Below are 114,461 nucleotides of genomic sequence, written 5' to 3' on the forward strand. Positions count from 1 at the left end.
TTCCACTTGATGCCGTTAAACAAACATAATATTATGTACTTTATAATTTACAAATATGGCTATATTTTTTTGCAGGATATAAAGATGTTTAGGTATGGTTTAATAAAAGAAATACAATTTTAATTCTTAAACTATAAATTGCTTATTTCAACTGTTTTATGTTAGACACTTAACTACTTTGCCTTACTTTGTTAATGTGCCTGGTTGTTTCACTGTTAATATTTCTACAAAGGATGAGCATTTTCGATGTTTACATTTATTTTGTCGAACATGTCAAATGCAACGTTCTTCTTTGAGACAAAATTACTTATTTTACTGTTAGAGCCAGGTTCCTAATATAAATTTTAAAAATGTTCACACAATAATATACAACCATGAACCATTGATCAAAAATGTTGGGAAAACAATAAAGAACTGTTATGCTAAACACAAACGTTGAAAAAACCTAAAAATTGCAAAAACTTTCTACTTCTATCTTTTTACATTAGAAACAATTGATATTTTTCCAGATTTTTAGGTGGTACTTATTTTTTCCGCGTTTTCGGTAACATAGCTGGTGGGTTTTATTAAATAAAACAAGAAAACAATTTAACACAATATGTGGAATTTACTAAAGAAACACCATTGTAAAATTGTGTGAAAAATATATAAAATGTATAAATAAAAACATTTTTGGTGGCTTTTTTAGAGATTCAGAATCCGAGGCTCTTTAGGTGCCAGGCAGACCTTGTGGTACGCTGAAGTCTGAACATAAATTAAAAGCGTTTCTACAAATCAAAAATGATTAAGAGAAGACGTTACACCTGTACTTTCAAGAAATTTGATACAAACATTTTTTTGTTCATTCTTTAGATAGAACTTAGAAAATGTTATTTAACATTTTTCAAAACACTAATAACTTTTTTTTCTAAGAAATATTATGAAAAGTAGGATATGTCATTGACCTCATTGTCACAAAAATGTTATTCTATTTCACTTTTATCGTGGGTGTCATTGCTGTCCAAAATTATTTGCATCAAGAAATCGTTTTCGTAAAAATAGAGACTCATTTCCTTGTAATTCAAGTAGAATATATTTAGTATAGTATAGATGGACAACGTTTGTTTTATGTACTTGGATATCGAAATAGTTTTAACATAGTGAAATGCAGAAATACGGGTAAAATATTTTTACCGGTTGTTACATTAACGATTTATTTTATAGAATATATTTGTATAGTTTTATCTGTGTCATAACACACAAAAATACAATTATTTTGTTCTCAGTAGTGTGTTATCTGAATTACTACCAATTATACAATATCAACCGAAACAAATTAAATACACAATTATATAAAATAAATTTCGTGTTCAAACACCAAAATGGTGATACCTACTTTAGTTTTAATTTTATAATATATTATGTTATTGACTATTGTAAAATTAATCATTTATTATTATTAGTATGGAGTATTAATTCTTTTTAACTACTGACAACAATTAAAAATTTAATGCGATATTTCGTAATGCGACACTGGGCATTTTATATCACATATTATTATATTGTATATTATAGACTATAGTATACACTAACTATACTCTATTATTTTATAGTTTCCAGTTTCCCAATGAATAAACAAAAAATAAAAGGGCGAAGCCTCTCACGTATCTGTCATACCAAAGGTGGGCCGCCCCCCTTGAAAGTTAAACGCATTGCATGCGGTCGGTTTTTTTCAGTCAAAACACAGTTTTAAAATCTGAAATTGTACATAATGTTCAAACGTGTTTTATACATAGTAGAAATGAGATGTCAAAAAAGTACGCTGACCGATCTCAAGTAAACTTCATGACGAATTCAAATCTGTTTTCAGATTACTTATCGGATCACTGGTTCAGCCTGTGCGATGAAACAAAAAATGTATATTATATATACTAAAATGGTTTTTACTCATAGACAAAATGGTTTAAATTAAAAATAATACCACGAGCTTTTACAAATGAACCGGTAAATTAATTGACACGATCGAAATTTATTAAAACCCCTTTTTTCTTAAATATTACCTATACAAAACTCCTTAAAAACCAACCGCATGCAATCCCCTTAATATGTTTTACTTAAGACTTAACGTATTAGTATCATAATATATTATTAGGCCCATACAAGAAAGTCGTATTAGTTATTCTGGACTACATTTCTACGAAAGCAAATCAACAACAAAATATTTTACCTGATACCCAAATTGAATGCACGGAAAAGTAAGTATTCTCAGGCCTTTATCGTGGTATTTTTCATCCTAACTAAGTCTCCCGTATATTATATTTATTAGGTTATATCCCGAAGTCACTAAAGATGACTAAGGGTGAAGGGCCCTCTAAATATAGATTTTAGTACTTTCTTCAAGTAATCTATAAAGTTGCATTATCATAATTTTAACTCTCCTCTCTATATAATTGAAAAAATAACTTTTAATGATATGTCCCACTAAAAAATCAGCCAAATAGATCGTTCGTGTTATAATTTATGATACGGGATACATACTGAAGGTGCCTTTGAAGTAAAACTATAACATGGGTAAACGATTTTTCAAAAATCTAAAGTTTGACTTTTTTTTAATATAAAAAAAAAATGGAGAAAATTACAACACTTTGACAGTAGAAATTACTCTAGGATGCCATGCGTTAATGAATCCACAGTCAATAGGTATCTAATAAACATTTTTTTTAGACTGTTGATTATTATTTACTATGAATGTGTAACAATAATAATTTATTAATAGAATAGACTGCCGATAACCCTAACCGCTAATCGTATTTAACCCAATACTAAAAATGTCTACATCTGTACATGTCGGAGCATTTATTTGAAACCAAGTTATAAATTATAATAGTTTCTGAAGATGCGTCCCTACTATGCACCCGTCTTACTGTGCTAGCATTTTTATCTTAAAAATAGTGCACACAATTAATATCCAAAAAATCATCCTAAATTTTCTTGTTATTTTTAGATATAAATAGCGTTATATTATTCGAAATAGAAACCGTTCCATGATGGCAGTGTTGAGTCTTTAAGACCTATGCTATACAATATGAAAAGTGAATAGGTAATAGTTAATAAGATAAATAATTGAATTAATCGATAATACAAAAAAAGTAGATTGTAATTAATAACCCTCTTTGTCTTAAAATTTTACTATTCTAATTTTCTCCACTTTGTTGCGTTTGTGCGAAGTAGTTGGACTTGAGGTCATATAATTTTAACTTAACTGCAAAATTACCACACCTTACAACTAGAAACCATCCTCTTTAAGGGTCAAATTAAACTTTTAAAAAGGTTGTATTACACAACAGAAACATAATCCACTTAAATCCTATTATCCATTTTAACAGTCACACAGATATACCAAAATATGTTAATTGATCTCTAATCATTGATCAATTAATTCATAAATTATCAATTTATAATATTGTGCAACATTTACACGGCGTACACCACATAGCAACACTAATTATAAATTTATAATTTTCAATATCAAAAAAAAAATTGATTACCGATAGATATATATATAATATATATCATTAATATAGTTTTATTATAATAAATACAAAGATAAAATAAAATTTGAACACTATTACATCGCCTTAATCAATGCCTACTCACTACAATATTACTTAAAAAACTTTAATGAAAAAATAATAATAATAATAACCATCAAATCTTAATAGTAGAATTGTGACGTTATGCAGTCTAAATACTTTAAGACAAATATAGTTCATAAGTAAGATATAATAAAATTCATAAACATATAAAAAAAAAACTGGATTATTTTTGATTAATTATTATATTATAATGCTCTTTTAAAAATACTTCTCCAAGCTCTTTTCCAATCCCTAAAAAATAAATAAATTGTATTAAACAAAATAATATATTTATATACTCATAAACAATGCACAATACATGAATTTTGGGTACTCTTTCTGATTTACATACCCATACAGTTTTATGTACCCATTACTTGTTTTTAATTAGCCATTAATACAAAATAACGAGTACTTAAAACCGTAAGCATACAAAAAATTATTTTACTTGGTTAAATAATGTACCAGGCACTTCTTGGTAAAAACCAAAAGCTCTAGTCTTCTAGTAACCTAGTCCACTGATGTTTATTCAAGTTTAAGCTCTGTCTCGAAGGTTAGGTTAAAATAAGTGTTTAAATACCTACCTTTAAACCAATTATGATTATGGTGCGTTTTTTTTTTTTTTTGCGAAGTAATTTGAGGGGTAAGAACTTGGTTTAAGACCATGTAACTATTTGCTAACTCAAATTTTCCGAACATTTAATACTTCACAAAGTTTTTTTCTTTGGAACTTTTCCAGAATAAATAGATTCTATTTCTTATGGATTTATTCCAGATGGTTCAAAATTTTAAACTTCTTTTTTTAAACGTTTATAAATAATTATTTGGAAAAATTAAAAATTGTTAAATGCCTACCAGACAAAACAGGATATAACAGTATTTATAATAATTATTGGGCATTTTTGAACAATTAAAATATTAAAAAAGAAGGATTCCAATTTGAATATTTAAATTCGAAACACTACATTATAAAAACAATGAATAATATGTTACATTACCAATGGGCTGACATTAGCAGCATGTCTCTCCACGGGTTGGCCACTTTTGTCGACAATGAACTTGGTGAAGTTCCACTTGATCGCACTAATAACAAATAAAATATTGTATTAAAAAATATTGATAAAAGTTTTATATTATCCTTGTAATGATAAAATTACAAGGATTGTCATATAAAGTGTATATTATTATAGAAATGTAGAAGTAAAAACTGTTGACAGTTAATTAATAATTTGCCATGTTACTCAATGGCATATCTTAAATACATATCTTTAATAAAATATAAAAACAAAAATCTATGAACTTTTAAAAATTCAAAATACTAAAGTGGTATCTTTGAATAATAATAACTTACTCAATTAAAGTGCCACCTTGTTTTTCTTTCAAATATTTCCATAAAGGATGTGCATCACTGCCATTGACGTTAACTTTTTCAAACAAGTCAAACTTGACACTTTTCTTTTCTGCAAAGCTACAGATTGCATCACTGTCACCAGGTTCCTGAAAATTTTAAAAGTTTTATTTAGTGTAAACAATAAGTAATAATTAATGTTATACAATAATATGACGATAGTATTAATTATACAAAATGTGACACAAAAAAAATATACACCTAAAACCACGGTATGAAAAATTATGTTTAGTTGCATTTCATAGTTTAAAATTTTAAATATTTATAGTTTACATAACCTAACTAAAAAGTATTGGCTTCTATAAATATAAATAAACACAGTAACATTAAAGAAAAAAAACTTAATGTACTTTCAAGCAACTGTACAGCTGAACAATGCTGGTCTTTAAAATTTATTTGGGAAGTTAGTTTAAAAAAACTACATGGATATTAACAAAACATCATAAATTAAGTCAAAGAAATCTATATCTACTTTATTTATTATAGGTTAAGCTTTTTTGGATCAAAATGACACTCTCTTAACCATAGTAAAGAGTTAGAAAATTATTCACAATATAAAGCAAATAAATAACGTCAATTTTTCAATAGGATACATACAATTAATAATGTTTTTCTTTTCAAACAGTTACTAAGTTTTAAAAAAAACGAAAATATTGAATCGTCTTATTTCCTAAAATGTATAAAGAGGAGCAGTGCAGGAGAGTAAAAGTAGATGAAAATAACAAAAACAATTATTCCTTAAGCTTATACAAATTGATATAAAAACGAGTTGACATTATTAAATGTATTAAACATGTATTTTGTTATATATATATACTATGGCACTATATTTTGTCTAATTCATTTTTTTTCTCTTCCTGTCCGGTCATAGTAGCTTGTCTTTCGTCCAATAAGAAATGGCCACTGTCAAGATTCTTTTTAGGTAAATCAATATAGCGTAGTCAATATATTTTGTAGTTTGTTATTTGACTTTAAAACGTAGCTTCCAAAAATACTCTTTTAAAGTACTATTTATAATTAAAATTTTAAAAACTAGTTTTTGTTAGTTTGCATTAACAAAGATTTTTATTGAAAACTTTTTTATTTAAAATAATGATTTCATTAAATTAATTATGTAAAATGAGATAAGTTTAACTCTGTAAATAAGATTGGAAAATAAGCAGTATAATATTTTGCCTATACATCATGTTATACTATACGTCTATACTCTATATGTCATGTTATTTTAATGTTTACCCATAAAAATTAAATGAAACAATGATGAATACGATAAAACAAATAACAAAATTAAATATTTTATAAATTTAAATGGTTATTAAAACAGTAGGAAGTATAGGAAGATATCGGCTCGTACTAAGTGTACTTACAGTGTTCTTGTATAATCATCTTACGCCATTTTTACCTATTGATATTAAGTGATTTCAGCATTTTTAATAATTATTATTTAATACTGTGTTAAATTTTTCAATTGGTCAATAGATACAGTATTTTTGCTCTAAAAAGCGTACTCAATAAATTAAAAACTGGTTTGAATTTTTTGTACTTCTGGTTTAAGGCATTTGTACTACTTAGAAGGGCAGCATTGCTATTAACAAATTTATATGTTATTTGTTACATTCTACAACAGAATTTTACATTTTATTTGATTTGTTTTTTTCTAGCACGACTAGTTTTTTTTTAATTGCCTAATATTTTTGTAAACAAATTGAAAATCAAAACCAATATTTTCTAATATTATTTTGTAAGTATATCAAACACTAAATATTAAATCTCTACTCATAAATACCTGCGTTGATGAATCCTATAATAAAGAAAAAAAAAATTGTAGGGGCAATTAATATCATACAAATTTAAATTAAAGTATTATTGCTTCTTTAGTGGCATATATTATTTTAAGAACTTATTTAATTTAAATGGTCTTATGGTCAGAAATTTAATAAATAATATTTTTTAAGTACTTGTGGTACGTACCATTTGATTTTTGGGACATATACACTGTATAATTAGGAAATCTTTTTTAAAAAAAAACAGAAAAAGTAATTAAAAAAGAAGAGTGAAATATTCTATTAAATAAAATAAGGGAGGAGGCTTGGAACCCCTCTCCCTTAGAGATATTATCCTATTCGCACCCACCACTGACCACACCCCAGCCACGTGATACCACTCCAGCCATTTTTAATCAATACTGTCTTATAGTATTCAATCTTAATACAGATAAATAAAATTTTGTTAAGTTTTAGTGAAATATAACTAACATTTTTAATTAAATTCTATTTTAGGTAGTGGTTTTAATTTTTAAACAATTTATTTTCTTAGTATAATTTGTTACAACACTTATAATAACAACAGTATTATAACAAATTTAATTTTGAAAGTCGTATAATAAATGTTTACCTACCACAAATCATTTAGACAACATTTTTAAACCTATTTAAATTATTCCATGAAATAATTAGTAGGTCTATTTATAAATTACATGAATTATTACCTGGCCCCCAAATTGGTTACATGGGAATGCAAGAATTCTCAGTCCTTTATCGCGATACTTCTCATCCAACTCATTAAGCTCTTTGTAATGCTTGGCAGTATAGCCGCATTTGGAAGCAACGTTCACAATGATCAATACAAAACCCCTAAAACAACATAATAATAATTAATTTAAAATAAAACTTTTCAAGAAAAATAAGTATATTTTATTGAGTGGCATGTCTCACTTGTATTTTTCCAACGACAGATCATTTCCTTTGATGTCTTTGACTGTAAAGTCATACACAGACGTAGCGTTTTTCCAATCATCAGCCATGTTGGAACTGTAGAATACCTTGTGCTGTAATAAAATAAAATAAAACTCAGTAACGAAATATACAACGAATAAAGTAATGTGCTCCTCTGTTTATTTTAAAGACTTAACACACACACACAGGTAACGCATTACTCACAATCGAAAACCAATTTGAACACAACACCACCGCAACAAGTGCTAATATTAGAGCTATTACACCACTTGTTGAAATGTCGGCCATAGAAACACGGAAATTTCTACAGTAAATAATATTTGAATTGTTTACCGTCTATTATCTCTACAACCTCGCGACCTTGAGTTTTATTCTATTATCAATTCAATAAAGAGTATGTATTACATTACCTGAGTCGTATAGACGATTCAAATTAACTTGGAAACTACGGCAGGAATTTTCAACGTAACCTTGCAACACAAATACTCACCAGAGACGCGACTGACGACAACCGTATAGTCAGGGATGGAAAACGTTTCCAGAGTGCCATTACAAATAATTGATTTTCTTTTGGGAGGCCGGCCGACCGCCTATTATTTTTGTTATCAGTTGGTAACCGTTGGTAATAAGCGATAACCAGAGCCCTGGTCGCTGTTGTTGCTTGTTGGTGTTGTTGCTCGGTCGGACGCGTTCCCTTACGCTCTGAGTATAGATCGCGTTTTGTTGGTGAACAATTATTTTTCACTGAAAAATGTTTTCCCCATTTTAAGTACACTGTGTGTATAACCGAAGTAGAATAAGTGCTTTATAAACGGGCACGATCACGATGTTACGAAATTTTTCTGTCTTAGTACATTTGAAAATATGCTGCGCAGTATTACCTATCAACGGTCATGCTTGTTTATTTTGTCATAAGTCTACTACTACGCATTATTATATAAATCGATGGTAAAATTATAAAAAAAACTGATTTTACACGGGTGGAGATGGTTTATAAATGTACTGTATTAAGCCCCACCCCCCCCCCCTGATATTAGGTGAAATCGCTTTTTATAATTAAGCTCTTTGACCACCTTGAAGCCCCAAAGTTCAATACAACTAAATCCTAATTGGGTATACGTAAAATCACAGAAGGATGAATTCCAGATTGAATGTAACAAACGATAGTCATTAGACAGAGTTGTTTAACGTAGGGATTTACTTAACTTCTGGTTATGAAAATGACATACAAACACCAGCACATCTTAAGAATTATTTTAAGTTTTAAGTAAGTACAAATGATAAAACCAAATAAAAAAAAACACTTCAGTGCGAGTTTATAGATTTTAAAATCATTAAATGATGCCAGTTAAAATTACTCTAAAGACAATACATATTTAGAAACTATTTGGGGTTTCAAAAATAAAATCAACTATGTAAGCATTTTTAAAAGTTGAATAAAAGATTTTTTAATTTCTTTCGTATTTTATAACCTTAAAGTATTTTTGATTTTAGATTAAAATTTTACAAAAACGTAGTAATAGTATACGAGAATGAACGAGGGCTTGGGGTCTGTGATCAATGTTACGTTTATAAGGCACTTTAAAATATTTAATTTCGTTCTTCTTTGTTTTTCCCGATTCGAACACTAGCATTTAATATTAAATTGCACTATTAATCTAATAAATTCATACATAATAACAATAATATAATTTTACCTTGGAGTGGTTTAAATTGATTTCTAAATTTGCGTCGTATTTTTAATGAATTAATTGTAATTAAAAAAAAAACACAAAATCTAAATAAAAAACAACAAATAATTAACTGGACGTGTATTGAATAATTATCTTAACACTTTCGAACCTTAAACAAAATTAATGTTTTTTTTCGAACAGCAACGTAGAAACGATAGTTTATATACGTTCTAAACTTAAAATAAACTTGGAGTATACATTTGTAGGTACTTGCCGTATAACATAAAAATATTATGAAGTTCAACAACGCGAATAGACACTATTGGCAGGCAACTCGCAATTCGTATGTATTTTTAAAACGTTTCTAAGGAAGCCGTACTGTCACTTACCTACAGTGTGAACTGTTTTTACCAAATCCATTGTAATGTTTCAAACCGTGATAATGTTATGACGATGTTTTGAGGCGGGTAATGTTGACAAAATATTAATTTCCATAAAAGGTTCAAATAACAAGGTGAAGTTACAAGATTTTAGCAAAAGGCAAAACCTAATGCGAGGATTTATGATTTTTTTTAGGTTTTTGTTATTGTATATTGATAGTAATATACTTTTTTTTTTTTTTTTTTCCACATGCACCCATAGAACACTGGGGGGGGACGCGCCCTGTGAGGAATTACTTCCCCCCAGTCTCCGATGCCATTTATTGGGTATACTAAACAATAAATACAATCATAAACTTAAAAACTAACACACCCACTTCGGGTGGTGGCCTAATAACAATATTCACATTAGGCCACAACGAAATGATAGTAATATACTGCCCCCTTCGAATTACGAAGGGAAAGGATGAACTTTGAAAATTGTTGTTTCGAAAAAATATCTATCGGGTACGATTTCTGATTTAAAGACTAGTCACTTGGTCACTTAGTCAGCAACATAAAGAAATCAGCCCAGACACAAACAAAAAATAACGATAATAATTAAAAATACTTACTTTAATTATTATGACTTTTATTGATGTTAAATATTTCATATTAATATTCTGGTGTTAAGTATCAAATTTAATATGTTTTCCATGTGTATTTTAATTAGAGCTTTTGTAATACATTTTAAAAAATGTCATAGAACTGCATATAATACTATATACTGTGTATATTTGATTATGTATTGGAGTACTTCATTTTTAAAAATTATAATCCTTTATTCAAAATTTTCGGAAATTTATTGGAAGTAAATGGTGTAGAGACCTCCTATAAATTGAAAAAAAAAACAAAAAAGAATTATTAGATAAACTAACTCAAAATTCAAAGTAGGTAGCTCCATTGGGTGCTCCCCTACTGCATGTTATTGAAGGTATAATATTAATTTTGTTTACTGTTTACCCATTTACTGTTGTGCATATATTTTGTATAGATGTAAATATTTAATATAGTAATACATTTTCTATAAAAAAAAAAAAAATTTATTGGAATAATACACATCACTAAGTAGTAGATTATAATTATATCTAATTACTCTTTAACTCGAATAAATAATCGAATAAATACGCTACAGATCTCAGTATATACCAATTAGTCAAGAAGTGGTAAAACCGTACATGGCTAGGTAATTTTAATTCACTTAGTTATAGCTATAATAAAATTTAAATTACTATCTTAAGTGTAAATATTCTGCAGAAAAATCACAAGGTAAACCAAAAAAAAATTTGTTTTTTATGTGGTATTATTTTAAACGATTCGATTTTAAGTTTATAATATTTTATCTCAATTGTAACTGCGTTTGTTTTTTACAATAAAAGTTCAGGGCTGGTCATAGTCGAACGTTTATTATTCAATAATTTAAGATGAAAATAAGAGGCAACAGTAAGAATTATTAATCGCTATTATAAATCACCGGTACTATTTTATTTTTTAATTTTAATACATTTTGTATAAAAACAATATGACTACATCGAGGCTAAAACACAAGTAGCTAAAAATAACAGTGATATAATAACAATCATAAAAAAGTGAAGGCAACAGCAATTGATATGGATGAAATGCATTTGAATGTAGTACATATACAAATCGAATGTCGGTCGTTATCATCGAGATAAAGAAAATATTCTTTATCTCGATGGTCGTTATAAATCATTACACATCTATGGCATGATTCCATTAAGAGGGCGTCGCACCGCCCATTTTTAAGGAGTAAAGTCTAGGCAATTTTTTTCAAAATCTTAATTTAAAGGTTAAACTGTGATGTGTAATTATTAGTTCAATAACTAGGCCTCTATTTTAGTAGTTAATTTATTTTTTGGACTATCACAGCATCCTTGAAAGCGATTTAAAAATGTTTTTTCATCTCAATTTGTTTAAGCAGACTGAAAATAACTCGCTTAATTTTGGTTTTAGAGTAAAAGCACCCATTATAAAATTAAAAGAAAACAACATTCCGGAGGGCAAGACGGTGCGTTTTTTTTATTATTTCAAGTATAATGCTCAATACATAGTTTAGAAATAACGACTATTTTAACATTTTTAAATGATTGTAACTTTTCAAAAAATGATTTTTTTTTTAAAAACGCACCGTTTTACCCTCCGCAATATTGTTTTCTTTAAATTTTATAATGGGTGCTTTTACTCTAAAACCAAAATTAAGCAAGTTATTTTCAGTGTGCTTAAACATGTTTTTACCACAGAAAATCACCGGTGCGACGCCCTCTTAAACGATTTCAATTTTGTTCTTGTCATTCCAGTCAATTACTGATACTGCAATCAGTTCCAGAGCTTCTTTTGCGATAAGGTGTACAATCAGTAGACAGTTTTTTTAACAATATCTTTCTAAAGTACAACTAAAATATACAATAGTATTACGGTAATTTCAAATTAAAAAATGTAATTCCCTAGTTAGAAGCTTTTATTTCTTTCAGTTACATTGCCCGTTTTAAACAACTTATACCTACTTTATTTGGACAGTTGGCGTTATCCTATTTGTATAAAAAATAAACATAAAATTCAAATTGCTGATGGACAGTATTCACTATTCCGTAGGTCTTATTATTGCAAACCGAATTCCTAATATCTACTTAATAACTTACACAAAGACAAATAAGGTAACGGTTGGTCTTTAGAGACCAGTAATACACATTTAATAATTTTTTTTTTTTTACATTTTAGACAGACTTAAACAAATCAATGTATCATGGGTATCATTAATAAAAGATTCAATATTGTAAATAAAATATCATTTATTCAATTAACTATTGTACGAATAAGTCATAATACATACAAGGGTTGTGTTCCCTTATTTATTTCGTTAACCTTAAGATCGTAGGCCCGCATAACATGTCCTTTGTAAATATGAAAATAATAAATAAATAGATCACTTATGTTTTGTAACATGTATCAATGGACATATAAGATTTTTTAAAGGCCATACCTCTAATTACCCCCTCGGTTGAATTTATTTCTAAAAAATTGAAATTTCGATTGTGCAAAAATTGTTTTTTCTACTGATTGTATTCTTAATTGGGTATAATATTTTATTTTAGTGACAACCATTAATTAAAGAACAATATCACGTAAACTTAGAGGTCTTACTAAAACTTACTTATAACTACACGAACTTCTACACGTGTTTGTAATTACACGAAATTCTACATGTCAATTCGAACTACACGTGTTACACGTGTAATCGGTAGCTCTAGTATATTCCAAATACTACTACGAATATATATATATATGACATAATGTATATAATATATTATGTTAGTGAGAAATGAGAATCCGCTGAATAACCTGCGGCGTTTTTCTGTGTGATACTCCTGTGTGCCTATTTTGCATACATTATGCGCCGTCATAAAAGGCTTAATACACCATGGACATGGATTAATTAACGTTACCTTTAACAAAGTCGAGAGTCAAGACTATAATGTTGAATATAATAACATAGTATTATTAAACGACAACAACGTGTTTAGAACGATTTCTAATCTTTATCTTACACACTGTGCTAACGATAAACACTAAACAAGCATAACACGTGTACCTCACATAATGCATTTTTCGATCAATTTTAATACGGCGCAGAATAGAACGTTTTGCCCGTGGCCGATTGTCAATGATCCAACTTTAACAAGGGGCGCGTGTACGGGACAATGAATTTAAAATATCAATACTTATAATATTATAGTGTGTGTGTTTAATTTAGTAGCAAAAATAACGTTTTCGCACCAAATAAAACCACCCCGATTGGGTTTATTGGCAGAAAAGGCAACAGCTGCCGCCGCTTTTTGTAAATCAACATTACAAGAGTGTACACAGGTAATAGACAGCCGATATGTTCTCCATGGAAACAATATTATTTTAATCGATACAGAATTTCGGTCTATAACACACGTGGTCGTGTAAACATGGCCAAGTTACAAATAGGACATTATATTTTTGATAAAAAACACTGGCGGGTGGAACAACATATTGTAAGTATGACATATCGTCAGCGTATTTAGCAATGGGCGTAACTCCAAAATACCAAATTTCACACTAAAAGGAAAAAACACTGAAATATAATCATTAATATACCAGCCAACGCACAGTTTTTTTTTCTTTCAAATAGTGTAATTTACCGAAAATTCATTTTTTTTTTTTTGGAGATACGTCCTTTGCTAAATAGGCTGACGATATATTATTAAAATAATATATGTATGTGTATACTTACCGACCAGTTGTGGCAAATAAAACTTCATTGTAGCGTTGACCATTACTTGGTATTATTTCTTTTAACATAAAATATGTTCACGGCCAACCTGATAAATACGATTGTTTTTGTTATTTTTAATGTTTTAAAAATTTCACTTTGACAAGTTTAGGTTAAATTGTCAAATGTATGTGTATAGAAACATATAGTTGTGAAATTGGGCCTTCCAATAGCGGCAGCGAGCCGTGAAAATGAATAATAGTTTCACGCGATGGTCATCAATTTATCACTGCGGTCGCTAAATATTAATTATTGTCATTGCCCATACACGACCGTAGAGTGTAATTTATAGCTCCCCAACACGAACAACGACAATACAAAATGATCATATAATAAACATTTTCAAAAACATGTACTGACGGTGTAACGACAATTGTTAGCAATAACATAATATACACTATCTATACTAAGGCCTATGCGTAATAATAATTTTGGCTTTATGTGAAGTTGAAAAAGTATTAGATAACACAGTGATGTGTCTCTCTATACGATATTTCCACAACTACTGAACCGAATCTTTTATAATAAACTTATTGTCGTCAACTTTGACCCTATTACAACTTCGCAAAAATCGTCAGATCGGGTCAAGTGTTGTAAGGAACTTTAACTAGACTATATAATACCATATACAGTTTTTAATAAAGACGCAACATAAACTAAACAAACTTGGTAAAACTATAAAGTTACAATGAAACTACAATATCATTCAATACTGATAAAACAAAATCTATATTGTTCTAAAAGAGAAAAAAATGTATCAATATAAAACCAATACCTTCTCGGCTATCGCTTCGAAGCTAAAAATATTTTCAAGAGGGATTTGATTTAAACATTTATAAACATCTTGTTAAATGTATTTACCAATTACCTACTAGGTACGTAACATTTTTTTTTTTTATTAGCTAGTATGTAAAAAAATATTTTAAATTCAAATCCTGTTAAGTTTTTCGTGAAACGTTTATTCTTTATTAAATATAAAAATAAAACGTTAACGTTGGTTGGGGATTGCTACATTTACATCAATCCAATTGGGCATATTTTCAATGTTATTCTCCGTTTAATTCCATTAATAAAAACAACATTTTAATCCTAATGCTTTTGGTATCTCCACTCTTCCGCTTCGCCGGCAAATCATTATAAATGTACCAGCTGCAATAGTTACCGACCGTCAACATCAATCGCGGACGGGGATTAGTGTAAACTCCAATTTCCATAATAAACGCGTTTAATGGACAGAACATTATATATATATATATATAAACGCGTCTTGCTTAATCGATAATTCGTGTCCAAATATTACGTGATGAGTTGGTAATATTTTATACTATAAAGGTATACTGTTAAATTTCCATTGTTGTTTGTTTTATGCATGCGCGTTTTTATATTTATTAGTACAAGTATCACGCTAGCCATTAAAAAAAAATGCTGGGCGTTGTCCTTTATGTACCCATATCCGAGTGTTTTAAACTTGTAAAAACGTTGAGAGGTAATAGCAATGGTTTTTTTTTTATTATTAATATAGTAATTTGTTACGCAATGTTATAAATTACTAGAGATTTAGATTTTGGTATGCGGTGTAGACTGTAGATTATCGATACTTGCCTACCATTTGTTTTTATTTGAAGTTCTACATTAAGTGTAGAACGTTTAGTGTAAAGTTCAATAAATAAAATTTTTAACAAAACGTTTTTTCTTTCATAATATTTTACTATTGGGTCATGCGTTCTAATATATTAAAATATTAATTACTTATTAGTATAGAAGTTAATTTAACACCTAGATAAGTCGTTATTGAAAAGGTGAGCGTGAGATAACTTTACTTAAAACTTTTACGTTCACGATACTAAAGGATACTTAAAGATCAAAGAAGAATTATATTAATAAGACTTAAAAAGTTATTAACTAATTCATATAAGTTGTATTTCTTATAACCATGACTAGTTATAAGTACTTCGTTAGATATTATCATTTTTAATGTGTAACTTTAATAATAAAAATTGCATTTATTAAAATGTATTAGATGTTCCCATTTTTTTGTTTTTATGACATATTATTTAAAATGGAATTTTCTTGGTGTTAAATTTTTGTTGTTTTGTTGCGTTCATTCTATGTATTAAAATTACTATTAAAAAAATTTAAATTTAGGTTATCAACAATCTATTAAACCGTTTACCTTATGATAACACATTGCATTTTAACAAATGAGAAATGGGAAGTATCAAAGACCACCCTAAGGTCACATCAACCTCAGGTGTCATCAAAGGTTGATAGGAATGTCTTTTTTATTTATTAATAGATACAAGAATACTTACATTTGCAGTTCAAAGCAAATACCGAATAAAACGTACAAAAAATAGTAATAAAATAGTTCAACCAGAAAGTGTATAAAAAGCCACATTTCCCAAACCAATATAGCATTTTATCTTTGGCCTTCTATATACCTTTTTACAAATCAAAACTAGTGAAGTGTAAAAGCCATGTCTACCTGTATTTTTGTAATACTTACAAACATGCCACATAACTCGAGACTCAATACCCTCTGGACTAAAATGTTACAACGCTTTTACGGTAAATCGATTTAGTTATTTATTTATTGAAACAGTGACGTAAACTAGACGTTTTTCGTTTGCGTCATATAGTTAAAACACCTTTAATGGTAATGTAATGAAATTTTTAATCGAACCTCATCCTTAGTACACAAAATAATTTAATACTGTGACACTCTTTAATATATGTATATTAACAGCATAAGGGAAATGAAGTACCCACAAGTCCTTGAAAGTATTTAAAAATTTTTACAAAGGAATCATTTAATATTAATATACCAATTAGTAAAAGCAAAACACAACTAAAAAAAAATAATACTTCTATATTACTTCTATATTATTTTATAACTATTTTAAGCAAACAAATTACAAAAAGGCCCTTCACTTTAAAAATGACACTTTAAAACAAAAGCGTGTTTCAGATGCTATTACATCATAAGCACTCATGACTCACTCGAAAGTTTTGAAAAGGGTGTCATTTTTGCTCAGGCTATTTCTAAATATTTTAAGAATACATTTTTATTTGTGCTTTATGGGAAATTTAATAATATATTAATAACTCCTACAAAAATTATTATATTTTAACAGAATGTATTATACAATCAGCTTTAATTTTTAATTTAATATGTGTCTACTGAGTAAAGACGAAAAATTATAATTAATTTAAAATTCTACTAGACCATAGCAAATAGAGGCATACGTGAAAGTGAACGATTTTGAAATGCGTTCGTTGCCCGTGGTTTGCAAGTAACAATATCGAAATAGTATATAGCGCACATCGTCTTTTGGCTCAAAATATCAGTATGGTAGTAATTTTTCGGCCGTGGTTTCCAAATACCAGAATAGTAGCGCCCAATAAAAACTACACCTACTCGGGTAGGTACATTTATAGGGGTAGGTACATTATATTGTTATCGAACATCATTATATATTTATTAATACCCACTAGTTTTAATTTATCACATTGTTGGATTTATCAGTTGTTCAAGCGACACTATAAATAAAAGTGTCTTAAGGCCTTGTGCGTTTATAATAAGTGTTATAATGTGGGACTAAGTAAATGTTATAATGTAATCTAAATTATATAAGCTGTTACTAAAAAATAAAAGCTGTGTGGGGTGTACTTTCCCTCGTTTAAAGATTATAGTTAAGCTAGGAATGTCGAACTACCATCAACATTTTTGATGAAAATCAAAACTCGAAAATCACCCCATTAAGGACCACTCTAATATATGTATATATATTACATAGTCTATTAATGATTGACATGTTTGGGTGTGTTGTAAAAAGCCAGAAACGTGAAATAGTATATAACAAGTAATTGGTAATATATAAATAAAATGTAGACAGAAGTGGAATTAGAGGTAGACCTAAGAAGAATGTTAAAAAAAATAAAGATGTACACAGTACATGTGGAGTAAGTATAAAAATGGTGACATGTAGAAATTTGTGGAGAAATTATTAGAGAGGTTATTTAACGGCCGACCCCATTTGTATACGTCTTATATAGAAAAAAAAAACAAAGACACATCATTGTATAAACAGTATTTTAGCTTACCGTTAAAGCATTGAATAAGCTTAAAACTTCTTGACACTGAGGAAATTATAGATGATACAAAATATATTTATAAATCGCTAGATATGTGCGTGAGTCGTGACGTTTTGGAACGTAGCAGATGTAAGCCACAAGTGACGAAGTATTGTAATAAGATTAATTTTATGCCATAATTTTGTTGTTATCATCATCATCATCATCATCGAGCAGTGAGCTGTGCAGGAAGTAACAATCGCAATGTATACTGGCAGGGGGGGGGGACACTATTGATCTGACGGAGTATTCAGCTCTCATTCGTCTTCTTCGCTGTCGTCATTGTCCGTTACATTATCTCAGAAACTACATACGCTTTGGTCTGGACGACATAAAACAGGTACTTTTGATTTTTGGGCGAGATAAAAAGAGAGTGGTACACCCGAAATCCTACTGGCCTCTCCGCCTCTGCCGCCCAGCCTAAAAACAACGGGGACATTTCTGGCAAAACTAAAATAATAAATTTCAAGCTAAATAATAAAAGCAACGAATGTTTTCTTCTCAACCCGACAACAATGGACCGAGCAGGGAGCAAATCTTACGACCAAATCGTTTGGCTTGACAACGTCTCCACGGTGAAAAACTTTGAAAAAGCCTCGATTCCAAAGTTTTGTGAAATGTGGCACGTCCAAAGCACTCTAAATATTATATCTACGTGGGATCAATATTTTGTGTGATGACCGAAAAAACACATGTTTTTTAAAATTACACTTTACGTCAAACAATAAATTATGTTTATGAATTTAGTAAAATTACAATATTTGAGTTTATTTTTATTTTATTTTGCGTTAAAAACTCATAACCTTTTAACAAATTTTGTCAGTTATAAATTATTCTACAAAATATACATTCACAAATTTAATATTTTTAAGTAATTATACATTTTTTTTTATTTCAGGAAATTATAAAAGACAGCATTTATTATGATTTATTATGATGCCAGTCTACGTGTGTTAAACACTTCAACTATTATAAAGAACAAACAAGTAAGAAAACGCATCTTTATCTTGCTTACTTTTGTATACCAACCAGCAATTACCAATTAATAAATATTCCAACCAAAATCATAAAAATTAATTTGATTTGTAATAATATGATATCAGATTAGTGTAGTTGTGACTACCAATTTTGAAAAATAACAATCGACCTGGCCATCTTTAGTAAAAATGTTTTCTAGTTTGATGATTGAAATTTAACAATTAACAATTAAAATTTCATAGTTTCTTAATTAAAGAATAAAACTATTAAAGAGGGACAATCCCCCTCCCACTGGGTACGCTACTACACGATCCACGGAAAAGATTTAAATCGAAATTCTGATATTTAAGATTTTACGGGACCTTGGGATATGTATTAACTGTTACCTTTGGTGCTACTACTAAAAATCGGTTGCTGCGAAAAGTCGATAAAGCTTAAGCAAACAATTCGTGCTTTTTGTATTATTTGAAAAGAATTTGTAAGTGAACCAAAATATGCTATAGATTTTGCACACTCATGGTTTCTTGATTTACCACGAACATAATGCCATTGTACTGTGAACGCAATTTTATAGTACATTCTACAGACTACAAGACATAATGACGACCCTAAAGTTATGAATATGATACTATTATTTATTACTAAATTCGTAATAAAAACTCGTATTCGGGTTCGAATATGACCACAGTGATAATAAAAGGATGTTAATACTTTATTTTCTGCGAAAAAAACATCTGTTGACAAGATAATTTTATATTTGAAAAATCACACGGTTAGAGCAAAATTAATGCATTTTATTCTGCTAATGTATTTTACAATATTATAGTCATAGCTCTTCTATTTTCTACGCATAGACTTAATGAGCCATAATCACCTGTAATAGATTTACAATAAAAACAAATTTAATTTATATGCCTATACTTACAAATAAACCGTGGAGTTTTAGTTTTAAATGGTTAGGGTGGCTCCAAGAAGTGCCCATGCACTCATTACACTATTACACAAATAAATACATTTTAATTTTTTAAATCTTGGGTTCCTTCTAAAAGTTAAATGACACACTAGTATTTTTGTCTGAAAAAGTAAAATGTGAATATTAAAATATTCCTCCCCTCCTTTTGCTTTCGTTAACCATCAGTCTTTCGCTTGTCAGTTCCAAACAATAATTTGTAAATTGTAATTTAGATAATTTCTTATAATAATAATATTTTATATCCTTACCATTTCACAACGGCAAGCTTTCATTTTTCGTATACCGTATCTGCCTCCGGTCGTTTGTATGCTTGTTCCGTTACTTTTGTATTCCTCTTTTAGACCAGTTAAGCGTTCCGATTTGAACTCCCTCCGAATTTAAGCTCAAAAAAAAATATATGTATATAATAATAAAACGTTCTTTAGATAAAAGTATGATAAATTGTGTCTACTAAAATTTGGTTTCATAAAAGTTTGCGTATTTCGTGGTCGATTTATATTTTTTTTAATCAGTTTATATAAAATGTATAAGGAATTAAGTAAAAAAAAACTTTTTTTAAATAAAATGTTTCCCATTCGAGTGTCAGTTTACCTATATTTTGTTTTCGCCCGACTACCATTTATAAAAAAATACTCTGTTTTTGGCGGGGCAAGTATATTACTCTGAGGTTTACATTCAACGCTAACGGCGGTTGATCTCAGTTGTGTTTTTAATATAGTGATGTAATTTACCGAGGATATATGTATTGCTATACAACACCAATAAAACAATCTTCTTATTATTAATAGGAAACTTGTGCATTTCAAAACATTTTACAAGCGAGCATGCAACAAAAGTCAACCAACTAGTGAATTTTGACTGCTGCGTTGCGGTTTAACCACTTGCATGGTAAATGTATTTAAGTTATATGGATAAATAGCGTGGCAAGGTTAATACGGTTGATTGTCTTATAGCTATCATTGCTTCATTAGCACGGCCCTCGCTCCGGTTTGAATATTGGTTTTTTGAGCCAAAGTGCTTAAACGCCGCCTATACGCCGATATCTGTTTAATCAAACCCCTTGGCCCTTAACCTCTTGTGTAAGTTATTCGGATTGCGTCATCACATTACCCCGAAATCCATATAATCGACGGGCATTCATTATTCATCACAATACAAACATTATTTACTCTAGTGCCTTTCTGGAACTGTTCCTTTTTTGAAAATCAGATTGCTCACTAGACTAACGTAGGTATTATAAAATCGTTCCTTTAGACGTAAACAAAGTCCTTATAGGTTGCAATAAATTTAAAAAGCCAAAACAACCGTCTACAAAATGAGTTTTTATTTTTGAATTGCTTTTACTATTGAGTACAGTATTAAAAAAAAAAGATTTAATTATATTGGAGCAAAAATCAATATTTGTATGGTTAAGTATTCTAATAAAAGGAATACTTATTACGTAATAACTAAGACGTGCATCTTGAACTTTTATTTGAAATAATCGATATCGATTAATTGTTACCACTTTCGATAAAGCCAATGTTCTTTTCTATGTTTTGCTTAGCTATATTTAAGTTATTAAACATTATTTGTGCAATATGATTATCCGATAAAATAATTATTTATCAATAAAAACTCCTTATTTTTGTACTAATCAATATGTATCTACATTATAATTTTAGCTTAAAACTAAGATTTTTGAGAAAAATTGTCTATACCGAATCCCTCAATAAAAAGGGGAAGGCGTTGTTTAAAGAGAAAGAAATTCAGTTGTATACATAAATTAGCATTAAAATGGCTATGGCAAAAATGACACATGTAACATTTTTCTGATTTTGAGAAAAATACAAGAAACTGTATTTACTACTTGAATTTTCTGCTTTATGGAATTTTCGAATCTTTTTTTAAATATATTTTAATGTTACATGTGTCGTTTCTGAATTTATCAATTTATTTTTTTTATTATACTTTAATTTATCTCATTATCATTTATTTTATTTATGAAATCAAAAGATGATGACATTTTGGTAACTATGCCGTGTTTACGCTTGTTCTATAAATTCATTAATTCGCTTGAAACTTGATGTTGAAATTTAAAAAGTAAATTATTAAAACGTTAATATCCTTTTTAGGAAATATTTAAAAAAAAAAAAGGTTACGACATTGCCCTCAAAATATTGTTATCTTTCATTTTTATCGCAGGTGTTTTGGCTCGAAAACTAACTAGCCCGGGTGCAATGTCTTTTGCGTAGTCAGGCTCCTACGTTAGACAATTTACAATGTGGGCGCTCTTTTTATTGTTACCACTTTCGCACCACGACCGCGGGGACTCGTTTGTTTTTTTTTTTTTACACTTTGTCTTGATGTGCGGCCAAGATATTGTTCATAATATTATATCGTATTGTTTTTATTCTTTTTTATTTGTACGGCGTATAACCGACGTGGACGTAGACCATGTGTTCGCCATCGCCGCCACCGTGTCTACCGCCGACTCATCGTCGGTAGAAACATTGTCAGAGCGTCCGACGACTCCCGTTTTTGCGTGGCTGCGGTTTGATGGAAGGGAAATGGGGAGGGACGAGAGTTGGCCGCCGAACGGGGTTGCGAGGTACCCAAACCACCGCGGGAGACTATGGGCTTAAGGGATGCGCGCGCTAGCGGCGGCGGCGGCGGCTGAGTTTTAGCGCGCGCCCGGCAACCGAAAGGGGCGCTCGGGTTCGAAGAATAAGCAACGCGCACACACACACACACACACTTACACGCAGACACGCGCACTCACCGACAGAGAAACGGTCTGTTGCGCTATTCTGCTTAACCCAGACGACCACGGCCGCCGCTGACGTTGAGTAGCCGTTCGATTCCCCGTCGCTGGTGCTCGTCCCGTCCGGCAACCTGTAGTCATACTTGCGGCGTCTGTTTGTTGGCGGTGATCGCGTTGACCTCCGAAATCACCGGCAAACACAAAGGGCTGTTACAATCACCGTATACACATCACTACACGGATCATGTGAGAACGCCGGCACCTGGCGCCCTTAACCGTGACTCCCGACCAAATATTCGTTTACACGCGTTAAGAAAATAAAGAGCTGTCAAGCCACAGTTTTGAAAACCATTTGTAACGGTGAATAAAATTAAAAAAATTGTAGTTTAAACATCTAACAATGCCGGCCATCGTATCCAACGAACTGCAAGACCTGCAATTGCGATCGGCTCACGTGACCGATGAGGTAATAGAGACAATTTAGCCAATTAAATTATGGGATTTTTGAAGTTTTGATTTATTTTGTTTTGTTTACTCTCCGCAGTCTTTGGAAAGCACCCGCCGGATGATAGAACTGTGCGAGGGGGTGAGTATTCTTACAAAGTAAATACAATGCATAATAATTATAAATGTCAAAATATATTGCTTTTTCTTAAGTACACGACGCTCTTGTTGAAGCAAAGGACTACTTAATATAAAAATAAATAACAACTGAAGAATATACCTAATGGGGTTGCATGCGGTCTGTTTTTAAAGAGTCTTGTACAGGCAATATTTAAGAAAAAAAGAGGTTTTAATAAATTTCGACCATGTCAATTAATTTACCGGTTAATTTGCATAAGCTCGAGGTATTATTTGTAATTTAAATAATTTTTTCTTTGAGCAGAAGCTATTTCGGTTTATTTTAGATCAAAAAGTCAGACAAAATAGAATGGTCCAATTTCCGTTCTGTAAAGAGACTCGAGTTCTTTGGCTATTTTACTATTTTATAATATAGAAAGCTGATTTTCATTTAAAAATTTCAGTTCTTTGTAACTAAATAAATTAGATTTGCAATTTTTTCAATATTAAAACTAAAAATTTTTTCGTAAAAAAAGCAAATAATCTAAAATCTGTTTTCTAAATAACTTAGTTTAGCTGTCAAAGAACTCGTACAACTTTACTGAATTAAAATCGGAACATCCTAAGTAGTAAAAATTGTGGCTGGCTTTTTGGTCTTAAACGTCAAAAAACAGACCGCATGCAATCCCGTTAAAATAGGTTATTGACCGGTCAATGTACTTGTTAGTTTCATAAAATTCCAAAATCTATAGAAAAAAAAACCCATCCAAATCAACATTAAAATCAATAAATGTATAAAAGTTGTATGAAAATGTATGGAATACAATCTATTTACGGCAATCGCTGACTCGTTAATAAAAATGAATAAATATAGGTATAGTACATCGTCTCATGCAAGAGGGAGTTAAGTTTCTCGAGACATATTTCAAAAGAAAAACACAAAACTTAAGATACGTTTTTACACGAAACACAAAAACGAGATCGATTTTTCTGGCCTGACTGCTTTTGGAAAGAAGTCCTTTCTTGCATTAAATGCAAATAAAGATGCTTAAAAATGGTTTTGTATATCTCTTTTTGCATGAGACGATTGACCGTTATTATATGATGTATATTAATATTTAACACTTAAAGGTTGTAAATATTTTAAGAAAAGGCATTATTAAAGTGACCCAAAAGTCCCAAGGAAGGGATTATTTCGGTTTTCCATATTATTTCCGTTTTTAGAATTTTCATCCTATTGTTCCACTTCACACAAAATGATGGCGCTATTCTAAGATAACTATCATATAATATGTAATTCGGTTATACACATTTTTAAAAGAAATTTCGTTACATCATAACTCATAGTAGCTAACAATAGACAACAATACTGCGTATTATACAACACCATTGCGAAAAAAACCCATTTGTAGAAGTGCAAAATATGGTACTCATGTTCCGTGCAATGGTTCTGAATATTCTAAAGTATAATCAATCTATCCAACTAAAATTATTAATCTTGTATTTTGATAGTTACAGATGCTAGGGTGTCCTCAAAGGGTGATAGAATATTGGAAGTGGCCCCATAGCTTTTAAAATCTCGATTACAATACTAAACAAATGTCAAATGTTAAAATAACAAAACTTCCATATTTTAGTACTTCCTTTTTTTACTCAAGCTTCTATTAGAGTATCATTGATAACTCCAAAACTCTTAATGCCCCAACAAATTACGTCACTTACCCAAAGAACATAAAATTGTTCTTCGGTAATTTAAAGTAAAAATGTAGCTTCAAAACAAAATTTAAGCAATTTTCAAGGATGTCCAAATCTTCCCATTGCATTTTTACCACAACCGTAAACAAAGTCCAATGTAACACAAATACAATAATTTTGTTGTCACATTTAACTCTCCCTTAAAAATTGATCTAGGGACGCCAGTGAATCAGTGTTAACAGTTTACATTTTAACTTTAAAACGATTTCGATAGAAGACATTTTGTATAAGAAAAAAAATTATAGGTAGGTATTATATCTAGTATAATGTCAGTAATAACGAGACATTTTTAAAGTGAGCTCTGTACATTAGTTTTCTTATGTGTTTAAAATATTTCTCACTTATTGTATTAAATGGCATAGTGACATAAATTCTTATTATCGAGTCACACGTAATTCCCATTGGCTGTCACTCAAACAATTCTTGTTATGAGAAATGCGGCTACTTTTTCAAGAACGTTTAGTTTTGCGTCACTTGCGTTTGAGGTTATGACATTTATTGAGAATAAAAACTTTTCCATCTCGTAACACTGTCAATCAACTTAAAGAGTCTTCGGTTCAACTTCTCTTTTCTCATTATTGAGGAAATGTAATTTTGTTGGTAAGAAAATTATTTTTTTCCCGGAAAAGCAAAAAACCATTTTAATAAAAGTAAAAAGTCATAATAAACGAACTATTTGCGTTTTTTTATGTAACGATTTCCATATGAAAATAATTTTAAAAAGTGTTTTTGTCAAATGGATTGTTTTCTTTATGTAGCCTAGGTGTACATTTGATTATTATTATTTATCGAGTGCCAAGAATTAGTCCAAGAGAACATATCGCCGCCCCGGTAGAACGATGACACAGCTGCAAAATTTGATAAAATGGACTAAATGCTTCAATGTGTTTAGATATAGCAAACGCATAAGGTAGAAAAACGATGTAACTATAGTTGTGTTCTGGCCAAGCCCCAATTTCACATAATTGATTGGGCATTCATGAATTATTGATATGAAAACAATTTAGTTTTTTGGTTCTCCTGTACAATTTCAATTATTGCAGTTGTGTCATTGTTCTGCCGGGGCGGCGATATTTTATTATTTTGACATGATTACAAATATATAGTTGTACACAAATATTAAAAAAAATAATTTTTTTTTTAATTTCTCCGTAATTAGATTGAGTTGAAAGCTAAGTCAGTTTGTGAAATGCATGAGAAAAAAGAATAAGAAAATTTGACTAATGTCACAAGTGTCACAATGAATAATATAATGAGCAGCCTAATATAATTTTGTAATTTTTAGGCATTTTCACAATTATGGGTGTCTAGAAAGAAACAGTAGCTTTCCGATTGAAAGGTATATACGTAATGAATGATATTTTTAGGAAAATGTATTGACGTTTATTTAAAACTCAATAGCATTTTTGTTTTATACATGAACTGGTAAACACAAAATCACCTTTATTTGAGAAATTATCGAAATACATTGATTTAACCGTTGTAGTCAAAATACAATATTTATAAATGTTAAATTCATTCTAAAATAAATTCATAAATGTCCATTAAATTGATTCCATTGAAAGTTGAAACCCATAAATACATTTTGTTTATTTTGTTTATCACTACTAGTTACTAACTACTATCATTACCGTACAGGCGATAAGCCAAATTTGTATTTACAATAATTTTAAAGCTATTAATACAAATTACATTATCTTACATTTCAAAGAACTTTATATATGTTGACTGAATTTTATAAACGAATTTCTATATAAAAGTTTTATATACGTGTTTAACTAGCTGTCAATTAAATTCTATTATTTTACCTACAAAAAAATATAAGCACAACATTAAGGCCTAGTACAGTCCCTGTTAAGTATTTACAGGGGGTACTATTAGGTGTTTCTTAAAACTATCAGTAATTTTCAAAGTTTTCGTTAAATATAAAGAAAAGACTTTTCTTTTAATTAGTAAGTTAAACTTACTTCCTCAGTTGTTTAATTAAAATTTAATAAACAGTAACCGTCGCTTAAAGAAACTTATAATAATTAATAGTTACCTACAGTTTTTTGTAACCCGTAAAGACTGTATTGTTTTACAACACTAAAAATCCTAAATATTTCTTTTAAAAATACTAATACATTCGTTTAGAATTATTTTAGATTTTATATTAGTTTTTAATTTTTTTTTAGTAGTATTAATCATAGTTCATTACAATAAGTTAAATGGTAACTTTTTAAAAAAAAGCCTAATGAAGACTACAAAAGTGTGTAAAAATAACAAAATTATTACAACGATATATTACATCAAAATTAAAATTAAATATTTTATAAAAAATAACACATCTATTACATACAAATTTTACAAATGTCGATTAAAAAAAAAATAGAGTAAAATTTTAGGCGATTTTACCAAAAAAGTTTAATGGACAAATAGTCCATATTAAAGTACTATAAAATACACAAATCGCGATCACGTTTCACGAAGACTATTTGTGCATGAATGAGAAAATGTCAAAGAAATACTGTTTGTCTATTAGTTTTGAACGTTAGATCGAGTTAATGTTTCGTAGAAAACGAATGAAAAAGCAGAGTAAATGTCTTTAGAAAATCGTTTGTTGTATGTAAGATTTAGATTGCACAAAGGCTTTTTTCTCTCACGTTCTGTAAATTCCCCTAACGATTTCCCGTCCAAATTACTCGAGAGAAAAGCTCGTAAACATTATTACATAACATCAGTCGCATTCGCAACTCCACTCAAAGGATATAACAACCCAGTCTAGTTTATAAGAAAAAAAGCAAGTTTTTTCTTGTAACTCTTTATAGTAGGTGACGCTCGGCGATATTTTTTAATGTCGTTTTCACTTCAATGCTAACCTTATGTAAGCACGTTTACAAAAACCAATATGATATTAACGCGTTATGATTTTCTTTTACAGACAAAAGAAGCGGCCATTAAAGCTCTAGTCGAATTGGACGACCAAGGCGGTAAGGACAAGAATAATTTCATATAACATATGCGCGATGGTTTGAAAGTTTGAACATAATATTATATTCAAAGTTGTACCACACCGTTCATTTATCATTAAAATTAACCGCAAGCCATCTAGACAGGATGCGCGTAAACGAAAAAAATTAAAAACTTTGCCGACGACGATCCAGCTGTGTGGAAATAACAAGAATACTAAAAAAAAACCTCTGTTCGTGATGTTTTTTTACACAATTAATGATATTGCGTTTGTTATATTTTCAGAAAAAATGGACAGGATTGAAGAGGGAATGGACCAGATAAACGCCGACATGAAGGAAGCCGAAAAAAACCTGACCGGCATGGAAAAGTGTTGTGGCATTTGCGTGCTCCCTTGCAACAAGTAGGTACTTTTGTCGTTTAATATGTTTGGCACGTGTATAATAATAAACCGAAGAAACGACCCTTAGCCTATGTCGAGTGGGTAGACTGTGATGAATATGCATTTTCTTCTTGTGACATAAATAAATACTTCGTCCGTCAGAGAAGCTTTACGTTTTTCAAAAAATACTGTAACAATGTACTGTACCAATAAGTAAATTAAGACAATAAGTCCAAGTGACGTTCGTTTACGTGTAAAAAGACATAAAAAAAATCAACATTAAAAATATTAACCAATAAAATGTGTATAATTACATTTCAAGGAGAATCGTGTAGGCAAAATAGGTACATAGATGTGTCCGACTTAAATATTGCATATCTCCATTATTTTAATACCATAAGTATGTTTCCGCAATAGATAAAAATATTATATAATCACGGATTAAAAGCGATACTATAGGGAAATAATAATTGTTCCCTTTTCAGCCAACAATGGAAAAATCGTTTCCGTTGCAGAACAAAATATAAAAACGTATTCAAATCAGAGACGTTAAATCATAGTCTTACGGCTTACCAATAAAGCATTTGAGCCGTCGAGAGCAAACATAGTGTAAGTCACCAAAGTTTACATTTGAGAAACGAAAAGTTTAAAAGAAAATTATGTGTACGTTTTTACGAGAACGTAAAAGTTCTTTTGCCATTAAGCCGAAAACAAGCAAAGCCGGACTCACACCACTTTAAACTGAAGGTAGAATAGATTATGTAAAAACGTGACACACCACTTTTGCTCTCGATGACTCACATAATGCATATTACATTACCTTTAATGCGGGACTGAAAAGATATTGGTTTTAAAATGATATATACTCCATTCCCTCTGTGCCTTTTTTTTCGTTATCCTTACAATACTCACCAATAAATATTAATTTTTGGCAAAAAATGGCGACAGTAATTCTAAATTCATTACTTATCGAAGCCCTTTAAATGTATGTACACACTAATCATTTTTAATAAAATACATATACATTATCAATATTGTGTAGTCAAATAAAGTACAATAACTTTAAGGACAGCTCAAGAAAATAGCATAAAATTGAATAATGGAAAAGAAGTTTTATATAATAGTGCCTCATCCATAATTTAACGCTCAAATAAAAAAAATCGATAATACCATTCTGCACTTCCATGAGTCATGAACATTTAATAACGTTTACATCAGACATTTAAAACATTAGAATTTATTACTACGACTTTATCGTGTAATATTAAATGAAATATATTTAAAATGTCCTGCGAACTATATTTTATTTTGAAAGGCTTATGTTTACTAATCCCTTATCAGTAATAAGTTATTAAAAACAATAAAAGGTACAATATATTCAAATATATATGGTCGAACAAAGTTAGACATTGTGGTTAGTAATATAATACATTGAAACGACAATTTGTTTCAGAATATACCGGATGATATATTTCCTTTTTTGAACAAAAATATGTTATATTTCAACCGGTGTAATCCAATATTTCACACTCCGTTTCCCCTTGCCGATAATAATATGAATCGCTGACGTAGGTAAACCCCTTTGGTTAACAAATTTCAATTCTTAAGTATTTTTTTTTCTTTCTCTCCAAAATCCATTCCACCGTCTGGTAAGATGGGTAAATTTAACTAGACAAACTATAATACATAGTCCCATTGTGCTTGTAGATCGACGTCTTTCAAAGAGGACGAGGATACGTGGAAAGGAAACGAAGATGGTAAAGTGATAAACAAACAGCCTCAGCGCGTGATCGAAGGACCTACCGCTTCGCCACAAAGTGGTTATGTTGTCAGGTAAATGCCCTTTGCTTGTTTATGCATGTCCCATTTAAACATATAATATATTAGTACGTTTATGCGAATAAAACCTTAAATAGCGTTTCATTTTTTGCATCCTATATGTTCCTATACCTGTTCGGTTTGTATAATGATGGGGTTGAATGAAGTATTATAAGGAAAACAATGCATTCTATTATCAACTAAAAGATACAGTAAAAAAAAAAAAAAAGTATTTAAAGTATTGGGTTGTTTAATGTTAATGTTTAGATTTTGCATCATAATAAAGAATGACACATGGCGCTATTGAATACTAAATACACCCTATATGTGCTATTATAAACACAGCGTATGCAGTAATAATTAAATGTATCTTGCACTGTACCAACTGGAACTATAATTTTTGTAGGATTACCAACGACGCCCGTGAAGTAGAAATGGACGAGAACTTAGGGCAAGTCAATACAATGATCGGAAATCTGAGAAACATGGCACTGGACATGGGATCCGAGCTCGAAAATCAAAATCAACAAATCGAAACCATCAGTACCAAAGTAATAATTATTATTTTGATATTACTAAAATACATATAAAATGTAAACAACCAAAAGTCCGCAAACGAAAAAAATAACTAAACGTGAAAAAATTCACGTTTATTTAATAACAATATTAAACAAATATATAAAATAATAAAATACTGGTATGTATAAATCGACAAACATTCTTACCGCTTCTGTAAGCTATGGTACAACTAAAAGTCTTAAATTCAAAGTTTATGTTCTCGCATAACGCCTCCGGTTTCATTAAAAGGCTTGGTTTCAAGCGGACAGTAATAAATTGCTGTTACTCTCAACCCTTATCATCACTAATAAAACCGGAAACCCTATACTGCGATATTTGTTGTCCCAATAAAAATAATAACTATAACTGTATAGAAGAGATGCCTACTTATCGCACTACATTCAAAATAATACATATACTAACTCTATTTCTATCTTACAATAGTCAATACGTACCAGTATAAAGTCGAGTATGAATGTTTTTTAAAATTATTTATTCAAATTTGTATATGTACACGTCTTTAAATGCAGCTAATAACTATATTTTATTTCTAATAATCACAATTAAGTTCTTTTAATTTATAATACATGTATTACAGTTATTATAACGATTGTTTGAATGTGATTTGAAACTACGTTAATATAATAAAACTACTAATAATATAATAATATAACTACTAATATAATATGTGCACTAATATTATATAATTAGTGCGCATATACCACGTTTTTAATACTATATTTGTCTACATTTTCAGACAAAATCAAACGAAGTGCGAATTTCAATGGCCAATCAGAGGACTAGAAATCTCCTCAAATAAACTAGTGGTAGAACAGAATAAAACGCAGTAGGCTTGTTGTTGTTACTTGCTATCCCTAAAATAAGAGTAGCTTGAATATTATAATATCTATGTATTCAAATCGTTAATTGAAAAATTGTGTCTTCCCTGTTATTTTGTGCAACGTGCAATTCAGTTATATAGTAGGCAAATAACATGCTTAAAATTTTCAAAATGTTAGATTTACATAATATTTAGTTGTTTTCGCAGAACAGATGCATATGTGGCTTTTTTTCTGACGATTCAAATAATCACTTTTTACGATACATTTCTAAACACAGTACGTCAAGAGCGACATATTGGAAATTTCGTTAAAAGTTTAATCGTTAAATTGCAAATGGTATCTTTATCGTATTATTCTATTTCCATTAAAGTTTTTTTTTTAAGTAACCCGTCCGTACACCACGAGCGCGTTTGTGCAAAAACAATACCGCGTTGACTGTCTAAGTGATGTTTTCTACTATCAGTACTAAACTATACCTATACTATTTTTGCACCAAACCCTCGGCTAGTCAATTATACAAATTTCGAAACGTCTAAAAAATGTTCTCCGGGTATTTTATGTGATTTTTATATATATATATATATTATATTTTTTTTTTTTAGCTCAATATCAATTATTCGAAAATGTTTTTCGTGCCGACGTGCGCTTGTAACTTTTTAACTTTTGCAGCTCAAATCCTATGATTTAAAGTACCTATAGTCAATTTAGTAACGCTAAGACCGTGGCCGCGTTATAATATTTCCGGCAAAAAGTTTTGGTACCCTCCTCACATTGTTCGAGGAATAATGTTTATTAGACAATGCCCAAAACCTCTGATGATGAATTCAATCACTATCAATTTTAAAATAGTACACATCACACGTTGTTGTGATTTTTATAAATTTAACGTTTATACTTTGTATTACTTGCTAAGGAAATAATTCGTGTTGGCCGTGCTTAGTTTACACAGACTAAGCACGGTTAACACGAATTATTGATTCAAGACAATTAATTAGGCCCAAATCGCAAAACCGCATTAGTTATATTACCAACTACGTATAAGTACATAAGTCGGAATAAATCAATTAGTTACCACTTACACAGGGTTAATGCAAGTAAAGAAATCACACAGTACCTATACACTGTATTATGTACATCTATTATATTCTTATTACTATACAGTACAGTAGAGTACCCCTTATTTTTCGAAGTTGAACAGTTTTTTTCTTCCTCTCAATTTTCTCCAAGTGACAGAAAAAAAAACTGGTATAACAACTACGCTGTATGATGAGTGCAAGTCGTGCCAGTGAATGTATATATATATATACTTAGATATAATTTATATATTATATATCTTCACTGGTTAGATTTTTTTGTCATTTTGAGACAATTGGGAGGTAGAAAACATAAAAATTCGAAAAATATAAAAATAAGGGACACTACCGTCATATTATATTCTGTTATTTTTTTAATAATATCACGTTTTTCAATGAAATTAATATATTCAAATAGGGTGCTCTTTTATTTATTTCTTAAGAATCGTGGTTTGTTTTTATTCATTCGACTCTATAACTGAAGCTATTCTACATGCTATAGGTACTCATTAATATCTATTTATAATATTTAATGTCACCGGTTCTGAATGGTTATTCAGATATCGCTACAATTTGGTAATTGAATATCCAACACTTGTGTGTAATTCCGTTTGTTTTAGAATTTCTCTATTGTAATAACCCGCGGCCATAGCGTATATCAGGCGTACTTAATTGTAATAAAAAAATAAAATCATATCCAGAAAAATATAGACAATACCAAACGTATATAATATATAAGTATAGGTAATTTATTAATAATAAATGATACCTAATTTATAATAATTAATTTATAAATATAAATGTCTATTCATTATCTCTGTTAAGTTTATAGATTTAACTAATTGCTTAACATATACTTAACCCTTTGACGATCATTGATGGCGTTTATGTACGATTTTAAAAGTGTTTCCAGGGGAAGCGTTGAAGTACGTTTTATAAGTTTATACGTGTTTTTTTTTTATAGGTTGTTATCTATTAAATCGACGTTATAAAACCCAGGACGACTTATGTGCTTCTGTTGGCTATAATTTGAACTAAAATATGATGTTTAAAGTAAGACATATGTTACATAAGGAAGTCGTCCTTGCTTTGAAATTTAAAATCTTTTTTTTCCATTCCTAATGGCTAATCCGCTCTCTGAATAGCATCTGTGTATTCTTAATTCGCTCCTCAAAGGGTTAAAAGTATTTCGAAAGCATTAAAACTGTTTAGTTAAAATATGAAATAATTTTTGGAACTCTCTTAGCCTGTAAACTGTGATGTTTTGTATCATAATGTTGGTGAAAATGTCTATTCACTTGCATTCGGGTACTTTAAACGAAAATATTAATTATGTAAACCGAACTCGGTGAAGGCTCGCTGTAATATTTTAACATAATATGTATAAGCTTTACCTAATTTGTATGTATTTTTCATATTAAGCTATTAATTAAAAAATCATCCTTGAAGTGAATAAAGTCAATTAGAAAAATCAATGTTTTATGTGTATTGTTTTAAAGCTTTTAAAAAAAATGTAATACCTACAAGTAGTTGTAGAAACTCTATTAATTATTATCCTAATGAAAGCAGATTACTTTAGGTTCCTCATACACAGTTATACTATAATCATTATACTCCGGAAACGACATAGCTAACAGCTAGTACATCCCACCACAAACCTTCATTCCTTACAAAAGCGCTTACCTCTTTACTATACTCCACAAATGTAGAATGCTTGACAACCTAGATGGGACATCTGTAAGTGTTAAAACAAGTTATTTGTTTATTAAATATTAAAGAATCTTTTCTCAATTTGTCAAAAATCTGTTAAGGGGCCCCTCTACACTAGCATTTATTAAGGCGCATTGTATAGGCAATTTTTCGCTAAAACAACATTAAACTAAAATGTACTTTAAAAATACGTCTTATTAGTTATTACCATAGAAAAGAAGTATCTAATTAATCTTTTTTCTAACTATTATAGCGCATATAGGATCTATTTTTGTACAAGAACATAATATGTTTCTACTTCAAACGTACTGTTCCTAAGAATTCTTCGATTTAAGTTTTGAAAAAAATTTGAACTCAACATTTTCAAGGAGATGAGTGTGGCACAATTTAAAATTATGTTTAGTTAATTAAATTTAAAATTGTGCCACAGTCGTTGTCTTGAAAATGTTATGAAGAATTTTCAAATGTTTTTTCAAAACTTAAATCGGAGTATTCTTAAGACAGTACGTTTGAAGTAGAATGAGTCGTTCTGCTCTCGAACAAAATATATTATATTATACTTCTTCATTATGATAGGTGATATTTTGCTCTTAAACTAACCTAAAAATCCAGCAAAATGGGATTAAATGCTTAATCAAGCAATTGAAGGGGTCCGTGCAAAAACGAGACAACTCCATTTTTTTAAACTTTTCAAGAAACAAAAAAAACTATTTTAAAAATATTGAGTTTAAGGTAAAACTAATGTTAATATCAATTAATATATATTAGACCATGATGAAAAAGATGACGTAGTACGTGATTTGATCAAGGTTTTTGATTTGAGATGTGAGCTAAAATTAACCAAAATTTGTTGGAGCTATCTTGTTTTTTGACCCGAACTTTGTATTTATTATTTCAATTTTTTTTTTATCAAAAAATTATTAATATTATTTATTTTTACTTTAAGACAACTGATTTTATTTATTTAAATATAACTACAGTGTAGACAACATTCGGCGCAAAAACCAGATAACTCCGGAGCTATCTGGTTTTTCAATGGAAAAAAAAAACCAGACAGCTCCAGTTCCATTATATTTCCTATACCGGTGGTCGGATTTGTCTCGTTCTTACACAGATATACTCGTCAAATTTTTCTTAATTGGAAACGGCCAAAAACCCATTTTCGCCAAAATTGGAGTTGTCTCGTTTTTGCACGGACCCCTTCAATTATCGAAAAACGTTAGTTGGAACTTGGGAGTTGGACAAGGACACCTTATTATGATAAAAAAGCCTGGACAAACTGACAAGTTGTCAGTGACAACTGTTGATAACATATTATCCTTATTATCGCATAATATAGTAGTAAACTATACTATAATACACTAACCTTGTTATCTACAAATTAAATAATAATATTATCATAATTCATACGAATTACGATTAACTGCTATTACCTATACACGTAACTTTTACATGGCTAGTAAAAATAGTTAGCATGGGTTGCTTTTTTACTATAATGTTCTTAGAGTTGGTAATGACTTTTCTAAAAGTGCCAAGTAGTAACAACTATTTGAAATGTTGTGGTAAATAATTCCCTAGTCAGAAAATCCTATAATCTATTTTAGTAAAATAAAAACGCATCAAATCAATTAGAAATGGATTTAATATACAAGGTAAAAAATATACTTTTCAACTATATTGTATTATGTTATTATTATTACTTTAATAATGTATTAAAAAAATATGTCATTTACATTTTACAGTCTGTCGTTAAAGTAGAATGTGGCAGTAACGAGGGTTCAGCAGTTTGTGTTCATACTTCAAACTCCGTTGGTCATGTATTCTTGACTTGTTCTCATGTTGTACGATATGTTAGTATAAAAAATTTATAAAATTTAAAGTTCTATTATGCATTTGTTTTTCTATAATTATGTAGGTATTCTAATTTCGTAATTTAATTGATATAGAAAACTGGACCTGTCATTTTACGACACAACGATAACGTAATAAAAGGGAAAGTAATTTTTGCAGTGCGCAAAGGTGTTCCATTCGATATAGCTATAATTTTAAGCGAAAAGACTATCAATATTGTCGCTTGTCAAATTTCTGATGAAAATCCAGTCATAAGTACGTGAAACAGTAATTTGATATTCCAACTTAGTTATGCAATTTTTATATTATTATTTTGCAAACCTACAGATCAAGAGGTATTTGCAGTGGGCTATCCTTCTATAGAAAAAAAACTCAAAATATCTTTTGGACACATACACGCAACACCTCTTAGTAGTATATTAACAACTAATTGTCAAGTATACCTTGGATTTAGCGGAGGTCCAGTTTTTGGAAAAGATAATAAGCTTTTGGGGCTAACAATTGGCATGCTAAATGTTGGTACAGTTAATTTTATACTACCTTCTTCAGTATTTAAACAAGTTATCAAAAACTATATTACTAAAAATGGTTAGCCTTTTTTTTTAATATAATAGTGCGTAGTACTCCTTGTTAATAAAATTGTATTTAAACTAATGTTTTCTCTTGCAGATATTATTGTATTAGAAAATCTGGAATCAAAGTGTCCAAAAACCAAAATGATATGGAATAATGGGGTACCAAATTTAAATTTGTGTCATTTTTGATAAGTGACACGTGGAGAAATTAATAGACTGAAACTTAACCATGCAAGCAAGAAAGGAGACTGTGTTTGATCTATACCTAATGAGCCAACATCTTATTTTTATTGAATTCTTTTTGAAAAATGATCTTTTATGATTTAAACTAGCAAAACAAATTTGTATTTTGATTTATATAGTTATTATGTTTTAATTACAGGTGATATTTTAGACAATGCTAAAAAAAGTTATAACTTCATTAGTTGTTTGAATTGTGATACCAAAAAGTCAATATATTTGTATATAACATATTTGATTAAATTTATCAGGTATATGATATTTAAATTAAAAATACATAATAATTATATAAGAAATTTGTATTAAAGTATATTTGATAAATAGTATCGTAAGTACATAGAATATAGTGACGGATAAGTTGATATTTTCTGTAAGCGATATGAGCTATTTAAGACTGAGTGGTATTCTGTGGCATCGATTCGTAGTTGAAATTTATAAATACAATTATTTTACTATGTTCTATCAATGTAATTAATTATTTTGTAAAGGTTCATTTTATATTGATAAAATGGAAATTCTCTGATCATAATTTTACAAATATTATATATATTTTAATCATATAATATGTCATAAAACATAAGTGATTCGCTGAATCAAAGTGATGAATTTAGCAACTGCTGCTTTGAATAAACACTAGTTTGTGTAAAAATTAAAACTATTAAACAGTGTTTTTAGTTAATAATCACAAATTTTGGTTAGGGAGGTAAAAATGTTAGGGTGCAAGTATATAAAAATTGGTCTTATTAATTAATGTCTAATCAAATATAAGGATAGTATAATTATTTAACATAATACAATTTTAATTTTAATATTCTACTTTAATCATGTTGACTAAGTTTCTTAGACTTGAAAAAATTTCAAATATCTAAAGGTTAAATATTTTACATTTTACTACAAGTAAAACAAGTAGGTAAAAAAGTTATCAGAATTTTCAAGTATATCACTTATCTTTTATCCTATTGTTACACACATAAAATTTTAAATTTTAAATGGAAACATGTTAATTTGGCTTAAGAGCCGTAAATTACAAGGGTACTAGTTTCTAATTTAATTCTTAAATCGTGTCCGGATGTTTGAATTTTGAGATACTCCAGCAACAATGTTCGAAGAATTGTTTGCTTTATGTTAAAATTGTAGTGCCCAATTGTTATTTATTAAATCAAAATCTTTGTGAAAGCTCCTTTCACTGCATTCTTTAGTCAGTATCTAACGGTATATTACACGACTGGAAATATTTTTTTTATTAGTAGGTACATTATTGTTTCACACTCAAATAATACAATAATATTGCAAAAATTATGCCTTTATTCATTCTCGATGATTATTAGAAAGACATTAAACTTGTTAAACGACAATTCAATAATATTGTGATGTAGATTTAAATTAAGTATAACTTCATGCATTTTAATTAGTGGTCTGATAACTTAATTGTTTTGAATAAAATCATCACATCAGAATTAATAAAATTTAGGACGGTATATAGTTTGTGACTAATAATACATAAAGAGTAAAATTCAATTTTTTTTAATAACATAAATTATAACATTTTATTTAAAACATACATAAAATAAAAATAAACCAATAAATAAAAGCGATGGGAATGAGAAGGAGTATTCATTCAATATTCATATTATACAAGACATATCTAACCAAGTAAATAAAAATTGCAAATGTAACCATAACAATGACATTATACAACACTGTTTGGACAATGTTATTTTCTGGTTCGCTGATATCTGGGTCCGGTGTGTTGATTTCATTTGCTCTGGCCAAGTTGCGTTTTTCAATTTCGTTCTTTATAGTCTGTACAAATGCAAACAAATAAAATAAAATAGTATAATTACAATTTTAGGTATAAATGCACTTTACCGGACACCCTTTTTTTGTAGTATTTTTTACGCCGATTACGAATCGCAAGTTGAAAAATCGGCGGACTCCTCTTTCCAAAGTTATAGTTACTTTAAATTTGCATATTTCTGCGTGTATAACAATAGGCGGTGGCGACAGGGGCGGACGCAGCCACGTACCGCCGTACCATATATTTGTCAGCAATACAACGATAGGATAGGTTAGGTTTGGATTCATTAGGTCACTGACACTTCCAGAACAGCAGCTTAGGTTAGTTTAGTCCTTTAAGCTATTTTGTTCGCTTGGGGGTTTGGGTGTGTGAGCCCCCATTTAACGAAGAGTCCCGAAATTGGCAGGCGTAGTTGTTTTATATAGTTCATGAATTACTAACTTAAAACTTTAATACTTAAGGAAATTATATTGTTGTTCAATACAATATTGATATTACATCATTGATAATATTATAATAATAATAATAAAAATAAATAATTCAACTAATAATATTGTAGCAGCGCACTTGCGTCGCTGCCAAATGTATGTTGCGGCAACAAGCGTCTGTGGCCGCAGTCACCAGCTGCTGCCACCTATTGTTATACACGCAAAAATATGCAAATTTCAAGAAGCTATTAAAGAAATTTGGGATTAGAGGTGTCCGCCGATTTTTGACTTGCGATTCGTAATCAGTGTAAAAATACACAAGATGGTAAAAAAAAAAGGGTGGCTGGTAAATTGCACTTATTCCCAATTTCATTTTATTGACAAAAAATGCATTATCATTAATCACCGTTGTAAGCTCAGGAAATAATTCACAAAAATTTTCATCACGTATGTTAGTTTCCAAACTTTGAGCAGCCAGTTGACGCCTTTCGTAATCTGTCATATCTATACTGCCCATTGTAGGACTATTTTCCAGCTTAAATGAAGAAATTAAAATTGTGTATAAACTTCAAGTGAATACAATAATTTATTCAATTACCATGAAGCTGAGCAATCCAGTGAGTATTGTAGATACACTCCAAGCGGGATTCCATGTATCCGGATGATAATCACTGATAGATAAGCAGAGTCGAGTGTTTGTCTTAAACCTCCCATTAGGAGTAATCATGTAAATGCTTGGCGGCTTAAATGGAAAATCTCTAGGAAAAACAAGTCGACCCAAGTAATATCCTCCAGCATATGGCGAATCGTCTGGTCCGCTTACAACATAGTACCTGTAAATTCATTGCTACTTTAAAATACTTAACTAATAATTTATTTGAACAATTATAAAATACCATTCCAATATATTTGACGGAACGGGTTCAGCTACTACATATGGTACTGGGTCATTTTTAAGACGAGCATAATCTTGTTTCAATCGAAGCGTAGCAGATGATGTCTTAGGTGGCATAATTCTATTTTGTTCGTATAGTTGTTTACAATAACTTGTGGAAAATAATTAATTCCCAAATAGATGCATGAACATACTGGGGAGCACAATAAAATATAATATTTATCTCGTTTCTACAATATCTGAAAACGTAATAACATAAGCTAATGAATTATTGAACTTCACTTCAACTAAGTAGGCAATAATTTCCACAAACACGCTTTAAAAATCTGTAATTTATTTAATATTATAATTCTTTTATCGGAAATTTAAACATAAATTGATTTTACGTACTTTAATATTCAACATAGTAATTTATAATGAAAAATGTATGAACTATGATACAAATAAATTGGAGAAATATTGATAAAAAAGAAAAGACCTGGAATAGAAAATAACAAGTTGATCATCAGCTGTTCTGGAGGAGGCAAAGTTGGGACTTGGAAATATTTTGTGGACAATATATTATACAATAAATTATATTATTCAGACAATGTAATTGTCCACAGTTTTTGGGAGACAATAATTATTAAATTTAAAACAATCAGATTGTACAGAAAACTTATCATAATACCTAGTGGCTATAGTTGTATTAAATTGTAATACCTATCCGTTTAACAGTTACATAATCTTAAAGAGAAATATTATACTATGTGTTATTTTTTTACCAATTAACAGTGGTCAAACTTTAGACTAATACTCGGTCTGTAAATTCTTTAGAAAAAAATGTAATTATTAGTTTGGGCTAACTGTTTTTTATTTGTACCTGATAAAAAATCAGTATTATTTTTAAATAACATCGACATTTTTAAGTACCAATATATTATAAAAACACTTATAATTATATTTTGAGATATAATATAATCGATGGTTTATACCAAAATATCTATAATTTAATTCATGTAGGCATCAAGTCCGTGCACAGAGGGGGATAAGGTTCAAACCAACTCCCCTAATAGTTTCAACCAGTAAATAATATTGTATTGCAAGTTAAATAATTATAATAATATTGTGATTATGATTTATTATTTATTTAATTGTAAAAATAATATAAAATCAATATATGAAGTATTGATCAAATGTGATAGAGATTCGAGATCATTATGAACATATATAAAAAGTATACTTAAAGAACTATAAGTTATTCATAACATTGTTAGCCATATGTAAGCAACTGGAAAGATACCGGCTTGTGGTTCAACCCAAGCTTCATAATTTCTATTGGACATTTTACTAAAGCATTTTGGATTACTCAAATAACGTAAATACTTTTATATCAAGCAGTCCACAGACAACATTAAGTATAATACGATATATAGTTTGTACTCTTTTTTTTACTTCATACGATATGTATTATGTAATTTTTTATAATACTTGCCTTATTTTTAAAATAATATGTATTTATGTCTTTTACTAGTCACTCTATAGAAATTATCATTATACTCGTTTCAGTACACTATAATCATTGTACTATAAGGACCAATTTTCAAGTATAGAAACTGTCTTAACACATTTTCTTATACCTCCATAATCAAGAGGGAAATGTGATCATAATTTATCATTCAGTATTTAATATTATTGTGAAATATTACAAATAGCAGAATAATACATATACTATATACAGCAGAAAAATTGTGACTGGAGGTAAAAAACCATTATGCTCAAATGAGTCAAGCTGAAAATACATTAAAATATTTGTTAAACAAACTATGGCCGTATTAACCATGTAATAAGAACTTTACCTTTAAATTACAGCCATAAGTTCCAGAATTTACATAATTAATATTGCAGTTAGTTCATGTAATTATTTTAAGATATTCTTATTATATTTATCTATGTTAGTAAAGAAATCATTGGGAAAAAGGAGATACAAAATAAAAATAGACAGATTTAAAATGTAGTGAATAATATTTTATTTTGAATTCTTAAAATTGTGTACCAATATTTTATTGTTTATTTACGGATATTACATTATTAATGAGTATAGAAAGTTATCATTTGGAATATTAAAAATTATGAGTTGGAATAAATCCATTAATTATTTGCACCACCACGAAGACGGAGTACCAAATGAAGGGTGGATTCTTTTTGTATATTGTAGTCGGAAAGTGTACGTCCATCTTCCAATTGTTTACCGGCGAAAATCAGACGTTGTTGATCGGGAGGAATACCTTCTTTGTCTTGGATCTTAGACTTGACATTTTCAATGGAGTCTGATGATTCCACTTCCAAGGTAATTGTCTTGCCGGTGAGGGTTTTCACAAAAATTTGCATTCCTCCACGTAGACGGAGTACCAAATGAAGGGTGGATTCTTTCTGGATATTGTAGTCGGAAAGTGTACGTCCATCTTCCAATTGTTTACCGGCAAAAATCAGACGTTGTTGATCGGGAGGAATACCTTCTTTGTCTTGGATCTTAGACTTGACATTTTCAATGGAGTCTGATGATTCCACTTCCAAGGTAATTGTCTTGCCGGTGAGGGTTTTCACAAAAATTTGCATTCCTCCACGAAGACGGAGTACCAAATGAAGGGTGGATTCTTTCTGGATATTGTAGTCGGAAAGTGTACGTCCATCTTCCAATTGTTTACCGGCAAAAATCAGACGCTGTTGATCGGGAGGAATACCTTCTTTGTCTTGGATCTTAGACTTGACATTTTCAATGGAGTCTGATGATTCCACTTCCAAGGTAATTGTCTTGCCGGTGAGGGTTTTCACAAAAATTTGCATTCCTCCACGTAGACGGAGTACCAAATGAAGGGTGGATTCTTTCTGGATATTGTAGTCGGAAAGTGTACGTCCATCTTCCAATTGTTTACCGGCAAAAATCAGACGCTGTTGATCGGGAGGAATACCTTCTTTGTCTTGGATCTTGGACTTGACATTTTCAATGGAGTCTGATGATTCCACTTCCAAGGTAATTGTCTTGCCGGTGAGGGTTTTCACAAAAATTTGCATTCCTCCACGTAGACGGAGTACCAAATGAAGGGTGGATTCTTTCTGGATATTGTAGTCGGAAAGTGTACGTCCATCTTCCAATTGTTTACCGGCAAAAATCAGACGTTGTTGATCGGGAGGAATACCTTCTTTGTCTTGGATCTTAGACTTGACATTTTCAATGGAGTCTGATGATTCCACTTCCAAGGTAATTGTCTTGCCGGTGAGGGTTTTCACAAAAATTTGCATTCCTCCACGAAGACGGAGTACCAAATGAAGGGTGGATTCTTTCTGGATATTGTAGTCGGAAAGTGTACGTCCATCTTCCAATTGTTTACCGGCAAAAATCAGACGTTGTTGATCGGGAGGAATACCTTCTTTGTCTTGGATCTTAGACTTGACATTTTCAATGGAGTCTGATGATTCCACTTCCAAGGTAATTGTCTTGCCGGTGAGGGTTTTCACAAAAATTTGCATTCCTCCACGTAGACGGAGTACCAAATGAAGGGTGGATTCTTTCTGGATATTGTAGTCGGAAAGTGTACGTCCATCTTCCAATTGTTTACCGGCAAAAATCAGACGTTGTTGATCGGGAGGAATACCTTCTTTGTCTTGGATCTTAGACTTGACATTTTCAATGGAGTCTGATGATTCCACTTCCAAGGTAATTGTCTTGCCGGTGAGGGTTTTCACAAAAATTTGCATTCCTCCACGAAGACGGAGTACCAAATGAAGGGTGGATTCTTTCTGGATATTGTAGTCGGAAAGTGTACGTCCATCTTCCAATTGTTTACCGGCAAAAATCAGACGCTGTTGATCGGGAGGAATACCTTCTTTGTCTTGGATTTTGGACTTGACATTTTCAATGGAGTCTGATGATTCCACTTCCAAGGTAATTGTCTTGCCGGTGAGGGTTTTCACAAAAATTTGCATTCCTCCACGTAGACGGAGTACCAAATGAAGGGTGGATTCTTTCTGGATATTGTAGTCGGAAAGTGTACGTCCATCTTCCAATTGTTTACCGGCAAAAATCAGACGTTGTTGATCGGGAGGAATACCTTCTTTGTCTTGGATCTTGGACTTGACATTTTCAATGGAGTCTGATGATTCCACTTCCAAGGTAATTGTCTTGCCGGTGAGGGTTTTCACAAAAATTTGCATTTTAGTCTGGAAAACAATAAAAATTATACTAATAATTTAATTTTTTAATTTTTGCTCTATGGTTTAGATATTATATAAACTTTAATGATGACTATTCTCAAATAGTTTTATGAAATAAATCAAATACACATCTTACAAATATAAAATAATAGTTGTACCTATTAAAATGTATTCAATTTGTTTATTTTGTAAACATTTTATTCTGAATTTTAAATGATTGAAGACTATTTGAAATGAACCTATGTAGTATTCCAGTTAAAATAAAAGTTAACTATTCATATAAGTAATAGTCAAATAAAACTTTGTTTTATATTATGCTGATATTAAAAAATAGTATTAGTTTTAAGTATGTAGTAACTATAATACATTTATTTTATTTTATTCATTTTATAAGATAACTTAAGAATTTAATTCAAAGTAAAATAGTATGAAATTATATGTATACAGTATTAGTCTTAAATATTAAAATGAGCAAAAGATCGACTACATAAAATATTACATTGTTAGTTGTTATAACAACTGTACTTTGCAATGTACTTTTGTCATTATTCAAGATCCAATACCATTAAAAAAAATTAAATAATAGAAACTTGGCAAAAAGAGAGTATTGAATGATTTGTTTTATTTTTGATGGCATAATTATTGACAACTGAAATATTACAAAGGATTCTAAGTTTAAAATAATTGTTTTGAAACTTGATAATAATTAAAAGTAATTATAAATGAATTATTATATTAATACTTTTAAACAGGAAGTGTAAACACAAAGTTCAAAAGTTTCCATTAATTAACTTTACTTAGGTATTCATTTAGTCAGAACATCATTTTTTTAGTAAAAATAATACTTTTAACCAATGTTTAACATTTAATGTATTCAGTGACGTAACCATTTTAATTTGAAGTTATTTGCATCTTTTAAGATGAAGAATGAAATAGATTTGATATACAATTTATAACTAGAGTCCACTGATATCAGACTTTAAATTCGTAATCAGCACAAAAAACAACAAAGATTATAATAAAAGGTGCGAAGTAATAATTTATACTCAAACCACATAGACATCAAGTGATTTTTTATAATAATATTCCATTACCCGATTACAAATTAAGATTCCATAATTGTTTTTTTTTGGTAATAATATTAATTAAAATTAAATAATAAGAGATTAATAAAAGACTTCACCACTGGCCACTGCTTTTTGTTAACGTCGTAAAAAATACGACAAAGACATTCAATGACGTCATTCGTCAACAAAGAGTTTTAGTCATTTTCATATACAATTGATTTCAAATGGATTAAAGTATTATTTCGGTCCAAAAGGGTTTAAAATCTTAGTTATCAATCATTTTAGCAATTAATAGAAAAATATACTTTCAATACGAAATAATTCTACGGAAATCGTTCAACTTCACAATCGCGGTTTGTCACACGAGCCACGTCGCCATTTTGCGATATTGAACAAAAATCGAAATACAAATATCTGGGCCCCATAATGTTAAAACATTATCAGATATAAAAAGAATAATAAACTTACAACGAAAGAATTTATCGTTTATTAACGCAACTTAACAATTATTGCTTTGTGTCACTCGAGGCCATTTTGTGACGTTCAACGGAAATCACGATAAAGTCCAAGCAGACTAATTCTATCCTAACAATAATGAAATAACGTATATTACCTTTTCGACGTTCGCTCACGCTTGAATTTATTGAATTTGTTTATTTGATTTGTTTATAAGAAAGGTGTAACGTTTATGCTTTGTCTTTCCGTTGCTTAGAGTTGAAAAAACTATGGAAACTCGTCAAATGCAAAACGCGACCAACTCAACGAATGCTCTACGAAGGTAATAACAATTTTCACTTATGTGAATTGCGCTGTAGCCTGTAGCGAGCAACCTTTGTAATTTGGCTGATGCAATCGATATTGTTTTGGAACAAAGGACAGCTGGACACGTACGCGGATTTTGTAGAGGAAAAACAACGGCTGGCCAATCGGAACACGGGTGACGTCTGTAGTCGACGTGCGCATGCCCGAAAACGAGCAGAGTCAGGGATTTCTTGTCAACAATCAGCTGTTTTTTGTTTTGCTTATCAGTGATTACAATCAATGTTTACACTTTGCACAGTTCATGTTTTTTAGCAGAACAGAAATTGAAAATCGCGCATGCACGTATTCAGAAAAATATTGTAATACACAAACTTGAACAACATGTAAACATTGTCATCGTCCAACTCGGTCTATTTTTAAAAAAAGAAAATCATCTGAATGTCTGTTACTCTTGACCGTCTAGTGGTAGGTCTACCGCCGCCGAGCTTAACCGATTTTTGAATGTCTGTCCATTTAGTGGTCAACGCGTTTTACAAAAATGGTACAGCGTTGTTGCGCGCTCGCTGTACCAAAAACATTTTATTCGTCCGCACAAGATTGGCATCGAGATCAGCACACACCCAAGCGCTGAATCCCTCTACCAGCCATCGTAGCCCACTAAACTCTAGTTGCCAATCCAGATGGCAGCTTACTCGAAGAGCATTTGTCGACAGTTTGCTAAATCGTGTGACAAATTCACTGTCGGCCGATTTACGTAAACGAACTGCCCGGCAGCTAATGTTTGGCAACTCGAGACCATTTTTCGCACTTGTCGGAATGAGTCTGGCGTCTGGTAATGGTGTGATAACTAATGACAATCAACTAGATGGTGTATGCTGGGAAATTAGGGTTTGTACATAATCAATAACTGATATATGAACCTATATCATTTATTATGTTCATATATATATATATATATATATATATATATATATATATATATATATATATATATATGCATAACTATTATTATAATTATTCAATTAGTTCATTTGTTATTTTAGGAGGCTGTTGGTAGAATGCAGAAGAATTTAGCTGTTGCCGAGTGTTTAAATTTAAATCCATCTTTGGGTTTAAAGCAGTTTGAATTAGGAGTTGCTATTGCTAAAGGAAATAACGCAGTCGTGTATGAAGCAAGAAAAAAGGATGAAAAAGGTATTTTTTAAATAAAATTAAAGCATTAAGAAATAATTGTTAAGAATATTTTACACTCTAATGCATCAATAATAGTTAGTTCCATTATAATTTTAGTATCTAAATATCATTTTCTTTCATATATCTGTGTAAATCGTAATTTTGGATATATTATAATAATATAATTTGACCTTGTAGGATCTAAAGCTATTTAAATGTTGGCAACATAATTATTATTCATAAGTTAAACTATTCGAATAACTCATATTTTCTTGGTATTGTACATGTTTTTGAACAGTAGTACTATTCATTTAATTTGGAATATTTAAAATTTATTTGAAATTTATTCCTAAGAATAGAGGAAATAATATAAAATTGGGTGTTTACTAAATGTTGGATTTATTTGTCATTAGATAATTGTAATTTATTATTGAAGCAAGAATCATCTTCTCAAAATTTTCCTTTGGCTATTAAAATGATGTTCAACTATGATGCAGAAAGTAATGCTATGGCTATACTTCGAGCTATGAATAGAGAAACCGTGCCATCTAGACGAATACAGAGTAGCTCTTCTAAATCAGACCAGCACTGGCTTATGGGGTTAAGTTTACGACTTATTTTTATTTAAAAATAATGTATCTTTTTTAAAAAACTTTTATTTTGTTGTAGATAATTAACTTTTTAGCTACAATAATTTAGCCATTTCAATTACATATGTCTATCACTCTATTTCTTTAAATTAATATTGTTTTGAAATTTTTTTTTCAGTTTGGACAAGGGTTTAATTAGGTTACCACCTCACCCCAATATTGTTGTAATGCATTTGTGTTTTGCGGACTACGTTCCAGAGTTAACAGACTCGCACTCACTATATCCACAAGCTCTACCACAAAGAATAAATCCTGATGGTTATGGACGAAACATGAGCCTATTTCTTGTTATGAAGAAGTAGGCAGTTACACTATTTTTTGTAAATGTTTTTGTTTTATTTCATTGTTTAAATACATACATATATGTATTCAGATATGATATGAGCTTAAAGCAGTATTTGTCTCAATCGTCACCTAAAGTCAGAGATAAAATTCTTTTGCTTGCACAATTATTGGAAGCTGTTACACATATGTGTAATCATAATATTGCACATAGGTAATATTACTTGGCTAAATAATGACTTTATAATATGTTAAAACAGTACATTTATATAGGGATTTGAAAACTGACAATGTCCTTTTAGACATCTCTGAAGGCAATAATGTTTGCCCTACACTAGTTGTCACAGATTTTGGTTGCTGTTTAGCTGATAAAGATAATGAACTTAATCTGCCTTATAAAACTGCTGACACAGATCGCGGAGGAAATATATCGTTAATGGCTCCGGAGGTAGTTTATTCTTCTACTATATATTTAATGAGTTATCTAAATTGTTTGCTCTGCATAATTTTAGGTTGTTACTGCACAACCAGGAACTTTTGGACAGATCAATTATTCTAAAGCTGATGTCTGGGCAGTTGGTGCAATGGCATATGAAATATTTTCTAGCAGCAACCCATTTTATAGTTATGAAAAGGGTAAACCCCCTTTATTACGTAATTCAACGTACGAAGAAAAAAATTTGCCAGAACTTAACACTGAAGTACCCCTTGTTATTCGAACATTAGTTCATTCCCTCTTGCAAAGATCAACATCAAAAGTAAATATGTATTATTTTTTTAGCTAATTAAAAATAGGTGTGCCCTCAAATTGATAAAAGTATATAAATATGTGATGTTTTATGTTAATTTTGTTATTTAGAGACTTGATGCTTCATTTGCTGCAACTGTTTGTCAGTTATATTTATGGGCTCCATCTTCTTGGTATACAAAATATGTATTACCAACTAGTAATGAGGTATTAACTATACTTATAAACATATACGTGTATATAGATTTTTTTAAACAATAAATTAAAAAAAATTATGTTATTCAAATTTTAATTTTAATTTTAGGGATTTTTTATTTGAATAGGCTACTATCGATTCAAAGAGTAAGCCATATGAAAAAAACATACATATACATAGATACCTAGTTAAAAGACTATTAGGCATAAACACTAAATTAAATTTAAATCACTTTTCACTTTTACAGCAAAATAAAAAAAAAAATTGTTTGTCAGCTGACTACTTTAAATAACGGGTATAAAATAAATAAACATGGAATAAAAATAAACTTATTTTGTGAGTTAAAAAAAAAAAAAAGTATTCAAGTATTTATTAACATACATGTAAAAAAAAAAAGGTCAATCGTATTCTGATAATAAAATATGATTATTCATTTATATATATATATATATATATATAATAAGCTCTACATTTAATTGATGGTATCTTGAAACATATTACGTACTTGAAATTACTAATTTTTAAATCTAAAAATTATTATATGGAGACATTTGTAAAATTAAAATTATTATTATTTAGAATAATGCATTTAATAATTATTTTAGGTGGTACAATGGTTGTTGTGTTTAACTACAAAAGTATTGTGTGAAGGCGGAGTAATGGCAAATATGAACACTAAACGACGTACTTTTACAGAATATCAATTGATTACTTCATTTTTACACAGAGCCAAATTATATGAAATAAAAAATGCACTGCAATGGATGCAATCAATTCAACATGAATAATGTTTAAAAAACAAGTGTATTTATTTGAAATGGTTCAATGCATAATAACATTATATTTTTATATCAAAGTATTGTCCCATACGTTTACAACATTACAGTAAACTCATTAAATGTGATATTTAGTTTTAGATAATTACAGTTTTTATTATATTTGTTGTGTACCTTAGTACAGTATTACCAAACTTGTTAATCGAATAGTATACGTTAATAGTTAATAAAATAAGTATACATACACCATATAAATTTCTACTCAGAAACTTTTTGCAATACATGAATGCATGGTTATTTTATTATTGAATTTACGATTAAAGACATTTTTCATGGTAAATACTTGTTATCATAATTGTTTATTGTAATTTATTATATTTACGGATGTTTGAATGTTAAAATGAACTGGAACCTAGAGGAGTTTGGTTTGTTTGAAAACTGGCCTTATTATTATTATATATTTTCAGACCAAACTAGGTATCTTGTAAAATTTGGTTTGGATATCAAACACGAAACTAGATAAAAATCATTCATCGTATAAATTGAACTAGTAATCAATAAATTGCCATCTACCTCGTTTTTACATCTCAATTAGTTGTACAAAAATAAATAATACTATTATTGGTGTTATGTTTGTTTTTAATATCCCATATGGTTTTAAATACCTAATAAGTATTTCTAGTTTGGGAAAATGTAATAATAAGTTCGATTTGATGTTAAAAGTTAGCAGATTGATCACATCACTAAATTATTTATTTTATCATGGGGGAAATAGCAGTAGCCTAAACTTGAAAAGAAGAGAGCTAATATAAGTCAGATATACCTAATATTTAGTTAAAACATTTGAACTGTGCGAGTATGTACAATCGCACAGTTTTCGTAATCTGTAATCGAATATCGTGACATTAGAATTAGAACTGAACAAAAAGTCTTAACAATTTATCGTTCTTCAAGCGAAGGAATGAGGATCATTTATGCTTCCTACGCTTTTAAGTATTAAAAATACTCGAGGTCTAATATGTAGTTTTATTTTACAAATAACTAATTGTACGGGAATGGGCTTGGTAATCGACAAGAAAGGTTTGTGACGAGAAATACAATTTATAATTTTCCGTCGACATGTCTAGTAAACACTGCGTCGATACACAGATTATGTCGTAGAAATGGAGAGGTTATATTAAAGCAAAACTTATTTTCAAAGGTAATCTTACTCATAATATCTAGTAACGCGAAAGTGGTATAAAAAATTCCCCCCTCCTTCCCAAAAACTACCCCCTAGGGATAAGATATGTACATAAAAAGTAAAACGCTAAATGTGTAAGTGCTAAATAATTTAATCAGTTCATTTGCATAAACTAACTGCACAGAAACACCATAGATTAGTTTGCGCAGTTAACTGGACGGTTAAAGCGTAAACCTACCTTAATAACGATTAGTATTTAAATCTTTATACCGCTATAAGTGATTGATGAAGCTACGAAACATTATTGTATGAGATTTTTATAAAAAAAAAATCACCTCACGGTCAAACATAATATTTTTGAGTAGGTATACATTTCGAATAAACCCAGGCTATCCTAGACACCAATATATACCTATTAAGTCATTTAAAACAAAATTATTTTCTGTTATTATGAACTATGAAGAGAAAAGGATATCTATTACTCTAGAGTCAAGTCTATCTCACGCCTAATATAGATTTAGACGTATAACGGTCGATATACTGATGCGATAATAAATCTAAAACCAGATTATAATTTGCCATATAGTTGAGGAGATCGGTTTTCATATTGTTTCAATTTTGAATTCTAACGCTTTCTTAATTCGATTTTAAAATTTCAATTTTTTTTAGAATTTTTTATCTGTCTAGTAGGAGTTGTAACATCTGTGTGCTATGCCATCGACATAAAATTGAATTCGCAATTTTAAAAAAAATATGTATTTTCATCATACTAATGAGTAATATATAGATTTATATATATTTTTATTTTTATTTTTATCACACACACACACACACACACACACACACATACCTTCATACCATACGATTTATGTTGTGTCGCATTAAAATACTAAATAATAATAATAATAAATGAACAAATCACTAACATCTGTCAAGACGACAATATTCCCACAGAGGGTCGTGAGACCGCAGACCTCTTTTCAGTTCAGAGGGGACACATCTTTCACTCACAACATAATTTTTATGTCATCGTCGATCCGTTGCAAAAAAAAGTGTAAATGATTTTATTTTATTTTATGGGCAATTGTTATTCATATAGTATACTCGTATAGTAGCTCACACTTATATTTAACGAGATAGGGTTCTCTACAAGTTAATAGTAATAGATTAACTCTTGATCAGAATATTTATTTTTTATAAAAGTGTATGAGTCAATGTAACATGACTAATCTGGACTCGTAGGCAACACAATGGTTAAAAAAAATATGTACCCTAACACATGCACATATATCTGTTATATTTTATAACTTATAATACATTTATTATAATATTTAAATATCTTTTCTATACACTGTGTTAAAAAAATCTACATTTTATTCGTCAAAATACTAATCTTGTATTTAAATATAACACTTATTCGTCATCATTCAAATCAATATCAATACAATTGTATTTAATAATAGTAATCGTAAAGTTTTAAATTATTAACTAAAAGATAAAAAGGAATGGGGAAACATAATTGTCTAATTTTTTTTTTTTTGTACAAAACGCCAAGTTAATAAAATAGTTATTAGATAATTAATAAAATAAATGCGAATTGTATACAAATGAGCTTACATTATAATTTATACATGTTTAGGTGTGAATTGTGTTTTCTTGGTAAGTACTACTATTTTTTTGTACGGTAAACTGTATAATGTAAGGTTATACTTAGGTAGTTTTTTTTGTGTCTAATATAAAAGTAATTTTTATATCGTAAATAAGTCTTAATAGGATAGTACCTCTACACATCTTAAATATTTATTAAAAGTTTATTAGCAATTTCTTGTAAAATCTTAATTTTAAACAAAAAAGATTGTTTTACTTTATTAGTACGACAATGAAGTGCTTTATAGATCGATAATTTGTTTTTTTTTACGAGAATTTTTTTCCAATTATGACATTGCTACACAAAACCAGGTTCGCTCAGTTTATAATGGTTTTAGATCAAAAACACCTCTAATTAATTAAAAGAACATAATATTCCTATTGGTTGTTTGAAGTACGTTGACAAATTATTAATTAACTTTAAGAATTCTTAAATATTTCATTTTTAAAGCAACTGTAACTTGATTACCTACTAAATTCAATTTTAAAAAATCCGCCAACATATTGCCCTTTAAAATATGAAATTCGTTCGCTTTATTCTTTAATAAGTGTTAAAACTATATATACTAATATCAATAAAACATTTATCAAAAACAAATTGGATATTCTCATGGAAGTTATGCACCTGTACCTAACATAGTATCTACAGATATACTATTTTTAAGTTTCTTATTACAGCTCATTATTTATTTAGTATGATAACCAGCAGAGGTAAAGTAAGATGATAAATTAGAAATCTTTCTAAACGATGCGCAATCGTCGTCCATTCCTGCTTCCAATTTCTTGTACAGATCCATTTGCTTATAAACTCGTGGCGGCCTGATTGACACACGTTTATATCGTTCACTACCATACAGGGATCACAATCCGACCGTAAAGCCTACCGGAGCCCGGAAGATTTGCTTTGGTGTCTAATTAGAACCAAATGCCAGTCCGTGTATCCATTGCTCTGCAGTTATGGAGGCTTACACATTAACGTACATTTCGGTTCGTTTTAACTCATTAAATTATTTTAACGATTTTTCGAAAGGCAAACTGTTTTTTTTTTTTTAATGATCATTCAATATTTTTTTGTTACACAATCATGCGTCTGCCCCGACTTTAATTAAGGGACTCTGCATTAAATAGCGCCTATTAGGATAGGATGCGTTTTAAATATATTTTACTGTAGTCTTATACTATAGTTTTATGTTAGTTTCCCAGTACTATTATTACTACAATTATGGTACTATTATTATTATACTATTTGATACTATTATTATTACAATTATTTACATACGTTATTAATCATTATAAAATATCAATAATTTATATTACACGTTTCAAAGAAGAGGAGGGTAAAAAAGAGAATCTGAAGGGCAGATTCAGATGATGAAAATATGGTACAAGTAGGTAAATAAAATTACATAAATATTAAATTTATAGATTTATTGACGCGCCATACATTTTTCTCTTTTTAATTTAGTAGGTATACTTGTTAGACATTTTAGATTTAAAAATACTTTTTTATAATTGCTAGCTATAAGCATGAAATAATCAGTTTCATTAGATGTACCTATGTTCAAGTTGGAAATACATTTTCATTACAGATAAGCATGTAAAAAAAAATGGAATTATGTATATATTTAAAGTAATTGAATAATTAATTAAAATAATAAAATAGTTTACTATTTCTTCTTGTTTTAAAAAAACCTGAAAGTTTCAGGATAGACCACACATACCTTTTTCTATTTATGCTCAACAACTACATAGTTTTATGAAAAAATTGTATTGCACTTCGTACAGTTATTAATTATTATTTATATTAAACTATATATTAAACCATTGTATAAATTAATGGGTTTAATTAATTAAACTAAATTAATTACAATTTTTCTATATCTCCGCCTATGACTATGACTAAATAAATAGGCCTAGTCGCTAGATAATATTGCGCAGGATATTTCTCTCAGACTTAAAAATATAAAATTATCGAGGTGATTTTTTAATTTAGCATCTTCCACGACTTGTTTGGTGGTACCTAATGGTCATCATAAAGATTGTCGTACAACGTATTTCGTATGCTCAATGCTAATGCATATTATATTTTAATATTTAATCAATACCTACACATGATACCAGATTTTGCATCATTGAGATTTTATGATCAGTATTCGAAATTCAAAATTCAAGACTTTCAAATTTAGTCCATAATATCCTAAACTAAGTGTTCTGTGAGAAAAATCCCAACATCGATTTTTTAGTTTTTTATGTTGGTATTAAATAATAATTGTATATATTTAGACCGTTACTATATTATACCTACGTATATTGTCCGTTATGAATTATTGCCAATTTTTAATCGCCATTATTTAGTCGTTAACGAAGTTTTTTTTTCTATTCCCTATTATTTTACTTATTAACTATACTTTGTTTTCAATTTACTCGCCCCTAGGTTTGCTTTCAGTAGATACATTTCTCAGCCACAAGGGACGTTGGTCGGCGTCACGAACAAAGTAATGGGCCGGTGATAAATTTAGCGCTGCCGCTTTTCTGGATCGTAAAAGGCCCACAGGAAGTCGACATCATCGACCGCGTCCGGTGTGATTTCTTTCCCTCTTTCTTTGGTGGTTCAATGTGTATTATTATAATATTTTAAGTCGTGTGCACGCGCAAAATGTAATCGATTGATCTGCCTGCCCCGGGGAACGCGTACGATATGATGCGAATGATTATTTTTAGAATCTATACACTACTATTAATGTGATGGCATGTGAGCAGCCTACTCCCACCGCGGTCTCAAATGTTCCGTACTACACAGCCGGCTGATGAAATACACAAGGGTAAAATTAAAAAAAAAAAATCCCGACTTTCTTGAAAAAATAAACTTAATAAGAACTATAATATAATATTTACAACAGATTGGTCTCGTTTTTTTTTTAAATAGCAAAAATTAACTAATAACTTAAAATCGGTACAAAAAAAATTAACTTAATGTAAAAAAATATATGTATATATATATATATCGATACAATATAATTATATATAATAGTAATAAATATACGTAAATGGAAATACTTAGTTTCAAAACAATACTTGACGATGATCAAACGCTTCATTCAACAAAAATTCGCACAATAATAATTATTCTTGATTCACATTGTTCCATTCTCCTTCCATTCTCCAAACACTGAACGCATAACTAAGCTGTTCGTGAGCCACATAGCTACACGAACCTGCTCCAGTGGACCCTTGTTCTGTAAAATAACAATTACAAATTTAAAGTTACTGTTTTGAAATAGCTTTGGGTTTATGATTTATGCACAAGTATATAATACGCTAAGTGTTAACACAAAATAATAATGATTTTTCAGTAATAAATTAGTTCATCGTAATAAATAAATTCCATGAGTCTTGTTTGGTCATCATTATTTTTAAAATCTATATACCTAAATTGTTTGCAGCTGTACGTCATAATTCTATTTGCATACAGCCTCTTTACAGAGTTTTCAGGTCTTGCGATTTTTAAACAACTTTTACCTATAATATTATGCGACTTATTGGATACATTAATAGTTAAAACTTAAACTTCTATTGTGCAAAACATCATTTATTTCTATTCTTGTGATTACATTGCTGATGAAGTTATACTTCAAAAAACAAGTTTCGCGGTTATTTTACACTTAATTATTGCATAAAGATATTCCTTTCACTTAAAATGTATTTTCGTTATATGGAATAATATACCAATACGGAAAGGTATTACAAATTAAATAATTCATGTATATATTTTTACATTTATATTTATTTGTGTATTTTGTATCAAATAAAATGTATAAGGGCAGTTGACGGTTCTTCCGAAATCCCAAATCGTGTCAGACGTGACTTTTTCTATTTTACAACAATATAATGGACTGCATGCGGTATTTTTCTTTACAACCCCGAAAAAAGGACGTGTGCCGAAACAGATAGTTCTATTGAATAACAACCACGTTCTTAACGTAATCCTTAAGGTTTACATGTTGAAAAAGACATTAAAGAAAATAATAGCGTTTAACAGTTGAATCCTATACAATATACAAATAGACTTCCGCATTACGACAACTATATAATCTCTATGATTTGTGACTTTTCGGGTCTTATGCTAAAATTATATACATTTAAATCTTTTATTACTAATTTATTTTATAATAATCCAATTTTTAAACATCAATATTTTTTTAGACCAAATTATTTTATAGTGAAATGCAATTATTAAATAATGTTATAGCTAAAGAATAAGCTAGTATTAAATGATAGCCAACAACTTGTTTTCTATTTACACTTCATCCTGCTTACACCTATAGTTTTTATGTATTCTTTGAAATGTACTCAGTGGTACATAATAATTCTGATTACCTTTAAAATTTAGTTTAATTTTTCTTTTCTTAACGTGTTCAATCTCTCGTCCTACTAAAGCTTCAATGTTTTTAAATTTCACTTGCTCATTGCGTTATTTTTATTCATTAAATATCCCTTAACTATAGGCGATAGAATAGGGTATCGGACACCGATAAGTGAATTACACTTTAGAACATGCAGATTACTAATTAATAATTACGTAATATTAAGGAATTAATAAACTATCTTACCCATGTATACGGTAACTATTTTTTGTAAATAATATTTTGAGCTATAAATTAAAATTGGCTTACCGATTGAATGTTGAGAATCTGAATCTGTGTGTATGCCAGGCATTGCAATGTCGTCTGAATTGGCTTTGTGCAATACTTGGTATAGGAAGTCAATATATCGTGTTGCTAACTTAAGTGTCTGGATTTTTGACAGTTTGTCAGAGGGAAGAGTTGGTATGATTTTCCGAAGTGACGCGAAGGCTTCGTTAAGACTTTGTGTTCGTTGCCGTTCTCGTACGTTAGCCATAACCCGTTGACTCTGCATCTCTTCTGGTGTCTGAGGCGACCGCCTTCTTGATTTGTTTGGTGCTTGGAACTCTTTTGACCGCGAAGTTCGTTTTCTACCTAAATCAAACAATTTTGTTTACGATCAAATCAATAAATTATCCCCATATTTATTGGGAGATGATTAGTATTCAAATATCCAGTATTAAGATATACTATATTTATTACAAATATTTTCCATTTGATACAATTATACCTTCAGCTATTCAATTACATTTATACATATTAACACCTGTTTTTGCGCACCATGATATTGGTGACAATAAATTTGAATTAATGTTGATGCGAGAACTTTATATTCCCAACTAAATTGGTTACTTAAAAACTTACTCTAGATATTATTACTAGGTATAATCAAATATAATAACTGAATTATAGTAAATGTACTCTGTTATACTATTAGGAAATATAAAGAATAACGGTTAATCACTTCATTGAAAATTGCGTTTTCATTTTTAAATACCTAGTACATAATATTAGAACATAATTATTTAGGTATGAAGCGTTTAAATGTACATTAAACGTGTATGTCCATGAGGCTGTGAACATATAGTTCTATAATACGAGTACCATTAGAATAAAGCTTTACATTTTAGCTATCTAAATCCGTTTTTATTGACTTCTATACATTCTTTCAGCACTGTGTTATATCAAAAATTATTTATTTAATAAAATAGACTATAATTTCAAAATAAAAAATAAATATTTGTACGTTTTATGTTGTTGGGTATATGTTATTGTTCCACATAAAACAGGTAGTTACTAGAAAACATCGAACTCCAAAGTAAGACCAAATTAATCAAGTAGGTGTATAGAAGTGTATAATACCTTTTTTTGTTTCTACAGAGTCGGGTTCCTGACCGGGTGAACTACCGCCGCCGCTACATTCATCGTACTCCGACTTGACCACTATACCGTAGTCGTAAGGGTAGGTATTGGGCAAGTTGGTAAATTGCAAGTCTTGAGGCGTGTGCCAACTGTAAGGTGACATGAGGTAATCGCCGTTGGGCTTGTACGGAGAATCCGAGTCCATCATCATAGTTGCAGCGGTGATGTTTACAACGGTGTACGGTTTTTTAAACTGTAATTGTCACAATACGAATATCGTCCGTTGGCGGCGGGGCGTTGGGTTATCTACTGGAATATATTTTTTCCTTTCAGAAAGGGACTGCGATCGCCACTGACGGTATACAAACCAAGATAATATGGCGGGTCCTTGAACATGATCTAAATTAAGAACGGCGCAGCGGGTGGGGGGGTTTGGTAGTCTCCCACTCCGCCGCACAAATCTCTGTTGGGTACATCTACACTCTTTTGGAACAGAGCATAGTCGAAATTTTGTACATCTGCGCGGGAGGAGCCTCCTGGACCTCGCCATGATTGATGGCCACGAGACACCCGGTTTCTCATATCTTGTCTGAATGCTACCCTTAAATACATATATATATATATATATATAACACACACATACATCGCATAAAAACACATATCTCGGCAGTCACCACCATTCCCCGTACGACCGTTATAAGTCAACTTCCTTTTTGTTGTTGCATTCAGAAATATAATTGGTTCCTAAATAAAGCGAACAACTGCATTGAAGGTGGATAGCTGAAAAAATGTACTGAAACTAGAATGTTATTTTTTTTACTCAAAGGATCCGTATAAAGGCTAGAATAAATGTAATTCGTAGAATAATACTAATAAGTATAAATAGGTAGTTTAACTTCACTATAATTTATAATATTATTAAGAGATTAGGTGGAACAACAAACAAATAGAAATATAAAAACTGATTGTCTATATTACCTATAACTATATTACCAACTATGTTTCGATGTACTGATAAATAAGTTAAAAGGAATGTGTAATACATTTATATGTACCTATGACTTAGGTTTATAAATAGATAATATGACGTATTAATGTAATAGTTAAAATGTATTAATGGACGAATACATAAGTAAAAATAAAATTCATAATGATGTAATACCTATATTTCTCACTATGACCATTCAGGTAAAACCAGGTGACCACTGACCAATAAGATTACTTTTTGAAGCCATTTCCACCTCTTCGACGCAGGTGTTTTTATTACTATTCACCTGGTTCAGCCAATGGAGCGTGTTTTTGAACCCCTTAATGAACATGGAGTCTGTTGGAATTTTCAATCACAAAAGAAACCCCCGTGGACCGTGTCGAGGGTTTTATATATAATAATAAAAGATCTTGCATTGTGTCCCTCGAGTGTATATTTATTTGCTTTCCTTCTCTCACAAATATTCTCACTCTAGCTCCTTATAAGAAAAAATATTAAAGCAGGTCAAAAATACCCCTAGGGCCGACCCTCGTATTAAATTGTCCAAGTGGTAGAAAAAAAAATAGAATATATGTTATAAGCCTTTTACAATGTATATTTAACTTTACTTAGGTTGAGTATGCATTTTAATGGTCCCAAATAAATAGTTAATAAAAAGCTAATAATTTAATATTTTTTAATAAGCTTAACATATAGTACTAATATTAAAATCTAGTAATCACTTACAATTAGTGTTTGAAATTGTCATTTTAAAAATGTGCTAAACCACAAGATAATAACTGATATAATTTGTAATAATGATGATTACGACAAAAAAAATCGCAATTAGTAAAATATTGTACATGATGCAACAGATATTACCTATCAGTGTTATTATTTAACAACTAGGTATACGTGTAGTTAAAACAATGACTTAATACCAAAACAAAAATTGTAACTTTTTTTCAATTATCTACACGCATTATTTTTTTTAGATTATCTTACCTGTATAATTTTAAATGCAATAATGTATGTTTTACAAAATATAAACCTTCTACATAATTAATAATTTTTTCATAATGTATATTGTATACATATATAGGTACCAACATATTGTATATAAATAAATAAATTATATATTCCATATATATTTTGTACTATTGTTATGTTATGATTGTTATTACTGTGTAGAGTTGTAGGTATATTTTAAAATCACATCACATAATAATTTAAATTTTCATAATGTATATTTATCAATTATGATTTGTATATGGGATGTGTGGTGGTATTATAAAAACAATTTTTATACTTAATCTTTAATAATTGTGAGTTGTTCTCTTTTATTACCGATAGAGAAAATATATAAGTAATCTTAAATATTGTACTTTATAATATGCTACTATATACTATTTGGCTTTTAATCTAAAAAAACATTATTGGCTTCACACTCTAAATATTGATTTTGGGAGGAAAAAACGTAAATTAAAAAATCTGATCTTTAAAACGCTTATGCATGCTGTTGTTTTTATTTTATAGTTTAAGCTACTATGGTTTATAGTAGTACTAAATATTTTTCTCACTTTAGCTGCTGTCGCTAAAATAAACTAATAGAATGTTTTTATTGGCTCATATGAGAATAACGACATTTTGAAAATAACTTGTATAAAATTTAGTGTAAACCAGAACACTGATAAAAATTAGTATTTCTTAACATAAGTCATAAAGTATTAGGCATTGACCAGGAAACACTTTTTGGATTACATGTTTACTTAATCCGAAACCGATTATGTTTATAAACTATCAACCATGCAACTATTTAAGGGAAGTTTGAAGAGCGATTTAGATTTCATTCTTGTTATTTAATTTAATACAACTATTTTACTTTGTATCTGTATAGTAAATGATGGAGTATAGTAAGAAAAATCTTTTAAAATAAGTAAAATAATTAATTTGAAATTAAAATTTTTTTTTAAATCACATTTTTAATTTATATTTATTGTTTAGTAGTGTAATTTTTATCTTATCACATTTCTATTTTAGTGTGTTATTATGAATTCTTAGTTAATAATAACTAATAAGTATTAACTAAAATTTAACAATCTAAAATACTTTTTTAACATTTCAATCATTAAATATTTGTGTAATCTATTGCTCACGACTACTTTTTATTGTGATTTTACATCAGCTAGCTTAGCGTCTTCATTTTCTTCGCTAATTTCTCAGGATTTTTCTTTGACATTATAAAAGTTAACAAGTGTTCTTTATTTGATTGATTGATATTTAAGTTCATATGACTATCATGCCTAACTTTGAGTATTCAGTGAATTAATATTTGTGTACAAATCAACTAATCTGTTGAATCTTTAAAGTAGTATGAATTTCTGTTTTATTGTTCCTTCGCCTTTCTTTCTCTTGAAGATCATTAACTATATTCCTCCAAGCTGCACTCCTACTAGGAGTTGATTTATTTAAATAATTAAAAATATATTCCCAAGTCAAGTGTTCAGGATCTAGACTAACGAACCATAACAGCCCATCAAGTAAATCAGGTTTTTGTGTTAATTCTTTTTTCAGATCATTCAGGTCGTCATCAATTAACATAAATTTGTTTTTAACAATATTCAATATAGAATCCCATGTGCCCTAGACGTACAATTTGGAAAAGTAAAAAAAAATATATTTAACTACAAAATGTATAGCTAACTTAGGGTCTATCAACTGAATACCTGATTAAAGTGGTTTATTTTCGGCAAACTCCCAACGTCTCTTTGGCTTGTTAATTTAAGCTGATCCACCTATGACACGTATTAATGATATAATGTAAAAGTTAATTTTTGGCTGATAATTGATAACAGCATCATTGAAAGTGATTTTAAACATTTTTTTAATCTAAACGTAGCTACGCAGAGGAAATTTTACTCGGTACATGCCACATGGTGATTTAGAGCAAAATACCTATAATGAAACTGAATGATTATGACGATTTGGAAAGAATGGCATAACCGTTTTTTATTTTGTTAATTATTTAGCTTAATATTTAGTGCCGAAAAAAGTGATTTTTACTGTTTTAAAATAGTTACCTCTAGGACATATTAAAATAAAAAATGAATTGAAAATTTCATCCTGTTTTGATTTTATAATAGTTGTTTTTGCTCTAAAATCATCAATGTATGAGTGAAATACATCCTGCATAAGGAAATTTTTACGCATTAAAATTAGAATTATACCGTATAATGTCCTCCTTACATTATAAAATATTATACTATACTATTAAGGAATATGGATTAACCCTTGTCACAAGTTTTGCCGACTCGTGTAAATATGACTCATCCAAATCGGCTCCTAATCCATCATAGACAAAAATCTTTTGATGATTGCATTCACATTGACTATTTAAACAAACTTCTTTTCCTATTCCATCTTGCATATTTCGCCTGCATTTTGCCGAACAACCTACAATTATTTAAAGAAAAAATTATCTACTCTTATTGGTATTTTGACGTTGAAAACTTACTGGTTATGCTGATACAACAAGTTACACAGATAATGTTTAATATTAACACATTCATTGTCTTTCGAGTTTCTGGTAGTATTTACCGATAAGTATTAAGTACTTGGGACTTGATGCTGTAGTTTAACAAAACTACATTTCATTTGATAATAAAAAAATACAGAAACTAAAACACAAAAAATTTAGTACTAAGCCTGCTATGCTAACCTTGACAATTTTTTAATTATTTAAAAATTATCATACAACAATAATAAAATTACTATTATCTATTATTTCAACATTTGTCGCTTAGAATAATAAATATACATCACAACGAATGAAATTACTATAATTGCGGTATGTGTACACCTATTATAGGTATACATTATTTCTTTCTATACAAATTAGATAATGAGGTAGCGCACAGCTTAAATTCAATATACCTAGTATACTGTATAGATTATATTAGTAACAAATGTTTGGAATAACTAATGTATTATATTCATAATTAATACAAAATTAACACATGCCATTTGGTCATTTGGAGACTTAGAAAAGAAGGCCATACACTGTCATGACTCAAAAGTCTCATATTATTGTTTGCATGCAATTTACAAACATTAAAAAAATCATATTATATTCTAGAAACAAACTTATCGTAATACAACGCAGAAAGTATTAGTTTTTTTTTGTTAAACAATAATTATTAAATTTGGTTGTAAAAATTTAAAAAAATTTATATTATGTTAACTTTTGTTTATAGTTTGCCCGGTATCCCAATTCCCAGTTTGCCTATTCGCCTATTCGGAAACCCCAATTTTAAGTAATTAAATAAAATAACGCCGCACTGTAACGAAACTTACATAATATGAATAATTTCTTTTTACAATTAACAACCAAATTAATAAGACCACTTTTCATCAAGCCTATATGGAGCTGGCGCGACGTATCTGGAAACGATCGGTACGTTAGAAGATAGTCTTTGTAAAAATAAAAAATAAAATATTTTAAATTAATATCATTATTATGTTAATAATCGTGTATTATTAGTTTTTCCATATAAAAATGGATGTATACATCAACCAGAATTAAGTTTAAAAAATAGGGAAATTAAGAAAAAGTTTATTTTTGTTTTGTTTTTAGTTAAAACAAATTTGGAATTATTATACAAAATATTAAAAACATGATACTCGAAGCCAATATCGGATATCCTAACCAAATTTTCCAACCTATATTTAAGGAAAATTGAAGAACGAATTAAAAAATTAATAATAGATCGATATAAGAATTTAAGGCCTTATAATATGTCAATGGCTGTTGTAATAACCATTGTGGAACAATTGTATTAAACTGTATACTATGTAATCAACAGGATATTATAAAAAATGTACAAAATACACTAAATATTTGCAGTAAATTATAAATTTAATATGTAAAACCGACAATGTTCAGCGTATTGTAAATAGGCAACTTGCCAAAAGATGGCATCACCATCAGACAGAGACAAACGAACTGGATTCACACACGGACTGGAAAATTTCACAAGAATCGAAAAGGTCAAACCACTTTCGAAGTGTCCTTGGGAGCCAGCCACTACAGATCCGCCTTCATTGGCATAAAAGGGAGAGCCACATCGCCATTTGCGAGCAGATTCATTTGGTCCGTACTCAGAAGTGCGCCCTATGTTTATCATACCTGGACGGAACATTTTATTAATTTTGTGTATCAATTACTTAGTGTGTTTAAAATACAAAACTTACATTTTTACTGTTGTTTTAAAGTATTCTTTCTTTATTTATAACAAATTCATCTTCAGCTACAACAACTTCGTGTTTTGGTATCTGCAAAGGCCGCAGACGTAACAAGATATTCACTAGACGCCTACTTATGAAAAATTGTAGTATTCTGGAAAAAACTGTTAGCAAACTTATGGTTAAATATATAGTAAAGATATAAAATCTACTTCAGTCTGTTGTTAGTGCTGAAGATGACAACATCTGTACGCAAGAAGTGTATAATTTTTATGGTTTAGGGTTCAAGTAGATTTTATATCTTTACTATAATTATGGTATTGTCTATTGAGTATTATGATTTATGCATATTTTGGGGTGTGACTTGCACCTCATAGACTTCAGTGGTTAGTATAATATAATGTTTATACTGTCTATGGGGTTGCGGGTCTTTTAAACGGATATGCGACAATTGGACGCAGCTCACAGGTACGGTTCAAACTTCAAGGTACACTTTTTACTTAATATATTTTAAATCGTGAACGCGAGTAAAATTAATCATCATGTACTTCATAAGTGTTTAGAGCGTTACCAATTTTTGGATTGCTAAAAACAAAAAGGATATATATTCCATAGACCTACAGGTCTATGATGTAGGTAGTTACTAAAATAATAATTAAATACACAATTACACGATTATTACTTATTACTGCCTTTTATTTATACATTTTTAAAATGAAATCGAATACATACTTAAAACACTCATATATTTTATACGCCTTAATGACTGATCAATTACTAATATGATCGTTGTCCCCTACGTTTTGCCCCAATTACTCGATACTGGTTAAAATTTCCAAATTTCGATGATGGATGTTCAAAATTTGTTTTAAATAATAAATTCATGTTTTGCATTTCGATACTAAAATTTTTAAAACAAAATTGTGATATTAGTTTTAAAACTACGTCATTATCTTTTAGAATAATGGAAAACATGGAAATGTAGAAAAATACACAGAAGCGTAACTAGAGACTAAAGCGCCTAGGAGCAAGAAAATTGTTTTGCGTCCTATATTACATATTGTTAATCTGTATAGTTAACCGTACGAAAACACCTTAAATAGAATGCGCCCAGGGGCAGCTGCCCCCCTGCACCCACGGTTGCTACGCCACTGACTGAATGCAAAGTAGAGCAGTTTTAAATCTTTTATACTTCCGACATTTGCAGTCAGGTCCCGGGCACTTGTAAAAATTAACACGGGTGACGGTAACAATACTTATCATACAAAAACGTAGCGGCCATGTTCTCGTTTGTGAATTAGTAAATGTTATGTCCATGATATAACTGATTTAATTAGACTAACTCAACAGGTATGATTGTAGGATAATACCGCGCAGGAAAATTGCCCCAGACTTGGAAACGGAACTATGGAAGTATTTTGCCGTGTTAAGTTCTCATTATAAGTTTTAATATTATCTTCATGACCCGAGGCAAAACGTGTGAAAATGCGCAGATAGGAAACGTTCGTAATATAGCAAGTTTATTAAGTCATGATCTACATATTATTATTATTAGTTGTATATTACATTTATAATTGATTATTTATTATGAATACAACTAATAGGAAAATGGCTGCACGTTTTTGTTTACATTGGAAGTGGGTCTTCTGCTTTAATCAATTCTGTGGTTAGACATTGTTCCTACTTCCCGCCAAATAGTCAAATTCTATTGTTGTCAGGTTGCTTATCGTGCAACAAGGTTAGGTGTTCTGAATTCTGATTATTATAAACGATCATAAAACGGTTGGTATTCATTATTAACGAGAGATAGGAATAATCGAAACATATGATCGATAATCGATTATTCATAATCGAAATGTTGCAATAATTTTTTCAAAATTAAAATTTTAGCTCTCGAATAGTAAAATTGTACAAATAAAATTACAAAAAATATATGTATTGTTATATAAAATAAAATTCAATCAAAAGTAATTGGGATGCCGTTGAAATTAATTCATTGCTAAATATTATTATCGAATTATGTCGACTACTACCTGTTGTGGGGATAATGTTTAACGACGCTTTGACTACACTGATTGCTACCAAGACGGTAATCGCACGTATATTTGATTGAGACTCTTGGCCAATAGTGGTGGCCTTTATATTTAATGTTTATTTTGTATTATATTTCATATTTTCATTTGATATTTACCGTTTACTGTAATAGTGTAATGCATTATGCTATTTCCTAACATTCATTTTTCTATGTCAATTGTCAACCTATATTCAGATCCTCGCTAGTGTTAAAAAACTTGTCGTTTTATGTCTTATCAACTACACATGCCATACTTATGATGTTATTACTTTTAAATTTTAAAGTTATGACCCACTCACACTTTGCAATGTGACATTAAAATTGGTTAGAAAGTTATCCTCATCATGCCGCCATTGAGAAGGAGAAGTAAGTTCTCAGTTTTTACCTTTAATTCCAAGTGATGGGTGTTGAGCACATTTAATGTTTGGAACATATACAGTTTGCCTGGTACCTTTTATTTAGCGATTTTGTTTTTGTTATCGTGAAGTTTATTTACGCTAATTACATATCGGAAGTCAGAAATTCGATTACTTTTTTTGTTCTATAGCTATTTGAACTTTAAAAATTATTCTTGCAAGAGACACCCTCTTTACGATCCCGTCGTAGCTAACTGCGGTGATCAGTCATCAGCGACACAATAGAAGCATATGCGTGCTACTACAGTATGTTCATTATATTATGGAAAACCCTACGAGACTCTTGTTAGGACAGAGGCTCACGTTTTCAGAGGAAAAAATAGTTTACTAAAGGGAATAAAAAAGCCAACTCGGCAAGCGCAACTAACCAAAACTTCAAGCTTACCCTTCAAATTATCAACAAAAAAAAAAAACACAAGAAAGACACATAAATGAGCGATAGACACAGAAAATAATTTATTGAGATACACTGATTAATATACTATGTTATTAAGTAACTGTTATTGTTTTTACTCGTATCGCTGAGCGCTGTAGCTTGCTGCAACTGGGTGGTGATACAATCTAAGCGGCGTTTTTCCCAACAATAGTTCTTAAAGTATTTAAAACTTTTAAATTATAAGAGTCTGCAGATCTCTGATTTAAGATTTGTAATCAGGTTAAAAAAACATTAAAAGATTGCAATAAAAAAGGTGCCAGTAAATTGTATTTAGATATACAAATTTTTTTTTGTCTGTGATTTTTGACACATTGCAAACTAAATGCTTGATGATTTTTTTGAATTGTAGGTTCCCGCCCCCTAGTCCGCAGACAATCTGCTCGTCAACCTATGCCTAAAGATCAGATGGTCGAACTTGGCCTTAGACATGGTAAAGCATGTATGTTTTGTGGAAGAAAAGAGATTAGCGAAAAGCTTTATGGTTTCTTGTATCAGCTGAATGATATAGTCGTTCATTATTTTTGCATAGTAAGAATGTGACCGCAATATATAACTGTTATTCTAAATTAAAACATATTACTTTTTATTTTCAGCTTCTTTCATCTCGAGCTGTACAAAGAGGTAGGGATAATGATGGAATATGGGGGTTTCTAGCAAAAGATATCAGATCTGAACTTGAACGAGGATCAAAAGTTGTATGTATATAAGTTTTAAATAAGTATTTATTAGTTTGTAATAATTTTGCACACTCATTACAGGTATGCATTTATTGTAAAAAAGAAGGAGCAACAATATCTTGTTGTGCTCCTAAATGTAGGAAAGTGTTTCATCTTCCATGTGGAATTGAAAATGGGTCAATGCATCAGTTTTATCAGACTTTCAAGTGAGTTCTTGCTAATTATATCTTCATGGGTTATTAACATCAGTTACATCAAAATTGATTTCAGGTCATTTTGTTCGCAACATAGAATAACACAAACAGTTGAACTACAAGAATTACAAGACTCTGTGAATGTTCAATGTGCAATTTGTAAAGACGAAGTAAAAGCAACACCTATGCCGACGTCTTTATGGGCCCCTTGTTGTAAACGCAATGCATGGTTTCACCGAAAATGTATTCAGGATTTAGCGTTAAGTGCTGGATACTTTTTCAAGTGTCCATTATGCAACAATGTCGAAACATTCAAAGCTAGAATGTTAACTCTTGGAATATACATACCATCACGGTAAATTTAACAAATTTTATTTTATAAGTAACAAAAGTATAAATAACTTTACAAACATACCCTTATCAACTGAAATTATTGAAGGCATTTTTTTTAATATATGTCAATAATTTACACAGTGTTCAAAATTATATTACAATTTTTAAAACAACAGAATAGACAAATGTAAATGGAATAATGTCTCGTTTATTTCTGTCTTTTGGATGTAAGGACAATTTAATGTAAAAATTAACTAGTAACTTTTAAAAATACTTTTCTAATTTATTATTATTTAAACATATTGTGTTCAATACCTAATTAAACTATTATATGCAATTCATCCTAAACATTTTTTTATGTATTTGTAATATTGACTAATTAAAATATTTTCCATTTTCATTAAGTTTTCATTGTCCAAAACCCAAATGTCTTAATATCCAATTGACGGTGTCCTATTTATAGTAGATTGAATAGAATAGTCTGTACTATTTTATTAAATAGTATAGTATAGTATAATATACATCTATTTTTTTAGATAATTAAAATTAAAAATATTTATAATATTTTTTTTAATAATTAAAAGTTAAAAATATAATAACATGATTTCATCAAGCACAGTTAAACATTAAACCAAATTTTTAAAAATAAAATGACATTTATTAAGAATTGATTTATAAAAAAGCCTGGTGAAATCAAGTGGGGAGATAATATGGTGTCCTGAGCAGCGTTGACCAAGTTCTCATGTTAAAAATAGTGTGTTTTATATAAGAACCTATTATAATATCTTGGCCTTCAGAAATGTTCTCTTATAATTGGTTAGCGGTAGATGAATATTTCTATTTATCCATTTGACTCCCAAGATACTTGTAATAAATACCATATTTTAATTTAGCTAAAACTTTTGGAAGCCAATTATTATTAAGAAATAACTTCTATATAAATAAAATTACGGGAGAAAATTATTTCACTATGTTAAGATGTTTTTTACTGATTTTTTAACATCTTGAATATGTTTAATAATAATGTGCACATTGGGGTTACGGACTGAAATCATACACCATTTGATTTGGTTGAAATTTTTTTTTTTTTTTACTTTCAATACCTATAGTTTTTTTATATAGAACTTTTTTTCAATACTTTTATTTATAAATAAATAAATAAAAAAAAAGGAAACTTATAGCATTTAAAATTTTGATAAGTTGTAGGACCTAGAAGTTCATTTATTTGCATGTTTTTACTGAATGGTCTAAGAAATAACTAAATAAACTACTAATTTGAGTTATGTTTTGTTGATAATTCAACTCCAACAATTTATTTTGCATACTTAAGCATATTTATTTTTTCACATTTAAAAAAAAAAAAAATTATTAATTATTAATTCTAAAATTATAATGAAAATTTGTTAATACTGGTGAAAAATGTCAAATATGGAATAACAGCTAAAATGGTTTTTTTTTCTGTTTTTAAATACAATTATTATTTGCTTAACTTAAGTTTACTTTATAGGAATTCTAAAGTAATGTTATAAAAAAAAAAGTTAGAAGGGTTTAACAAAATGTGTGACAAGTAACTTATTTTCAATTAAAATCTCTAAAAGATTGATGTACATACCATATTATTTTATTTTGATTATTATTTTCACAATTTATAAGGGATTTACTTTTTATTTATTGTGAATTTTGTTTTATAGATAAAAGTTCTTGGGTTGCAGGTATATTATTCACACTTTGTAATATAACAGAGTTTAAGGTTAATGGGTTGTTATGTGTCTGATTTGGCTATTCCCCAGAGCATCATTAAATCGTAAGGAAAAAGATATATAACACTTAGGTTTATTTTAACTGCGAAAGAAGAAGACAAAGATTACACCCGTTTTACTATAACACAGCTAATTATTAATTACGGCTATTGACTACTGACCACCGACTATTACACAGCATAATATGTAGTACATACACGTGTGATTTTATATTTACAATTTTACAACTAATACTTGTCTTCCTATTCCTTATTTACACTAACTTGACTTTCTTATTACACAATCATAATGGGGTTATATAGGTGGAAATGTCTAACTATAAAATATAGTAATTAATAGTGCACTAAGTTTTTATTTAATTACATAATTTATTTGTTGATTGTTTGTGGTTTCATATTAGGCCAATCATTTTGATTTCAGTTACTTAATCTATTTTTAAAAATAATACCTTTTATTATAAAGATATTCATCTACCACTCACATGACCTACTTATTTGAGAAGTTTTAAAGAGAGCAAATTTCATAATAAAACATACATAATAATATAAACATAAAATCATAATTAAATTCAAGCAATAAAGAAATATGTATTTATTTCTTTGAGAATAGTAAATTGCGCTCAAATTGTGACGCCACAAATAAAAAAAACTACAATAAAGACAGTCGTTACCTGAAAAAATATAATCACAGGGACGCTTCATGGGAAAGGGTGCCGAACGCTTATGCTGAATTGTTAGAAAGACACTCTGAATGTGATGCAGAAAATTGTTTGTGTCCACATCCTCAAAAAAGAAAATTTCAACAAGATTCGTAAGTAACACAATTTCACTTGCTCTTTCTTTGCTTCTTTTGCAATTCACATAATAATGTTGTTTTAGTGGACCATGGGAAATAAAACTATGTTACTCTTGTGGCTCAAGTGGAACTCATCTGCTTTGTGGTCAAATTAAGTTGTGTGAAGAAAGATGGTATTGTGGACAATGCCAAACTATTACAGGAGGTACGATTCATTATTAGACATTACGTCATGTATTAGCTTTATATGATTAGCTAGACAAAATGAATTCGTATAAATAAATAATGTTATCATAATAAATAGTCTTCTTCTTCGGCATATCCTTTTCAAATGGGATCAGCCAGCTAAACATTCTCTCCATAAATCTCTATACTGTTTTATTTCTATTAATAGGTTTATCTTTATTTCTTAATATACGACACAATGAAATATGATTTGAGTTTCAAGATATGATAGACAACTGGGAACCTTATATATCTATTCAGTGACGATGACAGCATTATTGACGGGGTCAATGTTATTATTTAATAGGCCACTGTTGCAAAAACCGAACGAATTTTGATCCTAAATTCAAATCTTTACAATACCAAAAGAGATTGATGAAAGTTAAAAATTCAAACCCTAACCTTTTTTTTATTTTTCTTAGTCTACATATTTATGGAATTGATAAAAACATACATTTCCATTTGAAAAAACAAAGTTCATACTTCTTAAACGTATAATCAATCAATGACAGTGAACATTTTTTGAGTATTGAAAAATATACAACAAAAAGTACAGGAAAATTATAATTTTCGAATTATTCATATTTTCTATAAAAATGAGTGTCTTACATCAAATGGATCACTCCGTAGACCTATTTATAACTATTTATTTCTTACCCACAACTTACTCTTTTATACTACAAGCTTTTCTTCATATAATAAATGTAATCATTTCAAAGAATAAATTATTATACTAAAAAAAATAATAATAAATAAATAATGATGAATTGTAATTGTTTAGAAGGGCCTGTAGATCGAAAGAGAAGACGTTTAAATGATAGTGTGGTGTCAACTAATAGCAATGCGTCTACTGCGCAATGTGACGATGTAACACCCACTAAAGAACTGAAGAAACCTTGTAGTGCCACTGTTCAGTCAAATAGTAATGTTACAGAAAATATTAACGGCAATGCATCTCAATCAAATGAGACATTGGCGTTGACACAACAAGGTGAAGATGCGATAATTGTTTTAGACAGTAGTGATAGTGATGACGATGACGTAAAAGTAAGTATAATTTTAAACATTTTTAATTGCGAACAAAAGTTATTTATTTACAGTTGGATATTTAAGCAGTGACCCATAGTTTAAGAGTTGAAAACTATTTGTTGTTTTTTCCAGGGTTGGCCAAATAGAATACGTGTTGTACTTTCTATGTATTTCAAACGTTTTCTAAATTTTGTACGTATAAATAGCATGAATTTTAGGGATTTATGTATGCTTTAACATTAACATTATTGTCTTTGTTCTTTGCTTGAGGCTTATTGTTCATTTTCAACAAACAATAAAATTGATAAAAATCATAACTGTTTCAATTTAAATTCTTTAATATTTCCTATTTGGCTAATATAACAACACCATTTGCAATATCTATACAATTTATCCTATTCTATTTTTAATATTAAGAATTTAACTAACAAATAATAGTGGTAATAATATAAGTGGTGGTAAGCTTATTTTTTTATTGACTTCTTTGATCCAATCTTTTCTGTTTTTAATTACTTCAATAAAATATAAAAATAAGTTAGAAATTCGAATCACTTTTTAGAAATAGTAACTCATACTTATCACACTCATTCTCATGTTAGCTTAACGACACTCCAGCCCAACGTTGCCATCTTGAGATGATAATCACTATCATAATAGTATTCTATTTTTTTTTAGATATCACCAAAATTATTTGATTCTACTACTGTTGTAGACAAAGTAATATAGTTTGTAACTGATGATAAGTTAATACAGTGAAAAAAAATTGTAATGGTGTTAGGACAGTTTAATAAAATAAACAAACTCATTACTGAATAATTTCATTACCTACAAAAATGTAAAATAAAATGTTAGCTTTAAAATGCGTTTATTTTTTATAATTAAACAAAACTATAAATGTATATTTACACTAAATACTCATATTATTAATACAAGTAAAATTGTAGGAAATACACCAATTAACAATAATACTCAGGCTTTATTATATTTTGGAATTATATTTAATAAATTATTTTTTATTTTTAATTAAGACTTCAGGAAACTTTTTTATAAATAGGCTGTATGGCCACTTTCTCAAGAAAAATATCCAATTTTTAAATATATACTTCCAATGAGCTAGATGTGTAAATAGATAAATATTGTAATGCTTTTCCATAGGTTTTTCACTGTATTGTATTTAAAAAGGACGAGTACTAATCGTTAGTCTTTAAATCTGTAAATGAGTCAAACATGTCAGTGTGTTTATAACCTTAACTTAACCACAATTTTTTAATTTTTACTACTTATAAAATTATTTTATTTCTACTTAATAAAATATTTTTACACTAAATTTTAAAACATATTAGAGGTTACAAAATATGAAGACCGGGTATTTTTGACAGATAACTGGAGGGGTTACCAGGATATTTATTAAATATTTTTTGTTTTATTTTTATTTTTTCAATACCCGAGTAACAAACAAGGATACTTTTACCTGTTCATAACCGTAACCCCTAGTTTCTAATTTAAAATTATTTTTATTAAATTAAAGTATTGTTTACTTCAAAGTACAAGGGTATTTCATTGTGGATTGGGCATTGCTTAAATTACCAATCTAGTATTGTGTAGTTTTTTTTTGTATTGTTTTGATAATTTGTTAATTAAACAATTAATATTTCAGCTTGTTGCATATGTTGATCCACCAAAAATTGCCATCCACCCACCCTCTAGCCAATTACCTATAATATCGGGTTATAAATCTATGAGTAGTACTCCAGGGTTTAATGGCTTTGAGAATAGATATTCTTCGTCTGGTGATTTGAAAACTTATAACTATGTAGTTACTGAGAGTGAGTATTGTAGTAAATTAATAGTATATAGTTAAATGAAATTAAGTATCGTGTTAAAAGTATAAACAATTAACCAAACGTTCAAAATGTTTCATAAGTATACCACAATTATTAGTAATAATACTTAATTTACATTTATTTTACCTGTTAAAAAACTGGGTTCGTAGAGATGACAGGTTTTTAGTAATTATTCTCACTGAAAGTAGTCACTTTCCAGTAAAGACACTTAAGTGATGTACTCAGTGTACCTAAGACTTGAGTTTTAATGGTAAAACTTGCACTCGCTATATTTTTAGTATGAGGCAAGTTACGATTAGGGTTGATAGTACTTTTTCTAATAATTTGGTGGCTGAGTGCCGATTCATTTACGTAAATCAATTTTGAAAATAATACAGTCTAAAAAGGGTGATTATTTTTTTTTACAAAAACAGTGACTAAAGATTTTTGAGAAAATACCTACTAGATATACCTTCAGTTTAATTTTCAGGCTGAGTCCTAAAGCTATGTTTGAACTAGTGAAATAAAGAAAAAGTTTGCACCCCTTTTAGAATAAATGGTTTTTGATATTTTTTTAGTTATTCAACATATATTGATAATACTATCAATAAAGCACAATCCAAACATATTTGGAATTAATTCAAGTTGAAAAATATGTAAATTTATTGGTTGTTTTTTCTTTTATTTTGAAGTGGAAGAGGAAATTTTTATAATTTTTGGCCCAATAAAGTACTTAAAAGGTACTTTATTTACTTAAATACTCCCTAATCTATTGACTGATTTAAACTTTTTGTGTGCATTATACTGAATTACACATAATACCAAAAAAATTGAATACAAAATTTGCAATTTTACACTAACTAAAAAAAAAAGGTAATTTTAGTTTTAGAAAAATGTTTTCTAGGTTCACTACATAACATTGATTTTATGTGACACTATCTGAACCACTAATCAATCCATATAATAACTATTTAAATTTGTTTGTTTTAGGTATTGATTTAACTTTAGATGATGATGACTGAGAAATTATTTCATTTTATTATGTTATTCAAACGAGAATTGAGAGCCAATACAATAATTATGATTTTAAGACTGAAAATTTCCATTATAATTTATGTTCTCGATTATTATTATTATTTAAATACGATGTATATAATTTTTTTTTTATAAGTAATGAGCTTGAATAAAAGTAACATTTGTGCTTGTGTAATATTTTGATGTATCCATAATTTTTTTTTTAAATAAAGTAACAGTTATAATTCATAACTTAAAACAAAAAAGGTTGATACCTAGTCTTTGTGTCATTATAAAAATAAAATAACATTTGTGTCATCAAGTATTATTATTACATGTGTCATGTTGTAAAAATATTTATATTATATGTAAACGTTACAGTGTAAAAATATGTGAATTCAGTAATTATTCTTAATGCTGACTCAGCATTAACAATGAAAAATGAGGTAAATTAAAATAATTTATATTTTTTATAATGAATATGGTAGTAAATTGACATAGTTTACTTAATTAAAGTTGCTTAAAACTATACTACCTGGATCAGTAATGTAATGTACTTTTAACATTTAATTTTTTAGTGAGAAACTAAACTCTTAAAGAAATTAAGCGGATTTCAATTCACAAATTATATTTATAAATACAGTACATATTTTGTCTATAATTGTTATAAATAAAAAGCCTCCCATACAAAAATATATTAGTTGGTTGATCCGTTGCCATTCAAATTGATGAACAAATCGAAAACCAACGCTTCACCATACACAGGTTGATTGTGATGTTGTTCGAACAATTGCGAATTGGGCAAAGTTGATAGTATTTGCTCAATATTTAGTTTTCTTTTAGATTAATTTTTTTTTGTTATTATCTGTTAAAAAAAAAAAATACTCACAAGGGGAGGTCACAGTGATGGCGTGACGGATTTTCTTCAAATTGCGAATAAATGTTATTTATGAGAAATTAAAAGACCCTTATTCGAGCGTTTGTGCCAATGCGTCCTAATTCCAGAGATAATCAACTTTGAAATTTACATATTTTTGGTGTATCTTAAATAGACCTATTTTACGACCGTCAGTTAAAATTAAATGTGGTGCGGTCAAGCGTGATCGGTGCTCCAGAGTGCGCGGTACCAGGGTTCCAACCCTGGCTACCGCCGGCAGCACTTTTTGCATTTTTTTTAACTTTTAAGGTAATTTATATTGCAAGAAGTCTAAAAACTTATAAAATATTCCTGTATGGGAGGGTTCATAAAAATTTTTCTTATAAACCATAATACTTTATTGTAATTAACTGAAATATGTACGAATCTTAGTATGTGAAAGGCATCATGTTAAATGTAAATATAAAACAAAATTATGCTTAAATAATATCTGTATTATAAAAAAATGTGTTGCACATAGTAAATTTAAAAAATATTAAATAATATAAATCACTTTTTTTAATTGGTAAAATAATTGTACATTAATGTATGTATATATATATATATGTATAAATTTTTACTATAATAATAATAATGACATAAAAACTAGGAATAGAGTATTGTAAACAATGAAATGTGTATTAACACACTTATGCTGTTTACTAAGAATTTTTAAGTTTTTGTTTCAAGTTTTGATGATCTATATCTAATTGTTTTCGAATGTTGCCCAAATTGGATAATAAATCTTTATCACTAAAATCAAGATCGGACAATGTTACAATTCGTTCAGGGACCTGTAACAAATAAATATCAACTATAATAAAGTATAGTGAGTAAGCATAAATACTACAATATATCAGACATGCACATTTAAGAATAGCTAATTTGAACATCAGCACTAGCTAACCTATGTTTTAAATATAATTAAAAATTCTATAATTAACCTGAGTGAGAATAGTAAAATTTGTGTTATCAGATACAAGTTAGTATTAGCTACAATATTTTAGATTAACTAAAATGACTATTTTTATTAAATTTGATTTTCAGTAAGTAGCAAGTTATTTTTGTTTAAAAATAACTATTACAAATAAAAAAATTAAAAATTAGGGTAATAACATTTATTGACAATTTTTATTTTAGGAAATTTTGTTTTCACTAAATAAATTGTTGGAATACAATAATTTTGCAAGCTAAAATCTTAAATTACAATAAGAAATAATAAAAAAGAACACTACTGTGACATTACTGAATTAGGTTTTAAATAATTAAAAATTAAAAACCAGCTTTATAAATTAATTTGAATCAAAATTAGATAACATTTACTTTTACATGCCGACACTTATTTATATGTAGATAAATACATCTATTATTATATAAGCCTACTCACTTTTTTATAAGTGCCATAATAAAATGTGACTCATCCTGTGAGTGCATAATTCAGTCAAATAAAGATATTTTTTTATTATAGTATAGATTTTGTTGAGTACAAGTTATACGGTAACATATATAATGTTTTTTTAGCCACGAATAATTTGCTGAAACTTTTGACTGAGTCATTAGAGTTTTAAATTGATGACAGGAAGTGGAGTGCGGCTGAGTAATGCACACAGATAAAATTTTAAATTACTGTTTTACTTAATGGCGCATTAACGACACAAGTTCCACCTAGTATTGAATTTTTAAATTTAACTTGGGTCGTTTATTCAGAAAATTTAATTTAAAAAAATATATGCTACATTTCTCTAAACAACTCGAAAAATAAGAATTTTGAGTTGTAGCAGTTATTGCCACAAACAGGCGAAGAGTACCAACTACTTGCATACATATATATTTCTTTTATAAAAAATATATTATTACCGAATGGTTGTAAGAGGTTTTGATTGGTTTGTTAATGGCTTTACTTGTAGTATCTTCATCAATATTTTTACCAACCAACGCCAGAGTAAGTGGTGAATCTATAATAACGGACTTAGTGTCAGGTAGTATAGCAGCAGGGTTATAAATGTCTCTTTTTATAGGTGGGTCTGTTGCAAAAGTCACATGGGCTGGCGGCTCTATTGGTTGTCTTACAGCATTTTTTCCAACTCGCATTTTTGGTCTCATTATTGGAGGAGAAATACGATGATTCATGCATGGGTTTATATACGTGTCAATGTTATTTATTGAAAAATTATCAGGTTCATTTATACTTGACTCTTTCAATTCTTCAACAGTATCATTATACATTATCTAAACAAAAAAATATGTACACTCATTATCAAAACAAATACAAAATTATTTCATACTAATTAAATGAAATACTTTTCTAGGTGGTCTAACGATTGTTGTTGGTAGTGGAACATCATCAAATGCATTCTGTGGTGGACATTCTAACTGTTCAAATTTGTAATTATTTGGAAATTCACAATGGGTTGGTATTTGTTTTTTTTCTGGCTTTGAGAATGTTGTTATAGGCAATTTCCATGATTTCGTTTCAATGGATTTTTGTTTTTCTAATAATTCATCTTTCAATTTTTCTTGTATTAACCTTTTCTGTAAATAGGTACAAAACAATTTTAGTAAATAGGTCAATTCAATTTTTTTTGGCATTAGTATCAGAGAAGCTCAACCCACAAATCTATTATCTCAAGGAAGTTTAATTCGTTTGGTTTTAAAATAATATATAATACTAAAAAGTATAATGTAATAGTTAGAAATTTAATTTTTTGTAGGTTAAGCTTTTCTGGTGCATTTAAAACAATTGTTTTTTTGTCGATCCAGCAAGTGTGTGTTTCTGTATAGATAATGGATTTTAAATTCACGTCTGCTTATCAAGTTATAGCCAAAAACATCAAATATTCTTCACTCCCTCTTTTCAAAGTTAATTTTCTTTAAAAGGCAATAAAAAAAAAACCTGAAGCTGAAGCAAAGCTCGTTCTTCAATTTCTCTTTCATACTCTTTTCTTAATTTTTCATCTCTTTCTTTTGCTGCTCTTTCAATCTCTTCATCTGTAATTTGTTCTTTACGTTTTCTTTCTTCGTCTAGTAATTTCTTTTCTTCTATCTGTTTCATTAACTCATGTCTGTATAGTTCTTGTTTCATCTTGTTATGTTCTTTAAATTGATCATCATCTACTAAAAAAATAATTGACAAAATATTATTTTATATTATTATTTATAGCTATTATTTTAAGATGGCAGCAATGGGCTTTAAAGCTATATGATAATGTTAGTATATTTTAAAGAGATCTGTTAGTTCATTGGTTTAAATTATCTATTGTGGGTTCATTAAAAAAATAATAAAAAGAAAAAATTGTCTATCGTGTTTAACATAATTGTTTATTATTAAAAAGAACCTATTTAAATATTGTAGCTAACTTACTTGCACAAGTTTTTGAATTATCTATGAATGGAGCATGTTTAGTCATGTCTATTAAGTCATCAACTAAAAAAAATATAAGTAGATAGCTATTATTATTATTTTTTTTTTGTCATATATAATTTTTAAATACCTAGCATATAGTACTGTACATATTAAATTTTAGAAAAAAACATATTCTATTATATAATTGGCTGTGTGTATGTATATCACACAATCAAACCGATTTTTGTAAATCGCTACCACATAAGCAGCTGAGTAAGTATGAGGCTTGATCATACTCAATTGGATGTACTATATTTTTTTTCAATTTATATATTACATTAGAAACTATGTTAAGCTACTATAATATTTTTAAATTGGAAGACTAGTGGTAATAATGATTGGTATCAATAAAAATAGGTCTAGCACAATTTGGTACTAATCTGATACACGATTGTATGCAGCTCTGTTTACTAAGTGAAAAATTGTTCAGCGAATAGAAACAGCATATTACGAGCTAAGGAACCTCATTTTGGAGAAGACGTTTTTACTAGGGTCTTGCGTTTAAAAAAAAAATTATTTACCTTATCCTTGTATTTTCTTATATATTACTTATTAGTAAATTTCAGATTTAGTTTCACTTAAGTCATTGTCAAATTAAATTTAATGGAATGTTGGTGTTAAGGGGAACGGAAAAGGCTATTTATTAAGGAGCAAAGGATAGGCAATATTTGACAAAAGTTGATCTAATAGCCATTTTTCATATGTCTACTAATTTCAAGGTGAACACATATTACAATTTTCTAATTATAATACTTCTAAAGTTATTTTTCTCCAAGTTATGAAGTAAGTTTGATAAAGAATGACTTTCATAGAAGTCATTTTCTAGGCATATCTATTGGACGGATTTCAAGTTTTTTTTATTTCTATGCGAACCTTACTATTTTTTTTTATGGGGGCTAAAAGGCCTATTTTTAATTTAGCGATTGAAAAAGTAGTTAGATGTATTAGAAAAAACTATATAAAAGTAGAAATAAAAATGCTTATAAATATAAAAAAAAAAAAAAAATCGGCCTCCATAAAGAAGGTGTAAATATATAAAAAAAAAAAAAAAAATTATTGAAATTGGTACGGTAGACACTTCAGAAAGTGACTCCACGTTTTAGTCTTTATTTGTAAAAAAATTGACGCTTCCTGTTCCCCTGAAATGTATACGCAAACTGATTAAGATTGATTAGGAATGTCAACATATGATTGTTATTATTATTATCATAAAAAAATGGTTAAATCAAAAGTAAATTAATTAAGTAAACACATACTTGTTTTGTTATAGTTTTCCACTTTTTCAGATCGGTTATTCCCTTCCTAAAACGTAAATTGTGCACATAAATACAAAATATCACTAACATATTTTTCAATTTACAATTATTATAAATTTTTTTTCTCACAGTAAAGATAAATACAATAAAGATAGTTACAAGGACTTACATTGTATGTTTGGGTATTCACTCTTTCCTTTAACAATGCTTGATTGTGTTTTGAATCAATACTATAGTTATTATTATTGTTTGAAGTGAAAAAGCTGGGTGATTGTGTAAATATGTTTGCTAACCGTTCAATTTCATTATCTCTTTCATATAAATGACTTTGTTTAGGTGAATAACTTTGGTCATTTTTAGAAACTGATAATTTTAATGAATTCAAACATTCGCTTTGATTTTCACTTTGTAAGTGATGTATCTAAAACAAACATTATATTGTTATGGTTTATTTAATATTCCCTAAATCATTGATTTATAAATCAATGAACATACATAGATGTCCACTGAGTGTGCCCAAAAATTGTGTGGTTTAGTATGAATTATGTTTAGTTCATGCTTAAATTTAATTAAATGTATATTAATTGTTACAAAACTTTATTTAACATTTATTGTTGTTTAATATTCAAATTACCTTCAAATTATATTTGCAACATTTTTTATTTGTTTTGAATAATTTTCAAATTAAGGTAATAATGTGTGATGTAAATTATGTAATAGATAATGGTACAATTTACAAACTACATTTTTTAGTTTACACTAGTAACACATGTATTCTGATGACATACAGAATTTTGATAGAATCTTATATTCAATCCAAATGCATGCTCCTTGGATCGTCAAAAGTTGGACTATACAAAATGGGACTAACCGAAATTAGAATTAGATTAAAAATAACCAAAACTATGTGTCACTAAAGTCTTGGAACCTTCTGATAAGAGATTTTAATATGAAAACAATAGGGGTGGGTCTATTGGCGAACTAAGTGTTTACACTGGGGTGGTAATATACGAGGTGAGCTAACAATTGTAAATTTTGAATTTCCATGCTTACAAATAATAATATTATAAAACATACCTATTAAACAAACAATTGTTACAACATATAAATAGGTATTAAAAATAAAATAGGTGGTAGGTAGTAGATGGTATAGAACTAGTTTTATTAGCAGCAGATTTTAATTCTTATAAAAACTCAATACTTAAATAAACCGAAAATAATAAAACAGAACAACATTATTAATTATGAAGAGTATACAGTCAGAAATGTTAAGTTACCTGAGAAGAATCTATACTTTTGCCCAAAAGTCCTGTAGTCTTATCCTTTTTTAATTTTTGACTTTCTTGATGAATTATTATATCTAAATAATCAATGAATGCGGCATTGCTAATTTCGTGAACATTCATTTTAATACTCGTATTTCAATACAAAATACAAATATTGTACAAGTAGGTATTTAGTGATGATAGTTAATTAAATTTAGAATTTGAAAAATAAACATTTCATTTTGAAATTTAACCACTTTCAACTGCTTTTTGATAAGTGTGACTTGATAATGTGATTCGCAAATCGCAACTCACAACTGATAACAAAAAATTAACCGAATTATTATGCGGTTGTTTTTAAAATGAGTTTAATACCAAATATCACAGTCAAATTACTAAATATTAGAGATCGAGCTCGACATTTTTGTTCCGAGAATCTTTTCTCAATAGGTATTTTTTTTACATTTGAAACAAAATATGTCCTTAGCTTAGTCTATACTCTATTCCACACCTGCCCCGAACTTGACGATATTATGCTTGTTTTCCTATGTGCTATCGATATACGGCGATAAAGCTCCCAACTCCAGATTTAAATCCACAAATATCGCTATCTGGGTTTAACGGTAGTTATTTTTACTTTATTAGTATATTTTATTATATGATAGCGTTGACATAAAGTAATTTCTATGCAGTCTGCAGTGAACTGAGTTTTGTTTAGTGGATTTGGGATTACGTCCCAAACGACGTTTGTCTGTACTTGATCAACATAAATATAGCTACGCATAACAGATTTTTGTTAGGATGGATTTAGAGGAAAATATCTGATATGTAACCGAAAAATATTTTATATTATGTCGACGGTGTTTTGTAAAAATGGCGTATACTATAAAAATCGAAAAATTTGTTTTGGCATTAATATTTTCCGAAAAAATGGGCGCATAATCTGTAAAAAGGGCGGCTACAAATATTGATGTTAAGTGTTAACTCTATGTGCAGCGTTGGATTTCTCATCCAAATGCCCAAATACTGTTATGTAAAAAGTACGTTAACACAGACAAGAGAAAAAATAAAAGCGACAGGCGTTCGAATCACTGAACTTAGTATTGAGATATTCAACATTATCATTCGTTATATTGACTATTGAGTCATAGATAAGTATATAAATGTATTGAGTTCAGTGTGTGAGAGTGAGATAGGCTATAAAGAGGATTTTTTTATGGAGCCTACTAATTAATAGTTTGTTGTTCCGTGACAAAATAAATTATTGATAACCCTATGATAAAACAGAGTAAACTATGTGATAAAATATTGAATAAGCTAAATTTAAACAAGCATTGTTTTTTTAGCGGCAGGTAGTTTAAAACATTAAAATTTTAAATTGTCGTGTCATTCTTCTAGTGTTTTTTTGTTAAGTAGATATTTGAATTTTAAATAAAATGGTTCACATATGCTGTAGTTGTGGTTCAGATAAAACTTCTTCCATAAAACTACATGGGTAAATAATTATTAATATTCTTAATTTTTACAAGCATCATAATATATTGAATTATTATAAGACATAAATTATTTTATCATATTTTACTACTTTATAATTTAGAAATGTAATTTCACAGATTTTCCAAAGAAAGTGATTTAAGGCAAAAATGGATTTCTGCTATGAATAAAGGTCTTACAGCGGTAACTCAGCATAGACTTTGTAGCCTTCATTTTAAAGATAATTATTATTCACCATCATATGGAAACCTTATTTTAAAACTAGTTTCTGTGCCATCACTATTTGTTAACATAAAAAAATCATTAACATCAAGTAATGTGTGACTATTAGTTAAATCATTTTTTTAGTTTTTAATGTAATAATATTATGTTGTTTCAAAAAATTATTACAGAGTTATAAATAGTTGACAAAAGTCCTGTTCAAAGGATTGATTTTTCTACGGGAGAAAATTCATAAGTCAAGAGACCATGTTGTATGATTTTTTGACAGCACTGTTTTTGACCCAACGCTATAATAAACAACACAATTTTTGGGTCCACTCCATTTTCTTAATGGGTTGCCATAAAAGTTATGCAGTGGGCATCTCTGTATGTTTATTCAATTATTTAGGGAATACAAAATAAACCTCAACAATATAATATTTGTTTTAGATACATCACTAACCAAGTGGAAATCAAAGCAAATGTTTGAATTCCTTATAATTATCAGTTTCTAAAAATGACAAAAGTTATTCACCTAAACAAAGTCATTTATATAAACGAGATAATGAAATTGAACTGTTAGCAAACCTATTTACATAGTCACCCGGCTTTTTAACTTCAAAGACTAACAATAACTATAGTATTGATTCAAAACACAATTGAGCATTGTTAAAGGAAGAGTGAATACCCGAACAGACAATGTAAGTCCTTGTAGCTATCGTTAATTGTGATGTGTGATTTGATTTATTGTATTATATGTCTTACAACATTTATTGGATTTATACTAGCTACTGGTAATGAAGTATTAAAATGATAGTTTTATTTTATAATTCCTGCAACATTTCATGGTTATTAACTGTTGGCATTATTCAAAGGCTTGAAGTTTGTTAGATAGACGTAAAGTTTATATCTTTAAAATATTAAAAATAACAGAATTCTTATTTCTCCTGACGCTAAAGTAACTTTTTCATTTTGATAACTTAAAATGATATTGAACATTTTACATACATTTTAGGTGAAGAGAAATGTACGAATTGGAGAGTTCTCGCCACTTAATCCTGCCAATCAAGTAAATTCCAAGCCATTTTTAGGAATTGGAGAATACGATGATAAAAGAAAAAAATTATTGGCATTACAAAAAAAAGATTATATAGACTACTTATCTAGAGTATATATTTCTAACAAATAAAAATATAAAACATATAATATTGTAAGTAAGTTTAAAAACCTTTTTTTTTTAAGGCTAAACAAGATAAAGCTGTATCAAAATTGCCCAAACTTCAAGATTTTTCTTGTGAAGAAGCATTTAAAACTGCTATGGTAAGATTTCTCAAAATTCAGCGTAAGAAAAAAAAAATGTTTAATAATTATAAATAATAATAATTATTATTGTAAATAAAAAAAAATAATTTAATTGATATTTTATATTAATGTAAAAAATGTACATTTTAGGAGGGGAACAAAAGATGTGAAAAAATTGAAAACTATAACAAAACAAGTATGTGTTTACTTAATTAATTTTTGTATTATAATTGTGACACATATACACACTGCTATCAGCCAATAATATGTTTTTTTCTTAAATTTGCTTTATAAAGTACTATGATATGTATATATAAATTATATATGACAAAAAAATAAAATAATAATAATAATAGCTATCTACTTATATTTATTTTAGTTGATGACTTAAAAGACATGACTAAACGTGCTCCATTCATAGATGGTTCTGAAACTTGTGCAAGTAAGTCAGCTACAATATTTATACAATAGAATATTTTAACCAACAGATTTCATTGTAATGTGCAATACAATTTATTAATTAAAAATCATTCACCGAATGTACTATGTAGGGCCAAAAGTTATAAGGATATAGGTTTAGTGTTTACCTATATTGATTATTAGTATTTTAAACACGAGCTATGATATTTTGTCACAATTACATACAGATAAAAAAAAAATTCTATTTACTTTTTTTTTTAAAATTAAGAAACCCCTATATTAACTAATAAAAACCACAAAAGCATAATTTTCGCAAATATATTTAATTAAATTTTATAAGTAATAAAATATATCATTGTATGCTGTTTCACATTGGATATCATTTTTGAGAGTAATTTGATCACTTAAGCATTGGTTACATTATTAATAGATTGAATAGATTATAATATAATTTGTGATATCTTAAGAAAAAAAATGTTGTAACTTGGGATCAATTTAATTCTGTATAAATCACATCAATCTTAGAGCTGCGTGATATTTAATTCACAATAAATTGGGGATAATCAATAAAATTTGTTTGTGGATCTCTATGGACATAATATTAGGTTGAAAAAATTGTACATAGTGCTTTTTTTCAAATTTGAATGGAAATACTTTTGTACCTTTTGATATGATTACTTAACTATAAAAATTAATATAATTATTATTATTATTATTATATAATTGTCAATTGGAAAAAAAAATAGTATGTATACAAGTTAATTAACTGTTTTTATTAATTATTAGTATTTTAAACAGAAACTATGATAGTTTGTCAATTATTTTTTTAGTAGATGATGATCAATTTAAAAACCATAACAAGATGAAACAAGAACTATACAGACTTGAGTTAACGAAACAGATAGAAGAAAAGAAATTACTAGACGAAGAAAGAAAACGTAAAGAACAAATTAAAGATGAAGCGATTGAAAAAGCAGCAAAAGAAAGAGATGAAAAATTAAGAAAAGAGTATGAAAGAGAAATTGAAGAACGAGCTTTGCTTCAGCTTCAGGTTTTTTTTTATTGCCTTTTTAAGAAATTTAACTTAGCTCAGAAAAGAGGGACTTTGAAAAGAGGGAGTGAAGAATATTTGATGTATTTGATGTTTTTGGCTATTACTTGATAAGTATACGTGTATTTCATATCCATTATCTATACAGAAACACATACTTGCCAGATCGACAAAAAAACAATTGTTTTAAATGCACCAGAAAGCTTATCCTACAAAAAATTTAAATTCTTACTATAACATTAAACTTTTTAGAATTATATATTATTTCTAAACCAAATAAATAAACCTAAAAAAAAAAGAATCCACCAAAAGGCACAACATAATTTGTTTTAGAATGAAATGTAATATATTATATTTGACTTCCCTTAAAATAATGGATTTGTGGATTAGGCTTCTCTGATGCTAATGCCAAAAAAAATTGAATTGACCTATTTACTAAAATTGTTTTGTATTTACAGAAAAGGTTAATGCAAGAAAAAATGAAAGATGAATTATTAGAAAATCAAAAATCCATTGAAACTAAATCATGGAAATCGCCTATAACAACATTTTCAAAGCCAGAAAAAAAACAAATACAAACCCATTATGAATTTCCAAATAATTACAAATTTGAACAGTTAGAATGTCCACCACAGAATGCATTTGATGATGTTCCTCTACCAACAACAATCGTTAGGCCACCTAGAAAAGTATTTCATTTAATTAGTATGAAATAATTTTGTATTTATTTTGATAATGAGTGTACATATATTTTTGTTTAGATAATGTATAATGATACTGATGAAGAATTGAAAGAGTCAAGTATAAATGAACCTGATAATTTTTCAACAAATATCATTGACACGTATATAAACCCATGCATGAATCATCGTATTTCTTCTCCAATAATGAGACCAAAAATGCGAGTTGGAAAAAATGCTGTAAGACAACCAAAAGAGCCACCAGCCCATGTGACTTTTGCAACAGACCCACCTATAAAAAGAGACATTTATAACCCTGCTGCTATACTACCTGACACTAAGTCCGTTATTATAGATTCACCACTTACTCTGGCGTTGGTTGGTAAAAATATTGATGAAGATAAAAGCTAAAGCCAAAGCTATTAACAAACCTATCTAAACCTCTTACAAACATTTGGTAATAATATATATATTATTTATAAAAAAATATATAATTTTGTAATTACTTGGTACACTAAGACTGTTTGCTAAAATAATGCTACAACTTAAAATTTCCATTTTTCGAGTTAAGTGAAATGGATAAAATATTTACGTATGGCGTATTGTCCAGAATTAGGCATTATAGCTAACATTTCTGCCATGTATAGCAGGGGTTAATGGTATGGGTCACCGCTAAAAATCCTGGGTGGTCACCCATCTGGGATCAAGTAGTAACAGACACAACTTTTGGCACTCAGGTGCCACGCGGCAGCTGAGGTGTCCACTGCGCCACACCACACCTGTAGTGAAATGGACTGTGTATTAATTAAAAATAAATTTACTGATTAAATAACCCAAGTTAAATTTTAAAATTCATTGCTAGGTGGAACTATTTCCCCGTCAAGTATTAAAGTAATTCAAAAATCTTAAACTGTTTTCATGAAAAATCATGTTTTTTGAGTTATGTTGTTACTTGTTGTTGTAACAAACAAGCGAATCTATAACTACAATACAAATTAACAATGAATGTTATTCTAAAAAAAAGTCATGGCTTAAGTCATTGCTAAGTCTAAGTAAAAAGGAAAAGGTGAAATTTAGTTTGAAAAAAATGTATTACTACAGATTGAAAAAACCTATTTGTTAAAAATAGTCACATTAGAAAATCTAAAATATTATAGCAAATAATAACTTGTATCTAGATAACAACAGTTTTACTTTTCTTAATTGTTGGGTTGATTATAGAATCTTTAAATATATTTAAGACAAAGGTTAGTTTGTGCTGATAATCAGATTTGCTTAAATGTGCATGTCTTATATTTTATAGTAATAATGCTTATTTACTATACTTTATTATAGTTGATATTTACTTGTTACAGGTCCCTGAAAGAATTTTTACATTGTCTGATCTTGAATTTTTCGATAAAGATTTATTATCCAGTTTTGGCATCATTAGAAAACAATTAAATCATCAAAAATTTAATCAAATCTTAAAAATGTCTAGTAAACAGCATACATGCATTTTATTGTTTTCAATACTCTATTCCTATTTTTTTTTGTCTTTATAATTATTAATATTGTAGTAAATATGTACACACACACAGAGGGTGTGTTTATTAGGGTGGTTGGTTCAACATAAAACCTCACTTTAGAATTTTGTTTGCAGCTTCCCCCCTCCCCCAAAAAAGCTATTCTGTGAAAATTTGGATTCGATGGTACTGCAAACAAAATTCTAAAGTAATTTTTTTTAACCACATATATTATATATACATTAATGTACAGTTATTTCACCAATAAAAGAAGGAGATTTGTATTATTAAAATCACATGTCATTCCAACCAAAAATCATTTTCTTTAATTTCATAATAGGTGTTATCTCTGTCTCTCTTCCATATCACTTATAATATTTGATTCAAAGTTTGGTCTGTTACCCATATTGTTAAGTCTATATTTATTTATTAAGTATTAGTGCTTGACTAAATAAATAGGCATGAACACCTGTGAATACAAACTTTTCCTAAAATACTTCTTTTTTGAAGTCTGAGAAAGAATTATTCTTCGCAGTATCATGACTGTTAATTTAGTAATAGTATTGCGTAGTCTATATTACATAGCCTTAATATAATATATAATAATAGGTTATCGAAAAAAAGCCGTTCATTTTAGAAGTTTACTCTTCAAGTTCATTTTAAAAATGAACTCTACAAAACATTTAGATAGACATCATTTTAAAGTTTTTGAAAAAAATTAAGAACTAAAAATGGATTTCTAGCAACTAAAAAATTAAGCAAGCAAAAACCCTTATCGATATAAAGTTTTTTATAACTTACCAAAAAAATGATTATTTAAATTTTTTTGTAGGAAAAACATTAGATTTTTAATAAAATACCGGGTCATGTTCATAAGGCATCGTGTGAGTACTTGCTTAGTTTCTTATTTTATTTAAAATATCTATGAATTTGTTAGCAATCATTTCCAAAGATTATTCTAGATAGTGTAGATATATCACTGATAGATTTTAAAAGTAATAAAACTTAAGAGACTAGTTCAAAAAATAAAAGTATATAATACTCTTTCTTTGTATTGTAGAAAAAACAATTTAATTACAATTAATGATAAAAAATATTACAACAATGAAATCAATAAGTAAAAAACATGTAATTAAAATTTAGGTTTTGGTCACCAAAAGTTGACTGAGATGATTCCTTTAGGTTTTTCAATATAACCTGATTTAATTGTTTTAGAAAGAAATGTTTTTAACCGCTGAACTGGACCTCCACATCCAACTGGTGTGATTTCATCAATTTTATTCATATATCTGCTCTCAATGAACCTTAACATTTTAATGAATTGCTTACCATATGCTTGTTTTAAATTATATCCAGTAATTACTAACATTTCTTGTATTAAAACTGCTGTAACATCTAACTGAGGAACCATATTTACAGTTGCTGCAATCAACATCCAAGCATGGGCAATTCCTAATGCTTTACCACTCTTGGTTTCAGAAACAATAATGGCTGCAAACAATCTTATTATTCCAGTCATTCGTTTTACATACTTATCTTGTTTTTCAACAATACCATTGGTATAGTTATATCCTAATGATTTATAATATTCTTCATCAGTCTCTTCTTCTGTTTTTGCAGCGGTATATGGAATGAGACTCGGGCATTTTTGTTTAAACCTAGCATATAATATAGTGCCAAAATCTGGATGAGCCTGCCAAAGTTCTGTAACAATTGATGCTACTTCAAAAGCGGTTTCTGTTTTAACACTAGTTACTTGTTCACCAATGTTTATAATTTTTTTTGCTAATGTGTCCTTGCAAAAGGCTAAGGCATCTTTATGACAATTTGCTGAAATAATAGAGTTGCCAGTTTTTACAGTTTTACATTTCAATAACGCATCAAGTTTATCATATTTATCTTTCATATGCCATGCTGATACTGAAGAAATACTATTAACAGGAGTATTGATTGATTTTGTCAATTCTTGCCTAGCAGATTTATAGTTGGAGTCATTTAGAAATGTTGAATATAAATGTTCAAAATTCCTTAGATGTTTTTGAAGAACTAAATGATTTTCTAAGAATTGTGTGTATTCTTCTTCAAATTTATAACATGTACTTCGAGTAGACTGTTCAACATGGTTATCAATCTTAAATGAAAAATGTTCAATACTTGAGCTAGGTGCTTCTTTGTCAACTTTAAAATTAAAAGTAAAAAACTCATTATTAACTTGTTCAGGCTGTTCAACAACTTTAAATGTAAAACTATTTAAATTGTTGTCGGATTTATTGTCATTACTTTCAATGTTTAGAGTGTTATTATGATTATTAGATTTATTCTTTTCATCTATTTCATTAATTTTAAATGTGAAGCTATTTAAATTATTGTCGGAGTTGCCATTGTTACATTCAGTTTTTAAAGTATTATTACAATTATTAGATTCACTCTTTTCATCAATTTCGAATGTAAAATTTTTTATCTGAGTTTCACTTCTATATTTTCCCAATTGTTCAATAAATATTTGAATATTTTGAGTAAGTTGATTAATAGTTAAAAAATCATGCTCGCTGAAATTAACCAACTTGTTTTGAAATTTGTTATAAGCAGTCTCTAATGAATTATATCTATCTATTTCTTCAGTACTTGAATTTGAAACTTGATTTTTACTCAACAACTTTTTTGAATCACCAAGTAAACTATATATTATCTTTAAAGCTAAAACACATTTGACATCTCTTGATTTTTGATCAAACTTAATTTGTTCTTCGCATAGTTTAGTTTGTAATTGAACATCATCTACATGCAACAATTCATTAGAATAATTTCTATCTATAATAAGATCTTTACGACGCAAATGTTTTGATTTATCAGAGTCTGTATCTAGCAAATAGTTATGATTTCTTCTCTGTCGTTCCCAATCACATGCTTTTTTGTTCAACACTTTTCGAACATTGGTTTTTCTCATCGACTCAATTTGGTTCATAGTGAGTTTATACAATTCATCATAAAAGGCAACGGATTGATTAATAGGTTCTTCTAATGTGTCTTCAGATGATTTATTTTCAATTGTTTGTAAGTTATTTTCAAATAGTTCATAATGTTGTGGTGTATAGTATTCATTAACAAATTCAAGATTTTTATTAATTCTACAAAGATTTTTGTCAAAAAGTGTAATACCATTTGTGTTTTTATAACAATGGCTGGAATTTAAATCTTGATGTAAGAAATTAGCTGTAACGGTGTGCTCCATTTTTATTCGGATTTTCAACAAGCTAAAAACAGAAATGAATTATAAATTTTCCCTAAAATATTATATTAAACATTGTTATTGAATGCTAAGTGTATACTACTTATTATAAGGTGCATAACACACCTGAATCAAACTTTTCTAATATTTAATATATACCTGTACCTTAAGTCTAAAGAGCCAATCTCAATTTTAACAAAATTAAGTTAGAACAATAAACATGTAAATTGATACATCAAATAAATTGTAAAAAAAAGGCATTTACATGGTAAAAAATGAAAAATGTATGATCGTTTTTGTAAAAGAGTAGCATAGAACCTATTATGGAAATACAATTGCAAAAAGTGAGATTGACCTTTTAGGTATAAACATAAAATATCAGACGATGACGGTGAAGAAAATATATTTGATCAAAACATTATACCTATTCTTGAAAGTAGTTTCAAACAAGCCCCACTAAAATAATAGCAAACAAGTATAATCATTGATTATGTATTTCTAGTAATATATAATCAATAGTATAATTTATGTAAGTTCGCACCAGTTTGGCAATATTTAAGTATAGATCAGTCTATAATTGTAGTATTATAAAACAATTTATTTTTTAAACTAAGCTGGTGAATGGCCAGATGAGTACTAGATTGTTTTGTATTTTTAGCTTTGACAGGGAGCTTAATTGGTATTGGTTATACAATGATGTGTTTTTTTGTGTGTTGAACCACAATTTCTTCATATAGCAAATCTAGAGAACAGATATTGTACCCAAAAAGTAGTTGATAAGGCCAAAAAACTAAAAAGTTTATCTCTACCCATTAGATTGGAGAAAAACACCCAAAAATGTACAGAACCCTAGAACTTTTTGAAAAAAAGCCATTTAAAGTTTTTCTATACTTCATATTCGTTTTTAATTCAAGGACAATACAAGACTGTAAATTAAGGAGAACAATAATTTATTATTCTCTTTAAGGTAATTGAAAGAGTAAGTTTACCTACTGTACCACAATATTAATTATTGATGTAAATATTTAATATTTCGTTCATTGGATGACACATTTTTCAGGATTGTAGAAACGATTTTTGGCCTTTAAACGATGTATTAAAAAAATATATATATACTAAAATATTAAATACACAAACTTGTACATACCTAAACAGAACTAAAGGTTAACACTTAACTAATTAAAAGTTTGAGGTGAGAAAAAGAGCAAACAGCTCAATATACTATACTTCGTTAGTAAAAAAATCCCGAATACGTGAAAATTAAATGATAAACATATAAGTTATTACATACGAAACAGTTGGCGCTTAAAAGTTAAAACTAAAAATATGGACAGCTGATATCAAATCTCTGTGGCAGATTTCCGTTGCTATATAAAAGTTTATAAAGTTCTATAGATAATATTATCTATAGAAGACCTTGATATAAAAGCACGATATAAGATATACGATTTTATCTATAACCGTGGTTAAGTCAAACTATGGTTACTAGTAGTAACTTTAAGTTTATCTAGAAAAAACTTGAGCAACTTATGGTTGTATATAATAAAGCAATATTTAAAACCCTTAACCATAAAAAATTATATACTCTCCGCGTATACGACATATTTCGGCAACAGCCAATGAGCCAACAATGTTGTCATCTTCAGCGCTAACGACAGTCTCAGTTTTATGGTTAAGGGTTGTAAATATTATTTTATTAACTTTAAGTTTTCCTTCTGGTTATTCTTTGCTACTATGATCACAGAATAGACTAAATTTAATCTATTCTTTGATTTATAATTTGAACTTTGAATAACAACACTGTTTAACCTCTAGCCTTGGAACCTATGGCAGCTTACCCAATGACTGTGTAGCGCTATCTACTGATCAATTAATTAAAAAAATGTACTACGCATATGACCATAGAAACGTATCAAGATAAACGGTTTGCATGCAACTACATGCGGTTAAAATACAAACAAAACCTCACATTTTCTCAAATTAACATGTTTTGAAGTAAGCGGCGCGGTCTGGCATTTATATTTCATTTCAAACAAATTAAACATAGCTATATTACAGTATATCATTCCTATGATATTGTTGTGTTCATGTCTTCGGTTATGTGATTATTAGTTAGATTTTTTTTAAATAATATTCAAAATTTCGACAAATTGTAAGTATATTTGTATTAATTGATTGTTTTATTTTTCCACTGTAATAACATTTAACATATGAAATTATTTGTTTTAAGCATTTTAACTTAATGTTTCATTCTTTACACAATCGTGTATAACGAAACGCACGTGGTTATGTACTTAATTATAATGATTTAGAATGTGTTAGTAAGATGATTTATTCCAGTTAGTTTGTATTAGTATTATAAAATCATTGTCGAACTTTATAGTTTAGTTAACATTTGTTTTTCCCACAGTAAAACAATGAATGAAAGTTGGGGAGAAAACTAAATTATCTGATTTACATAAAAATTAAAATATATATTTTATTTTTTTTAAGTTAAAAACGTACTATCTATGTAATTAAATGATGTCTTTAATAGATATATTGTATGAAGGCAGTACTGAAAGAAGGATGTTGATGGAATTAAAAAAATCTATATCTGATTTCATCAATATTTTCATTCAGTTGTCTTTTTAATTACATTTGAATTTATCGTTTAACTTAAAATTAATAGGTAATTTAAATTATCTATTAATTATTTATTGTCATGGGTTTTAGTTTTTATAACTAATTTAATTATTTTTTATGAATGTATTATGTCTACTGTATTTAAAAACGATGGTTTTGTTTTTTAGATGGATGATCAAGGAATTACTTTGGATGTGAATCCTAAAGCGTATCCTTTGGCTGATCCACAACTGACAACTAAAATCCTTAATTTGGTTCAACAAGCAATGAACTACAAACAACTGCGCAAAGGTGCAAATGAAGGTAACGATTAACCAATATATTTCCTATATTATCTTAGTCCTAAATTTAAGCTAATTATTTCTTGTATTTTAGCTACGAAGACCCTAAATAGAGGTATATCAGAATTTATTGTTTGTGCCGCAGATGCAGAACCTTTGGAAATATTATTACATTTACCTTTATTATGTGAAGACAAAAATGTTCCATATGTTTTCATTAGGTCAAAACAAGGTATGTTGTGTAGTTTCTGAACTTTTAAAAATATTTATTCTGGGACACAGAGCTTAACTATGAATCTTAATTTGTTTCTGTGTTGCAGAATTTATTCTGAAACCCTTGTTTTGAATAATAATTCTATAAAAATACTTATTACAAACATTTTTTTATATTGTTTTAGCATTAGGACGAGCTTGTGGTGTTTCTAGGCCAGTAATAGCTTGTTCTATTACTAGTGATGAAGGATCACAACTGCGGCCTCAAATACAACAAGTTCAGACTGAAATAGAGCGACTTCTGGTTTAATTTTGTACACCTTTTTCATTTTATATTACTATTTTGAAATAATAATGATAATTGAAAAATTGTATGTATTATTATTTTGTTGATATAATGTTTTCATTGCCAATTGGTAATATTTTTATAGTATAAGAATCAAAATAGTTCATACCATTGACATCCATAAACAAGTTTTTCTATATTTCATAACTTAAGAAGCCAATAAAATATTTAAAAACTATCATTCTGTAACTATCAAAATATGTTATCGGGTTGGTTATTTTTTTGCTTTTAGGTCTAATACCTAAAACATAATTTCATGATTTTTGTTGAAAATTTTTTTAAGCTATATAATGTAATGACATGATTTATTATAGAACGGAAAATTTCATTCCAGAAAGACAATTGATTTTTTTTTTTGTTAGTGAAATAAGTTATTAATACCACTGTATATAGTCTTGATATTTTGAACTTTAATTTACTTACTGAAATCAAAAAAGTTGGGCTTTATTAACCATACAACTATTACAATCCTTGTATTTTAAAAGATAACTGTTTTTAGAAATTTTTTGTTGTACAATCAAATTTTACTTATATTATAAAATTTGATTTTACTCTGAAGTCTTGGAAAGTACTGTTTTATAATTTATATTTAAAATTAGATACAAGTGGCAAAAATTGTGTGAACTTAGTTTTATTTATCACTTAATGATGGTCTGTACTTCGTATGGATACTTCTCATGAAAGTAATAAGTTTAATACTAGGCCTCATATATAACGGTAAGTTTGGCTTTCTTGTGTCAAGAACTAATACCTATTATTTTATTCCTTTGAAAGTAGTATGATTTGCAGCTCATAATTCCCGTGGAATCTTTAATTTTCATGGGAAAGAAGGTAACATTAGTTTTTGTCGAAAGTGAGAAACGATTCAAATTTACCACTTGTTTTCGAGTAGGTTGGGGGAATAAAATACTTTACTTATTATAGAAAATAAACAATATTTTGTAAGGCAAATGTACCATATTACTTTAAATAAATGGTGTCATATAAACTTTCAGGAACTAATACATGTCAAATGATATTTAGATACTTAATATTTTTTTGTCATTACTTTTATTAATAAGGTTGAAAAAAAACCTATTACAAATATTGACTAGCTTAATAGGCTAAAGGTAAAATTGTATTTTCATTAAAATTGCAGAACAAAAAGAAACACAGTAACTAAAATATTATAAACAACATAATGTGGAGGTATTTATAACAAATTGTAAAATTTAAGATAAAGCAATATTATTACCATAATGTATCATATTTTTATATAATCGACTATTAACAGACTATTATATTTAATATTTTGTAAAGTATCAAATATAGTAGTTATAACATTTGATTATATTATTACAACCTTAGTGATACAATAAAAATTATAACTATAATACTTGATTAAAGCTATATTTGGTTAAGTTACTAATAAATACTACTAAGCACTTACAATTAATAATAAAGACTTGAAAAAAATAACTAAATTTTAGTTATACTAGAATTTAATAAATTAACAAGTATAATAAAGAATTATTTACAATTTATAAGATACACTTATTTACTAATACTATAGTTTGGCACAATAACCACCAAATTATTGTGCAAAGATCAAAGGTTTACTTTTTGTAGATAAATTGATATTAGGCTTTGATGAATCAAGTGATTGAACACGTATTTATTATAGGAAAGAAACTTCTGAACTTGCAAATATAGTTTCTCCTATTTTTTTAGTCTTGAAAATTTGCAATATTAAGAATAAATAAATTATGTCAAGATAGAAATATTGTTCGACAAAAAGATTTTTTTAAAAGCAATACTGAATGTAAAAATAATAATTAAATATTAATACACCATGTAACATAGGTTACGAAAGACATTGGCGTAAATGTGGAAATATCCTACGATTACATTTTGATTAACTATTACTTCTTTTGCCAAATTTAAGTTTTTATAAATCCAATTAAGTTAAAAAAATACATAAATATTAATTTGTATACGTAACTACAATTTTTATTTATATTGAGTGTACAATATTAACTATTATATTTAGTGAATTGTAAATTTTTGGGTACCATTTTTAATATTTATGCATAAAAGGATGTTTCACGTATAAATAAAACTACATATTAATTTATGTAAAATTATTAAAATAGTGTGAGACACCCTTATATAGCTAATAAATTGATTTACAAATTTCAATATTAGCATATAATGTATACATTTTTAATTAAAACAAGCATAAGCATGGCATAATATTTGTTGTCAAATGACATTGTAATAGGAAAAATAAATTACTTATATAATAAATATTGTGGCCTTATTGAGAATAATATATTCTATAATATAATGTTTTTGACCTCCATAAACTATAAGAGTTATCAAACTTCAGTTGGTAAACTCCTTCGCCAGGATACAAATGACTACCAGCGTACACTTCCTTATGACAATCTCGTCGGTATATTGGTATTACACATGATAATGGTGGACGATCCAATAAACTGCTCTCTTTTAAATCTTTAAATGAAATACCATTTTGTTCCAATTCACAAAGTAAATCTATGACAAATTGTTTTTCTCAATAAAGAAAAATCTTTGTATCATTTAATTATTATAGAACTAAATATTAACATTTTCTAATATTATTTTGAATTTGTTAATATTTTTTATTTAATAATACCACTATATAACCTACCCATTTTAATATAAATCAAAATAAATGTATTACCTGTATTAATATTTTCTTCGTCATCATCCAAGTCGTCTAACTCCTGTTCCATATCAGAAACATGTACTGAAACTTGAGTAGTGTCAGGTTTAACCCATTCAAAATATAAACCAAAACCAATATCATGACCATCGGTTGCAAACTCCCAAAATATGCAATTTCCACCTTCAGTGGTTGGAACTCTAACCTGTAATTAAATATTGAATTATACATAAATACATTAAATTAACATAAATTACGACAAATATTATAAATATATATATTTGATTTATTTATGTCATATTATATTGATATTTGTTTAAAAAATATGTCAAGATATTGTATTTTGATAACCTGTACAAAAAGATGCAATGAGATACATAGTCATATGACTTATAACAAAATGATTTAATACAATTTTATACAACCATAATAAGTTACTCCAAAAAAGCCAAAAGGGCTTCAATTATAGCAAGGCACTCAGTTGTGAAAGATGAGGCAGACGAATGAATATTATCAGAAAATTTGTCAGATAGGTTGGAAATGAAGAACTTTTCACTTATATCAATGCAAAGAAAAAAAGAATGTATTAAATAATTTAACGTCTCAATATTTCCGTCTTAAACAACTGCCTTTGTTTATTGTTTAATAATCTGTTTAGGTTTATTTAACACTTATTGTGCTTTTTTTGTAAGATGGCAGCATAATATAACAATAAATAATTATTAACACTAACAGTTACTGTTTCTCCATGGCTGACTTTTATGATGGCTTCTCCACCTTCCCTTTGTAAACTAAGTTTAAATTCATCAATATCTTTTCTAGTCCACATAGATGCAGGAAACAATGTTTGAACAGAGCCTTTAGTTTAAAAATAAATATTAAACATTTTGAATGGTAAACACAATTATAACAAATAGAAAACGCATACATTCTCCAGATGGACATTGACCATTTCCACATTGTTCTTTACAAACATTATCATTTTCATTCCCCTTTTCTTCAGGAGCAGACATCATGGCATTTGCTATTTCAAGTTCTTTCCCAGGTTCATAGTTTTGTTGTAACTGTTGCATGTACTGATGGTAATGTTGTTCCTGCAATTGTCTTACAAGTACAGCTTGCTGTAAAATTTTAATATATTAATATAGTATTTTATTTAAAATAAAATAAAATATGATAGTTTACTTCATCAGGATTATTTGGGAACTGGTTTTGGGCATAAGTTAAGAACTGACTGTAGGTCTGTTTATTTAAAGCTTCTTGTATTAATTGCCTGAAAAAAAAGGGATAAAGAAAATAATTCAAACAAATTTAAATATTCTTTCATTCTTTTCCTTCTTGAACTTTCCACCAAAGATATCTACTCTTGAAGAAATAATTAGGCATATACGATTGTTTGTATCAGACCAATTGTGACTTCATGTATTTAATTTTAAAAAAAATGGGCCATCGGAAGACAAATGATAATTGATTGGTTATTAAATAATCTGTACTAAACATTTTTTTACTACGACTAACTGTTATTAACAAATATGGTGATGTAAAAACTAGATGATCAAAATTGTAATGTAATCAGTTATTTTACTTATTTATTATACTACAATTATTTGATTAGTTTTCAACTATTTGAAATGTAAATTAATAATTTGTGGATTATTAATAAATAATAATAATGCACATTTTATGCTCATATAGATAGCACAGTACAGGACAATAAGCCAGACTTTGTATTACATAAAAAAAGAAAAAGACTCACTATAGACCACAATTCCGACAAAAAATGTATATCATTATTATCAGCACTATCGACATTTCTCGTTATATCATTTAATCTATTATGATTACTCTTATTAATTATATGGTTGTTGAAACTAAACTTACATTGATTGCTTGATTCAAAAACTAATTTTTTTTTTTGTATAAATAATGAAAACATGGTTACTCCCAAAAGAATTTTAGTATATAGTGACCAAATAATTTTTCAACATAACTATGACTGATATTAATTAATAATCATGCATATTTTTTATGTAGCTGCACATAATACTTAGCAAAATAAATATAATTAGTGACTATCATTTACTTAGTATTTTCTTGTCTGCATCTTTCTTCTTCTTCCTTTTGTTTTAATGCCATGAGAGCAAATTGCTTTTCCATTTCCTCTTGTTCTCTTTTAACATTTTCTTCCCTGTAAATTTAATGATACAAAGCATGTCTTTAACCTTTAAGCACTTGGGTTTTTAAAAGTCACACTATCGCTCGCGTGGCGACATTTGTACTGCTTTAAATCAACCGTGGCAAAATTAAAATTGTATTTTCCTTTGTAACTAGAGAATATCTGTCAGTACCTTCTGGCTGACTTCATGCGTGGCACAGTTTAAAAAAAAAAAAGGTGCAAATGCCACTCGCACAAGCACTCAATAGTTATTTATATTAAACAAAATGTAACTTAAATTATAATTTCACATTACAAACTATAAAAAGATAAGACAGTGTTACTCACGTTATTCGCTTTTGTTCAATTAAATCTGCTTTATAAGCTTCAACAGTGTGTTTAAATAAAGTGCATTCTTTATTAACCAATTTAACAAAATTTATCATGGAATTTTCTGGTGACATATCACCAAGAGCTTGCCAAGCTAATCTGCAGCCCAACACAAGAAAACAATTAAATAACTTTAAAGTATAAACTAAAAATTAAATAATTTACTCACCTTCTATCTCTACCTATGACATCAAATACACCCAATGGTGGTAATTTAGATTCATCCAACTTTCCATGACTAACTTGTCGTGTATAAGCAACAAGTTTAAGTTTATCATCATAAGTAAAATGAAAAGCTTTACCTTCTTTTTCTGTAAACAAAATAAATAGAATACCTAGTTTGTGTATTAGTTTTTAAAATAAATATTATTGTAACATGCTATACTATTACTATTGTAATATTGCATAATTTATAATAGAACAAATCTACTTTACCAAAAACCCTTTTTTTTTAAATTTTTTTTTTATTTGATAGTATTTTTTACGCTGATTACGAATATGTAAAAATTTTTCACCGCTCGCACTTAGTTTGGAAGTTTGCCGATATCGACTTACGCGCGCGCCCAGCGCCGCACGTCTACCTGCGGCCACCGGGTACATCATTCGACGATCGCCGCTCTCGACATAGCAGGCGTTCGTTATACTAATTACCCCCCTCGTCTACTTGGCTCCCGCCCGTCGTAATCTTTTTTTTAGTATTTAGTATAAGTACTATCAAATTAGTCAATTAGGTCAACTTAGTTTTAATTAAAACACTCTTAATTAAATAAAGCAACTCCCTACGCCTGCCGGCTCCAGGAGCCGATACGAGTCCCTTCAGGACTCTTCGTTAGGGTGGGGCCTCACGCCCTCAAACCCCTAGAGGGAAAATTAGCTCACCTAAAGGGAATAAAAAAAACTAACTCGAAACTACCCTGGAAGCAGTCAGCGACCTATTGACACAAAACCTAGCCCAGTGTTGCGCGCCCGCTATGTCAAGAGCGGCGATTGTCGAATGATGTACCCAGCGGCCGCGGGTAGATGTGCGGCGCTGGGCGCGCGCATAAGTTGATATCGGCAAACTTTAAACTTCTGTAACTTCCAAACTAAGTGCGAGCGGCGCAAAATTTTTATATATTAGTAATCAGCGTGAAAAATACTATCGAATAAAAAAAAAATTGAAAAAAAAGGGTGTCCGGTAAAGTAGATTTATACCTTTATAATATACAGTTAATTACGTACAATTGTTGCATTTTTATAAGATAAAATTAGTATTTAAACAATTAAATATAATAAATAGTTACATAAATAGTAAATTATTTTTTACAACAAGTTTATATATCATGATATTTTTGCATCAAGCCTTCATTAAAATTCAAATAGCCACTAAAAAAATATTATTTTGCATACCTTTAAAAAACTTTAACGCGAAGGAGTAGAGTTCTTTAAGAGGCAAGCCCCATTTGCCCACTATATCTTCTTCTTTATTGTTGTTACACATTATATCAATAATAAACAACTCCTAGCGAGGTATGACTTGAATTTGTTTACGAAAACAGAACAGACTTGATATAATTATATTCGTATGTACACAAAAATTATTGTAATTTATGTGGATTACTGATTAAGTGAACAGCTATCGTCAACCGTGATTCTTAATTTTAATATTGATATTATAAAATTCGATGTTGATTATTCTTTCCTCAGCTCTTATCATTATTGCAATGGTAACCAAAACGTTTTGAGGTTAAACAAAATTCAACCATTGGTAGATCTAAAGGTCCTTCTCTTAACAGTTCGGGGTAGGTATTAAGGTAATTTGTTTTTAAATTCAATATTTCAACAAAGTTCTTGTACTCGCTTTGTCCGATTCGTGTTTTTTCCGCTTTCGAGTTCGTTTGAAAAATAGTGACTGTGTTACGGAATTGTTTTTTAAAGGAAAACGGTAGTGTTGTTGTTGTTCTGGTGATTAAGCGATTTGTACGAAGATGGAGAATTCCTAAATAATAACAAAGGTGGGTGTTGATGCGCGTGCGTGCGTGCCCGAGTATGTTTATCTCGCACAGCTGTTGTAGTGAAAAAAAGAAAATAATAAAATGCGAACATAAATACAATAAATACGCTTACATACGCAGCGCAAGATATTATTATGTTTATCGATGCATCGCATTTGTTATTTTAGATTTGATGTGTTGTCGTCCAATAATAGATTCGCGTAGAGGTGGGAAAAGCGTTTAAATCCAGCTATCGCGTAGCAAGACTGGCCTCGAGTGGCGATTCTGATGACGGTGGGCTTGTACCACCACCGTGTAAGAAAAGGCACTTGGATACGGAAGAAACCATGTTGCAGCCAACCAACGGCGTTTTGCAACACAATGGATCAATTGATGAGCCGTCTTCCAGTTCGACAGTCAATGGCACAAGCAATAGTGATGACCAAGAACAAAACAATGGGTGCGTTATTAAGGGAAAATCGAGTCAAGAAATTGTGCGGCTAATTGGTCAACATTTAAAACTCATTGGTCTCAAGTAAGAATTTTGAGTTTATATAATATCTCTTTAATGTGTTCTTATCACTTATTAGTCAATTTGTTATTATCAGTCAAAAAAATTCTTCTATGTTCTCAAATTTTAACACAATATTTATATGGTAGAAGTCAATATAAAAACTACATATTAGTTTCAATTGACTCCCTTCTTTTAAATATTTTTTGTTAGGATAATATTTATGTTTGCAATGGTGAGACGTGAGTACACGTCTTAAGGAAGGTATGACATAACTCGTCAAAACATTTGTGTGCCATTTGTTCCTATTATGAACGTAGAAAATTGATGTAATTTTATGGGAGGCTACCCTTAGTCCCTCCTATTCTACGCCTATGCTCTCCCATACTAAGCAGTTTGTTAGACACAATATTTTGTTGATTCTTTTCAATTAAAAAAAATTGTTTATAATGATTCTGAATTATCATGATTCTAAATTATATAATGATTAATGGATTAATGAATAACTGTCAATAAACAATTTTTTTTAATTTACACTAATTATATTTTCTTAATTGTTACTTGTTTGATATTTACATATCACACCAAATTATATATACCTAATTAAAAAAAATAATTTATAATGACTTGGCTCTTGTCAATAAATATTAGACACCACCTGCACTGGCGGTAATTGCTATATTGGTTATTTAAATATTATTGCTGGACATAGAAACTACACCAATGTTCCTTAACTTCTCTGATTATTATCAATTATTATCACTTCATCATTTGTATTACAATAACAATCAAACTATTAAAATTTTATCACAGTCAAACAGCCGAAGTGTTGATGCAAGAATCAGGATGTCGTTTAGAACATCCTGCTGCTACACAATTCAGACATCATGTTATGGAAGGTGAATGGAATAAAGTAAGTATATCTTCTTTGAAAAATATTTTACAAAGTTTCTAAACTATAACGGTTTGTAATAATAACAGTAAGTTTTTATTGCTAATTCATTTAGTTACGACTATGAGTGATCTACTACAACTAGAAGAGTTGTATGTTTGTTTAGAAAATTGCATACTGAAAGTTAATTTAGTCACCTAAGACTTTTTTAGGTCTTGTTGTGCAATTAATCATATTGTGTATACTGAAGTATTAAATATGTGAGGTTTACCCAGCTATCAAAAAATTTTTTTAAAAAAATGTATGTTTAAAAAAAATTTTTCTTTATTCTTATTTACAATTTTATTTCAAATATCAATATTAAAATAAAAGCAAAATTGCTTTAGTTTAATTTCAAAACTGAATTTCATCTATAATCAATATAATACAATTTAAACATTCAGGTATTTCAACAACGGTGATGCCATCTTCAGCACTAAACATAGACCGTGACAGTCAATCTAATTAATACATTTAAAATGTATTTTATTACAGATTGTGTATTTAATTAAATTAAAGTTAAAATTTTTCTTACAAGTTACTCTATTTTATTATTTCACTAATTTAATAATTTTTAGGTACTAATAATTATAGCTATTGGTTAAAAAAGATGAAAATTTGTTTTTAATTTTAATTGGAGTAAATATAAATTGTTTGCATGTTTTTTTTCAAGGTTAGCGCAGATTTGAATGAACTTCAGGCCTTAGTAGGAAATTCATGCAAATATTTTTTGGTTAGTTTATTTTGAATTTGCTTTGAAAATATTGAATAAAACAAATTTTGTATAATTAGGTATATTTATGCCGTATAATTTATTATTTTAGGATATGAAGTTTTTAATATTTGAGCAAAAGTATTTGGAGTATTTAGAGGATGGCAAAGTTTTAGATGCATTACATGTGTTGCGCAATGAATTGACACCTTTGCAACACAATATTGACAAAGTTCATATTCTCAGCAGGTAATTTCAACAGAAAAATATTTTATTTTTATATTAATTTTAATTATTAAATACTGTTATATTTTTTTTATCTGTTGTATATTTGTAAATAAGTATAAGTAAACGTTTATTTCATATCTGTACCTTGGGCTTTGCCTGTGACAATTGTTAAATAAATAAATACTTAATCTTTTTTAAATTGTTGTTATTTTCAGTTATATGATGTGTAGTGGCCGGGAAGAATTAATGAAACGGGCAAATTGGGAGGGAAAAGGATTAAAGTCTAGAACTTCTCTAATGGATATGATTCAGCAGTTTCTGCCTCCGCATATTATGCTGCCACCAAAAAGGTAGCTATTTTTTTTATTACATAATGCTAATTGTTTTACATAACAAAGTATTTTATTTTAATAATGAATTCATCATAAAATGTAAGGTGTGTATTTAATATTCATGTAATTAAAATAAATGAAAATTACTTAGTGAGTGTTCATAAATTATTATGATTTGTGGATATTTGTGTTATTTTAAATTAAATTTATTGAATAATAAAAATTACTCATTAGTATGAACATGTTTGTTAGGTTGCATATGTTATTGACTCAGGCTGTAGAATTGCAAAGAAACCAATGTTTATTCCATAATACATTATTTGATAATTCTATCGAAAATGTTTCATTACTTACTGACCATAAGTGTTCATTGTAAGTAATTAATTCACAATATAGCAATATATTTTTTTTTAAAAAAGGAATTGTCATTATAGAGAGCAAATTCCATGTGAAACAGTTCAAATTTTGACCGAACATTGCGATGAAGTTTGGTTCTGTCGATTTTCACCAGATGGAAAAAAATTAGCAACTGGCTCAAAGGACGCATCTATTATTATATATGATGTTGATCCAGTAATAATTCAGAAAAAAATTAAAATGTGGATTCCTATGATTAATGCTAATTAATTTTATCATAGGAAACTTTAACTGTAGAACAATCAATTACTTTGGATGGTCATTCATATGGGGTTAGTTACCTATCATGGTCCCCAGATGGTGAACTCCTTATGGCCTGTGGCCCAGAAGACTGTCCTGATCTATGGGTGTGGAATGTTAATACTGGTGTACTGCGTTTAAAACTATCACATTCATCAGATGACTCACTTACTGCCTGTTCTTGGCATAAGGATGGCCAAAAATTTGTCTGTGGAGGAATTCGTGGACAGTTCTACCAATGTGTAAGTTATTTTTATGTTTTGTTAATTTTTATTCTTTTAACAGCTCAACATTTAACAATAAAGTTACTACCATATATTGTTAGGATCTAGAAGGCTCTGTGTTAGATTCATGGGAAGGAGTCCGAGTGAATTGTCTTTGGTGTCGGGCAGATGGAAAAACAGTTTTGGCTGCCGACACACGTCAACGTATACGTTCGTACAATTTTGACGAGCTAAGTGATCAAAATTTGTGAGTAACTTAATCAGATGTTATGTTAAGTATAAATTCAGTAACAAATTTAATGTAAATACAACAACAGTATTTCAAATAAGCATTTAGATTTACGCAAATCAAGTATTTTGTGAATTTTTGATAACTTTTGTACTATGGTGGAAAGGTTAATTAATTTACTATTAAGGTGTGTTAAGCTGGATTTTATTGTAATAAATACTTTAATACTTCCATGAGTTTTTAAAATTAAAATGATCCAACACAGAAATCACTTTGTTCATAGAGACATGTATTTGATTTCTAGAAATAATACAAAATCAAATTTAATGTTCCAAAAAGTAGCATAATAATGTGGTTTAAGGTATTCTCGTACAATGTACCTTAATTAAGGTACATTGTATTAGAATACCTTAACCCCTATTTAAAAATAAGTATAATTATACTTATTTTTATTTTCTATTTACTATTTTTTATTTCTTTAGAATACAAGAAGATCATCCTATAATGTCGTTCACAGTAAACAAAACAGACCGTTTAGCACTGCTTAATGTTGTATCTCAAGGGGTCCATTTGTGGGACTTGCAAGACAAATGTTTAGTTCGTAAGTTTCAAGGAGTTACTCAAGGCCATTTTTCAATACACAGCTGTTTTGGTGGTGTCAATCATGATTTCATTGCTAGTGGAAGTGAAGGTTTGTAATTCTAAACTTATGATATTATTTTTATATTGCAAAATAATAATTAATTAATTATATATTTAATTTATTTTAATAATTTAGATAACAAAGTGTATTTATGGCATATTAAACATGAATTGCCAATAGCAACATTAACTGGTCATACTAGAGCAGTAACATGTGTTAGCTGGAACCCTGTTTATCATCAAATGTTAGCTTCAGTATCCGATGACTGTACTGTTCGTATATGGGGTCCTTCTGCTAAATATCGTAAGCAAAAAACCAACAAAAGTGGTAAGTTTTCTATTGATAATATACTCCGATAAATAATATGTATTTGTTAAGAAATAAAAAAAATCAAATATAAAACTAGTCAATGATGTAAATTTGCATTACATTCATATAATTATTTTATCTTACATATTAACACCATAGAATTAAAAATAAAAATAAAGCTTGTTTTTATAATTCTCCTGTTAAATATTATGGGAATGTTGTAATTGTTATTATTTTGTTTCATTTGATTTAATTTTTTTTTTTTTGTGGAAAGTTTAAGCTCAACACACATTATTAATTTAAAGTGTGGTATCATACATTTTTTCAAAACTTATTCTAATAAGTTAAAAAATCTAATACAATTTTCTAACAACACTAGTATTACATTTAACATATGTACTATACCCTTTATTTATATTAAGTAATTGAAAGCTAAATGTTTCTTCCCATTCCCGAGTTATTACAAGTAAAACATTTACAATAAAACTTGTAAGAGTGTATCATTACTATTTTGAAGTGAATGATTAAATATTAAAATATTTTCAACTTGCGATAAATAGTCATTCTTCTGTGACTTCTTTATTGTATTTTGATGCTGATATTTTTCTATTGTTCTCTAATAAATATTAAAACATGCACTGCCATAAATTGTTAAGTATGTATGGTCATAATTTTGTTATCTAAAAAAAGTAAACCTGTATATTATTTCAATTACTTGAAGTACAGTTTCATAAAATGACTATAATTTAAGACAATAAATTCCTAAATAAAGTAATAGTGTATTATAATTTTGTTTATTAATTCTACCTTTTTTATTATTTGGTTTGTTTATTTTTTTTAAATATTCAAGCAATAAAATAAGAATTAATGTTTCATCACAGTCAAGTATGATTTTAATATATTTTTTTAAATTATTAACGCATTTGAGTTATTATTTTTATAATAATAATAACACCAATTTAACTTTTTCCTACTATAATTTAGCATTAATAATTATGATTTATTTATAATACTTATTGATTGTATGTAAATGATATGATATAGTTAATATTTGTATATTTATTAATTTCATTACCAAAGTTTTTAAATTAATAAGTGCAAATTTAATAAAACACAACACTATACTTAATTATCGTTATAATATATTATTTAGTTCATTACAAATTGCAATATTGTGGTTTTTTATTGTCTTGATTACTTTCAAAATCTAATCTACATTTTTTAAAAATAGATGATTGTGTCATTGATAGCAGTCTTATGTTTTTTAATAGTTAATTATTTGATACATAGATTTAGAATTTATTTTAGCCTATTCTGAAAACCTAACTACAAATGAATGAAACCTTATCTAATTGAATATTGTCTTAGTAAAATCATACAAATACCCAATTTGGGTAATTTATTGAATTAGGTCCATATAAGAATATTTTTTTTAATAACATCATTAACATGATAAAACACACTTGTTAGAGTATAAATTCAAATAAAATTTACACTTTTTTTTTGTTTTACACAGATATTAACAACGATTCGGGGTCACCTTCCAAACATAATATGTAATAAAATAAATTATCATTTAGACTGTTTTGGTTACGAACTTATATAAATTGTAAATGTTGTTTTTGCCATTATTAAACCTTATCTGAAAATCTTGTATTTTGAACAATACTTAATTCTTTTGTTGTCTTAGTGTTCTTTTACTTCTTTGGAAATAAGTCTTCAAATGATTATGACACAACATTTTTGTATAAATAAAATAAATAAAATAAAATGAAAAACCATTAACTGTATGACTCGTATATTTTGTATATAGAGAGTAATAATATATTAAATACAACAGCAAATATAGCATATGTTGTAAATATTTTTACTGCAAAATCCTTAGTAATTAAGTTGTGTATTTTCTTTTATTATTATAAGTATAATTTTTCATGTATAGAACATAGACCTTTGTTTTACCAATAGTTTATATTTTATTCATTTTTCTAAATATAGTTTCATAATTATGCACTTTGATTTTACTTATAAAATAATATTGTTAAGATAAATATATATATACATTTATATATGTGTAATTCGATCTAATATTGACTTAAAATTATTAATAAACAATGTAATTTTTTAACAATATGTACATGTCTTTTTTGTAAATAATTAAGTTTTCACATTTAGATCCACATGTTTTACCGCTATGTAGTATGCACAGTAGCAGCAGCCTTATAATAAATAATTAAATGTTATAATAATTTTCTTATCAAAATCTTATACTAAACCCGTTGAACTCCTTCCTGGCCAAGTACTCAAAATTCATTAGATCACAACGTTCTACCTTACTGCCAGGACTTCCTTCATTCGACAACCACGCAATCCTTTATAAACATGATATGTATTATAGTATAATAACATGTATACATTTAGAAGTTAACATTAATTTTAAAGGGTATAAATGCTATCATGCATTTATGCAGGTTTATTAAAAGTGTTGTTTCTCATTAATGTTGTGTATGTCAATGAGGAATTCGGCGGTTCTTTTTATTTTAATTATTTTTTTGTGTAGAGTTTTTATGGATGTTTTATTAATATTGCTACAACATTATTGATTATTACATTTTACCAAAATAAATCAAAAGTACGCTACTGGATCATTCAGCCTGAATATATTAAAATTTTCAAATAACTTTATTATCATATCATAGGTACGAAAAATGGATATTATGTTATATGAAGACTTTGAAGAAAGCGGGAACTTACATTGCTTCAACATTCGATTTTGGTCCTTGCATTTTTCCCATAATCGTACCGCGCTTACTGTTTTTCACCCATCCGACAATGTTGAGTTCTGCACATTGGTCTCTACAGTATTTGGTAAAGTACACGCCTGAATGGGCAGCCAAGAAAAATTATTAGACAGCATATAATAAAACTAAACAATATACCGTTGAAATTAAATATAATACAAGTGTTTAGGCTTTTATATATATTATATTAAGTTCTTCTCGACCTCTTGATCAATAGACAACTTTGGCGAGGGCAGACGTTATGTTCAAGGAATGCAACAGCCTAAAAGGCGGCCCTTGAAAACCCGCGAAGTAAAAATTTAGCTTAATTCACTGTCCCCTTAAAATTCGATTTCTATTTAATTAGATTGATAAGAGGTGATGCACAAAATTTTAAATACGTTCCGTTTGCTTCTGTTGGTCAAGAGAGAATTTTTTTTACAAATAGTCTATGTTGCGTTTAAGCGAACGTTCCCCTGAAGAATATGAGCGGTTTAGTTAATTATATAAATTGATGCAATAAACATAATATTTATGTTCATACATTTTCAAGACGTTGTCTTATTGTCGAATTTTTAGACAAAAAAAAAGGGTTTCTTTATTGATTTTTTGTCTCGTGGGCAAACGATATACTCCCCTGCCTACTGTGAAATATTGTTGAAACTGCGCCGGGTAATACAAAAAAAAGAGGAGATAATTGTTGACCACAGATGTGGGTCTCTTCCACGATAATTCTCGGCTTTATGTTTCCCGTGTCACAAATGAACTTTTGAATCAGTCCTAGTTTAGCCTTTTCGATTATCATTTGATTGCCAGATGTGAGGAGTCATTAGGGGGAGACAGAAGTTCCCTACCAAGACGACGAAACATGTATTGAGGCCAAAATAATTTTAATAATACTTCACAAAATTAGCGTATTGGTGTTGGTACACACATTTAAAAGAAAAATTAAACAAAAATATTTCCCCCGCTTTAAGTCAAAAAGTCAATATTTAGTAAAATTATTTAGATTTTGTGTAAAGTGTAAACAACTATACACGTGTCTATATTTTGAAAGATTAACCTATTTGAGTTTTTTCAGAGGTATATTAAGTTCTAAAACACAAATGGTAACTTATACTGATAGACATAAACCTATCTTATAGGTAGCACTTAGTCATTAGTTTTATCAAAATATTATAATTATTTGGTACCTAACGACTGTTTAATAATATTGACGTGTAAAGAGGAAAGTTTATGGATACTCACCATGAACATATATTAAGTATGGTTAAGAAAAAAGCTGATTAAGAAATTAAGATATTAGGAAATTATGGCCAATTTTTTTGTCAGAAAAATAGTTTTAATACCAGTTCGTTAAAATGATTTAAACTTTTAAGATGATTACAACGCAAAGTAAATGTTCAATTTAGTTGGTTAGCAATACAAATCTGTGATAATTCCTATAATCTGATACATCATAATAAGAAAATTGTTTGTGATTAACACTATCTAAAATAAATTGTAACAAATTATATTGTCTATTATCATTTTATTAATAGAAAAAATGTCGGTATTTTTCCTCGAAAATATAATTTGTGATTTAATATTAGTAAAACTTAGGTGTTTCATAGTAAAGGCAAAGTTCTTGTTTATATGAAACTAAATTGGTTATCGACTGTAAAATTGTTCAGTAGACTAACAATTATTTTCTTAAGTGACAGACCTTAAAAACCGTAGATGAGCGAGGAAGTTTTATGAAAATCTAATATCTATAACATTGTAAAATAATAAAATTAATAATATTATAACACTACACAGTACACATAATATAGTAGATCCCTATTATAATTTTATAATAAATAATGTAATAAAATAAATACCAAAGTTTCAAAGTAGAAGTGAACTTTATTCTACCGAAATAGTCAAGTGCACACTTATATGAAGTTTAAAATTGTTTTAAGACTACAGAAATGTATATCAATAGGATTGGAAGTATGTATAAGTATAAATATTGTATATTTTATTATTTACCTTGTACTTTGCCGAACACTTCAAATTCGACCGAGACGTATGAATGACCTGCGTCTTCCTGATGGTCCATGGTTCATGCCAAATCGCATACTAAGCGCAGTGCAGTCTAACACTTATTTTTTCTCGCACAGATTCTATTTTTGATAACCGTTCTATATTGAGCAACGCAGATGTTTACCGGCCGTCAGTCAATATTACACATTGTCAACGTCACCTTGGGCTATCTACCCTAGGATTACCTAACTTGGACCAAACGCCATAAGTCATAGTAAATCCATAACGGCTTCAAAGTAAAATTGGTTGTAATGGTGAATTGTACGGTTAGATGTACGAGTTTCCTAGATATTTCCATAATATGTCGATTAGAAAATTCTGTGCCAGAATCGAATGTCACAAAAAAAAAACAACGAAGACGGAAATTATTATTATTGACATTCATACTTCTGCCAAACTTCTGGTTTTGACGAAGGGAATAAAAACATATTTCAATTACAAAACAAAAGCCGAATTAACCTTGTGTCAGTAGCGTGTGTTAGAGAAAAGGAACTCGTTAATTTATTAATGGCATAATGGTACTGAATATAGACAGTTTTAAATCAACTTGTGTGCATATTTAAATTGTTTAGATACCTACACATATAGTATGTCCTATGGATATCATTTATTAACACCTAAAATAGACGTAAGGACCTTTTAAAATGACGCGCAACTTGGCAGGAAATAATGTCAGTTCATTCAAGTGCATATTAAAGTATTTTAAACAGTAATTTTCGATACTTAGCACGATGCCAAATGTTTAACCATTTGTTTACTCAATAATGAATACGATATTAGTAAAATATATAAATCTATCATACACTGTATAGAATATTTTATCTTTCCACGTGCAGTTATAATTTCATAATTTATGGGTTAATTTATAAATGAACTATATTACGTCTTGAGGTCGGTATATTCTTTAATCCCGTCTCCGTGTGTGTTAAATAAGCACAATAATTATGAAATTTAACGATATTTTCACATTCCAATATATATATTTGTAATACCTATATTAGTATACAATACTTATAAAACCATGCTAAAAAAATCCACTTAATATTCACTGCAGGTTTTATGTTTCAAACCTGGAGTATTCACATTTTGGGTGCATTCAAAGTTTGATGGTACCATTTACCAACGACTGTAGCCTCAGGTTGCGCCGGTTTCTTTAACCGTTATGCTAAGGATAAAGGATTATTTGGTACCACATTTGGAAAATTATAATATTATTATGCAGTGACTATTAATATATGTAATCATTTACATGTACCAGCGTACTTGTATAACATTACAAACCGGTGCGATGGACGAAATAATATTTTCTGCTTGTGATTCTACCTACTCACCCGTTCATCCTGTATTGGATAAAAGCATAAGCAATTTGTTGCGGGACAAATTTATTAATTCGCGGCCATTGTTCTTTAATTGTCAACCGCTAACAAGTGTGTGGGACCTATTTCCATCCCAAGGGTTAAAACAGCTAACAACAAAACGGACGTTGAGGAACACACTCGACTGGAAGTATAATTTACGCGACATCCTCTACAAGTATTAATTGTAATATTTTATTTCCTATTCAGGCGAAAGTCGGCGTTTACAAATCAAAAA

General features: G+C 28.7%; 16 protein-coding genes and 1 long non-coding RNA gene across 40 annotated transcripts; 8 read left to right on the forward strand and 9 right to left on the reverse strand.

Annotated features, from left to right (window-relative positions):
- Positions 1-3,523: 3,523 nt before the first annotated feature.
- Positions 3,524-9,551, reverse strand: LOC126846384 (uncharacterized). Of its 3 annotated transcripts, none has more exons than XM_050585742.1 (7): positions 9,455-9,551; positions 8,248-8,501; positions 7,737-7,849; positions 7,511-7,655; positions 4,966-5,111; positions 4,613-4,697; positions 3,524-3,866 (listed from the first exon to the last, which is right to left on the reverse strand). In XM_050585742.1, the coding sequence occupies exons 2-7, from the start codon at positions 8,305-8,307 to the stop codon at positions 3,834-3,836; spliced, it is 582 nt and encodes a 193-aa protein (XP_050441699.1). In that variant the 5' UTR covers positions 8,308-8,501; positions 9,455-9,551; the 3' UTR covers positions 3,524-3,833. The 3 variants fall into 3 exon arrangements, with proteins under 3 accessions (XP_050441699.1, XP_050441700.1, XP_050441698.1); XM_050585743.1 differs by having other exon boundaries at positions 8,168-8,501; positions 9,455-9,548; XM_050585741.1 differs by lacking the exons at positions 8,248-8,501; positions 9,455-9,551 and adding an exon at positions 7,962-8,103.
- A 13,490-nt stretch (positions 9,552-23,041) lies between these two features.
- LOC126846345 (synaptosomal-associated protein 25-like) lies at positions 23,042-34,408 on the forward strand. The gene is made up of 7 exons (XM_050585672.1): positions 23,042-23,461; positions 23,540-23,581; positions 28,232-28,280; positions 28,546-28,663; positions 30,350-30,475; positions 30,867-31,011; positions 31,776-34,408. Exons 1-7 carry the CDS (start codon positions 23,396-23,398, stop codon positions 31,836-31,838), a joined length of 609 nt encoding a protein of 202 aa, XP_050441629.1. The 5' UTR covers positions 23,042-23,395; the 3' UTR covers positions 31,839-34,408.
- Positions 34,409-36,034: 1,626 nt separating this feature from the next.
- On the forward strand, positions 36,035-37,769 carry LOC126846646 (peroxisomal leader peptide-processing protease-like). Of its 3 annotated transcripts, none has more exons than XM_050586343.1 (5): positions 36,035-36,295; positions 36,386-36,493; positions 36,590-36,749; positions 36,822-37,013; positions 37,164-37,769. In XM_050586343.1, exons 1-5 carry the CDS (start codon positions 36,278-36,280, stop codon positions 37,256-37,258), a joined length of 573 nt encoding a protein of 190 aa, XP_050442300.1. In that variant the 5' UTR covers positions 36,035-36,277; the 3' UTR covers positions 37,259-37,769. The 3 variants fall into 3 exon arrangements, with proteins under 3 accessions (XP_050442300.1, XP_050442299.1, XP_050442301.1); XM_050586342.1 differs by having other exon boundaries at positions 36,036-36,295; positions 36,822-37,082; XM_050586344.1 differs by having other exon boundaries at positions 36,036-36,295; positions 36,822-37,009.
- A 1,048-nt stretch (positions 37,770-38,817) lies between these two features.
- On the reverse strand, positions 38,818-40,843 carry LOC126846901 (ubiquitin-conjugating enzyme E2 J2). Its single transcript, XM_050586755.1, has 4 exons — positions 40,432-40,843; positions 40,134-40,368; positions 39,942-40,070; positions 38,818-39,112 (listed from the first exon to the last, which is right to left on the reverse strand). The coding sequence occupies exons 1-4, from the start codon at positions 40,545-40,547 to the stop codon at positions 38,924-38,926; spliced, it is 669 nt and encodes a 222-aa protein (XP_050442712.1). The 5' UTR covers positions 40,548-40,843; the 3' UTR covers positions 38,818-38,923.
- A 1,572-nt stretch (positions 40,844-42,415) lies between these two features.
- On the reverse strand, positions 42,416-46,520 carry LOC126846899 (uncharacterized). Of its 6 annotated transcripts, none has more exons than XM_050586752.1 (4): positions 46,305-46,520; positions 44,294-44,630; positions 43,444-43,837; positions 42,416-42,987 (listed from the first exon to the last, which is right to left on the reverse strand). In XM_050586752.1, the coding sequence occupies exons 2-4, from the start codon at positions 44,622-44,624 to the stop codon at positions 42,561-42,563; spliced, it is 1,152 nt and encodes a 383-aa protein (XP_050442709.1). In that variant the 5' UTR covers positions 44,625-44,630; positions 46,305-46,520; the 3' UTR covers positions 42,416-42,560. The 6 variants fall into 6 exon arrangements, with proteins under 6 accessions (XP_050442709.1, XP_050442707.1, XP_050442708.1 ...); XM_050586750.1 differs by having other exon boundaries at positions 42,416-42,925; positions 43,382-44,293; positions 44,522-44,630; positions 46,305-46,519; XM_050586751.1 differs by having other exon boundaries at positions 43,444-44,127; positions 44,356-44,630; positions 46,305-46,518.
- A 209-nt stretch (positions 46,521-46,729) lies between these two features.
- On the forward strand, positions 46,730-50,532 carry LOC126846898 (serine/threonine-protein kinase Pink1, mitochondrial). Its single transcript, XM_050586747.1, has 9 exons — positions 46,730-47,341; positions 47,497-47,647; positions 48,040-48,226; positions 48,395-48,574; positions 48,650-48,772; positions 48,832-49,006; positions 49,071-49,316; positions 49,418-49,513; positions 50,108-50,532. The coding sequence occupies exons 1-9, from the start codon at positions 46,955-46,957 to the stop codon at positions 50,288-50,290; spliced, it is 1,728 nt and encodes a 575-aa protein (XP_050442704.1). The 5' UTR covers positions 46,730-46,954; the 3' UTR covers positions 50,291-50,532.
- Positions 50,533-56,039: 5,507 nt separating this feature from the next.
- Positions 56,040-59,222, reverse strand: LOC126846622 (twist-related protein 2-like). The gene is made up of 3 exons (XM_050586314.1): positions 58,874-59,222; positions 57,782-58,105; positions 56,040-56,344 (listed from the first exon to the last, which is right to left on the reverse strand). The coding sequence occupies exons 1-3, from the start codon at positions 59,082-59,084 to the stop codon at positions 56,232-56,234; spliced, it is 648 nt and encodes a 215-aa protein (XP_050442271.1). The 5' UTR covers positions 59,085-59,222; the 3' UTR covers positions 56,040-56,231.
- Positions 59,223-61,255: 2,033 nt separating this feature from the next.
- LOC126846689 (uncharacterized) lies at positions 61,256-63,500 on the reverse strand. 4 transcript variants are annotated; one of them, XM_050586425.1, is made up of 5 exons: positions 63,355-63,500; positions 63,109-63,293; positions 62,567-62,635; positions 62,365-62,483; positions 61,256-62,289 (listed from the first exon to the last, which is right to left on the reverse strand). In XM_050586425.1, the coding sequence occupies exons 1-5, from the start codon at positions 63,407-63,409 to the stop codon at positions 62,184-62,186; spliced, it is 534 nt and encodes a 177-aa protein (XP_050442382.1). In that variant the 5' UTR covers positions 63,410-63,500; the 3' UTR covers positions 61,256-62,183. The 4 variants fall into 4 exon arrangements, with proteins under 4 accessions (XP_050442382.1, XP_050442381.1, XP_050442380.1 ...); XM_050586424.1 differs by having other exon boundaries at positions 61,256-62,292; XM_050586423.1 differs by having other exon boundaries at positions 61,256-62,483; positions 63,130-63,293.
- A 1,007-nt stretch (positions 63,501-64,507) lies between these two features.
- LOC126846472 (PHD finger protein 7-like) lies at positions 64,508-76,059 on the forward strand. Of its 6 annotated transcripts, none has more exons than XM_050585892.1 (11): positions 64,508-65,247; positions 68,357-68,535; positions 68,601-68,702; positions 68,766-68,890; positions 68,955-69,233; positions 71,581-71,781; positions 71,850-71,971; positions 72,773-73,038; positions 73,153-73,212; positions 74,678-74,846; positions 75,834-76,057. In XM_050585892.1, exons 2-11 carry the CDS (start codon positions 68,398-68,400, stop codon positions 75,863-75,865), a joined length of 1,494 nt encoding a protein of 497 aa, XP_050441849.1. In that variant the 5' UTR covers positions 64,508-65,247; positions 68,357-68,397; the 3' UTR covers positions 75,866-76,057. The 6 variants fall into 6 exon arrangements, with proteins under 6 accessions (XP_050441849.1, XP_050441850.1, XP_050441847.1 ...); XM_050585893.1 differs by lacking the exon at positions 64,508-65,247 and adding an exon at positions 65,279-65,549; XM_050585890.1 differs by lacking the exon at positions 64,508-65,247 and adding an exon at positions 65,565-67,521 and having other exon boundaries at positions 72,776-73,038; positions 75,834-76,059.
- A 1,186-nt stretch (positions 76,060-77,245) lies between these two features.
- On the reverse strand, positions 77,246-83,855 carry LOC126847216 (uncharacterized). 3 transcript variants are annotated; one of them, XM_050587360.1, is made up of 8 exons: positions 82,710-83,855; positions 81,623-81,853; positions 81,433-81,478; positions 80,135-80,197; positions 79,667-79,887; positions 79,075-79,305; positions 78,631-79,002; positions 77,246-77,567 (listed from the first exon to the last, which is right to left on the reverse strand). In XM_050587360.1, exons 1-8 carry the CDS (start codon positions 82,836-82,838, stop codon positions 77,436-77,438), a joined length of 1,425 nt encoding a protein of 474 aa, XP_050443317.1. In that variant the 5' UTR covers positions 82,839-83,855; the 3' UTR covers positions 77,246-77,435. The 3 variants fall into 3 exon arrangements, with proteins under 3 accessions (XP_050443317.1, XP_050443316.1, XP_050443315.1); XM_050587359.1 differs by having other exon boundaries at positions 77,247-77,567; positions 79,667-79,884; positions 81,602-81,853; positions 82,710-83,852; XM_050587358.1 differs by having other exon boundaries at positions 77,250-77,567; positions 81,602-81,853; positions 82,710-83,848.
- On the forward strand, positions 83,384-85,523 carry LOC126847219 (uncharacterized). Of its 2 annotated transcripts, XR_007687001.1 has the most exons (6): positions 83,384-84,049; positions 84,114-84,192; positions 84,311-84,504; positions 84,584-84,779; positions 84,843-85,093; positions 85,408-85,523. It is a non-coding gene; the product is annotated as an uncharacterized LOC126847219 (long non-coding RNA). The 2 variants fall into 2 exon arrangements; XR_007687000.1 differs by having other exon boundaries at positions 83,386-84,192.
- Positions 85,524-85,525: 2 nt separating this feature from the next.
- LOC126847217 (MAP7 domain-containing protein 2-like) lies at positions 85,526-89,631 on the forward strand. The gene is made up of 8 exons (XM_050587361.1): positions 85,526-85,560; positions 85,635-85,712; positions 85,845-85,890; positions 86,074-86,136; positions 86,948-87,165; positions 87,624-87,854; positions 87,927-88,302; positions 89,201-89,631. Exons 2-7 carry the CDS (start codon positions 85,710-85,712, stop codon positions 88,254-88,256), a joined length of 891 nt encoding a protein of 296 aa, XP_050443318.1. The 5' UTR covers positions 85,526-85,560; positions 85,635-85,709; the 3' UTR covers positions 88,257-88,302; positions 89,201-89,631.
- Positions 89,632-90,224: 593 nt separating this feature from the next.
- On the reverse strand, positions 90,225-94,297 carry LOC126847215 (protein kinase 4-like). Of its 2 annotated transcripts, XM_050587357.1 has the most exons (3): positions 93,727-94,297; positions 93,569-93,661; positions 90,225-92,604 (listed from the first exon to the last, which is right to left on the reverse strand). In XM_050587357.1, exon 3 carries the CDS (start codon positions 92,580-92,582, stop codon positions 90,501-90,503), a length of 2,082 nt encoding a protein of 693 aa, XP_050443314.1. In that variant the 5' UTR covers positions 92,583-92,604; positions 93,569-93,661; positions 93,727-94,297; the 3' UTR covers positions 90,225-90,500. The 2 variants fall into 2 exon arrangements, with proteins under 2 accessions (XP_050443314.1, XP_050443313.1); XM_050587356.1 differs by lacking the exon at positions 93,569-93,661 and having other exon boundaries at positions 93,727-94,296.
- A 291-nt stretch (positions 94,298-94,588) lies between these two features.
- LOC126847218 (NHP2-like protein 1) lies at positions 94,589-96,082 on the forward strand. Its single transcript, XM_050587363.1, has 4 exons — positions 94,589-94,731; positions 95,372-95,507; positions 95,580-95,717; positions 95,884-96,082. Exons 2-4 carry the CDS (start codon positions 95,372-95,374, stop codon positions 96,006-96,008), a joined length of 399 nt encoding a protein of 132 aa, XP_050443320.1. The 5' UTR covers positions 94,589-94,731; the 3' UTR covers positions 96,009-96,082.
- A 1,338-nt stretch (positions 96,083-97,420) lies between these two features.
- On the reverse strand, positions 97,421-103,130 carry LOC126846056 (Golgi resident protein GCP60). Of its 2 annotated transcripts, none has more exons than XM_050585147.1 (9): positions 102,665-103,130; positions 101,445-101,586; positions 101,234-101,374; positions 100,814-100,918; positions 99,916-100,003; positions 99,659-99,851; positions 99,464-99,588; positions 98,749-98,935; positions 97,421-98,537 (listed from the first exon to the last, which is right to left on the reverse strand). In XM_050585147.1, exons 1-9 carry the CDS (start codon positions 102,753-102,755, stop codon positions 98,341-98,343), a joined length of 1,269 nt encoding a protein of 422 aa, XP_050441104.1. In that variant the 5' UTR covers positions 102,756-103,130; the 3' UTR covers positions 97,421-98,340. The 2 variants fall into 2 exon arrangements, with proteins under 2 accessions (XP_050441104.1, XP_050441103.1); XM_050585146.1 differs by having other exon boundaries at positions 97,432-98,579; positions 102,665-103,122.
- Positions 103,033-109,834, forward strand: LOC126846055 (WD repeat-containing protein 26). 2 transcript variants are annotated; one of them, XM_050585144.1, is made up of 13 exons: positions 103,033-103,269; positions 103,437-103,783; positions 104,573-104,672; positions 105,364-105,423; positions 105,515-105,651; positions 105,846-105,980; positions 106,215-106,334; positions 106,382-106,535; positions 106,601-106,861; positions 106,945-107,090; positions 107,555-107,763; positions 107,851-108,042; positions 109,541-109,834. In XM_050585144.1, exons 2-13 carry the CDS (start codon positions 103,596-103,598, stop codon positions 109,582-109,584), a joined length of 1,746 nt encoding a protein of 581 aa, XP_050441101.1. In that variant the 5' UTR covers positions 103,033-103,269; positions 103,437-103,595; the 3' UTR covers positions 109,585-109,834. The 2 variants fall into 2 exon arrangements, with proteins under 2 accessions (XP_050441101.1, XP_050441102.1); XM_050585145.1 differs by having other exon boundaries at positions 103,034-103,269; positions 106,397-106,535; positions 109,541-109,832.
- Positions 109,835-110,005: 171 nt separating this feature from the next.
- Positions 110,006-112,956, reverse strand: LOC126846057 (acylphosphatase-2). Its single transcript, XM_050585148.1, has 3 exons — positions 112,815-112,956; positions 110,776-110,902; positions 110,006-110,393 (listed from the first exon to the last, which is right to left on the reverse strand). The coding sequence occupies exons 1-3, from the start codon at positions 112,882-112,884 to the stop codon at positions 110,279-110,281; spliced, it is 312 nt and encodes a 103-aa protein (XP_050441105.1). The 5' UTR covers positions 112,885-112,956; the 3' UTR covers positions 110,006-110,278.
- Positions 112,957-114,461: the final 1,505 nt, after the last annotated feature.

Source organism: Adelges cooleyi, unplaced genomic scaffold, assembly GCF_023614345.1.
Source record: "Adelges cooleyi isolate 19-005CV unplaced genomic scaffold, UGA_ACOO_1.1 ACOO_flye_CR_arks_rails_tigmint_CR_PRNA_9, whole genome shotgun sequence".
NCBI classification, from domain to species: Eukaryota; Metazoa; Arthropoda; class Insecta; order Hemiptera; family Adelgidae; genus Adelges; species Adelges cooleyi.

Coding starts and splice junctions, on each gene's coding strand:
- LOC126846384 (XM_050585741.1), bottom strand. CDS start 8,045: ATGGCCGACATTTCAACAAGTGGTGTAATAGCTCTAATATTAGCACTT. Junction 7,656..7,736: donor CTGTCGTTGGAAAAATACAA/GTGAGACATGCC, acceptor ATGTTGTTTTAG/GGGTTTTGTATTGATCATTG. Junction 5,112..7,510: donor GTAACCAATTTGGGGGCCAG/GTAATAATTCAT, acceptor TAAAATTTTCAG/GAACCTGGTGACAGTGATGC.
- LOC126846345 (XM_050585672.1), top strand. CDS start 23,396: ATGCCGGCCATCGTATCCAACGAACTGCAAGACCTGCAATTGCGATCG. Junction 28,664..30,349: donor TGCGTGCTCCCTTGCAACAA/GTAGGTACTTTT, acceptor TTGTGCTTGTAG/ATCGACGTCTTTCAAAGAGG. Junction 31,012..31,775: donor TCGAAACCATCAGTACCAAA/GTAATAATTATT, acceptor CTACATTTTCAG/ACAAAATCAAACGAAGTGCG.
- LOC126846646 (XM_050586342.1), top strand. Junction 36,750..36,821: donor TGATGAAAATCCAGTCATAA/GTACGTGAAACA, acceptor GCAAACCTACAG/ATCAAGAGGTATTTGCAGTG. Junction 37,083..37,163: donor AAACTATATTACTAAAAATG/GTTAGCCTTTTT, acceptor TTTCTCTTGCAG/ATATTATTGTATTAGAAAAT.
- LOC126846901 (XM_050586755.1), bottom strand. CDS start 40,547: ATGCCACCTAAGACATCATCTGCTACGCTTCGATTGAAACAAGATTAT. Junction 40,071..40,133: donor CTGGATTGCTCAGCTTCATG/GTAATTGAATAA, acceptor TCTTCATTTAAG/CTGGAAAATAGTCCTACAAT. Junction 39,113..39,941: donor TATTTCCTGAGCTTACAACG/GTGATTAATGAT, acceptor GCATTTGTACAG/ACTATAAAGAACGAAATTGA.
- LOC126846899 (XM_050586750.1), bottom strand. CDS start 44,624: ATGCAAATTTTTGTGAAAACCCTCACCGGCAAGACAATTACCTTGGAA. Junction 44,294..44,521: donor CAAGATCCAAGACAAAGAAG/GTATTCCTCCCG, acceptor AAGACAAAGAAG/GTATTCCTCCCGATCAACAG. Junction 42,926..43,381: donor CAAGATCCAAGACAAAGAAG/GTATTCCTCCCG, acceptor AAGACAAAGAAG/GTATTCCTCCCGATCAACAA.
- LOC126846898 (XM_050586747.1), top strand. CDS start 46,955: ATGTCTGTCCATTTAGTGGTCAACGCGTTTTACAAAAATGGTACAGCG. Junction 47,342..47,496: donor GTGTATGCTGGGAAATTAGG/GTTTGTACATAA, acceptor TTGTTATTTTAG/GAGGCTGTTGGTAGAATGCA. Junction 47,648..48,039: donor AAGAAAAAAGGATGAAAAAG/GTATTTTTTAAA, acceptor ATTTGTCATTAG/ATAATTGTAATTTATTATTG.
- LOC126846622 (XM_050586314.1), bottom strand. CDS start 59,084: ATGATGATGGACTCGGATTCTCCGTACAAGCCCAACGGCGATTACCTC. Junction 58,106..58,873: donor CTCTGTAGAAACAAAAAAAG/GTATTATACACT, acceptor TGTTTGATTTAG/GTAGAAAACGAACTTCGCGG. Junction 56,345..57,781: donor AGATTCTCAACATTCAATCG/GTAAGCCAATTT, acceptor GTTATTTTACAG/AACAAGGGTCCACTGGAGCA.
- LOC126846689 (XM_050586422.1), bottom strand. CDS start 63,409: ATGAATGTGTTAATATTAAACATTATCTGTGTAACTTGTTGTATCAGC. Junction 62,636..63,108: donor TTAATCCATATTCCTTAATA/GTATAGTATAAT, acceptor TACGTGTCATAG/GTGGATCAGCTTAAATTAAC. Junction 62,484..62,566: donor AAATAAACCACTTTAATCAG/GTATTCAGTTGA, acceptor TTGTACGTCTAG/GGCACATGGGATTCTATATT.
- LOC126846472 (XM_050585889.1), top strand. CDS start 67,500: ATGCCGCCATTGAGAAGGAGAA. Junction 69,234..71,580: donor GGAATATACATACCATCACG/GTAAATTTAACA, acceptor CTTTGAGAATAG/TAAATTGCGCTCAAATTGTG. Junction 73,213..74,677: donor TCAAACGTTTTCTAAATTTT/GTACGTATAAAT, acceptor TTAATATTTCAG/CTTGTTGCATATGTTGATCC.
- LOC126847216 (XM_050587358.1), bottom strand. CDS start 82,838: ATGAATGTTCACGAAATTAGCAATGCCGCATTCATTGATTATTTAGAT. Junction 79,888..80,134: donor TAATTCAAAAACTTGTGCAA/GTAAGTTAGCTA, acceptor TTATTTTTTTAG/TAGATGATGATCAATTTAAA. Junction 79,306..79,666: donor GAGCTTTGCTTCAGCTTCAG/GTTTTTTTTTTA, acceptor ACCTATTTACAG/AAAAGGTTAATACAAGAAAA.
- LOC126847217 (XM_050587361.1), top strand. Junction 86,137..86,947: donor TGGTTCTGAAACTTGTGCAA/GTAAGTCAGCTA, acceptor TTTTTTTAGTAG/ATGATGATCAATTTAAAAAC. Junction 87,855..87,926: donor TCGTTAGGCCACCTAGAAAA/GTATTTCATTTA, acceptor ATTTTTGTTTAG/ATAATGTATAATGATACTGA.
- LOC126847215 (XM_050587357.1), bottom strand. CDS start 92,582: ATGGAGCACACCGTTACAGCTAATTTCTTACATCAAGATTTAAATTCC.
- LOC126847218 (XM_050587363.1), top strand. CDS start 95,372: ATGGATGATCAAGGAATTACTTTGGATGTGAATCCTAAAGCGTATCCT. Junction 95,508..95,579: donor GCGCAAAGGTGCAAATGAAG/GTAACGATTAAC, acceptor CTTGTATTTTAG/CTACGAAGACCCTAAATAGA. Junction 95,718..95,883: donor TTTCATTAGGTCAAAACAAG/GTATGTTGTGTA, acceptor ATATTGTTTTAG/CATTAGGACGAGCTTGTGGT.
- LOC126846056 (XM_050585146.1), bottom strand. CDS start 102,755: ATGTGTAACAACAATAAAGAAGAAGATATAGTGGGCAAATGGGGCTTG. Junction 101,587..102,664: donor CGCGTTAAAGTTTTTTAAAG/GTATGCAAAATA, acceptor TTTTGTTTACAG/AAAAAGAAGGTAAAGCTTTT. Junction 100,919..101,233: donor ATTGAACAAAAGCGAATAAC/GTGAGTAACACT, acceptor TTAAATTTACAG/GGAAGAAAATGTTAAAAGAG.
- LOC126846055 (XM_050585144.1), top strand. CDS start 103,596: ATGTTGCAGCCAACCAACGGCGTTTTGCAACACAATGGATCAATTGAT. Junction 105,424..105,514: donor ATTCATGCAAATATTTTTTG/GTTAGTTTATTT, acceptor TTATTATTTTAG/GATATGAAGTTTTTAATATT. Junction 106,335..106,381: donor ACTGACCATAAGTGTTCATT/GTAAGTAATTAA, acceptor TTTTTAAAAAAG/GAATTGTCATTATAGAGAGC.
- LOC126846057 (XM_050585148.1), bottom strand. CDS start 112,884: ATGGACCATCAGGAAGACGCAGGTCATTCATACGTCTCGGTCGAATTT. Junction 110,903..112,814: donor AGTGTTCGGCAAAGTACAAG/GTAAATAATAAA, acceptor CTGCCCATTCAG/GCGTGTACTTTACCAAATAC. Junction 110,394..110,775: donor AAATCGAATGTTGAAGCAAT/GTAAGTTCCCGC, acceptor ATGTTTATAAAG/GATTGCGTGGTTGTCGAATG.